The sequence below is a fragment of the Delphinus delphis genome, chromosome 16, assembly GCF_949987515.2.
Source record: "Delphinus delphis chromosome 16, mDelDel1.2, whole genome shotgun sequence".
NCBI lineage: Eukaryota > Metazoa > Chordata > Mammalia > Artiodactyla > Delphinidae > Delphinus > Delphinus delphis.
Genome location: NC_082698.1, coordinates 34,744,268 through 34,888,446, shown reverse-complemented (window position 1 = coordinate 34,888,446; position 144,179 = coordinate 34,744,268). Strand labels below are relative to the sequence as shown.

Genomic DNA, 144,179 nt, shown 5'->3' with positions numbered 1-144,179 from the left:
TGTTATTCTCTTTTGTGAGCAACCACTAGTCAGTGGTGACAAAGCAGCTAACTCTATTGCTTTTCATCCTGGCTGAACCAGCTCACTATCTATAGACTTGGTGGGTGTAGGTAGGTGCCTACTGGTAAGAGTTTCAATCCCAAGAATCTCCCCTAGGCACAGGTAAGCCCAATTAGATTCAAATGCATCCTCCCCCTGATCCCCATATGGAACCCAGCAGTGTATGACATTCTTTTGATGTATGTTGACCCAAGTCTCTAGCCAGCTCCACCTCCCAGCCTCATCTACAGTCTTTAACCCCAACCCTGGGGGGCTTGAACGAACTAAATGGATATATTATAGTCTGAATTCTCAGGAACCCAAAAGGGAGGCCTCCCTGGAGAAGTCTCTTGTTCCCTCTCAGTTCGGCTCTTTCCTCACCTGGGGAAGCTCAGCAATCACTATAGCTTTCTGGACTTTCAATCAGAGAGCAAGGCATTAGTCTCCTTTTCATACAGAAGGGGGAAAAAAGCCCTCAAACTTTATAAATAATCCTAGCTTTCTATCCTAGCTTTTCTTCTTTGCCTGTGGGAAGGAGAACCAGTCGAGTACTACTGATCTTTACAAACAGGAGTATTTAGGAATACTTCTGGGTATTCCTAAAAGTAAACCTTCTAATCCCCCTCCTCCACCTTAAAGCCCTCTTCGTTGGAGGAAAGGAATGGGTAGGCAGGAGTGTCAGTTCTACTGAAATGACATTTCTCAGAAAGCCTTGTGGGGAGATGGCTGGCACACCAGCTGGTGGTGCTCTTACAGCAGAATGAGGAGAGGTCAGTGCTAGACCCAATCACAAGGAAAATGGGAATTGTTTTAAAATCCACGTTTCTTTCCACTCTCTTTAAATTTTGTTTTAGAACTGCCTCTAATAAATGCTCTACATATAGATTGTAATTAATCTGAGAGCCTTTGCCATTTAACAAGAGAATTTAACTCTATTACACTTATTGTCATAATTGGCATGCTCAGTCTCACTTTCATTGTCCTTTTATATATATAATAATTGTAATTACTGTTATCATTAATAATATCCATAATATATATACTTAACTAAAACAGTAATTACAATTATTATTATTATATATATTACATATATATTTAAAAGTTGCTAGGAGAGTAGATCTTAAGTTTTCATCACAAGAAAAATTTTAACTATGTATGGTGATGGATGTTAACTAGATCATTTTGCAATATATACAAATATTGACTCATGTTACACACCTAAAACTGGTTTTACATCAATTATATCTAAATTTTTAAAAATAGCACAAGTATTTAAGCCTATATAAAATTTATAACTAGTAGTGCAAACATCAGGACAAAAAGTATCAATTAATAGAAATATTTGGAAGAATCTAAGATGATTCTGATTTTTTACTTTTTTGTTGATAAAAATTTGTATAATTGCTGTCTTGCCTAGAGAAATACTGAATTTTTTCTTTATACTTAAAAATTTTAATGCCACCAGTCTTCAACAGGTGAACATTTAAACAAACTGTGGCACATACATACTGTAGAATATTCCTCAGCAACCAAAAGGAATGTGCTATTGATACAAGCAAACACTTGGACAAATCTCCAAGAAATTATGCTGAGTAAAGACACTCCCAAAAGGTTATATACTGTATATGATTCCATCTATACAACATTCTTAATGAAAAAATTTTAGAAACGGAGAATGGACTGGTAGTTGCCAGGAGTTGGGGATTGAAGGACACTGTGTAGAGGTGAGAGGAGGTTGGTGTGGTTATAATAGGTCAACACAAAGGACCATTGTGGTGATGGAAATGTTCAGCATCTTTACCATGGTGGTGGTTACACAAACCTACATATGTGGTAAGATTGTACAAAATACACACACATACAAATCAAATACATACACATACAAATGAGTACAAGTAAAACTGGAGGAATCTGAATAAGATTGGTGGATTGTTTCACTGTTAATATAGTGGTTGTGACATTATACTATAATTTGTGAACTGTTACCATTAAGGGGAACTGGGTAAAGGGTACATGGAATCTAAATTATTACAACTGCAGATGAACTTACAATGATCTCAATATAAATTTCAGTTAAAAAAGATTCGCCAGGATTTATATAGGTCTTGGTCCCTTTACATAAACATTTTCCTTTTACCACTATGAATCACTTTCATTTTCAAACTAACCTTTCATAAGTTCATATATGTTTGAAATTGTTGCTTCAATTCCACTAGTTCCAGCCTTTTATCCTGTCTGTATTTTCAGGTCTCTCCTCTTTACCCTCCACATCCATTATTCTCTCTTTTTTTTTTTAAGGATGTTCTTCTCTTAGTCCTTTTCCTCTGTATCCTGGGAGACTTTTGACATTGATTTGATTTTCTATAGCATTAATTCTTTACTGTTGATTCTGATTTTTTATTTTATGCTTACATTTTTACTACCTTTAGACAGTTTTTATCCAAGTCCTTTTCCACCCATCATTCAATCAGCTCCTTTCCCATTTCAATATTTTACTTTCTTATCTTTGATCCTTTGCTTCATGTAGTCCACATTTTTAAGAGCAAAATATAAATGATTTCTAAAATTAACTAGTTTCTTGAAGTAGGTCTTTATCAAAAGTTAGCTCTTTTTCACCCTCTAGAGTGTAATATTATCATCTTTCATGCTAGAGAGAAATTTTCTTTTGTTTTATGTTGTTTTCTCAGCCCTAAGAAAGGAAAGTTGTATTGAGTTCCCAGCATTTGTCCATAAACAGAGTGTGTAATTTCTCTTTGCTCTCTTTTATTATTTGTCTAACTACCATCAGAATGCTTCTCTTCACTCACAAGCAAAAATCTACCTCCTAGGTAATTTTCTGGATTTCGTGCCTTTTACTTAGTATAAATTTGCAGTCCTTAGGAAATGTCTTTTGATCTTTTTGCCTGATTATCTTTCCATGAGGAGTGGAGTTTATTCCAGAATTCTTTGAAACCCTTAGTATTTCTTTACCTTTCAGAAACACTTCTTTCAGACTCAGTCCCCTGCCACAACCAAATTCACATCCCCAAATAAGTGTCCCAGCCATCTTATATTAACAGAAACTGTAGCTCTGAAGGAGAAGGGGGAATGTCCATGAGTCTGGCAACCCTGGGAAGCAGCTCTTGTATAATAAGGGGTCTCTGTCTCTGTCTCTCTCTCTCTCTGATGAGGTAGAGGGAGTAGCTCCATACTACTGACTCAGAGCTTCATTCTGAACATTAGGTGATAAATTAATGGTGCTATTAATTTATCTGAATCACTTCCTATGGTTTTCAAAACAGTGGTGAATAATCCAGAAACTCCCATGAAGCATTTCAAGCAGATTACAGATTCATATTTTCATAAAATTCATATTTTCTCAAAATTTAAAAGGTTACTCACACAACAGTGTGGGAAATTAACTTGAAATGGGTGGAGATTGAAAAAGCAGGAAGTCAAATTAGGAGGATATTGTAAGAGTCCAAGAGAGCCATAGCAAGACTTGGACCAGGGAAGCAGCAGTGAAGACGGTGAGGAAGTGAGAGATTCACGAGAGGTTTATGAGGTAGAATTGACCTGAGTGACTCCCCCTGTGGTAAGCAAGTTAGTTCAAGGTAAACAACTGTAACTGTGTGAAATGGAGAAACTGGAAGCTTCTATGTGACTTCTAGTGAGTACATTGGAAGGCTGAGCTGTTTAATTTACTGGGGGAGGAATGCTAATGTAGTACACAAATCCACAATCTTTCCTAAACGTGTTTACATTTTTTTCTTTTATTTGTTACCAACCCTGAATATCATGTTTATTTGACTTTCAGTCACAACCAGGTAACTTTTTAAGGAAGTTTCTTTATTCTATGGTAACAAAGAGTGACTTTGTTATATCGTTAACTTGCCTTAAATGGGTAATCAAGACTGGAGAAATCACAGGATCAGGTGATGCTGTTGTCTAGGTTGCTACCAAGTGACCAAAATTCTGCGTAGCAGACAAGGAGTCCTGAGGATGTCATAACTGAGAGTGATCCTGCTACTTAAAATTATGTGTGTTGGTACCCTCACACTCCAGTACATAAGGTGAATGCCTGCCAAATGCAATCCAATTACTAGTTGTGTGATTTTAGGCAAATAACTTCATCCCAGTAGGCCTCAGTTTCCAAATTCATAAAATGTAAGACGTGTTAGCTTATTTTTAAGACACTGAAAATGCTTAATACTTCAGAGACTTTTTTTTTGCAAACAGGTCAAAACAACTATCCAGAATGTGAAACATATATTTTTATTTTTTAATTTAGTCACCAAAATCACTTGTTGTAAAGCTAACCCAAGGTCCTCTGAGTGACCTCAAATTTTGAGAGCTTACATTTAGCAGTTCAGTCTCATTCCAGGTTCTCCATTGCTTCAGGTAATTGTCCATATTGTTAACTCTAGTGATTTTTCTAAAAGCCAAATCAAATAATAATATTCTATCACTATTCTAAACATTCCAGTTGGTCTTTATAAACCTAGCAGTCATCTCCAAGATTTTAATTATTCATTCTTGTCTGAAAAAAACGAGTATGCAACTCCTATATATAATATACAATGTTAGTGATATATTTCATTGTTTGATTACTATGCATGAACACTGCACTAATATGGTGATACATAAAACTAATATAAAAACAGAAATGTTTAAAGGGTGAGATAAAATCATGTTATTTTATTTACTGATTTCAGAAAAAACATTTTTCGCTCACTAAAATAAAATTCAGATTCTTTAAAAAGAATAAAGAAACAAAATTAGAAACAAAATTTTAAAATAACAAAAATAAGAAACAAAATTTTAAAATAAGAAACAAAAGTCTTTCGTATTAGCCTACATATTTATCACTCCAGGTGCTCTCGTGTTTTTGCAAAGATCCAAATTTCTATCTGGTTTTATTTTCCTTCTACCTTAAATACTTCCTTTGAGATGTCTTGTATTTCTGGTCTGCTGTCAGTGAATTTTTTTCAGTTTTTATTGGGCTGGCCAGAAAGTTTGTTTGGATTTTTTCTGCAACATCTTACGGAAAAACCGGAACGAACTTTTTGGCCAACCCAATATATGCCTGAAAAAAATCTCTATGTGCTTTCATTCTCGAAAGATATGTTTGCTGGTTATAGAATTCTAAGTTAACTGATTTTTTTTTTCTTTCAGTACTACAGAGATTTTTTTTTTTTTTTTTTTTTGCGGTACCCGGGCCTCTCACTGTCATGGCCTCTCCCGTTGCGGAGCACAGGCTCTGGACACGCAGGCTCCGCGGCACGTGGGATCTTCCCAGACTGGGGCACGAACCCGTGTCCCCTGCATCGGCAGGCGGACTCTCAACCACTGCACCACCAGGGAAGCCCTCTGCTATCTGTTTTACTTGCATTTTTTCCAACAAGAAATCATTCTTATCTCTGTTTTTCTGTATGTAATTTGTGCTTTTACTCTCTTTTAAAAGAATTTCCTATTTGACTTATTTTAATCAATTTGATTAGGATGTGCCTTGGTGTATTATTCTTCTTCTTTCATCTTCTTGTCATTGAGATTCTTGAATCTGTGGATATATAGTTTTCATCAAATTTGGAACAATTTCACCCATTATTTCTTCAAAAAATTTTGTCCCCAGTCTTTCCTCTCCCTTTGAAACTCTAATTATGTCTATATTAAGCCACTTGAAGCTATTCCATGGCTTTCATGCTCTTTAGTGCTTTAGTGGAAAAATTTCCATGCTATGTTTTCCGGTTCACTATTTTTTTCCTCCTGATGTATCTACTCTGTTTATCCCGTTCAGTGTATTTTCATTTTAGACATTGTCTTTTTCATCTCTAGAACTTCAGTAAGGGCCTTTTTTCTAACACCTACATCTCTCCTAAAACTGCTCATGTTTCCCTTTACATACTTAACATATAGAGTACATTAATTGTAGCTATTTTAACATTCTTCTTCCTTAACCTATCATCTGTATTATTTCTGACTCTGTTACTAATTGATTGATTCTCCTCCTCATGGTGGTGTATCTTTCCTGTTTCTTTGCATGTCTGGAATTTTTTGGTTGGATGCTAGACACAGTGAATTTTGTATTTTGCCATGCTGGATTGTTTGTATTTTTTTCAGTACTCCTAAACTTCATTCTGGAATGCAGTGGCGTGCCTTAGAAATGGTTTAATCCTTTTGTAGCTTGATTTTAAGCTGAATTAGGCAGGACCAGAGCAGCCTTTAGTCTCAGCAACTCATCTCAACCAGGAACAATTTTGACCCTACGAGAAGGGGACAGTTGGCAGCGTATGGAAACACTTTCAGTTGTCACAGCTACAGGAGTGGGAGTGCTACTGGCATCTAGCAGGTAGAGACTAGGGATCCTGCTAAACATCCTATAATGCACAGGACATCCCCGCACAACAAAGAATTACTTAGCCCCAAGCCTCAATACAGCCAAGATTGAGAAACCATAGTCTAGGGCTATTCTGGCTCCATTACCAAAACAACACCCTACCGAGTGCTCTCTACCTAGCACTCACATGTCCTGTGTATTAAGAGATTTCTCTGCTCTGGCCATGGGGAAGGTGAACAATTGCAAGCCCTGTGGAATATCCAAGAATTGTTTTCTTTACTCCTTTCTGGTGGCTTCAGGTAATTTCTTACACACTTGTGTGAATCAGTTTTCAGCTGAAGTGCAAAAGGACCCCTCTGCCAATTTCCAGAGCTCCATCTCTGTGATGCTCCTCCTATCCAGTGCTTTGCCCTAGCGGATTCTAGCCACTTGGCTTCTCTGAATTCTCAACTCCATCTTCTGAACACAGGGTGTCTGCCAGGCTCTGGGATTTCCCTCCCTGTGCTTTGGCCTGGAAACTCTCTCTGAGCAGTGAGGGTAACTGCAGGGCTCACTTCATTTGTTTCCCTTCTTGTGGGGATCACTGTTTATCATCCAATGTGTGAAAACCACTCTTTCATATATTTTGCCTGTTTTTTTGTTTTTTACAGTCAAGTGATTTTAAAAACAGGTGGAAACAGAGGTTTTTGATCTTTGAGCAGTGGCTAATGTCCTAAGGCACAATATACAGTTAAATATATAAGGGTTCATCCTTAAACATACTTCAAATAGTCTTGGTAGCTCAGAAGATTTTCCCCAACTTTGTGTCAGCTCTAGTTAGACTATCATTTTTATCTCATTAGATGGCTGACAAAAGACCCATACTAAGAGGAATGTGTCAGCTCTGCTATTTTCTTGTGGTTGGTATTTGCTTTATTAGTATTATCTTCAATTTGTTTTATCTATAAAGATCTGTTTTTAATTATAGAAAAATTCAGTCATATACAAAGGTGGAGAGGATAGCATAATGAACCTTGGCCTGCCCTTCACTCAGCTTCAACAATTAACAAATCACAGGCAATCTCGTCTCATGTATATTCCCACCCACTTCTCCAGCATCTTCCCTGACCCTGGATTATTCAGAAATAGATCCCAAGTATCATATCACTTCATCTATAATTATTTTAGTTGTGTATATCTAAAAAAAACCCACAATTCCATCCCCACCTAAAAACATAACAATAACTTTTTAATATCATGAATATACAATCCAGCTTCAAACTTTCCTGATTATTTCAAATTTCTTGTTTTTTTTGTGTTTATTTGAATCAGCATCCAAATACTATTCATATATTGTGAATGGTTAATATGTCTTTTAAGTCTCTTTTAATTGAAAGATTCCCTGCTCCATTTTTTTTCTCCTCTCTCACACTCACTGACTCTCTCTCTCTCTCTCTCTGCAACTTACATGTCAAAGAAACATATAAATTTGTCCTGTAGAGTTTCCCACCACCTGGATTTTGCTTAGGGGTTGGGTATCATTTTAACCCATTCCTCAGTTCCCTATATTTCCCATAAATTGGTCATTATATGTAGAGATTTGATCAAATTCAGGTTCAATTGTTTTGCTGAAACTACTTCATGGGTAGTGTATAATTCTATCAGGAGGCACATTTTGTGATGCTAGCAGCCCTGGATAATCATTGCATAAATGATTGCATTAATTCATTAGGGCTATGGTATTAGTCTAATTCTATCATTCTTTCTTCATTTATTAGCTGGAATACATGTGTAAAGGCCATCTTTTCTTCATGGTTATATTCTAATTCTCTCATGCCTTCTCTATTTAGTAAATTGAATATTTCTATAAAGTTAATACTTGTTAACTTCAACTATTTTTCCCCAAGGGGTAGAAATTGTACAGGAAAAAGGGGATACATGCTTAATGCTTTCCCTTTATTTACCAGTTCTCAAAGTAACGATTGCTCCCTATCATCCTCCAAAAGGAACCCCAAGTTTTTTGTATCATTATGATCTCATGCATTTAAACATATTTAATGTGTTTCAATCCATTGCACTTATTCTTGTTAATGCTCAATTTGTCCCACCTTCGGCCAGTGGGAGGCTATTCAAGTTGACTCTTGCAACTTTTTGATATGTCCAACAGTCCTTGATAGCTTCCTTGTTATCTAGTTTGACAAGATATTTCAGGCTTCTGTGATTTTGCTAAATAGAACCAGATCCTCTTCTTAGGGGTGGTATCATTCTGCACTACCCCACATCAGGCCCCCCACCCACCCTCTATATGAGTGCTGGTTTCCCCACAGTCTCACCAATAGAGTATTGAGTCAAACTTGGATTTTTACAGATCTGATAGGTGGGAGGTGGTATCTTGAAAAAAAAATGGTAGTTTTAATTTGCATTTTTCACTGTAAGACTGATCATCTTTTCATACGGTTTAGAAGCCATTTGCTGTGAGCTGTCTGTCTCCCAGTCCATTTTGCAAAAAGCTTCTTAGTAATTTGTGGTTTCTTTGCAAGACTGTCTTAAGCCATGTGTCTATCTTGTAAAGTCAGGTGGAATCCAACTTACAGTAGCCCAGGGCAGCAGAATTTCAAGGTGATTCCAGAGGGGAAACTCTTCTGCCAGCACCTGTCCTCTTGGGGACTGTCCACCAGGTAGTCACCATTGTTCCTCATACTTCAGCCTCTTATCTCTCGATTCCTCTGGACCCACCCTGCTGTATCCAACCCCACACCCACTCTCTATGCAGAAAGCCCTCCTTGTCAGGGCCTCCCTTCTGTTTTCCAATCTCAGGCCAGGAAAAGCACCCAAGTCTAAGTTCAAAGAGAGAGCTGGGAGGCCTCAGCCCATATGTCAACCTAAGCTGACCAAAGAGTGCTAAATAAAACCAACACCTAGATCGCCATTTCACTTCTTATACTGATAGTTCAATGGATCAGCACCCAGAGAGGAGGATGAACTATTGGCTTCCTAGATGTCATAGATCGTAAGTTTAGTTGGGCAAATCTAATCAACCAAATGTAATTCACTTGAAGAAAGACTGAAAGGAAAGTGAACGGTCAGCCTAAAGCTACATTTAGCCTTCATAAATCCTGTGGAGAACTTATTTAAAATGCAGGTTCCAGGGCCTCTCCATTCTGATTCTGGAAAATCTGGGACGACACCTGGGAATGTGAATATTTAAGTTCCCCAGTGAATTTAGATGCAGGTATTTTCAGGCCAAACTTTGAGAAACAGTGGCCTAGATAATAAAAAGGGGAAATTTAGAGCACCTAAGGTTGCTGGGGTCATGTAAGCAGTGCCCAGGGGATAGTCATTCTGCGTTGGCTACATGCCTACTGTAACTGATATAGCAAACCACCCTTGTTCTGGCCGTGGACTTATCTACACCCTTCAGGCCACAATTCGACTCCCCTTGTCACTTGCCTGCGGGGGGGGGGGGGGACCTACGGATCTGCTGACATGAAGACTCTGCTCTGTCGACAGCTGTCTTTCTCATTATAAACCAGTATATCGGCATTCACTTATATTTTTATTTCTGTGGCTTTGGTCACTCCTGAAAGCAGAGCTTCTCCTCTCGTGGTGCGGAGGGAAACGGTTTTCTGGCATGACAGAAACGGAGCCTTACTGTCAGCTGAATCGATCTCCTCACGCACCGACACGTCCAGAAAAATGTTCAGAACAGTAACTTCCTGCTCCTACCATCTGCTCTAATTCCAACAGCGTCTATGCTGCGCAGAGCTCCGCCCCCGCCCGGCCTTTGTTCTCCACTTCCAGGGCCACCCACGCCGTCATCCTTTCCCAGGGCACTGGGGAGTCCCTCCCTTTACCGAGTGCTTCTGACTCCCTGCCACCTCTCGTCTTTCAAATCCGTCTGCTCCTCTCTCTGATCTCTCTTTCCCTCCTGGCTTTGGGTCTACGTTGTCAATCATTCTAATCTGTCTCTTTTCTGTTCTTTTCCCCCTCGTGGGATGGAGCTGCTGAGTTTCCAGTCCCTGCTGGTGGCGGAATCTTGTTGACAAAAGACCGCTTTCTGTTATCCTTGTTTAGTGCCCGACCCAGAGGAGCTGGCTGCGTGCGGTGCCCAGGGAAAGGGGGAGGGAAAAACTCATCCGCCCACAGGGTTAAAGCCAGCTGCTCTGCTGTGTTCAATGCACTCCAGTGAGTGTCACCCTGTGCTTTGTCTTGGCAGCCGGCTGGCTTTCCTGGGCGATATGTCGCTGTGAATCCTCTGAACCACATGCATTAGCACTCACATTGCATCGCCAGTCAAGGAAAAAAGCAGAAGAAAGGCTAAACTAGATTAGACCAATCTTCCTTCCCAGGCAGTCCTGGGCTCTTAATAGCAGCCATGACTGACAGGTTGCCCTTCAAGCTATTTACCTCAATAGGTTAGGGACAGCCCCCAAACAGCTTCTTTTCTTTAGTAACCTGTTATTTAAGCTTCTCCTTTATTCCCGCTATCAAACTGGTCATCATGTGCTGCCAATTTCTGTTCTAATTGCTCTAATCCTCATTATCTCACATCCTGGCTCTGAGCGGGTCTGATTTCTGTGCTGTCTTCCCTCAGCCCCACTAGAGAGCTTCTTGGTGGCTTTCTCCATGTCACTTGCTGGCTCAGAATCCTACAAGGACAATTAGATCCAGGCGCCCCTTCCCAGATCTCAACACCCTTGCTCCACCGGACCCCTCCCTTAGTGGTACACCCTTCTCTCTGTATTCTGGCCCAGTTTGGTCCAGTGTCCCAAGGCTTCACCCTCATACCTGCCTGCCGTGCCCTCACATGTACTCTTTTCAAACTTCGACCTCTTTTTAAAATGCCAACCTCAAACCTGGCTCTGTTTCAAGTGGGCAGCTGGGATACAGTGAGAAGGCACTAGGCGTGGTGTCACAGGTCCCAGCTTTCCAGCTTGGAGACCACTTCCCAGCCATGTGACCTTGGGCAGGTAACTTAACTTCTCTGAACTGCAGTGCTAGGAGACAATAATCATACTTCACAGGCTTTTCGTACTTTCAACCAGTTTGTTAACCTGAACTTGATGAGGGACAAACAGGAAACGGTTTTACTTTCCTCCAGCTCCTGCCTTCCACCATGTTATATCACTTCTCCCTTCCTGGCCCTTGAACAGCAGATTTATGGAAACTTCAGGTTACAAGGACAAGCCTCACTTCCAAATATTAAAAAGTACTGCCCAATACAAATACGAACCTAAAAGCTTCTCCTCACCCCCATTCTTGACTCAACTCAACTTGACTCGTGACTCAGGAACCCTCTCATTCCTTCTTGGTCTTCCCATTCCTCTTTTACCTGCTTCTGGGTCTTCCAGAGTCAGGGCAGGAGGAAAGAGAAATAGAAAAAAATGTGGCAAAGTCTTTTCACTTAGCTGGCGCTCTCTTAGACACTGATGCCTCTGCCATGACAGAAGACTAAAGCCTGGCTCTTGTGTGGGGTGCAGATGTGTGGATTCTTTGGAGACCCCTCAAGGACCTCTGAACTGCACAGGCCCTTACGGCAGGTGATGTGTTCCCCGCCGGCTTCTAGATCCTGTGCCCAGGAGCACACACCCCCTTGGCTTTTTATGTGGGTGTCTCTCCTTGGCAAGAAGGCCTTTTCAGTTCAGTGGCGTCCCATTAAGATGGGAGGAGGGCTTCCCAGGTGGCGCAGTGGTTGAGAGTCTGCCTACCGATGCAGGAGGCACGGGTTCGTGCCCCGGTCCGGGAAGATCCCACATGCTGCGAAGCGGCTGGGCCCGTGAGCCATGGCCGCTGAGCCTGCGCGTCCGGAGCCTGTGCTCCACAACGGGACAGGCCACAGCAGTGAGAGGCCTGCGTACCGCCAAAAAAAAAAAAAAAAAAAGATGAGAGGAGCCCACTTTTCTTCTCCAACATCTAACTGGCCCTGAAAAACCTTGTGTATCTTTGCCCTACCAATACTAGGCACACATGCTGTGGCCTCCACACTCTCTTCTCCCCCTGCCCTTGTGGGCAGCTGCAGCCTAGCCCCCACCTTCAGAATCTCCAAGCAAAAGGCAGCTCAGCCAGCATCCAGCTGAGGCAGGAGATCCAGTCTCCTCGTGGCAGCACCCCAGTCATTCTTGGCTCGCACTTCACCGACCTTAGGGGAAGGTGGAGCACAGAACTTAGTTCTAAGTCACCAAGTCAATACCTCTTCTGCCTCAATGACATTTTCAGCCTTCTCTCTCTTCCAGCCTTCTCTTTACAAAGACTGTGGATGGGTAACGGCAGTGAGGGATGAAAGACCAGTTTGTCAACCTCTCAGCTAGTCTTGCAGGGATGTGTCTAAAAACTCCGGTTAAAAATGTGGGGTGAATTTAAAAAAGAATGAAATAATGCCATTTGCAGCAACATGGATGGACTTAGAGAATATTATGCTTAGTGAAAGAAGTCATAGAAAGAAACACTATATGATACCACTTACATGTGGAATCTAAAAATGGACACAAATGAATGTATATGCAAAACAGAAACAAACTCACAGACATAGAAAACAAACTTGTGGTTAACAAAGGGGAGGGTGGGAGGCGAGACAATTTAGGGGGATGGGATTAACAGATACAGACTACGATATATAAAATAGATAGGCATCAAGGATTTATTGTATAGCACAGGGAATTATACCCATTATCTTGTAATAATATACAAGATACATGTATCTTGTATAATGGAGTATAACCTGCAAAAATACTGAACCACTATGCTGTGCACCTGAAACTAAGACAATATTGTAAATCAACTGTACTTCAATTTTTTTAAAATGTGGGGCTAATTATCATCCATTGTTCTCAGATTTGTAGGCCTTATCTAAAAGTCCAAGATCTTAGGAAAAGTCCCTTTCAATATTCATCCCATGTAGAACAAAGCGAATAATGTCATATTCGCTACACAGAGGCAGCATAGTATATACTCAATAAACGGTCATTGTCACTGTGATGTGGCTGTCCTCTAAGAATGGTAAAAATAGCATATACACATGAAGTAATCTGATGCTGGTGCTCTGTCAACTTTGTGTAATATTTGTTATCTCTGCACTGCAAAATGAATCTATTATATACTATCTATTCAATTATTCTTTCATATATATATGCATTGGATTTTTAATTAGAATGTAAACTTCTCGAAAGCAGTAGTTTTTTTCTCTATTCCCCATAACATCAGAAATGGGGAGGAGCATGTCATAATTGTTTAATATTGTTGATTAACTTACTCTCCCTTTCCCTTGTTTGATCTTCAATGGTATTCAATTGAGAATTTTATTATATTTTTCTTTGTTGATTTTCTTATTGTTTTGTGGGTACATTTTGCTATACCAAGGAAGCTATAAATTTGCTGAGTGTACGTGTCAATGTATTTGCTTCCTTGCCATCCCCTGTTCAATCTAATCTAAGAGCAAAGGTGAATAGAAAGGAATGATAGAGCACAGGTTGCAGGAAAAAGGTGAGGCCCCGTGAGTATTTTGGATTTAATATAGAGTTAGGTCATTAGTGACTTCTGAAGGATAGTTTAAGTCTTAGAGATTCCTACAGAGAAAATCAGACTAGTTGAGGCTGAGGATTGTAAGCCAAGGGCAGCAAGTGTACTTCAAACTTAAAGGAAGGAGAGAAAGAGAAGAGGGCCTGCTGAGAAAAATTGGGCCAAGGAAGGATAAGGGCTTGGAGCAAGTTTGTAGGTCAAAGGCAAGGAACTGATGTGGCCTGTCTCAGAGGCGGCAAGGGGACCAGCATTGAGAGCCTAAGCAGAGATTGGTCTAGAACAGGTCTTCTCAGCTGGGGGTGATTTTGCCCCTCAGGGGACATTCAACACTGTCTAGAGACATTTTTGATTGTCATGACAGGGGGAACTATTGGCATCTAGTAAGTAGAGTCCAGACAAGCTGCTCAGCATCCTACAATGCACAGGATAGCCCACCCACCTTCCCTCCAATGGCAAAGAATTCTCTCACCCCAAATGTCCATAGCGCCAAGGATGAGAAACCTGGGCCTAGAAAGAGGCCAAACGTTACCGTGAAACGGACATCCATTAAAAGCAGCACAGGTGAAACTCAGGGGTTATTGATGGGATTCAAGGGAATTTCCCAGAACCTAAGTTCGGAGGGATAGCTTCATAGGAACTGGAAAGTGATTCGGAAGACGTTCTCTCCCTCTCGCTCACTTTGGGGTCACAGCTCTCTGCTCACCTGCCTGATTTCCTCCTTCCACTCTCTGCTTCCCCCGCATGCAGTTTGTGGTTCAAGTCTGTATATAGGTGTGAGTTGCAATCTTTGTGCTTTTTAATTTTTCAAAGGGAGACCCAGATTGGCCAGTCCTGGCCATTGGAAGGTCTAGCTTTGAGTCAGACTGTAACCAACTATGGCCAGAGGGCAAGAGCCTATCCACTGTCTGCTCAGCAGGGCTATGCCAGGCAATGCAAGAAGTATTTCCTCAAAGATGTAAAGAGAAAACAAAACAAAGCAAAGACATTTGAGGCCGAGGGAAGAGAAACCTAAGGAGTTCAAACCATATAGCTTGAAATCTTGATAAATAGATGGCCAGGTCACCTGCCATGAGTGGCCCTCTGAGAACAGCTTGGAAAAATGCTTCCCTTTTCTTGGGGGAAGGGGGGGTGTCTGTTATCCATTTATTGCCTCTCAGTTCCAAATACACTCTTCATTACCTGATCTGTGATGATGCAAATGGACCCTGAGTGTCTTTCCTTTGCCAAAAGGACAGTGTTAAGCTTTATCAGCATAGGACACTAGAGGGACTTTGTAGGAGGAAGAGGCTTCCCTTTCTAGTTCTAGTGTTTCCGTGTGCCTTTTTTTTTTTGTATTTGTCATAATACAGAGCTGTAGGGGCTGTGGAGTGTAGAGCATTACTGGCGCTCCACCGCAGCTAAGTGCCCAGAGATGCAGCCCCTTGGCAAACTCGCAGCCCAGGCCTGGTGACCACCTCATCGTGGCCCTCCTGATGTATGTAACTTGGCATGTCATTTATTTATACAGACACACCCACCCAGCCATGTTGTTAGGCATGAATAAATGACATCCACGTGATGTGCGTGTGTGTTAGCAATGATCCTCTCTATGCTGTGGGATTATGGGTAATTCTTATTATTACATCTATGTCAGGAATCGAGGCCAAAGATATGAATTCTCAAATTTTCAAAGATAATCTACTTTCTCCTGTCTTTTGGAAACAAAAATCCCCTGGGTTAAACTGGTATATGTCAGTAGACTAACTGCCCTCATATAAGTGCACAGAAATACTAAACTGAGCTCTTACATTGTTTTGGACTCCACGGAATACACAGAAATAGAGCAGTCACTTCAAGTCTGCTATTTACCTGCTACCAATGACAACCCAACTGGGAGGATATTGTACATAGAAAAATACAACTTTTCTTTCTCAAAACTTGGGAGGTAGGAGGAGAAATTAAAGGGAATGCGGAATGCAAGAAAATAGAGGTAATGACATGTGTGCATGTGTAGTTACTTATTCTTTGGGGGCATTTCATTTAGCCCTTGCAAATGTATATTCTGGAACCACACAGGATGATTAGTATATACCCTGAATCTCTACCTTAATTGCCTTATTGATTTTGGTGTTTCACGAAGGAAAACCCCAGGAGAGAGAGGGGAGTGGTGTATTGGGGATGGGGTTGCATTTGCAACAGTAATTCTCCTAAAATACTTGTTAAGCCCAAACTCTCTGCCCTCTTTCTGTGGGTTAGAAATGTTTGTCCTTAATGACAAAGTAAATTTATTCTTTGGCATTTAAAAGAAACACCCACGTAATTTAATCTCAATGTGTTAAATCAATTTCAATTTCTGGGAAGTGAAGGAGTATATGTACATGTGTGTATGTAAACCCTTTTCCAAGTCTCTTGGATTGTACTGACACCATTGTTATTTCTTGAGAATATATCCTTCCTAAGTCACCCACTCATATTTTGAAATTTGCCAGGATTTGAAATAATTTAATGCTAAAATTATCCTTGGAGGAAAAGTTCTACACACCAAGCGTTCACCCCAAAAAAGGACTCTAAAAATGCAAGTGCTCGGTTGTTCATGCCAGGAATCAAGGCTGGAGAAGAAGTGAATGCGTCCCTGCCCAAGTTAGGGAGGGAAAAAAATCTGCTATGTCTCTTACAGCACAACTCCATCACCGTCGTGGCTTGGAAGCCTGTTCGCCATGCTGCTGTGGTGCTCATTTACCTCACAATTGGCATTCTAATTTGTGAGCGCTCCCTTTTCAGCTAAGCAAAAGGAGAAGTGAATCTAAGATGTCCACATCCACTGAAGAGCTGGGTTACATGGATGGGATGGGCAAAGGCAGAGTGAATAAATAAGCCATATTGTTATCTAAGCAACTTTGGCCACTTTTTAAGGTAGTTTTTGTCATCTAGAAGATGCATGGGTTTCTTTAAGGAAAAATCCATCACAGGAATATCTGTGTATATAATAGTATTGGCACCATGACTCCGTGGACGATTATCCCTATTCTGATTAGGGTTAGAGAGACCGGTGACTTAATAGTTTTGTTTCATCTTTCATTGGAACATAGCTAAGTTATTGCAGAGAGAGGTAATGGTTTTTCTAAGAAACTTCAATTAGCCGGGCTACACAGCCCATTCATCTCACAGTACCATGTCCAACGTACACATAAGTAAATGACCAAAATGTGACGACCTAGAAGATTTATTTTGACCACAAGTGTGGACTTCAGCTTCTAGCCTCAATAATTTGTGCTTTCTCTTCCTGGAAAAGTCCCCCTCCAGCACCCTGTCCCTCACCTTCGCACTTTCCCTTCCCCCCAACCCCCATGCATATTTCTCTCATTATTCACAAGAAAAACTCTTATGTATTCTTCCTGATTCACTTTACCTGCCCACGTCACCCCAAGGATCAATTTAACTTAAGCGCCCTTCTTCTCTGCTTCTTTAGCACCTTCTACCTGTATCACAGCACCTGTTAAACTGAATTGCAGCTGGTTTTCTCATCTACCTCTTCCCACCTGACTGAGGGGGCTTCTGGAGGGCAGGGATTTAGTGCTTTACTCCCAGCATTTTATTTGGCACAGAGCAGATTCTCAGTCAATGGTGGTTGAGAGATGTTGAGATGCCCTCCCTCACAGGGCTGGCTGAGGATTCAATGAGATGAGGCATTTGAGATTGAGTTTCAAATGGTAAGGCCCTTTCTGGATGTTAGGTAGTTTTGGCAAAACGGAATACACGTAAAAGTTGTTCTGCGGTGCTCACGTTTAAGCAGAAGTTTGGAACAGCTTATGCTTATGACAGTGAATGAAGGGCGTCGGGAAGGGAATGAATCTCTACTGATCACGTTCTCTGTGCCAGGCACTTTTCATGTATTCTTATTAATCCCTCCAGTAATCCTGGAGGTAGACGTTAATATCTCAATTTTACAGATGAGGAAACTGGAGCTCAGAAAGACCAAGGTACTTACCAGTATCACACAGCTAGTAAATGGCAGAGCCAGGATTTGGTCCCAATCTGTCTGCCTTCAGAACCCAAGTTTGCCCCCTACAGGATGCTGCTTTTGCAGAGGAAAGAATCTTGGGTCATAGATTATAGATAATCACACCTCCATCCCTCCCCCATTCCACAGACCTGAGGGGGGGTGGGGGCGGGGGGGGGGCGGGAATGGCCACCAGGAGAAGCTGCCTAAGGCATGCATCTCAATGGTGGCAGAGCTGGGGACGGCCCAAGAATCTGCACAAGTGTTGACTAGATGTCCAGAAGCCAGAAAGGTGCTGCATTTTCTGCACAACAAAAGATATACCCACAAAGTCAGTCAGCCAATCCACAAAACACTGGAGTCTAATAGTTAAGTAACTGTATTTTTTCAAGCTCTGATTTTTTCTCCCACAAATTAAGGACATAGGAATTTTAAAAGCGTTGGTAAAAGAAAGTACTATACATCCAGGAAGGGGAGGATGGGAACTATAGTGTGCGTTAGAACAGTGATCTACATTATTAAGAACACATCACTTATAATTTATTATAAAATTGTATTATATGTGTGATATATTATTGTTAGAATCATGATAGGTATAATCATGGTAGAGCAAAATCTTGACTTTAATATAGATGCCTATTTGATTTAGTTTATCCCAACCTCTCTAATATACAACCTGCAGGAAGTTTGTGTTTTGTGAGTATATGCGAGTATGCAGGATTATAACAACAGGACGAAGCACGTTTGAATCTCCCATGAAAGGCACCTAGCTGTCACCTGAACACATTATGCATTTTAATAGTTAATAAAGGACCAGCTTCCTTTATTCAGGCTGCTTCTTCAATCATGAAGACACACACACACACACACACACACACACACAGAGGTCTGGAAAACTCCTATGCATTTTTCAAGGTGCTTAAGTGTAACGTGTTTGAAAAGCCCGTCCAGACACACTTAAGGGGGAATTGGTTACCTTCTCTGCACACTCACAGTACGTACTTCTCCTGTAGTTCCTTTTCACACTATGCTATTGTTAAATACCCCTACTGCTAGACCAACAGCTCAACAAGAGTAGAAACTGTGTCTTAACATCTCAGTATTCTCAGAGCCTACCTCAGTGCTAAGTATACAATAGATGCTCAATAAATGTTGAATAAGACTAAAAGGAAATGTTTATTGCACTTACACCCTCATGATACCACTAGAGGGCAATGTAATCAAGAGTACGAAACACCACTGATACAGTTCCAAGATGAAAAAGGAAAGTAGCTTTTAAAAAGTGTATATTATTTCTCAGATGTTCTTTGTAATTTTTTGCCATGTCTTTTCATCAATTCTGTATTTAAGTTTGAGGAAACATTCCACAAATGTAAAAAGAACCCTTGAAACGGGCTAAGTGCCAGAGTGCGGAGTCTAGGGATCAGTTCCCTGACCCGGGGAGAAGAAACTACCAGCTACAAGTGTGACTGGAGATGCTCTTACTTCCTCTCAGATATGAAGCAGCTATTTGATATTAGTGCTGTATCTTTTCACATTTTAAAATACTTGATCCTCCACATTAATCCCAGGGTAAAGTTAAGCATCACTGCGTGTAAGTGAAAACTGAGGGACAGGGGAATAAGTGAGTGCTGAGAAAAATACAAATCGAGTGCAACTTTCAGTCTAAAAAGTTCCTGCCTATTTATTTCTGAGGCATAGCAACTCTACAGCTGGTTTTCCTTCTGTTTACATATCAGGCCATAGATAAGGCAAGAACTCAAGGGGCAAGTTTCTAATGAGACATCTCTTCTGGAACATGTAAATAAACTTTGGAGGAAACTCCACTCAGTGGTCCTTGTCATGGTGCCAGATGACGCTTCCTCCATGAAACATTTTTGCCCCTTCCAGCTTCAAGTGAGCCCTCCACCCACTTCGCTCCCACAGCTCTTTGTGACTCCCCGATAGCTCCCCTCACATTCTACCTCGTGTTGTTTGTATGTGGGTACAAGCCTTAGCTCCCCTCCTACACCGCAATTCCTCCGGGATCAAAGCATGTTTGCTCATCCTCATGATCCAAAGAGTGTCTATTAATATCTTACATATAGTCGGTGTTCAGTAAATTTCATTTAATTAAATTGAATGGAATTGAGTTCCCGTTCCAATAACTGTGAATCTGAAGCTGCTTTTTTTAGTCTGTTTCCACTTTCCCTTCACACAGCTGATTTAGCAGTAGCACTTATCAGTTTTAAATTTGGAAAGATTTTTGTTTGATTAAAAAACTTCTTAGTATAAATATTTAGAGCCAGTACCACAGTTTAGCTAACAGTTACAGACTCATTTAACCTAACTAATTCCCCTCATCTGTATGGTTAGAGGTGGAATGTGGACAAACAACATGTTTTCTTGAAAACAGATTAATAACTGATTTTTTTTTTTTTTACTACTTGCCCCTGCCCATGAAGCCTATGATTTGAATCATCTGGCCAATCTAACTTCATTTACAATACAAATACGTTTATTATTACCTCTCTAATGAGTTCAAAACAAGTAATTGGCAACAGCTGAATAATTGTTGTTATAATACTGACTTGATATAATCCTGGCCCAAGTCATTTATTTGATTTTTTGAAAAATGTTTATTAAGTGCCCATTGGGTATCAGGTTCTGTTCTTAGGGATAATGGTGAACAAAAGAGAAAGCATGCCTGCCCTAGTGGTACTTGTATTCTAGTGGGGCTAGAAACAGAGAAACGATGGTTATCAAGTAAATCTGTACAGCAGTATTTGGTAATAAATGTATGACAACGTAGACTTCTAAATATTTGAAATAGCCTGCAGTTTTACACTGTTTCCTGTGTCTAGAGACCTCCTTTGTCCAGGGAGCTAGGGCACTAGATCCATTCTGAGGTTCCTTCTACCTTAAATATTCTGGTCGCATTTTTCCTGACTATATCAGTTTTCTATTGCAATATAAAAAAAATAGCACAAATTTAGGGGTGTAAGATAACACCCACTTATGAACTCACGGTTCTTTAGGTCAGAAGTCCAGGTGGGCTTGGCTGGGTTCTCTTTTTAGGGTCTCACAAGGCTGAGGTCAGGGTGTCGGCCTTGCGTGGAGGCTCTTCTGTGGAGGCTCTGGGACGATCTCACTTTTAAACAAATTCAAGCTGTTGGCAGAATTCAGTTCCTTGCAGTTGTAGGGCTGAGGTCACTGTTTCCTGGCTAGCAGTCACTGGGGCCCCTCTCTCAGCTCCTTAAGGCTACACATTCCTTCTCGTGGTCTCCTCCAGAGGCAAAGCCAGCAATGGCACACGGCAGCGTACTCACACTTTGAATCTGTCCAACTTCTGCTGCCAGCCAGCGCAAGCACTCCGCTTTTCAAGACCCGTATGATTCGATGAGGTCCACCTGGAGAATCGCCCGCCCCTAGGGTCAGCTGTGTCCCATAACACGATCACACGAGGGAGAGAGCTTCACATTCACAGGGGCTGGGATTAGGGTGGGACATTTTGGGGGAGCATTTCAGAAATTCTGCCTACCATACTGACCAATGGAACTTCTGCCTCAAGTGATCAGCCTTGCAGAGACCTCGGTTGCCAGACAGAAAGATTTCAGACCTGTGCCACAGATAAGAGTTTTAGAATCATACAAGGTTATTTTATTTAATCAAATAGAGGTCTTTTAATAGTGCCTGTTGGAATTTTATAGAAAACTTTTTAAGATTGTTTTGGTCCCTTTTCCTTCAGGTCTTTTCCTTAGAAAATATCTTTTTGGGAAAGTAACAGGTTAATCACAGGTACAATGAGTATCTTCAAGTAAAAAGAATATTAATACTAATGAGTTGTCATTTATGGAAATCTTTTTATACCTAATCCTCCAAGGTATGAGTTAATAATCAATACAATTTTCTTTTGTCCATTTTGATCTATGATTCATTAAATTTTAGTATTTCACTATCTCATCAACAGTGAGATATATTGTAATAGGGAAGAAACTTTGTATTCTATTACAAGTTAATCACTAAAGGGATGTTGCCTATAAGCTTAAATTATACATAATCGCCCATCTTTGGGAACCCTGCCTCCCAGGTAATGGATGTTAAGCTAAAATACCTTTGCTTAGAAACATCCTGACCAGGCCCACCTGTGAAGGCCTGCAGGGAGGACGAAATTAACACATCCCCTCCGGGGGCTGACCAGACCCTGGAAATGTTTGACTTCACTCCCTCCCCTTTCAGTATGAAAGAAGCCTGAATTCTAACTTAGGCGAGATGTTTCTTTGCGACAGGAGTCTGCCATCTTCTTGGTCTGCTGGCTTTCCGAATAAAGTTGCTACTCCTTGCCCCAGCAACCCGTCTCTCGATTTATTGGCCTAGCATGTGGTGAGCAGTATGCACTTGGACTGGTAACAATATCTGAAAGGGCAACATGGCAATGATGGTGCATAGCAATTTTATGCAGCATTTTTTACTTTAATGGAGTTGAAGAGTAAAGGAACTCTTAGCTTTGTTTAGATTTTCTGATCTGTTGACTCTTTAAGGTGACAGTTCAATTTTCCCTACGTAATGATGACTTAAAACTCATTTTCTCCGATTTACCACATGAGACATAACAATTGTTGCCATTGTGGTTGCAGTGAAATCATTTCTTGTGCTAGCAGAGCAGAAAATGTATGAGTTTAAGTTTCAAAAGTCATTTATCCTTGATGGATGCATTATGGACAAATGAGTCAAAGCTTCAAAACACAACTCACTAAATATAATTTAATTAAACATTTTTTATTAACCTGCATATTTTCCTTGGTTTTCAAAAATAAGCTCATGAGGCAGACACCTCTACTCTCTGAAAATGATACCTATCCAAACGTATTAGACTAGGTTCATGGCCACCTACTTTAAAATCACCTGGAGTAGCTTGTTTACAACGAGGATTCCTGGGGCAACCTCACAGTTACCACAACAGCTAGGACTTATTTCACTGCAAGTAATGACGACAACTGAACAACAAACAAACAAAAAACACCACAGACACACATACATACACACACATACACTGTTTCTCAAAAGAAACAGGAGTTAATGAGCCAAAGAAATTGAGTGGCTCGTCAATGTCATTAAATATTTGGTCCCTTTTTTTTCCTTCTCTGTCCTCCATGGGGTCAGCTTTATTCTGAAGAGCGGTATCCCGAACTCCTCGGGAACTTGCTTATTCTACCACATCTTGGAAGAGAGGAGGTTGTTCCTGTTCGTGGTCTATGTAAGAACACATCCTCCCCTAAAAGTTCCCATAAAACACTTCTTCACCTCTTATTGGGTCAGGTGCCCATTCCCAAGCCAAATACTGTGATGGAGAGATGGGATCGTGCTGATGAACTCCGAGCAACGTGTGGACCCAGACAACCAGACATGGTGACACGGTCTCCTGAAGCACACTGGGTGGGGATAGGGAATGTGTATATGAGGAATGTGTATTTACCAAAAGATGGGGAAATGGTTATTAGGAAGACTCTACAACACCCACTCTACTTCCAAGACTCTACAGGCACAGAGGTGGTACATTCACATTCTAGAGATTACCATTCTGTTGACTACAGCATGAAGGCCTACCCTTCCCCCATTCCCACCTGAGGATTTTGGAATTTGACAGTCTTAATCTCTGGGTGAAGTCTGAAAGTCTGCATTTTAAAAAGCTACCAAGAGAGTCTGCTACACAAAAGTTTGGGGACCATGGCACTACACTGTAAACTTCTAGGGATAGCTTCATAATCTTGTATCCTAAGCACCCAGTCCAATATGTTGCCTGCTGTATAGTAAGCGATCAGTAATGTTGGCTAATTGGTGATTGAATTATCAATTTTATCAACCAGATAAAGGTGGTCATGTAACCAAGCAGGACCCTATGAGGCCTTCCCAGAATAAGCCCCTATGCATGTCGTCTGGCTGCCTTTTGTCTGTAGAAAAACTTCAGTAAACATATAATCAGAGAAGTGAGAAAATGCAGAAAGAAAGGAAAACAGTAAAGCAAGACAAAATAATAATACTTTAGCCATTAAACAAAGTCAAGGACCTTTAGTTCTTCCTCAAGGACTACAGATAACCATTCTGAGCCATGTCCTTTCAGCTGTTTTGCAGATACTGAAACCCCCCACCAGGTGGAAGAAGTTAACTGTATGCTGCCCACAAGCACGTAGACCCCAGACCAGTTAGAACCATAAGGTTGATGATGCTGACTCCCAATTACATCACCACCAATCAATCAGAAGAATGCCCATGGGGCTTCTCTGGTGGCGCAGTGGTTAAGAATCCACCTGCCAACGCAGGGGATGTGGGTTCGAGCCCTGGTCCGGAAAGATCCCACGTGCCAGAGAGCAACTAAGCCCGTGCACCACAACTACTGAGACTGCGCTCTAGAGCCCATGAGCCACAACTACTGAGCCCACGTGCCACAACCACTGAAGCCTGCACACCTAGAGCCTGTGCTCTGCAACAACAGAAGCCACCACAATGAGAAGCCCTTGCACCGCAATGAAGAGTAGCCCCCGCTCGCCACAACTAGAGAAAGCCCGCGTGCAGCAACAGACACAACACAGCCAATAAATAAATAAATAAAATAAAATAAAAGAACGCCCACGAGCTTATCACACACTGCACAAACCCCCTTCTTCACCCTGTCTTATAAACCTTTCCCTGAAAGACTTCAGGAAGTTCGGGTCTCGGCACTAGCTGCCTGGGACTCCTTGCTTGGCACCCTGCAATAAAGCTACTCTTTTCTACCTCACCCCAAACTTTGTCTCCAAGATTTATTGCAGCACCGGGGTACAGAGGCCAAATTTTGGCAACAGTCAGGAAGGCCTTCTAAAATTAAAACTTTCAGCGGCACATTATCTACAGTGGGAGATAGCCGAGGGCATTGACATTCATCCTGGCTTTTCTGGGCTTATAGACTAGTGTCCCATCTGCAGCGATGGACAAAAGAAACTAACGCTATGATAGGGCCATCACGAAGAGTCCAAATTTGTCGTTAGAAATGGGTTTCCAAAAGAGGTTTGTAATCAATATAATTATAAAAGCATTTGAGTATCAAGGTAGTCATGGAACTTCTTGCCTTTCACCAGGAGTTTTTTACCATGTATTAATACTTCTACGTTGACAGCACTTTTTTTTTCAAGTAGATGCTTTAGTGCCATACAGCGTTCTGTCACAAAGCAAAGCTCCTGCATGGTGAAAAGAAGGCTCAGAGATAAGAAACAATGGTCCATAATCATCAGAATGCATTAGCACAGACACTTAAGCAAGGAACTCCTTGACATTCTGGGAGGTGTCCTCATGTTGGCAATCCTCACATCACAGGGTACCTTTATCCTGCCACTGATGAAGTGACGCAGGGCTTCAGCTTCCTATGAAGAAAAATCTGATAGAAATAGAGTCATCCCAGAAACGTTTAATGCATCTCTTTTGTTTTTGGAGGAAATTTACCATGTGAGTGTATCCCCCAAGTGCTAATGCCTCCACCTAAACAGTGATACTGGGAATCCCAATTTCATATTCGCCTGCCCTTCAGAAATAAACTCTAATACCTAATATATCTAAATAATGTAAGATTTACTCAGATCTTTCCAGAATATTCTCTGTTGCTCTCCTGATCAAAACATGACTGTAACATAGTAACATTTGCAGAGCCTCCAAAAGCAGCGCCTTGGTGAAACATTTAACATTCCTCCATTCAAAAATGTTTGTCGAGCCTGTGGGCCAGGAGGTTACAAAAGGCTGGAGATCCTCTGTATCTGTCCTCAAAAACATCTAGAGGCAAGAGAAATTGTTAGCCAGAGATGCTGAACTTGGATTGCCACCTTAATAAAGGATGATTATTTCAGTATCTGTAGTAGAAAATGTTCCATTAGGAAGTCAGGCAAGAGGGAGGTGCTGGGTAAGCCTTCAGTAGCCATCCTTTATCATGGCCAAATCTATGAGTTTACAACATCCTAAATGGTATACAATTACAGGATCTCAAAAGGAATAAAATGCACATCTGTTCCTGCCTGAAGTTTTTGGGGTTTTTTTGAGCAACTATGTTGTGCTTTGTGGGAAGTAAAGAGATGAATCTGCACAGTCTACTAGATGATTCCTTAATTTCCCCACCTATAAAATGGGGATGAGTTCCTATTCTATGGCAATATTAAAAGTAGATTCCTAAGGAGAATACCTGAACCTATCCTGGGAAAGTGCTTAGCAGATTCTCTTACTTAGTAAGAGCTCATTAAGTTAGATTTATTAAAATGCATTGTAATTCAAAAGGCACTTTTGTTTGTTTTCTCATTTTGCTTCACAACACCCATGTAAGGATCAGGAAGCTAACTCAAAGTTAGTTAAATTAGTTAAAAACTGGAAGAACCAAAACTAAAAGCCAGTTTTCATAACTCCTAATTTAACTCTTTCCAGTACCTTGAGTTGAAATTTAGAGGCATCTTTTCTAACTCTGAACAATAAAGTTCATGCTTTTATAAAGGTTACTAGAATTTCCGAAAATCTTAGAATTAAGATGAGACATTTTACTTGATTAGGGTTGTGTCTTTATAACTGAAGCAACAGGTTAAACCAGTAGAAATCCAACCAATTAACTAGTTTTGGGATCAACTAAGAAAAAAAAATTGTGCGTTAGTATGTGTGCAAGCTGAGTGTAAAAGAAATGTGTTTAGCTACAAATGACAGAAAAACCAGATATAGACAATGCAAGCTGGTATATCAGTTCCCCAATTTCATGAATGTTCCAAAATCCTTCTGTCTCCCCACTACACTGTCCTGAGTCCTTTGACATTCATCCTCATGCTTGCAGCCTCATGGTTATAAGATTGTAGCACCATATACACACATCACACCCTCATTTCAGGCAGGACAAAGGTAGCGAAAACTTCCCCTAAACCATTCAGCTTACACATCATTGGTCAGAATTATGTCACGTGTCCACCTCTAGCTGCAGGGAAGTCCAGAAAAGAAACCACTTTTAACCGGGCATATTGCCATGCCAAATTAAATCAGTGTTCTGCTAGCAACACAAAAAGAAAGAATGAATAACAGTGTCTGCCATTCTGACTTGTTTTGCCATCTTCAGCAACCTTAGGACATAGAGAGTTTCTGTTAACTTAGACTCATGAAAATTTGAAATAGGTGCATCATGCATGGAATTATACATTAATTAATTAATTAAAATTATAAATAAATGCATGCTTTTATTGTGAAATTTATTGTTTTATTTTTTTTTGTCTCGTGTGTAGAAAGCAAATGCAAAATTGGGATTAAGATTTAGATGAGGTATAAATATATGTAGATATATTTATCTCTTTGGATATTGTTATTTCTTTGGAAATGTCTAAAGAGGGCATCCAAAACCAACTTGAAAACATATACAAACATTTCAACTTTACTGCCATTAACACTTTCTTTTCCGTAGCACCAGATTAAGGTCATTTCTACATAGCACTGGGCTAAGACAAGAGGCAGTCAAACGTAGTTAATCTCATCCACTACTGAAAATGCAAATTTCTGTGAAAATAGTAAAGAAAAGAACCGTCCCCCTCAAAAAAAGAAAGAAGCTATTTAGTCTTTTAGGCTTAGCCATTTAGAGCTCGTTTAGACCTGCCCTCATCATTTGGGAAATGTTTGCTTGCATATATTCTGAAGCATGAAGTTAAGATACATTAAAGATACATTAAAGTTTATTAATAAGGGTGCCACTAATTTGGGGCTATTCTTTGCAAGTTCACACTCTAGAGCTGTGCTGTCCAATACGCTGGCCACTAGTCACACCCGGCTACTCAAATACAAGTTAACCAAAATTAACTACAATTTAAAATTCAGTTCCTCAGTCACGATAGTCACATTTCAAGTACTCAGTAGCCACATGTGGCTAGTGGCTACATATAGGACAGTACAGATAGAGAACATTTCCACCGTTGCAGCAAGTTCTATTGGACAGCACTGTGCTAGAAGATCAAGACTTTTTTAAGAAGCAATACCAGAACAAATCATCTAAATTAGTGCAGCTCGATAAAGAAGATGTGATATATATATAGATGTATGTATGTGTGTGTGTGTGTGTCTGTGCATATATATATATATATATATATATATATATGTAATGGAATATTACTCAGCCATAAAAAATGAACTAATATCATTTGCAGCAAAAAGGATGGACCTAGAGATTATCGTACTAAGTGAAGTAAGTCAGAAAGAGAAAGACAAATATCGTATGATATCACTTATATGTGGAATCTAAAATAAATGATACAAATGAACTTATCTATTAAACAGAAATAGACTCATAGACATAGAAAAGAAACTTATGGTTACCAAAGGGGAAAGGGGATGGGAGGGATAAATTAGGAATTTGGGATTAGCAGATACACACTATCATATATAAAATAGATAAACAGCAAGGACCTCTTGTACATCACAGGGAACTATATTCAATATCTTGTAAAAACGTATTCTTTTCTAATGGAAAAGAATGTTAAAAAGAATATATATATATACATATATATAAAAAAAACTGAATCATTTTGCTGTACACCTGAAACATTGTAAATCAACTTCAATTAAAAAAAAAAGTGCATCTCATCACTTGAAGCATTTTTGTCATTCCTCTTTGGAAACAGTTTTCAGAGCCCCTTAAAAGCCACATTAAGAAAACATCTTATTTTCCTTTACTCTGAGTTTACTGAGTGCCTTCTCAACAGCACACTCCAGATAGTGTGCTACGTGTGGGGATTCAAGGTGCAATTAGACATGGCCTTTCCTCTCTCTGCCATGACCTACTGGGGGAACAAATAACTACAATGTAGTGTAATAGGTGCATAAATATGTGTGTACAACACTCTGGGAGCAGAAAGAAAGAAACAATTGATTCTAGTTAGGACATTAAGAAAAGGAGCTCTTTATAAAGAATTCAGGTGAATGTTACACTAGGGGTTTCAGAGTTTTGCTTTGAGACATCATTGAAGTATTGTTAAAGAAAGGTCTGACAAGAAGTTATGTATTTTGAAAAGGGCATTCTGGTAGCAATAGGAGCAGGTAAAACACTGAAGGCAAGACCTGTTGGAAAGCTATGGAAATAATTTGGGTTAGAGACGTTAAGGGATTGACTAGGTTAACGGCCATGGGAATCCAGAGAGAAAGAACAGATTCGAGAGAGGTCTGATTCAAAATATAAAGTTTGATCATCATCCACTCTATTCCTCAGTCTTGGCCCTCCATAACATTGAGTAATTTTTAAAAATTCATCCTCAAAAGATATATTTACCGCACCACTGAGGGTATTCTCAAGAATGAGTTGCACAGATACAAAACAGTATTTCAGGATGTTCTGTTTTATAAAAATGAAGCAAGAAACACTATGTGTGTGTTTAGATAGATAGGTAGACAGACAGACAGATGGGAGATTTTGTAAACATACAGACCAAGGTCTTAGTGACTACCTGAAGTTGGGAAGGATCCAGAGTTTATTTTCTTCATTTTGCTAATCTGTATTTTATAACTTTTTCTGCAATGGAAATGTATTGTTCATGTAATAAAGGTAAGCTATATTTTTTAACAGTAGTTTTTAAAAGCCACAGCAATTAAATCTAAGGAAGAGTTCTAACAATGTCTTTCAACAGTGTCAACATGGCTAAAGTTCATTTCTCCAAGTTTACTACTTTAGAACAACACTCAGTTGAAATGTGAAAAAGATGTTTTCTTTAAAAAAAAAAAGTTCACGGCCCTGAACCAAGATGGCAGAGTAGAAGGACGTGCTCTCACTCCCTCTTGCGAGAACACCAGAATCACAACTAAATGCTGGACAATCATCGACAGGAAGACACTGGAACTCACCAAAAAAGATACCCCGCATCCAAAGACAAAGGAGAAGCCACAATGAGACGGTAGGGGGGTGCAATCACAATAAAATCAAATCCCAAAACTGCTGAGTGGGTGACTCACAGACTGGAGAACAGTTATACCACATAAGTCCACCCACTGGAGTGAACGTTCTGAACCCCACGTCAGGCTTCCCAACCTGGGGGTCCAGGAACGGGAGAAGGAATTCCTAGAGAATCAGACTTTGAAGGCTAGCGGGATTTGATTGCAGGACTCTGACAGGACTGGGGGAAAAAGAGACTCCACTCTTGGAGGGCACAGACAAAGTAGTGTGCACATTGGGACCCAGGGGAAGGAGCAGTGACCCCAAGGGAGACTGAAAGAGACCTACCTGCCAGTGTTGGAGGTTCTCCTGCAGAGGTGGGGGGCAGCGGTGGCTCACCGTGAGGACTAGGACACTGGCAGCAGAAGTTAGGGGAAGCACTCCTTGGTGTGAGCCCTCCCAGAGTCCAACATTAGTCCCATCAAAGAGCCCAGGCAGCCTCCAGTGTTGGGTTGCTTCAGGCCAAACAACTAATAGGGAGGGAACCTAGCCCCACCCATCAGCAGTCAAGCAGATTAAAGTTTTACTGAGCTCTGCCCACCAGAGCAACAGCCAGCTCTACCCACCACTAGTGCCTCCCATCAGGAAACTTGCACAAGCCTCTTAGATAGCCTCATCCACCAGACTCTTAGATAGCCTCATCCACCAGAGGGCAGACAGCAGAAGCAAGAAGAACTACAATTCTGCAGCCTGTGGAACAAAAACCTCATTCACAGAAAGATAGACAAGATGAAAAGGCAGAGGGCTATGTACCACATGAAAGAACAAGATAAAACCTCAGAAAAACAACTAAATGAAGTGGAGATAGGCAACCTTCCAGAAAAAGAATTCAGAATAATGATAGTGAAGATGATCCAGGACCTCGGAAAAACAATGGAGGCAAAGATCGTGAAGATGCAAGAAATGTTTAACAAAGACCTAGAAGAATTAAAGAACAAACAAACAGAGATGAACAATACAATAACTGAAATGAAAACTACACTAGAAGGAATCAATGGCAGAATAAGTGAGGCAGAAGAACGGATAAGTGACCTGGAAAACAGAATGGTGGAATTCACTGCTGTGGAACAGAATAAAGAAAAGAGAATGAAAAGAAATGAAGACAGCCTAAGAGACCTCTGGGACAACATTAAATGCAAAAACATTCGCATTATAGGGGTCCCAGAAGGAGAAGAGAGAGAGAAAGGACCAGAGAAAATATTTGAAGAGATTATAGTAGAAAACTTCCCTAACATGGGAAAGGAAATAGCCACCCAAGTCCAGGGAGCATAGTGAGTCCCATACAGGATAAACCCAAGGAGAAACACGCCCAGACACACAGTAATCAAATTGGCAAAAATTAAAGACAAAGAAAAATTACTGAAAGCAGCAAGGGAAAAACGACAAAAAACATACAAGGGAACTCCAATAAGGTTAACAGCTGATTTCTCAGCAGAAACTCTACAAGCCAGAAGGGAGTGGCATGATATACTTAAAGTGATGAAAGGGGAGAAATTACAACCAAGATTACTATACCCGGTAAGGATCTCATTCAGATTCGATGGAGAAATCAAAAGCTTTACAGACAAGCAAAAGCTAAGAGAATTCAGCACCACCAAACCAGCTCTACAGCAAATGATAAAGGAACTTCTCTCAGTGGGAAACACAAGAGAAGAAAAGGACCTACAAAAACAAACCCAAAACAGTTAAGAAAATGGTCAGAGGAACATACACATTGATGATTACTTTAAACGTGAATGGATTCAATGTTCCAACCAAAAGACACAGGCTTGCTGAATGGATACAAAAACAAGACCCATATATATGCTGTCTACAAGAGACCCATTTCAGACTTAGGGGCACATACAGACTGAAGGTGAGGGGATGGAAAAAGATATTCCATGCAAATAGAAATCAAAAGAAAGCTGGAGTAGCAATACTCATATCAGATAAAATAGACTTTAAAATAAAGAATGTTACAAGAGACAAGGAAGGACACTACATAATGATCAAGGGATCAATCCAAGAAGAAGATATAACAATTATAAATATATATGCACCCAACATAGGAGCACCTCACTACATAAGGCAACTGCTAACAGCTCTAAAAGAGGAAATCGACAGTAACACAATAATAGTGGGGGACTTTAACACCTCGCTTACACCAATGGACAGATCATCCAAAGTGAAAATAAATAATGAAACAGAAGCTTTAAATGACACAATAGACCAGATAGATTTAATTGATATTTATAGGACATTCCAACCAAAAACACCAGATTACACTTTCCTCTCAAGTGCGCATGGAACATTCTCCAGGATAGATGACATCTTGGGTCACAAATCAAGCGTCAGTAAATTTAAGAAAATTGAAATTGTATCAAGCACCTTTTCTGGCCACAACACTATGAGATTAGAAATGAATTACAGGGAAAAAAACCGTAAAAAATACAAACACATGGAGGTTAAACAATATGTTAATAAATAACCAAGAGATCACTGAAGAAATCAAAGAGGAAATCAAAAAATACCTAGAGACAAATGACAATGAAAACATGACGATCCAAAACCTATGGGATGCAGCAAAAGCAGTTCTAAGAGGGAAGTTTATAGCTATGCAAGCCTACCTCAAGAAACAAGAAAAATCTCAAATAAACAATCTAACCTTACAACTAAAGGAACTAGAGAAAGAACAAACAAAACCCAACGTTAGCAGAAGGAAAGCAAACATAAAGATCAGAGCAGAAATAAATGAAATAGAAACAAAGAAAACAATTGCAAAGGTCAGTAAAACTAAAAGCTGGTTCTTTGAGAAGACAAACAAGATTGATAAACTATTAGCCAGACTCATCAAGATAAAAGAGGGAGAGGACTCAAATCAATATTAGAAATGAAAAAGGAGAAGTTACAACAGACACCGCAGAAATACAAAGCATCCTAAGAGACTACTACAAGCAACTCTATGCCAATAAAATGGACAACCTGGAAGAAATGGACAAATTCTTAAAAAGGTATTACCTTCCAAGACTGAACAGGAAGAAATAGAAAATGTGAACAGACCATTAACAAGTAATGAAATTGAAACTGTGTTTAAAAACCTTCCAACAAACAAAAGCCTGGGACCAGATGGCTTCACAGGTGAATTCTATCAAACAGTTAGAGAAGAGCAAACACCCATCCTTCTCAAACTCTCCCAAAAAATTGCAGAGGAAGGAACACTCCCATACTCGTTCTATGAGGCCACCATCACCCTGATACCAAAACCAGACAAAGATACTACACAAAAAGAAAATTACAGACCAATATCACTGATGAATGTAGATGCAAAATTCCTCAACAAAATACTAGCACACAGAATGCAGCAACACATTAAAAAGATCATACACCATGATCAAGTGGGATTTATCCCAGGGATGCAAGGATTCTTCAATATACGCAAATCAATCAATATGATATACCATACTAACAAAATGAAGAATAAAAACCATATGATCATCTCAATAGATGCAGAAAATACTTTCACCAAAATTCAACCCCCATTTATGATAAAAACTTTCCAGAAAGTGGGCATAGAGGGAACCTACCTCAACATAATAAAGGCCATATAAGACAAACCCACAGAAACACCATTCTCAATGGTGAAAAATTGAAAGCATTTCCTCTAAGATCAGGAACAAGACAAGGATGTCCACTCTCACCACTATTATTCAACATAGTTTTGGAAGTCCTAGCCATGGCAATCAGAGAAGAAAAAGAAATAAAAGGAATACAAATTGGAAAAGAAGAAGTAAAACTGTCACTGTTTGCAGATGACATGATACTATACATAGAGAATCCTAAAGACGCCACCAGAAAACTACTAGAGCTAATCAATGAATTTGGTAAAGTTTCAGGATACAAAACTAATGCACAGAAATCTCTTGCATTCTTATATACTAATGATGAAAAATCTGAAAGAGAAATGAAGGAAACACTCCCATTTACCATTGCAATAGAAAGAATAAAATACCTAGGAATAAACCTACTTAGGGAGACAAAAAACCTGTATGCAGAAAACTATAAGACACTGATGAAAGAAATTAAAGATGATGCCAACAGATGGAGAGATATACCATGTTCTTGGATTGGAAGAATCAATATTGTGAAAATGACTATACTACCCAAAGCAATCTACAGATTCAATGCAATCCCTACCAAATTACCAATGGCATTTTTTTACAGAACTAGAACAAAAAATCTTAAAATTTGTATGGAGACAAAAAAGACCCCGAATAGCCAAAGGAGTCCTGAGGGTAAAAAGCAGAACTGGAGGAATCTGACTCCCTGACTTCAGACTACACTACAAAGCTACAGTAATCAAGACAATATGGTACTGGCACAAAAGCAGAAATATAGATCAATGGAACAAGATAGAAAGCCCAGAGACAAACCCACGCACCTATGGTCAACTAATGTATGACAAAGGAGGCAAGGATATACAATGGAGAAAAGACAGTCTCTTTAATAAGTTGTGCTGGGAAAACTGGACACCTACATGTAAAAGAATGAAATTAGAACATTCCCTAACACCATACACAAAAATAAACTCAAAATGGATTCGAGACCTAAATGTAACACCGGACACTATAAAACTCTTAGAGGAAAACACTCTTTGACATAAATCACAGCAAGATCTTTTTTGATCCACCTCCTAGAGTAATGAAAATCAAAACAAAAATAAACAAATGGGACCTAATGAACTTCAAAGCTTTTGCACAGCAAAGGAAACTATAAACAAGATGAAAAGGCAACCCTCAGAATGGGAGAAAATATTTGCAAATGAATCAACAGACAAAGGATTAATCTCCAAAATAGATAAACAGCTCGTACAGCTCAATATTAAAAAAACAAACAACCCAATCCAAAAATGGACAGAAGACCTAAATAGGCATTTCTCCGAAGAAGACATACAGATGGCCAAGAAGCACATGAAAAGCTGCTCAACATCACTAATTATTAGAGAAATGCAAATCAAATGTACAATTAGGTATTACCTCACACCAGTTAGAATGGGCAGCATCAGAAAATCTACAAACGGTGGAGAGAGTGTGGAGAAAAGGGAACCCTCTTGCACCGTTGGTGGGAATGTAAATTGATACAGCCACTATGGAGAACAGTACGGAGGTTCCTTAAAAAACTAAAAATAGAATTACCATATGACCTAGCAATCCCACTACTGGGCATATACCCAGAGAAACCCAACGACAGACGAATGGATAAAGAAGATGTGGTACATTTCTACAATGGAATATTACTCAGCCATAAAAAGGAATGAAATTGGGTCATTTGTTGAGACGTGGATGGATCTAGAGACTGTCATACAGAGTGAAGTAAGTCAGAAAGAGAACAACAAATATCGTATATTAATGCATATATGTGGAACCTAGAAAAATGGTACAGATGAACCGGTTTGCAGGGCAGAAAATGAGACACAGATGTAGAGACAAATGTATGGACACCAAGGGGGGAAAGCCGTGGCGGTGGCGGGGGTGGTGGTGCAATGAATTGGGCGATTGGGATTGACATGTATACACTGATGTGTATAAAATGGATGACTAATAAGAACCTGCTGTATAAAAAAAAAGTTCACTAATTCATAGCTTTACCTTATATAATTAAGGTGTTATTTATAAACCACTTTTAACCAACCTGTCAGAACTTACTTTGCTACTGTTCACTGTAGTATCACTGTATATAATTACAGTAGAATGTTATCTATAATTTATACCTTTCATTACCTTGTAATTTGGTCTTTGCTTTTCTTTCACGGAAATAACCAGATCTGTAGCTTCCCCACCCTGCCCCCAAACTCGTATATCCCATAGGTATATGAATGAGCTCACGGTGAAATGCTTCTCCTGCCTCACTCCCACTTTTTCCTGGGCTAACGGGTTTGTACTTAGATGCCATCACTGTTGCACTTTTTGCTGACACTTGGCAGAGCTGAAAGGCATCTTCTGCACACCTCTGTACAGAATGACCAGAGCTCTCTGTATGTCCTGTACCACAACCCTCTCACTCCTACCTGGGCCTTCAGAAGCATGTTGGTGGCAGGTAGGAGTATGTTTCTCAAGCCCACTGGAGCCATCACTCTGCAGCTTTCCAGCAGCCCCTTTCCCACTCTCCAGCCTCCATCCTGGAGCCCATGAGGATGAAGAAGGGATGCGGTGGTGCATTGAGAGCAAGGTATTTAACAGGAAGTAAAAGAGAACATCAACGAATTATCATTTTTTTGTATGTAACTCACAGGTGAATTAATCAGTGGACTTCTGTAGAAGTGGATTATCTATTCTGGTGCAGTAGCAGAAATTAAAATTTCCGACTTGCCTTGTTTTGCCAGTATTAAAGCATTTTGTTCTATTGAATGTGACATGTACAAACTTTTAGTCTCACACATGAAAAGAGAAGGCATAAGGCATGTAATTCACGTGGTTTCTCATCCAATCATTTTAATCACCGATTACTAAATCTAGTTGAAAACACTAGGAAAAAGGATACAGTTGTCCCTCCAACCAAGGGGGATTGTTTCCAGGGCCCCTGTGGATACCAAAATCCAAGGATGCTCAAGTCCCTTATAAAATGTTATAGTTTTTGCATATAACCTACACATATGGTCCCACATACTTTATTCATTTATTTTTTATAAATTTATCTTTGGCGGCATTGGGTCTTCATTACTGCATGCGGGCTTTCCTCTAGTTGTGGTGAGCGGGGGCTACTCTTCTTTGCAGTGCGTGGGCTTCTCATTGCGGTGGCTTCTCTTGTTGTGGAGCACAGGATTTAGGCGCGCGGGGTTCAGTAGTTTTGGAGCACAGTCTCAGTAGTTGTGGCTCGCAGGCTCTAGAACGCAGGCTCAGTAGTTGTTGCGCCCGGGGTTAGCTGCTCCGCGGCATGTGGGATCTTCCCAGACCAGGGTTCGAACCCGTGACCCCTGCATTGGCAGGCGGATTCTTAACCACTGTGCCACCAGGGAAGCCCCCCACATACTTTAAATCATCTCTAGATTACTTATAATTCCTAATACAATGTAAATGCTATACAAATGGTGGCAAATTCAAGTTTTGCTTTATGGAACTTCTGGAATTTTTTTTCTAATATTTTCGATCGGTGGAGGCAGAGCCTGTGGGTGTGGAGGGCTGATTGTGCTATTTTCCCTACTATTTGTTCTATTAACCTAGCTTCGCAGTATAGACTATCTTGAACTGTAAAGTCTTCCGTTTATAAAATAACATTTCAGTTGTTGCTGTATCAAAAGATCAGCACACTCACCTGCTAAAAGTAGGAAATAACTGTATGTTCCTCCCTATAGAATGAGTATTTCAGAGGTCTAAGAAGGAAAGAAAATTCTGAAAAAGAATTCAAGAAAAATAGAAAGGAGAATGCTTCAAAGTAATGTGTCCACATCATTTCCCTCCAAGGCTAATTAGCAATGAAATACTTTTTGCCGACTATATGGCACTTCAAACCTTTTCCTAACTAACATTTAAATAGGTGATGACAGCAACTGTAGTAAAACTAGAAAGCCTTTCTACAAATGAACGTCATAATTTACAATTTAGAAGGTAATCTGGAATACTAATTATTATATTCATTACATGGTTTGCTTCAGATCTGCTTGTTACAAAGTCTGGGTTTGAAAAACATGCAACCTCATTTCTCGATGCACTGTAACTAGTACTTAGTTATGCTAATAACTCTGAATTATGTAAAATAATAGATAACCCAAACATCGTCTCAAACATGTTTCAGAGATATTTTTGGTTATTTGGATCTCGGTATCCTTGATCTGAAAATTCACTCAATCTCAAGTAAAATAACAAAGCCGCAACCGAAAAATCTGAAGATGTGAACGTCAAGAAATTCCCTACTTTTAATAGGCGATGCAGCGCATTCTTGCTCTCTCCCTTCCCTTAAATCAGCAGGTGTCTCCGCAGCTCCAGCAGACTGAGAAAAGCAAAAGGAGGGGCGGAAAGGAAAGGAAATGTCTATGTGGCTTCATCGTGGGGGTGGGGATGGAGGCGGGGCTGGGGGTGGTTTAGTATCATGATTAAAAGCTTTCCTCCTCGGTTTTAAAGTTCGTTCCCATATTAATGATGACATTAATGCGGCAGAGCTTGGGTCTGTCCATCTGTAACTTATAAAAGGAAGGGATCGGAGGCAGCAAAGGGATGCAGGGAGAGAGCGAGATGTAGGCGCGTGGGGACGGGAAGGGAGAGGCGGATTTGGCAGTCCAAGTGGGGACGAGAGGAACAGGAATGGAAAGTGTGGCCTGGCCGTCCCACCCTGCGGTGCGGAAGGTGGGGCCCACGACGTCTCACTTCCCTTCCCCCCACCCTAGGCTTTTCCTTTGTAGGTAGGGGATCTCTGGGCATCTAGAAAGGGTCGGTCGACTAAAAAAGGATGCGCAGGCTCGAGACCTCTCTCCTGGGGCAAGCGGGCGTGTGGGCGGGCAGGGGTGGCAGGGACAAGCATTGGCCCCAAGGCGACGGCTTTGCGGGCGCTGGGGAGGAAAAGGCCACCAGCCTAGATCCCGCGGGTCTACGCGCCCCAAGTCAGGGCCGTCCGCGCAGAGGAGGCTGCCGCGCTCGCCCCGCCCCACAGGCGCCACTCGGGAACGCTCTATCCCTGCGCGACCCTTTGCAGGCCTCGCCTTGTCCCCCCCAGTCCCGAGCCTCTAGTCTGAACCCCCTCCTTGCCATCTGGGGCGACAGTCCGCAAACAACATGGCGGCGCGGCGGCGGCGGCGCCGCCTCGTCTCCTGGCCCCAGGGGTTAGCAAGGGCGGCCGGGGCCAGCGTCCAGGACGCGCGACCCGCGAGCCCAGCAGGGGGCGGGGCGGGGGCGATTGAGGAGAGCAGCAGGCGGGAGCGGCTGGCGGGTGGAGCGAGCGGGGGCGGGGGCGGGGCATCCGGGCGCGCGCGCGGTGCGGGTGCGCGGCGGGTGCGCGGGCGCGGGCGCGGGCGCGGGCGGGGGCGGAGCGGCGGCTGAGGTTGGACGCGACGGCGCAGAGCCCTCTCGCGGCCGCGGCGGCAGCAGCGCCAGCCCCAGCAGCAGCCCGGCCGCCGCTGCCGCCGCCGCCTAGCGCTCCCGCTGCTCAGCTTGACATGAGTGAGGTGGATCGGGTGCCCTCGCCCGCCGCGCCGCCGGCTGTGGCGGCGACTGCGCCCGAGGAGAAGAAAGGGAAGGAACCGGAGCGCGAGAAGCTGCCGCCCATCGTGTCGGCTGGCGCCGGTGCGACTGCGGTAGGTGCCGGGCGGGGGCCGCGGGGCGCCCCGACGGCAGGTCGGGACGGGGGGAGAGGGGTGCCCGGGGACCCGCGTATCCTCCGGGGAGCCCCGGACCCGCCCGGGGAGAAGCGCTCAGGCTCCCCTTTCTCGGGCCGAAATCAAAGAGTTGTGCCTCGTGGGCAGCAGTGATCACTTCGCGATCTGCACCTTCCACCCTCGGGAAATGTCGGGGTGGCCGGATACGCTGGCTGTTTTCGGTTATTTTCTGGCTTGGGGGGTTCCCACTTTCTCTAAGGAAATGACCAGCATCTTGGAGTCGGCATCATCTGTTGGATAAAGATAAGGTGTCAGGCAGGCGGGAGTGGGTTTTCCGCTGAGCTATCTGCCTGTCTTGGGAGAGCGAATATTTTCCCCTTTTCCTCGCTTTTCTTTCCGTTCCCCCTTCAGATTGAACAGTCTGCGGCGAGTTTCCACCTAATTGTGACCTTTCCGTTACTGTCAGCCTCGATGGTGGTTTTATTTTTCATATGATACAGGCGTGTGACGTAAGGTGGGGAAGCTTTTTTAACCTTTTATTTAAACTCAAGTGATCTAAGCTTCACGGGGATGATTTCCCAGATGGATTTTTTTAAGGATTATTTGGAGAGCGCTCTCAGGCTTCAAACTACATATTGCCAGATGATGTAATGGGACAGCCCCTCTTCCCCGTTTCTACTGGTGGTTTTGACTGTTTACTTTGGAGCACACACACAAAATTAACCTCTGATTTTTGAGATTTTTATTTGACATCATATTTAAATACTTCTTGAAACTTTAGTACATTTAAAGCGCATGACTTGTCATGCAGCCGTGCATGACAAAATGGTAAAAGTTTAGACACCATGGTACATTTTGTTTATTCCTGCTTGCAATTCATTTCTTAAAACCTCCCTCTTAAATGACTAAGAACTTACTAAAATAGCTCACTCTAATTTAAAGTATTATAGGAATAATGTTTTGATTTGGTAGGTTTTTCGAAAATGTCTAAGGACTGTGAACTGGAAATTGTTAGAACAAGCTCTTTACGTTAAATGAGCACAGCAGAGTGTAGACAGTGATAAAATGACACTTTAAAAAATTAGTACAGTTGATTGATAAGTTGGAGTTGCGGGTAGAAATTACCTTGGGAAATGCTTTGAAGGAATTTGTCACCCAACTGCTTGTAGACCCAGTTCTTGCTGTTGGTTTCCTGGGCTTTCCGAGCTTATCTGGGAAGTTCTTAACTGGCAAATAGGCAGTGTTTCAACAGTTCATTTCTAAGTCAGTTTAAAACAGTGAATGCATACATGCTTATAGGAACAGTTATGTGAATGAATTTAGGTCCTCAAGTAAGCACGCTCCCCCAAACTTATTCATTTCTGTGTAATTGAAAAACTGAAGGCTTGAAATAAAAACTTGGAGAAATTGATACAGTGTGGATACAGGTCTACAGACTGTTACCTGAAACCTTGGGGCTTTGAAATTCAGAGTTCTTCGGATTTTAGAAAGGTAATTCAGTACATATATTATGTATAATATCCACAGTGGGGTCCTGGCCATTTCCCCATAATCGAGCATATTAACAGCTCTGCAGTGAAATGTATGTGTTGTTCACACCAAATGAGGTAAGGTCTATAAGTAGCTTCCTGTCAGTTCAGCTCAGGTTGGATTGTCGGAGAGTTCAGATCAGGTACATGTTTTATCACCAAATAAGCTCTTTCAGTTTGAAGAGCTCAGAGGATTTTGGAAGTGTAATAAAGGAATATGGACTTGTACTACTAGACAAACAGAAGAATAGAGTGCAAGAAGTTTTTTAAGATCTTGAATAAAACCTTGAAAAGACAGGTTAAATCAGAAGAGGATACGAATGAATAGCAACACTTGAGATTTCTGAAGGCAGTTTCTGGTGCCTTACAAGCAGGGTTGGTAGCATTGTTTTTTTGTTTTTTTAAGTGACAGAGATTTATCATTAGCACTGATGTTCTGAGTCACATCAGGAGAGAAAAGGACTTAGGTTTTGCAGCAAGAGTTAGGAGAGCAAGGGAGAGATGAGCAACTTATCGATGATGATATGTGGTATGTATTTGTCAGAGATTTCTAGAGCTGGAATTCTGAGCTATAGCAATGTAAAGCCTTAGTCAAGAAAATCTGTGCTTGGTCCTCCAGAGGGCGAGAAAAGCAGGGAGCTGGCACAATGTCCGAATTCATCTGTAGGTGGAGAATGCCTTGGTGTGGGGGGCAGGGAAAGACAGCTTGTGGCCTGCTTGGTTGTTTGCCAGCCTCCATGTGGATCAAATAGAGCTTCTGGAGGTTTGCTTAGGAACCTGATTGCCATCAATAACTTATCTCTTTGAACCATTTTAGTGATTCTTCCTTTTTGCCCCAGGTTAACAGCTCTTTCTATGTAGTTTGAGTTTATGACTCAATTACTGTAGCCCTACAGTACTAGCTTTTTCCAATAATCATTGTATCACATTTCTGTGAGAGTTTGGAAATAGTTTAGAGTGACGGTTCCCTGAAATAAGTAGAAGGTCAGGTTATGATGACCCCAATTAAGCTTAAAGAGTTGGGATTGTATCCCAAAATTTTTTAAAAAGGTGCAGGGGTGGGATTGAGGGTGCAGGAAAGAACAGTCCTAACATGATTGATCCTAAGACTGCCTAAGTGTGCAGGAAGTCCATTCTAGCCAGCAAGTGCCTAACACGGTGGTCTCAAACCTGGCCAACATTGCCCAGGCCCAAATGCAGGCCAGTTAAATCAATTTCTGGGAGTGGGGCTCAGGCATCTTCTTTTTTTAAATTCTCAGGTGTAGCTAAGATTGAAAATTGACGCTCTGTGTAGTGAATTAAAAGCTCCTTGGAGTCTGTATTTTAAGTGCACTGCCCCGAGTCTGCTTAGTTAATGGAGCAGCATTTGAAATGGAGTAGGGAAAGGTATGGATTAAGTGAATGAGGCACAGCAGAAATCAGATTTAGTGGGGAGTTGAGAGAAATGGCAGCAAAGGTGGTTCTAGTTAGAGATGCTCACAGGTCCAAGATAGAGCCCCCAGAGGCCTCTCAGTGTTCGGGGTTGGCCTTGCTGCTGTGGAGAGGTGATGTAGGCCTACAGAGCTAAGGGGAATAAGGAATATGAAGGGCTAACGATGTGAATATTTACTGAAGTTAACAGATTAGAGTGGAGAAGAATATTATAAAGTAGTTGCTGCTGTAATACAGAAGTTAGAAAAAAATTGGTGAATGGGGAAGAAGAAAAGGGTCAAAGGAGGAGCAGATAATAGTGATGAGTGAGGATGAGTTTGTCTACTTCATCATTTAAGTCAGGTGAGAAGAGAAAGGGAGATTCTCCATGGCATAGGGTTCAAGAAAGAGCTAGACTTTACTTAGGTCAGAGAGGTGAAAGGAAACGGAGGAAATCATTTTAGGGTGGTAAAGGGAAGTTTGCCCACAATGAAGGTCAGGAGACTTGTCAAGCAGGGGGAAGGTGAGAGCAAAGCTTAAGGTATGTGGAGAGGATTTGGTAGGAAGTCGGTAACAAGAGTGAGAAGTTTGTACATGTTGTGTCAGGAGTGTTTAAAGGGGCTTGATGGAACCTCTGGGCCAAAAAGTAACTACCAATTATTGAACATCTATTATGTTGAGCTTTGGGCTAGATGCTACAGAAAACACAAAGTTTAAAAAAAAAAAAGATTCCTGCCTCAGGGTAGGCAGGGCTGACACATGAAAACACAGCAAAGCAAAGCAATGTGTAAAAGCCACCATGTGCCATAGAAACAATTTGCTCTGTAGGAGATCAGAGAAAGGATATCAGTGGGTGCAGAACTGTAAAGAAAGGGCTTAAAGTAAAGGTAATTATTTAGGCTGGCTGGCCATTGAAGGATGATAGGATTTGGATGGGCAAAAGCAAGTGGGAAAAGTAATCCAGTGGGGAAAACAATGTGAATGAGGCTTAAAGGGAAGAATTAGGGAGTAATAAAGTAAGCCCAATGGGAGCATGCTGGCAACTTGTGGGAGGTAAGTGAGATTGCATGGGGGCTGGACCAAATCAGCAGGTGGGGAAGTTGGGACTTTTTTTTTCCTGTTCTTAGCAAGAAACCATTGGAGTTTCTTAAATAGAGGAACAACATAATGAAATTAGTGGTAGTAATTAGAGGTAGTTAGACTGGAGGAGGAAGGAGAAAGAGGGCAAGGAAGGAGCTCTGCAGTTCATACTGGAGATCATGGGGCATCCGCTAGAGTTGTGGCCATGTGATAAGGTATAAGGGATGGAAGAATCCACACGAAGTGGAATCTAGTGGAACCTAGATAACAGGGATGAAAGAGAAGGAAGATTAATAAAGAAAAAGGATTCTAAAGTTTGCAGATGAGTTCTCTCAGAGAAAAACATTTACGTAAAAAGGCAATCCAGCCAACAGCATTCCAAATAAACGTGTATGTGTGAACTTCGATAAAACTTGCCCATCTAGGTGTTTGGAACAAACTTATTTTTGGAAAATTTTGTACCCTTTTCAAACGAGATGAGATGGGAAAGAATGAAGGCTATGGTGGTAAAAGTGTCTTAAGCAATTTAATAAACCACAGATATTACAAAAATGCATCATTTATGCATATGTGTAATACATATAAATAATACAAGTGATTGCCACCGTTTACTTCAGTACCTACTCTGTGCCAGGCATTTTCCATGTATCTTTCATCTAGTCAGTTAGTGCAACCAAAGCCAATCACCTAACTGCTGTGACCATGAGGAAGATACTGTTCCCACTTAACAGACAGGAATCTGAGAGTCAGGTTATGTGTAGTATACCTTGCCAGAGGGTAAAATGACTAGTAAGGGGCAGAGCTCGGTTTCAACTGAGACTTTTCTGGCTCAAAAAAATGCCATGCTCTTTGCCTTATTCCATGTACTCTGTATCTGTGGTCAGAGACCATGGGGTTCAAAGAACCCGTACCTATAGCAGTATTTCCTAGTTTAGAAGAAAGGATGTGGCCCGGGGACAAATTTGTTCAAAACTTTGTTCCTAGAGATAGAACTGTTACGGGAGAGAAATATGTATTCTAGAATATCTGATAATATCAGTTTTAATTATGGTATGAATGTATCATTAAATTCTATGTAAAGTAAAGCAATCTCATTAAAGAAGAGTGACCAGAGATTCATAAGACACAAAAAGGGAAGGCTGTCGCTACATAAATACATAACCAAGGTGTGTCTAATTTTGAGTGGGTTATAAAGTCGTCTGCCAACTGTTTTTTTAATTGCAAAGCCATATTGTAGTTGCTACTTATCCTCCCATTCAAAATTAACTCAGGATGTTAGGACATGAATAATTTGACTATATTTACAGTTGAAGAAAAATGGTCATTATAAGTTACAAACCAGGGGCTTCCCTGGTGGTGCAGTGGTTGAGAATATGCCTGCCAATGCAGGAGACACGGGTTTGAGCCCTGGTCTGGGAAAATCCCACATGCCGCGGAGCATCTAGGCCCGTGTGCCACAACTACTGAGCCTGCGCGTCTGGAGCTTGTGTTCCGCAACGAGAGGCCGCGACAGTGAGAGGCCTGCGCACCGCGATGAAGAGTGGCCCCCGCTCGCTGCAACTAGAAAAAGCCCTCGCACAGAAACGAAGACCCAACACAGCCAAAAATAAATAAATAAATAAATAAATTTAAAAAAAAGAGAATCTGCCTGCCAATGCAGGGGATACAGGTTTGAGCCCTGGTCTGGGAAGATCCCACATGCTGTGGAGCCACTAAGCCCGTGCACCACAACTACTGAGCCTGCGCTCTAGAGCCCGCGAGCCACAACTAGTGAGCCCGCGAGCCACAACTACTGAAGCCCGTGCGCCTAGAGCCCGTGCTTCTCAACAAGAGAAGCCACCGTAATAAGAAGCCCACGCACAGCAATGAAGACCCAACACAGCCAAAAATAAATAAATAAATTTATTTATTTAAAAAAACCCATAACTTATGAACCAGAGAACCTCTAGAAGTGTCCAGTATGATACTGCCTTGCTATTTGTAGCTCCCTTTCTATAAAATGGGGAAAATAGTAATAGAACTTACCTCACAGGGTAGATAAGAAGACTAACTTAGTTAATACACATAAAGTATTTAAGAAAGAGCCTTGACAAAGTAAGCATTCACATAAGCCAGCCAGCCCTTTCCCATCCTGTCCTGTGGCTTCAGTACTTTCCTTTACAAGCTTTCTTGGTTTTTTTTTTTTTTTTGGCTGCGACTTGCACGCATCTTGCGGGATCTTGGTTCCCTGACTAGGGGTCAGACCCGGGCCACAGCAGTGAAAGCCCCGAATCCTAACCACTAAGCCACTAGGGAACTGCTTTACAACCTTCTATATCAAGCCTCAAGCTCTACAGATACCACCTTTATCAACCTACCTGCACCACCCCCCCTACACACACACACACACACACACACACACACACACGGGCCCTCTCTGAATTAAGGGATGTCACGCGCTCTCTGAACTCTTCAGGGCTGGGGTATGGTACATATGAATTTTTCTGAAAGGGAAAAGCAATGGCTTCAGAAAGGGGTACTGCTCACTGTTCCAGTGTAGCAGCTTAGTCTGGCATAGTGTACGGAAATTAACTTGCTTATATTTACTTGAATTGAGGAAGAGAGAGTAGCGAAAGATCAACAGAAGATGAATGAAGAAGGAGGTGGAGCTGAGAAAGCTCTGGAAAGTTTGGATTTTTCTACTTTTTCTCCTGTGATAAGGATCCCTTCTTGCACTATAAAAATGTTAAGACTGCTAAGCCTTATATGAATAACTAGTTGTTCTTAAGTTGATATTTATAACTTGGTGACAGTTTAGTAAGCAGTCAAAAAACATTTTGCAGGGAATAATTATAATAAATGTCTGTGCCTTTTAAAAATAGAAACTATTAAAATTTTACTAATTCACCTTAATTGAAAGGTCATTGTGAAGTTTGAACCTAGTCATTAAAGAAAGCTGTGTTTCAAATTAACTTGGTTTTGATCCAGACATTTTTATTAAAGAACAGTAAATTGGTTGAGAATTGTGACTACCTCAAATCACACATTTTAAAAGTAGTATTTTATCCTATAAGGGTAACCTGTTGATGCAATTTCCTTTTTTCCCATCTTGTGAAATAAGTGAATAAAATCACCCAAGCCAGTTTGCCTTTCTGATAAGCAAACACTGAAATTTCTGAGCATCAGGACTAACATTTCCTTTGTATTAAGTAGAGTTAGTTTTCAGTTATCTATAAGGTCAATCGCATTGTGATTTTTTTTTTGAGTGTTAAAGTTTTGTTTCAGAATCCACATCCTTCCTAGTCTCCTTTGAAAGATGTGGTTTACATCACTTAAAGAAAGCAATTTCACTTGGGCCGGTGCTATTTAGTTGGGGAGGGAGATTCTTCACACCTTGAAAGTAGCCAACTTTTCACATCTTAGTAGAAGGTTATAGAGCACTGATTTTATAACCTAGTATCCTAATAAGGAACTGTGAAAAAACATACAAAAAAGAAGAACAAAATACCTTTACCCAGGAACAGGGCCTAAAATAGTCTCCTTTGTAGACTCTAAATACGGTTAAGGCCTCTCATCTGGTGTGGCCCTAACTGGTAGTTTAGGTCAGTTTATTTTAAAAGTTGGTAAAGCAAAGTATATTCAGTGCTTTTTATTTTAACTTAAAACATATAAATGTACATTTGTTCACCAATCTTTTGACATAGTAACATTTGCTTAGTATCTCAGGAAGCCACTCAAGTCTTTTGTAAAGTAGTTTTTCTATGCACCATAGGTATTCCCTGGACTCATTGAGACTGAAGGATCCCTGCTTTATATTAAGAGCACTTAATGTATTGCTGAACTATTCATCTTTGGGTTTGAAAAATAAATTTCATTGAGGTGTGACCAAAGTGTACAGATTGCCATTGTCCCTATATACATATCTGAAATGACCAAAGCAAGAAACTCAGTTTTTATTACTTCAGATATCTTTGATTCTTCGTCTATATTTTATACCGTATTTAAATTTGCTACCTGTCCAGCAAATCTTTTCTTCCAGAATGATGCAGGGAAATGATGAAATCATAATAATAATTCTGTCCTAATTCCTAAGATTGTATGTTGGATTGGATCTAGTTTAGGAAAGTATTCTTTCATCTATATCAGCTCTGTCCAATAGAAATAGAATGTGAACCACATACATAATTTAAAGTTTTCTAATAGCCACATTAAAAAGAATAAAAATAAAGACGTAAAATAAATTTTAATAATGTATTTTATTTAATACAGTATATCAAGAAATTTACCATTTCAACATTTAATCAATATAGACGTTTAATGAGATATTTTATCTCTTCTTCATACTAAGCCTTTGAACACTGTGTATTTTACACTTACTAGCACATTTCAAGCGCTCAGTAGCAAATGGTTATATTAGTGCAGATTTAAATGTTGTCTTCTTGTTCTCCCAAGATTTCTTAGATTCATTCTTCGTTCTAATTACTGTTTATTCCTACTGCAGCAGTCCTCAACATGTGGTCCTCAACATCCTTTTAGATGTCCATGAGGTCAAAACTACCTTTGTAACGATACTGGGATGTTATTTGTGTTGCCTTGTTCTCTCTCATTCTCTCGAGTGTACGGTGTAGTTTTCTGTGTGACACATGATATTGCAACAAACTGAATGCAGAAACAGATAGAAAAATAGATTTGCAAAATGTAAACCATGCCACTCTTCTCACTGATTTTTGTTTGGGAAAATAGTTAATTGTCCATAAATGGGTTTATTCTATTTTAAAAGGAGTTGTACATACATACAGTAATTTTTAAGAATGCAGAGAGGTCCTGAAACTAGAAAGTTTGAGAACCACTATGCTAGTGTATGTAGAATTTCCTTTGTATTATTACCATTAATGCTTTTTATTTGGTATTACTGATGACAGATATTCTACATAAGTGAATTTTCCAACTAGCCAAGTGTTGTTGGACATTTTAGAATACCCAGTCATTGATTGTATGGAACATTTTCTGAAATAACATTATGTACATCTCTTCTCAAATAGAAGATACTGAACATAATTTAACATATCCTGGTGACTGGATCCCCTATGACAACTTTGCACAGCCAACTAAACCAAAGAGCTCTATGGAGAATCCATCTACCTGTGCATTTGTGTGTGTTGTCTCTATAGTAAATAAAACTGCCAGTCTCACTTATCTAATAGCTAGAATGCAACATTAATTTTTACTTGATATGATTTAAAATGCTAGCATTTCCAGCTGGTTGCAAAGCTAGTAGTTTAAAATATGTTGTGAATAATGAATTTTGTAAACATTACAAAATAATGAATTTTGTAAACAGTTAAAAAAATTTTACTTCAGATACTCTAATATAGTGAGATATTATGACTTTAAAAAGTGTTTCATGATGGAACAGAGCCAGCAATTATTCTTTTATCAAAGATTGGTTTAGGGACTTCCCTGGCGTGCATTGGTTAGGACTCCACGGCTTCCACTGCAGGGGGCAGTTATAACAAGGAATGATATACTTTTTCAAATGTATAGGCTATTTTAATTTTATTTTTCTAATTAGCTAGGTCTGTGAACTTGAGCATATTGTTTTAATTTACCAAGATTATGCAAATTATGTAATTTACAAAGACTTTTATAGAAAAGTATTGCATATCACTATTTTATTAATCTCTTTCTCCAATTTTCTCTGTCCTCCTTGGGAATCTACATCTCTGTTAGAGATTAGAACTGATAGATGTTAAATGGCTTTATTGATTGAATCAGTTACTTGTGGGTTTTTTTTTTAATTATTTGAAGATTCCACAAGTAAACCAAGCAATGTTCTTTGGGATCTCCTTTTATTAAGAAGGAGTAGAGGAAGGGGGAGAAAAATAAAATAAAATATTGAGTCTTTCCCAGATTGCTAGAATATCAAAGATTTTCCTAAAGTACAGTTAGTTTTTCTGCTTATGTTAATTTCCTCTAGTTAGGTGAGTTGCTCCTGAAGCTATTATATTTCATTCAGCATATATCTATAAAAGTAGAGAAGATAACATCAACCACAAGAGTTGTGAAAACAGGCTGATATATGTAACATACTTCCTATCGCATGATAAATCCTTAATAAGTGATAGCTACTGTAGTGAGAAACTCTGAGCTATAGTGGTTTAAGAATACAGACATTAAGGTTATTCAGACTAGAGTTTGAATTCCCACTTCCCAGCTCTGTGAACTTCGGCATGGTACTTCAGTTTCCTCATTTGTAAAATGAAGTGTAAATATGCAACTCATAGGAATGTTGTATTAAAGCACCTAATATAATAGTAGGCATATACCTAGTACTCAATACATGACTTGTTTTAGTGAGTTATTATCATAGGAGTAACCATTTGTGAAACACTCAGCGTGTCATATGTTCTGTACAAGACCCTAGATGACGTTGTCTGTGATTCTGAAACTTCAGATTCATACCTACATCTGTTAGAAGATGACTTTATTTCAGTTGGGCAATATGTTTAACTTTTTTTAGGCTGGATCATGTAGCCTAATCCTAACACAGAAATATTGATTCAGACTTCACTGAGCCTAAATCTAGCCAAAAAGCAAGCAAAAACAAATAAAGCAAACAAACAAACCCAAATTCTTTGAGCAGCCAAAGATGTCACACACACAAAATCGCATATGTACTTTCCTTATGGAAGCATTCCTCAAGTTCTCATTTAGTGCCCCTCACATCTCTGTTGTTTTGTTAGCTGAATGACTTTAGGTGAGTCTCAATTCCATTTTCCTCATCTATGAAATAAAGGAGTTAAATAACTAATTTCTAGAAATCTCAAGTCCAGAAACTTTTAAATTCTATGTGTATAGCATCTGAATTTTTTATGGCTTATTTTTCTATACTAATCTCTTAAAAAGAAAAAACAATAAATTTACTCTGAAGTATAGGATCTATGCACAGGATTCCCTGGACGTCAAGCTCTGTGATGAATAAGGAATTTCTAGTCCAGCATGAAGGACCAGTATGACACCAATTATAATTTCAGTGGAATAATTTAAGTAAATCACAAGTATAAATAAGAGTGATTGATTTTTGTGGAAATGGTGACCACCAGAAAAAGCTTTGCAGAGAAGTTATGATAGAATGGGTTAGGCTGCATTTACAAGGTAGTCCCAAGTTTCAGTGTTTGAAAATTGTAAAGGTGCATTTGTTGCTGATGGTATAATCTAATGTTGGTCAGCAGTGGCTCTGCCTCACATAGTGATTCGGGGACCCAAGCCAACGAATGCTCTAGCATCTCAGCTTGTAGCCTCTGGGATTATTACAGTGGAAGAAAAGAGAGAGGAACTGGAGATTGTCCCACCAGCCTTAAATGCATCAGTACTTTCTGGTCCCAAAATGGCAGACATCACTTCTGCTTCTGGCCTGTTAGAATTAATCAGATGGCTGCATTTAGCTGTAAGAGAGTGGGCGATGTGGGAAAGTGAATATTTGGTGAGTGTAAATGTTTTTGCAACATGGCATCTGAGTTGATTCTAAAAAGCTAAGTGGAAATCAGTCTGGTAAATGAGGAAGGAGGAAATGAAAAACTCTCTACTCTGAAAGCAAAGAATGCCTAGCCATATTTTTCTTAAGTCCCCTTACACCCAAAGTCCAATCTCGTGTTTAGAGAAATAAATGAACTCTAAAAGATTTATCTTTTGACCTGAGCTTTTGAAGTTGCATCAAGACTAGAAAACCTTTAATCAATCAACCTGCGAAGTATCATATGCATGTTAACTACTGAAAAAATATTTGTGGAGGTCACAAAAACAGTGTTACCTAAATACCAAGTTAAAATAGCAGATAACATGAATGAAACGTGTACTGTGGGCAAGGAACTCTGCTCATTGATTTACATGCATTATTTCAGTTAAACCTCACAGTAACCCTGTGAGGAAGGTACTGTTATTATCCCCATTTCCAAACTTTATCAACCTGTAAGCAGTTAGATGGCATGACTGTTTTCCTTTTATACTTAAAACAATTTGGTCCTGGAAAAGGTAAGTCAATAATATATACAGGTTTTATCTATCTATCGTGCATCTATCATCAGATTAAAATCTCTATTTTAAATGTTTACGATTTTTGCAGTAAAATAATTTAAATAGAGTGACTAGGAATTATGCTGCAATGTTAACTTTTCTGTTTTTAGGGTTTGGACAGGGGATCCAAAGGCCAGATTTCTACTTCCAGCAGTTTTGTTTCAACTGTTAACCAGAAGAAAGAAGCTGCTGAAAACAGAAGTTCACCTACACATCTTGTTTTCCCTAACATCAAGAATGGTAAAAAATTTTTAATTTTAAAAATTAATGTAGTTACAATTATTAAAAGTATATGTAGTATGTGTATCTTGGCGCAAGTATATTATTGAACTATTAAAAAGTAGATTTTAATTATTCAGTGTTGTTCTACTAGGTCTAGTTAGTTAATACAATAAAAAATAAGCTATAAATATTTACAGAAAGGAGCAAAATCATTATTTTTAGGTAATTGTTACCTAGAGTAAGAGAATCACATACAAAGCTCATGAATAAGAAAGTTTGGTTAGGGTGCCTGACACAATATAAACATACAAAAATTCAGTAGATTTCCTTTATTTGAGCAGTAATCAATCAGAAGAGTTGATGGAAAATATACGAAATATTTAGAAATAAACCAAGGAGAAAGTGAGCAAAACCTATACGAAGAAAAACTATGAAACTTTATCAAAAGACTAAAAGGTGGTTTGAACGGAAAAACTTAAATATCATAGAGATCTCAGATACACCCGATTTACTCTCTAACATTTAATGAATTTTTCAACAGTTTTTTGGGGGGAAACTTAAGAAAATGATGCTCTATTTGATTTATAAGAATAAATGAGAGAATGCAAGGAAAAGTAATGAGAGAACCCATTCCTTCGTATTACTATATATTATAAAGCTGTACCAATGGTAGGGCTACCACCAAGGTAGCCAAATACATGGAGATGGATCAGTAAAACATAGTGTATATAAATGATATTAAATTATTGAAAAGATGGAATTAGGCCAACTAGCCAACTTTTTGAAAACGGTAACTTTAGATTTTTAAAAACTACAAAAGTACTAGAAGAAAACACAGGAAATTGTTTTTATAATAAAATTCTTGGAATGATAGCAATGTGAACAGCCATAAAACAAAAAAATTGAAAAGTTTGAAGGCATAAGAAAGTTTAAAAGTTCTATAGGAATTTTAGAAGGTCATAAACAAAGTTAAAGTAAGATGTCATAGTCAGTGAAAACAAATCCTTGAATCATAGAGATCATTAATAAATCAGTAAAATGAACATTTCATTAGGAAAAAAAGACAAAGTGTATGAACAGACCCATCAAAAAAGGAAATATGAATAATTAATACACGTGAAAGGATGCTCAGTCTCACTAGTATTAAAGGAAGTACAGATTAAAACAAGTAGTTAACATTTCCCTACTCAGTGGCAGAGAATGAAGACATGTGTATCTGTGGGGTTGTCTAGGGAGTGTGAAAATGGGCACTTTTATGAGTAGAGGGCTTGGAAATTGATACAACTTTTCTGGAGAGCAAATTATTTGACATACATTCAATTTTTAAAATGTTCATATACTCGCTGATCCAGTGTTACATTTCTAGGAATTTATTCTAAGGAAATAATGTATGTTGAAAGACCTATGGAAAGAATGTACATTGTTTGTAATAGTGGTATTTGAAGCAATCTAAATGAATTGGTTGACTAAATTATGGTAATCCATATTGTAAATACCATGCTTTTATTAAGACGTGACAGGTGTATAAATTTTCTAGGAGAAATACTTATAATACATTGTAAAATGAAAAGTGCAAATTACACAGTAATAGGTAGAATATGACTCCAATTTTTTTAAGTGTGGGGAAACCTTTTATACTTCTTTGAGCAGAATAAAGAAGTATGGAAGAATGCCCACCAGCCTGTTAATGGTTTCCTCAGGAAAGTAGGATTGGGTGGATATTATTAATATGCTCGATTTCTCTATATAACTCTATATTGTTTTATCACAGGGAATATATACTACTTGCATAATTTTAAGTGCCCCTTGCCCTGTAATGAAACAAAACAAATCTGCAAAGGTTTAGATGTCCCTCACACCTGGACAAAAAAACAACAAACCTCAGAATGTTTAAGGACCTTGTTCCTGGTAAATTGCTGTGTCCATAAGCTGCACATGGCATAAATTATTCTTGCGCATATTTTCTGTTGACACTCCAAAGGATAGCTAGACCTATTCTACACTCTTGCAAGTTAGTATTTATATTGTCTCATTTATCAACCTTTGCCTTTGATAATTTCTTTCTTCTTTTATTTATTTTTATTTATTTATTTATTTTATTTTATTTTATTTTATTTATTTTATTTACTTTTTTATACAGCAGGTTCTTATTAGTTATCTGTTTTATACATATTAGTGTATATATGTCAACCCCAATCTCCCAATTCATCCCACCACCACCACCACCACCACCACCCCTGCCCCACTTTCCCCCCTTGGTGTCCGTACATTTGTTCTCTACATCTGTGTCTCTATTTCTGCCTTGCAAACCAGTTCATCTGTACGATTTTTCTAGATTCCACATATATGCGTTAATGTACGATATTTGTTTTTCTCTTTCGGACTTACTTCACTCTGTATGACGGTCTCTTGGTCCATCCACGTCTCTACAAATGACCCAATTTTGTTTCTTTTAATGGCTGAGTAATATTCCATTGTATATATGTACCACATCTTCTTTATCCATTCGTCTGTCAGTGGGCATTTAGGTTGCTTCCATGACCTGGCTATTGTAAATAGTGCTGCAGTCAACATTGGAGTGCATGTGTCTTTTTGAATTATGGTTTTCTCAGGGTATATGCCCAGTAGTGGGATTGCTGGGTCATATGGTGATTCTATTTTTAGTTTCTAAGGAACCTCCATACTGTTCTCCATAATGGCTGTATCAATTTACATTCCCACCAGCAGTACAAGAGGGTTCCCTTTTCTCCACACCCTCTCCAGCATTTGTTGTTCATAGATTTTCTGATGATGCCCATTCTAACCTGTGTGAGGTGATACCTCATTGTAGTTTTGATTTGCATTTCTCTAATAATTAGTGATGTTGAGCATCTTTTCATGTGCCTCTTGGCCATCTGTAGTCTTCTTTGGAGAAACATCTATTTAGGTCTTCTGCCCATTTTTTGACTGGGTTGTTGGTTTTTTTAATACTGAGCTGCATGAGCTGTTTATATATTTTGGAGATTAATACTTTGTCCATTGATTTGTTTGCAAATATTTTCTCCCATTCTGAGGGTTGTCTTTTTGTCTTGTTTATAGTTTCCTTTGCTGTGCAAAAGCTTTTAAGTTTCTTTAGATCCCATTTGTTTATTTTTGTTTTTATTTCCATTACTCTAGGAGGTGGGTCAAAAATGATCTTGCTGTGATTTATGTCATGGAGTGTTCTGCCTATGTTTTCCTCTAAGAGTTTTATAGTGTCTGGCCTTACATTTAGGTCTTTAATCCGTTTTGAGTTTATTTTTGTGTACGGTGTTAGGGAGTGTCCTAATTTCCTTCTTTTACATGTAGCTGTCCAGTTTTCCAGCACCACTTATTGAAGAGACTGTCTTTTCTCCATTGTATATCCTTGCCTCCTTTGTCATAGATTAGTTGGCCATAGGTGTATAGGTTTATCTCTGGGCTTTCTATCCTGTTCCATTGATCAACATTTCTGTTTTTGTGCCAGTACCATATTGTCTTGATTACTGTAGCTTTATAGTATAGTCTGAAGTCAGGGAGAGTGATTTCTCCAGGCCCGTTTTTTTCCCTCAAGATTGCTTTGGCTATTCGGGGTCTTTCTTCTTTTATTTACATACACACATACAAGCACATTTCATTACCTCAGTCTTATTCTAAGGAGGCACCAGTGCCCGTATGTCACAGTCCTGCAACACACAACAAAACAAACTTATAATTGTGATACCATTATACCATAAATAAATAAAGTGAGCCTATTTGATGGGGGAGAGGAGTTGAGAGAGATGATTTCTATTTTAGACATGAACTAGATACTAACTGTAACCTTTATTTGTATAATATTTACAATTTAGGGAAAACTTTCATGTAATTTTCTTTGAGCAATCACATAAAATAGAATAGGTATTAGAAACGTTGCCATATAGTTTTCTGTTGCTGCTTAACAAATTGTCACAAACCTAATGTCTTAAAAACAACACCATTTATTAGCTCACAGCTCTTTAAGTCAGAGGTCTTGGTGGGTGTGGCTGGGTTTTGTACTTGGGCGTCTCTCAAGGTGGAACCTGGGCTGGACTCTGGGGAAGAATCCTTCTCTGAGGTCCTCAGGTTGCTGGCAGAACTCACTGTATGCAGTTGAGACTGAGGTCCCGTCTCCTTGCTGACTGTCAGCCAGGGCTGCTCTCAGCTTCCAGGGACCCTCACAGGTTGCCACGGGCTGCCCCCAGGCCCTTTGGCGGTATCCCAGCCTACTGTTTCAGGGCTGGCAGCAGGATCCCTTGTGTCGAATCCCCTTAGTACTTCCAGTGCCTCTGCCTTTGCCTTCTGCAACCAGTGGGAGAAAGCTCTCTGCTTATAAAGGCCTCACATTACAAGGTTTTGCCTACCTGGATAATCTCCCTATTTTAAGGTCAACCAGTTAGTAGCCTTAATTAGATCTGCACAACCCCTTTTGTCATGTTATGCAAGGTGATCAGGATGGAACACCAGAAGGCTGAGAATCGTCCAGCCATCTTAAAATTCTGCTTCTCACACCCATAAGAGAACTGGCTCAGACAGGGTAAGTGACTTGGCCACAGTCATGCTGCTAAGTGACAGAACCACAATTCAATCCCACATTTTCTGACAACAGAACTCTTGTTCTGAGAGACAGAGGAAACTCCTGATTGACTTGTTTCTCTTGGCTGATTAATCATATCACATTAATCACACAACTCTAATTACATCATCTCCATACTCCCTAGCTTCCAAAATTAAATAAAAATTTTTTACTTTGACACGCAAGGATATTCGTAATATGACAGCTTTTCAACTTTATCTCCTGTCTTTCTCCTACATACTTACATTTCAACTATTCTCTGGGATGCCTCACACCTTTTTACCACAGTTTTTGCAATTTTTTCCCACTGCCTGGAACACTCTGTCCCCTCTTCCCTACCTGTCAGATCCTGTCTGTTCTTCATAGCTACCTTTTTACTAAACCTTTACTGATTCTCCCTAACCAGATGTAATTCTTCCCTTCTTACAATTTAGGGTTTTTTTTCTCACCTCTTTTAGTCTCTCAACCTTGTGTAGTATCACTTGTGTACTTTAATCTCCTAGACTGTATGTTTCATGAGGGAATAAATACCTTTGTAACCCCTGCAGAGCCTAGGACAGTCCCCTTATTCATCAGGGGATCTTAGCAAGTATTTATCGCATAGGGTGAAACAAGAGAGAACTCGGGACTGGAAAGAGCTGTGCAAGTGGGCGCACCAGAGCAGTATCAACAGCAGCCACACCAGCGACTTCATATAGTGCCCACTGCGTGTCGGGCACAATTCCAAGCACTGCACAGATATAGACTCCAGTAGTCCGTACAGCAGCCTGAGATAGGAATTATTTTCCTAGTCCAAGGGTAAGGAAACTTAAGCCACAGAGAGTTGTAAGTGCTTGCCCTGCATGAATTTATGTAGCTAATGAATGGCAGAGACAGAAAAAGGAAAAGAGAGTCAAAGGTAGTTTAAAAGAAGGAGAGTTGGTAAAAAGAAAAGGAAATGAGTCCTGAAGGAGCTAAGAGACCCAGGTTGTGCTATGACTTGGAAATTCAAGGGAAAAGAAAATTTAAAGAAGAGGATTTAGTCAATAATGCCATTGGTAAGAGAGGACAAGATGAGTAAGCACTGCGGCAGAGCCAAGGATTTGTTGGTTAATGTGTTTATGGTGACTTTGAGAACAGTTTCAGTAGGATGGGATGAGGAGAATTCAAATTGTAAAAAGTTAAGGGTAGATCTAATTAAGGCTACTAATTGGTTGACCTTAAAATAGGGAGATTATCCAGGTAGGCAAAACCTTGTAACGTGAGGCCTTTACAAGCAGAGAGCTTTCTCCCACTGGTTGCAGAAGACAAAGGCAGAGGCACTGGAAGCACTAAGGGGATTCGACACAAGGGATCCTGCTGCCAGCCCTGAAACAGTAGGCTGGGATACCGCCAAAGGGCCTGGGGGCAGCCCGTGGCAACCTGTGAGGGTCCCTGGAAGCTGAGAGCAGCCCTGGCTGACAGTCAGCGAGGAGACGGGACCTCAGTCTCAACTGCAAACAGTGAGTTCTGCCAGCAACCTGAGGACCTCGGAGAAGGATTCTTCCCCAGAGTCCAGCCCAGGTTCCACCTTGAGAGACTCCCAAGTAGAAAACCCAGCCACACCCACCAAGACCTCTGACTTAAAGAGCTGTGAGCTGATAAATGGTGTTACCACTAATCTGGTAAGAATCTAGGGGCAGTGGAGACAGCCTTTAGAGTAGCTTGGACTGGAAGGAAGAAAGAAAGAACAGTGGAATTTTTTTTTTTTAAAGCCAAGTCAAAAAAAATTTTTTTTAACATCTTTATTGGAGTATAATTGCTTTACAATGGTGTGTTATAAAGCAGAAACTAGAACAGTGGAATCTTGCAGGGTAGTGTGGTCAAGCAAAAAGATCTGGCACAGGGAGAGGTTAAAGTTGCAGTAGGAACGTAAAATAATAAAATGAACAGAGAGAATAGGATCCAGGATGAAGATAAGCACAGGGGTTGAGGTGTTGGCTCCAGCAAGGAAAGAAGGGCACCTCTTGCTCAGACTATGGACTTGAGGGAGAGAGGGAGTAGGAGAAGGAAATGGAAGTTTTTCTTGCCATGAGTTTAGTCATCTCCTTGGAGAATGTGTTCGTTTCCTAGGGCTTCTGCAACAAAGCACCACAAACTTGGTGGCTTAAAACAATAGAAATTTGTTCTCTCCTGGTTCTGGAGGCTATAAGGCTAAACTGCAGGTATTGGCCGGGTTGGTTCCTTTTGAAGCTTCTGAGGGAGAATCTGTTCCATGCCTCTCTCCTAGCTTCTGCTGGTTGCCAGCAATTCTTGGTGTCCCTTGGGGCTTGTAGATGCCTCACTGCAATCTCTGCCTCTATCTTTACGTGGCCTTCTCTCCTGTATGTCTTTCTGTGCCCAAATTTCTCTCTTCTTGTAAGGACACCAGTCACTGGATTAGGGCCCATCCCAATCCAGTATGACCTCATCTTAATTCAGTTACAACTACAAAGACCTTATTTCCAAATAAAGTCACATTAACAGGTCCTGGGGGTTTAGGACTTCAACATATCTTTCTGGCTGACACAGTTCAGCCTACAGCAGAAGGTTAGAAACCTTATGAACACTGAATTGTCTGCTAAGGAGAATGATAGGGAATCAAAAGGAAAGGATGCATAGCCATAACCTTCTTCGTTTGGGCTGTTTGTTCAAATTCCTTAGCTTTTGATTCCCACTGACACTATACTCCATTCTTTCTACACTGCTACTATCTTAATCTCTGAGCCCAGCTCTCCAGCGTGTTGCCCACACCTGCCCATCTCCTCTCTGGGTGCATGTATTGATTCAGAATGTGGTCCACCTACTTGGGCTCCCGCCGCTTGTCTGCTTCCCTCTCATCTGCTCCATTACTGTGGAATCTGCAGTCAGCCCGACCCTAAACTTGGAGTATTTGTATATATGTGACTCTATAGGAATAGGCCTGTTAGCAGACTTCCTTTACCATGTTGGAACTCCTAGTGCTGACTTCTCCTAGCTGTTCTCTCTGGATGCCGCTTGAATTCGGCATGGAGTTCATATGTCAAGGCTGCTGCAAAAGAAGTCTTTTATTGAGTAGGGAGTTAGACAAAGTCTTCCAAATGTAAGTGTGTTTATAATTCCATGATCTTTTGCAAAGCCTCTCTTGCCAATAAGTTTGTTTCCTCAAAGATGCCTCATTCTTGGCATTTATTACAATTTCCCTCCCTCTAGCGGGACCTGTGCTGGGTATTCTCTAACAGCTTGTCTCCCCGTCTGATCTTCAAATGGTATTAGAGAAGCTGCAAAAGCCCAGCGTGGGTTTACCTAACAGCTGAGGGATGCCTTTCCTCCCTGTAGATCACATGACTAGGTATGCCTCTCGAGTTGGCTGTCCTTTTAAAGATCAGACAAGTGTGGGAGTTTTACCTACTATAACAGCTGCTGGAGATGATACATCTTCAGAAAAACAATGTAAATGGTAAGTAATGGTGTGGGGTGGTAAGCACTACATCCTCTCTTACTCTTTTGTACCTTCCTTTCTACAGTGATTATGCTCCTGTCAGATTATTTAAAACATCTTTAAACAGCACAGACCATCTTTAAAAGAAAGGAAATAATTCCTCTCCAAACCTTTTAAAATATCTGTGCGCTCTTGGTAATTCAGAAAGAGTTGACATTAACTCTGACAGTGCTCCGGGGCACTGTTCCTCTCCCAGCTCAGTCTGTTTTATGAGTTTACTCTAGAAGAGCCCTGAGGTGACATAATGAACTGTGCAGTTTTTACACGCTCTGGAGAAATGCATCCCATGTTCTTTGCTGCTCTGAAAGAGCCAAGAGAACAGAGTGGTCTTCAGCTCAGATGGTGCTGGATCTGTGTGTGGTGGGATGCTGTGATCTATTCACAGGTGAAGTACCACAGAGTTTTCACAGTTTCTCCAAAAGCAGCTTTAGAGGCAGACAGGGAAACAAACTGTGAGAAGAAACCCAGCACAGGACTTGCCATCTGGGGAGAGAAAAGTACTCACAATAACTGCTGTAGGATTTCCATCTTAGAAGAAGTATCTCCAAGGCCTCAAATGACCCCATTTCCAGGATTCCTGGGAGAATGAATTGATTTTGGACTAAATCTCCAAGATCCTTTTGTAGGTCCCTCAGTAATCTTGGACTTAGCTTTTCTTAACCATGCCTATGGGAGCGATATATCTGTCAAGAACTTAGAGTACCTTGCTGCATTAATTTGTTGATTCGTCTGTCTCTTTACTAGTCTATAAACTCCTTAAGCTTCTTTTTGGAGAGGGAAAAGGCTAGTCTAATTTTTTTTATATTAAAGTTAATTTTTTGAATGGGTAGCACACTTCTGTGTTTCAAAAATCAAAACTATAAAATTAGGTATGTTTCAGATGTCTCACTTTCACACTCTTCCCTGCTGTCTTCTGTATTCTTTCCTGTGTTTCTTTATGTAAATGAAAGCAAATATAAATATTCATTCTGATTTTCCACTTTATCTTAAAATAAATTAACTACCTACACATTATCCAGCACATTGGTTTTTTTTCTTAATGTACCCTGGATAGCTTTCTATGTCAGTACATAAAGAGCTTCCTTACTCTTTTTTATAGTTATATTCCATTGTATTGGGCTTACTAAGAGCCTATTAAAATAAATTAGTTGTTTTTTTGTCTTTCGCTATTGTAAACAATGCCACAATGAATGGCTCTGTACATATGTCATTTTGTTCCTGTGCAGGTTTATCTGTAGGATTTCTTAGAAGTGGAATTGTTGAGTCCAACAGTAAGTGCCTTTGCAATTTCTGGGTATCTCCAGGATCCAGTGTCCATGGTACACAGAGTCTTTACTCAGTAAATAATTTACTGAATGAGGAAATATATGGGAGGTACTTTTTCTGGGTTTCTGGCCAGTTCACCCTGTAACCTATCTCAAGGCGACAATAAGATCTCTAAGATACGTCCAGTATAGGGCATCTATTCTATTAGAGATAACCTTGTATAAAAAGGACTTTTGAATATTTTTATAACTAGACCCATAAAAGAACATTTTATGTATGCTTTCATTGTAGTTTTACAAACACACATACCATTGAACTTAGTAAAAAGTACATCTCCAAACACTAATGAATGTGTCACTTTATTTGGCTCTGATGGCTAAAGTCCTGTGAGTCAGAGTGGGGTTTTTTTTCCCTTCTTTCTTCCTTTCTCTCTCCCACCTTCAATTTTATTTTTTGCCAAATGTTCAGAAAAGTCATCCTATAGACAAGGATGTAAACACCACCTGTTATGAGTAATCCACTCTGGTCTCTCCCTGTTTCCACGGCTTGCCACTACTGAAGTAGTCAGAAGCAGTACAGAGTACTGAACTGCTAGAGGGATCCTTCAGATTGTAGCTCGCTTATCGTCTGCCCAGCACTCGCAGGTTGTCAATTATGATACTAAATAAGAACTGCGTCTTTGAGTTTACTACTACTAGTAGCTGTCATTGGGACCTTAGACGTTAAACCTAGCCCTCGAGACCCTTTGTTTACTCATCTATAGACTGAGAAAATGGAGAATTATGAGTTGTAAAATATCTTCTACACCTGAGTTTTTTGATTTAAAGGGTTAATTTTCCAACATACTGATTTTGTTTGATCCTTGTTGCGTTTTGTTTGACATTTCATAGTTTACTAGCACCTACTTCCATGTAAATTTAGGATTCAGTTTTGCTACTTTTTTTATACATGATAGAAAGTTCAGCTTTATTCTGTAATCTAGTCATACAGCATTCTGCCACATTTTTGATCCTCAGAGAGCCACTAAAGCTGGCCCAGGTTCAAAGGGAAAAGAATTAGACTCCATCTTTTGATGGGAGGAATATCAAAGAATTTATGGACATATTTTAAAAGTACCACATCATGCGAATTGTAAGATGCAGATCCAGAAAGAGAAGCCAGGTCTTCTGAGGCTTATTTCAGAACTTTTTCCTTTACCCTGTTGTAGGACAGGAGGTTGTAACTAAAATCAGGTGTTTAAATGACATATTCATATTAAGTTTCCAGGCTCCTTCAATTTTTCTATTATAGGTCATTATATTATATTGTATAATAGAGAATTTTTACCTGTTTTGGTCAGTTTATAAGTCCTGTCCATTTTGTTCTTAAAAGTTTTAGAGATGGAAGTTAGAAATTATTGAACCAGTGGTTTTCAAACCTATTTTTGTTACTTTTATTTTCGGAGCAAAATACTTTTTGAAAAACAATTTTTCTCAGACCATCATTATATTAAGCAGAGAAAAGCTGAGCTTCCCTGAGTAGACACGTCGACACAGCACCATTCCCCTGAGGTGGCCCTTGAAGTTCTTCTTAGGAGCCTTGGGAACAACAGACTTAGGCCATCTGTTTCATTTTATAATGTCACAGCTGAGGCCCAAGGAGTTTCATTGACTTGTCCACGGTTATGAAAGTTAGTAACCTAGCCAGCAACAGGACCTAGGGCCTTACTTCCAAGGCTGGTGCTTTCTCCATTACTTATTACTTATTTAATTACAAATTATTTGAGATGACACTTAGGGTATAGCATTTTGCAACAGTGTGTCACCAGCAGCAAACCTTTATATCAGTGTTTCCTCTCCAGCAGTAGGGGGTTAAGGAACAGAGACACAGGTGACTCCTATTGGACACCTAACCTACATAGAGACTCTTGTTACCTTTGATGCTGCTCTTGCTACCTGTGCTGGCCGACCAGGAACTGTCTTCAGTCTCCTAATCATATGACCAGTTTACAGTGTCAGTCTTCATCCTGGTGGTGCAGCTGTGGAAAGCTACATATTACTCATCTCCAACCAGAGTCAACCTGCACTAGCTTCTTGAAAACAGTGAGCTGGTAAAATTTGGCTAATAATCTCACACCCATGTATATCGTTATATTATGATCTTCACATTTTTAAAAATACACTACCAGCCCCCACCATAACCCTTATTCTTCTTGCATGGTATTAAGTGTTTTACTTAATGTTTCTAAGCAACCAAGTAAAATTGGCAACACTATATTAAAAGAAAGGGAGAATGATTACCGTTTATCAGTTTAGCACAGAGTAGTCCCAAGTATTGGCTGAATGAAACCTAAATGACAGGTTCACTGGTAAATATATTTTGACTTTTCTCAGTGTATTACGATATTCTGTATTGCAAAGAAAGCTGCATATGATAGAACAAAGATCTGCCTGTTCTATTTATAATATCGGTTTGAGATTTAATTAATCCTTCATCACCACAGTTATTGATTTTCTCTTTTGAATTAGATTTTAATAACCATCTGTGAGAACAGGCTGAAAGCCTGTCTCTGGAAACAATGCCTTGATATTCGGGGACGTGAGAGCAGCTGTGAGCTGTTATTCTTCCTTTCTTAATAGCTGAATGTCACATCCTGTAGATTGGCTTTCATTCACTAATGTGAGCAAAGGAGTCTGCCTTTCTTTCTGACTCAAGTCCCATTAACATCGTACGTTAGCATTCTGCATTACTCTTCAGTCCAAGTTACCTTCCAAACTAAAAATAAATTCCATCTAGGCCTCTAATTCTAACCTCACCCTATAATCCTCTCGGCTTTGGCATTGCGATTTCTCTTATGTAAGAATCTCCCCACTCTCAGTCTTTGCCAAAATCCAGTTCTCTTACTAAATAAAATTTCACTCTTCCACCTCAGTATGGTATTAATAAAAATGAGTGGGTATAAAAATGTGTATATATGCTCTATGAGTGAATAAGTTAATTTATATATGAATGAGTTTGTTTGTTTCTAATAGTGGGTGTTTATAGCCAGGTTGAGAAAGGTGTGCAGGAAGAGATAGGAAAGGGTAAGCCTGGTGAAGAGGAAGAGAAACTGTAGAGGAGCCTCAAAATATAATAATAAAAGACTGGTGTTGGAGAGAGGTTCTTGTCTGCAACATTCTTTCCCTTTAATAATGATTGCCAAACATAACCCATAACAAATAATTTACAGAGATACCAAATTTTACTCACTAATAAATTGAACTTCTGTCCAATTTGTGCTTAAAGTACAAATTGCTAGAAATTAGTTATTTCCACATTTAATAAAGGGTTTAAAACTCAGTTATAGAACTAAATTAAAGAAATTTAATCATCTGTTTTATGTTGTCGGCATCATTGTTCTCTCCTTAAACCACTGAACAACATTTCTCAGTGTGATCCTCAGACTTGCATGTTAGAAATGCAGATTCTTGGGCCCCACCCCAGACCTACTGAATCACAAACTTTGAGAGGGCCTAGTAGTATTTGTTTTAGTTCAACAAGGTCTTCAGGTGATTCTGATAAACAGTAAAGTTTGAAAACCGTTGCTGTTGAGTATAAGAAATTGGCATCTCTGTACTATCTTCTAATGTGAAAGGTTATTTTAAAAGATACTCTTGGGACTTCCCTGGTGGCACAGTGGTTAAGAATCCGCCTGCCAATGCAGGGGACACGGATTTGATCCCTGGTCCGGGAAGAACCCACATGCCACAGAGGAACTAAGCCCATGCACTACAACTACTGAGCCTGTGCTGTAGAGCCCACGAGCCACAACTACTGAGCCTGCATGCCACAACTACTGAAGCCCGTGCACCTAGAGCCCATGCTCCGCAGCAAGAGAAGCTACCATAATGAGAGGCCTGTGCACCGCAACAAGAGTAGCCCCGGCTCGCCACAACTAGAGAAAGCCTGCACACAGCAACGAAGACCCAATGCAGCCAAAAATTAAATTAAATTAAAAAAAAAGATACTCTTAACACTAATAAAATTTGAAGTCAGTGATAGATCCAAAGTTAGCTGCTTAATTGGGAGAGTGAATAAGGAAGGAAGGAGGACCTTATAGCTGTGTTACTGCTGTGATGATTGATGATTCTGTTTGCTTAATAGAAAATATATTTTGATTACATTAGAATGGAACTACATTTCATTATTGTAGAATTTAGAATCTATAGAATATTCATCTATTCTATTGGTTTGGAAGTATTAATACTTGACAAAATACAGTGACCAAAGTAAAATGCTTAGTGGATAGACTCAGCAGCAGAATGGAAGAGACAGGAATTAAAGAGCTGGAATATAGAACAATGGAAATTAACCAGTCTGAACAATAAAGAGAAAATAGACTGGAAAGAAAAAGAGAATCATCTCAGAGACCTGTGGGACTATAACAAAAGACATTACATTCTTTTTTTTTTTAACATCTTTATTGGAGTATAATTGCTTTACAGTGGTGTGTTACTTTCTGCTTTATAACAAAGTGAATCAGCTATACATATACATATATTCCCATATCTCCTCCCTCCCACCCTCCGTATCCCACCCCTCTAGGTGGTCACAAAGCACCGAGCTGATCTCCCTGTGCTATGCAGCTGCTTCCCACTAGCTATCTATTTTACATTTGGTAGTATATATAAAAGACATTACATTCTTGTCATTGGAGTCTTAGAAGGAGAGGAAGAAGAAGGTAGGCTGCAAAAGTACTGAAAAAGTAATTGAAAGCTTCCCGTACTTGGCAAGAGACATGAACCTGTAGGTTCAAGAAGCTGACCAAATCCCATACAGGGTAAACCCAAAGAAATCCTCATCAAGTCATATCATAATTAGACCTCTGAAAACTAAAGACAACAGCAACAAAATGTTTAAATGCAGCCAGAGAAACAGGATACCTTTACTGCTAGGGGAAAACCTTTCAAATAACAGCAGATTTCTTATCAGTAACCATGGAGGCCAGAATGAAGTGGCTGGGAGAACTCCCAGCACAGAATCCTACACCTGGTGAAAATGTTTTTCAGGAATGGAGAGGATATCAAGACATTCTCAGATGGAAGAAAACAAATAGAATTTGTTGCCAGTAGATGGTCTAACAGAGTGCATTAAGAGGTTCTCTAAACAGAAAAGAAACAAAAGAAGGAACCTTGAACATCAAGAAAAAGAAATAACATGATAAGCAAAAACTAGGTAGTACAATAGACTTTCCTTTTCCTTTTGTGTTTTCTAAATTATGGTTGACACTGGAAACAAACATTATAACACTGGTATGGTTCTAAATGTATGTAAGTAAATACTTAAGAGAATTATAAACAGAGAAGTGTAAAGAGATGTAAAAGCAGGTACAATTTCTACACTTTACTCCAGCTGGTAAAACGATGACACCGTAGACTAAAATAAGTTAAGTGTATGTAATGTAACATCTAGAGCAACCTTTCGGTAATGCTACAGATAAATCAAAATGGAATTCTAAAAAATGTTCAAGTAACTCACAGGGAGGCAGGAAAAATAAGAACGACCAAATAGAAAACAAAAATATTAAATGGTAGAACTTAAGCCCTAACATATCAATAATTATATTAAATGTAAATGGTCTAAATACATCAGTTAAAAGACAGAGATTGGCAGAGTAGGTTAAAAACATGCCCCAACTATATGCTGTCTACAAGAAACTCAATTCAAATGTAGCAATATAGGCAGGTTGAAAGTGAAAGGATGGAAAAAGGTATACAGTAATGGCTATATTAATATCAGATAAAGTAGACTTAGAACAAAGAAAATTACTGGAGGCAGAGAGGGATATTATGTAGTGATAAAAAGGATGATCATCAAGAAGATATAGCAATCATAAATGTGTACATACCAAACAATAGAGTTATAAAATATGTAGAGCAAAAACTGGTAGAACTGAAAGGAGAAACAGAAAAATCCACAGTTGGGTGTTGAAGTCTCTAACTGTAACTGTGGGTTTGATAGACCTAGACAGAAAAATCAGCAAAGATATAGAATATAGAAGAACTCAACAGCATCATCAACCAACAAGATCTAATAGACATTTGTGTTCCACCCAACAACAGTAGAATACACATGCCTTTCAAGTGCCCACAGAATGTGTACCAACACCACATCCTGGACCATAAAACAAATCTCAGTAATTTTTAAAAATTGAAATAATGCAGAATATGTTCTCTGACCACAGTTGCATCAAATTAGAAATAAATAACAGAAAATAAAAGGAAAATCTCCAAACACCTGGAAACCAAACAACATACTTCTAAATAACCCATGGGTTAAAGAGGAAGTCTCTAGGGAAATTTTTAAAAATGAATGGAACTGAATGAAGATTAAAATACAGCATATCGGGCTTCCCTGGTGGCGCAGTGGTTGAGAGTCCGCCTGCCGATGCAGGGGACACGGGTTCGTGCACCGGTCCGGGAAGATCCCACATGCCGCGGAGCAGCTGGGCCCGTGAGCCATGGCCGCTGAGCCTGCGCGTCCGGAGCCTGTGCTCCGCAACGGGAGAAGCCCGCGTACGGCAAAAAATAAATAAATAAATAAAATACAGCATATCAAAATACTTCTAAAGCAGTTTGGAAAGGGGAAATGTATAGCAATCAATGCATGCATTAGGTAAAAGGGAAAGTTTCAAAACCAACATCTAAGCTCCCACTTTAAGAACCTAGAAAAAGAAGATCAAATGAAATCCAAAGCAAACAGAAGAGAGGAAATATAAAGATAAGAACAAAAAATCAGTAACAGAGAAAAGAGAAAAATCAGTGAAGCAAAGAGCTGGGCTTTTTTTTAACAAATGAATAAAATTGACAAACTTCTGTCATAAAATTGACAAAAAGAAGACATAGCTCATCAATATCACAAATGAAATGGGATATCACAACAGACCCTACAGGCAGTAAAAAGGGTGGGCAGGGGATGCCACAAACAACTCTGCATAAATTTGACAACCTACGTGAAATTGACCAATTCCTCAAAAAAATACAAACTACCACAACTCATCCAGTATGAAGTATATAGTTTGAATAGCCCTATAAATATTAAAGAAATTGAATTCATAATTTTAAAACTCTTAAAAAAGAAATCAGGTCCAGACAGTTTTACTGGAGAATTCTACCAAATGTTCAGAAAAGAATTAACACCAATTTTATCCAGTGTCTTCCCAAAGTAGGTAAGGAGAGAACATTTCCCATTTCATTTTATGAAACTAATGTTACTCCAACACCAAAACCAAACAAGTATAGTAAAAAAAAAAAAAAAATTATAGACCAATCTTTAACAAAATATTAGCAAATAGAATTCAGCAATATATAAAAACAATTATACACCATAATCAAGTGGAGTTTATCCCAGAAATGCAAACTGTTTCCATATTTGAAAATCAATCAATGTAATTTACTATATTAGCAGTCTAATAATACAAATCATGTGATTATATCAAAAGCATTTGACAAAATTCAACACCCATTCATGGTAAAAAAAAAAAAATAAACAAAACATAAAACAAAAAGAAAGTCTCAAAAAATAGGAATAGAGGAGATCTTCCTTAACTTGGTAAAGAGCATCTATAAAAAATGTACAGCTAACATTTTACTTAATGGTGAAAGACTAAATGCTTTCTCCTTTTAAGATTGGGAACAATGCAAAAAAATGTCTGTTCTCACCACCCTTATTCAACATAGCATTGGAAGTTCTAGTCAGCAAAATAAGGCAAGAAAAAGAAGAGCCATCCAGATCAGAAAGTAAGAAATAAAACTGTCCCTATTTGCAGATGATATAATTATCTACATAAAAAAATCCCCAGAAATCAACAACAAAACTCCTAGGACTAATAGACGAGTTTAATAAGTTGAAGGATATAACATACAAAAACCAATTGTGTTTATGTTAGCAATAAATACATGTACACTGAAATTTAAAATATATATCATTTATAATCACATTAAAAAATAAAATACTTAAGTATAAATCTAGCAAGCATTACAAGACTTATATGCTAAGAATTACACATTGCTAATGAAAGAAATTTTAAAAGACTTAAATAAGTGGAGAGACATACTGTGTTCAGGGATGGGAAGACTCGATGTAGTAAAGATGCCAATTCTCCCCAAATTGATATACAAATTTAATATAATTTGTATCAAAATCCCATAAACCTTTTTTTTTTTTTTAGCAGCTATAGACAAAATTATTCTCAAATTTATGTGGAAGGGCAGAGGAACTAGAAAAACAATTTTGAAAAAGAATAAAGTGGGAGAAATCAGTCTACCTGATTTCAAGATTTACCATATAGCTACAAGTAATCAAGACTGTGAGGTATTAGTGGAGGGATAAATACAGGGATCAGTGGAATAGAATAGAGAGCCCAGAAACAGACCCATGTAAATATGCCCAGTTACAATTTGACAAAGGAGCAAAAGCAATTCAATAGAAGAAAGATAGCCTTTTCAACAGTTGGTACTGGCGTAATTGAACATGTATAAATATCGACCCAGATCTCACACCTTATACAAATATTAACTGAAAATGGATAACTGACTTAAATATAAAACTATAAAACACTTAGGGAAAAAAAACAAAACAATAGGAGACAATCTTCAGGATCTAGGGCTAGAAAAGAGTTCTTAGTCTTGACACCAAAAGCACAATTCATAAAAGGAAAAAATTGTAAAATCTGACTTTTTGGTGATGGCCATTCTGAGTGGTGTGAGGTGATACCTCATTGTGGTTTTGATTTACATTTCTCTAGTAATTAGTGATACTGAGCATCTTTTCATGTGCCTGTTGCCCCCATCTGTATGGCTTCTTTGGAGAAATGTCTACTTAGGTCTTCTGCCCATTTTTTCATTGGGTTGTTTGTTTTTTTTGATATTAAACTGTGTGAGCTGTTTGTATATTTTGGAAATTAATCCCTTGTCAGTCGCATTGCTTGCAAATATTTTCTCCCATTTCATAGGTTGTCTTTTCATATTATGGTTTCCTTTGCTGTGCAAAAGTGTTTAAGCTTTTAGGTCCCATTTGTTTATTTTTGTTTTTATTTCCATTACTCTAGGAGACAGACCCAAAGAAATATTGCTGTGATTTATGTCAGAGAGTGTTCTGCCTATGTTCTCCTCTAGGAGTTTTACAGTATCCAGTCTTATACTTAGGTCTTTAATCCATTTTGAGTTTATTTTTGTATATGGTGTTAGAGAATGTTCCAATTTCATTCTTCTACATTTAGCTTTCCCAGTTTTCCCAGCACCACTTAGTGAAGAGACTGTCTTTTCTCCATTGTATATTCTTACCTCCTTTGTTGTAGATTAATTGACCATAAGTGTGTAGGTTTATTTCTGGGCTTTCTATCCTGTTCCATTGATCTGTGTGTCTGTTTTTGTGCCAGTACCATACTGTTATTACTGTAACTCTGTAGTATAGTCTGAAGTCAGGGAACATGATTCCTCCAGCTCTTCTTAAAAAACTAAACATGCAATGACCATTTAACCCAGCAATTGCCCTCCTGGGCATTTATCTCAGAGAAATGAAAGTTCACCCAAGAACCTATACACGAATGTTTATAGCAGCTTTACTCATAGTAACTCCAAACAGATGTCCTTCAATGGGTGAATGGTTAAATAAACTGTAGTACACCCATGCCATGGATTACTGCTCAGCAATGAAAAGGAATAAACTGTTCATACATGCAACAACCTGGATGAATCTCTGGAGAATTATGCTGAGTAAAAGAAAGCCAATCCCAAAAGGTTACATATATGTGATTCTGTTTATATAGCACTTTTGAAATGACAACATTATAGTCATGAAAGAACAGATTAGTGGTTGCCAGGGATTAAGCAAGGTGGAGACAGGGGGAAGTAGGTGTGGCTATAAAGGGTACCATGAGGGCAACACGGTGATGAAATGTTCTATATCTGACTGTCTGTGTCAGGGGTACATGGGATGTCTCTGTATTATTTCTTACAACTACATGGGATTCTACAGTTATCTCAAAATTTAAAAAGTTTAATTATAAAATTAAGTATGGCAACTCTAGAAGTTTAGGGAAAAACAGTTTTTTGATCCTCCGATGTACAGAATTTGATTAATCACAATTCTGGTTCATGACACTGACCTTGGTCCATGCAGAGCTCTATTGGTTGCTTTATTTTAATAATAGAGATATGAAATAGTATAATATAGTATAATATAACATATTACAGTGTCATAGTTTATTTCCACTGCATGCTGTGTAAATACTGTGTTGTCTAAATATACCACAATGTATTCAATTCTCTGAGTAATGGATAACTGGATTATTTTCAGATTTTTTTTCCTGAAACAATACTTTTGTGAATATTCTTGTATATGTCTTCTGAGGTACTTATGCAAAATTTCTCTTGGACATGTGTTTAGGAGTGAATTGCTGGAAATTATTACCTTTTTTTTTTTTGCGGTATGTGGGCCTCTCACTGTTGTGGCCTCTCCCATTGCGGAGCACAGGCTCCGGACGCGCAGGCTCAGCGGCCATGGCTCACGGGCCCAGCCGCTCCCCGTCATGTGGGATCTTCCCGGACCGGGGCACGAACCCACGTCCCCTGCATCAGCAGGCGGACTCTCAACCACTGCGCCACCAGGGAAGCCCTGCTTTTCAGTTTTTTAAAGTGTTTGTGGCAGTTAATACACCTACCAACAATACGTGAAATATCAAATTAATCTACATCCTCTCTAACATTATCATACTTTTTAATTCTTGCCAGTTGAGTGGATATAAGATTGTGTCTCATGTTCTTTATTTGCATTTTCTTAATCACTAATGAGACTGAATGTCTTTTGATGTGTGTATGGTATATGTGTTTCTTTCTCTAGAATGCCTGTTTGATTCTTCTGCACATTATTCTATTGGATTATTTCTCTTTTTCTCAATGATTTTTAGGAAATATCTCTCTATTCTTGGTGCTCATCCTTTGTTGTATGTGTTTCAGATTTTCCCTCCAACTTGTAACTTATATTTTTAATTCAAGGTATCTTTGATGATCAGAAGTTTTTAATTTTAACATAGTCAAAAATGTCTGTTTTTTTATAGTTGCACTTTTTAGTTTCTCTTAAAGAAACATTTCTCTGTCCCGAAATCAGAAGGATTTTCCTATTCCTAGTTTTTAAGGTATGAGATAGGAATCCAACTTCATTTTTTCCCCATGTGGTTAACCATATTTTCAAATCCTTTCTTTCTTCCAATGATCTGCCATATATTTCATATATTGAACTTTCATGTGTGGATGGATATGATTCTGGGTTCTCTAGTCCACTGGTCAACTTATCTAATCCTGTGTCTGTAAAACACTGCTTTTTACAGTGTAAAAAGCAGTAAAACTGTAAAACTTTTTACAGTTTTAATCTACACTGAATCTGTAGATTGCTTTGGGTAGTAGTCATTTTCACAATGTTGATTCTTCCAATCCAAGAACGTGGTATATCTCTCCATCTATTTGTATCATCTTTAATTTCTTTCATCAGTTTCTTATAGTTTTCTGCATACAGGTCTTTTGTCTCCTTAGGTAGGTTTATTCCTAGATATTTTATTCTTTTTGTTGCAATGGTAAATGGGAGTGTTTTCTTAATTTCACTGTCAGATTTTTCATCATTAGTGTATAGGAATGCCAGAGATTTCTGTGCATTAATTTTGTATCCTGCTACTTTACCAAATTCACTGATTAGCTCTAGTAGTTTTCTGGTAGCATCTTTAGGATTCTCTATGTAGAGTATCATGTCATCTGCGACAGCCTCTTCAGTAAGTGGTGCTGGGAAAACCGGACAGGTACATGTAAAAGTATGAGATTAAAACACTCCCTAACACCATACACAAAAATAAGCTCAAAATGGATTAAAGACCTAAATGTAAGCCAGAAACTATCAAACTCTTAGAGGAAAACATAGGCAGAACACTCTATGACATAAATCACAGCAAGATCCTTTTTGACCCACCTCCTAGAGAAATGGAAATAAAACAAAAATAAACAAATGGGACCTAATGAAACTTAAAAGCTTTTGCACAGCAAAGGAAACCATAAATAAGACCAAAAGACAACCCTCAGAATGGGAGAAAATATTTGCAAATGAAGCAACTGACAAAGGATTAATCTCCAAAATTTACAATCAGCTCATGCACCTCAATAACAAAAAACCCAATCCAAAAATGGGCAGAAGACCTAAATAGACATTTCTCCAAAGAAGATATACAGATTGCCAAGAAACACATGAAAGAATGCTCAACATCATTAATCATTAGAGAAATGCAAATCAAAACTACAATGAGATACCATCTCACACCGGTCAGAATTGCCATCATCAAAAAATCTAGAAACAATAAATGCTGGAGAGGGTGTGGAGAAAAGGGAACACTCTTGCACTGCTGGTGGGAATGTAAATTGATACAGCCACTATGGAGAACAGTATGGAGATCCCTTAAAAAACTACAAATAGGGCTTCCCTGGTGGTGCAGTGGTTGAGAGTCCGCTTGCCGCTGCAGGGGACACGGGTTCGTGCCCTGGTCCGGGAAGATCCCACATGCCACGGAGCGGCTGGGCCCGTGAGCCATGGCCACTGAGCCTGCGTGTTCGGAGCCTGTGCTCCACAAGGGGAGAGGCCACAACAGTGAGAGGCCTGTGTACCCCCCCACAAAAAAAAAAAGAAACTACAAATAGAACTACAATACGACCCAGCAATCCCACTACTGGGCATATACCCTGAGAAAACCATAATTCAAAAAGGGTCATGTACCAAAATGTTCATTGCAGCTCTATTTACAATAGCCAGGACATGGAAGCAGTCTAAGTGTCCATCATCGGATGAATGGATAAAGAAGATGCGGCACATATATACAATGGAATATTACTCAGCCATAAAAGGAAATGAAATTGAGTTATTTGTACTGAGGAGGATGGACCTAGAGTCTGTCATACAGAGTGAAGTAAGTCAGAAAGAGAAAAGCAAACACCGTATGCTAACACATATATACGGAATCTAAGAAATAAAAAAAAAAAAGGTCATGAAGTACATAGTGGTAAGACAGGAATAAAGACACAGACCTACTAGAGAATGGACTTGAGGATATGGGGAGGGGGAAGGGTAAGCTGTGACAAAGTGAGAGAGAGGCATGGACATATATACACTACCAAACGTAAAATAGATAGCTAGTGGGAAGCAGCCGCATAGCACAGGGAGATCAGCTCAGTGCTTTGTGACCACCTAGAGGGGTGGGATAGGGAGGGTGGGAGGGAGGGAGACGCAAGAGGCAAGAGATATGGGAACATATGTATATGTATAACTGATTCACTTTGTTAGAAACTAACACACCATTGTAAAGCAATTATACTCCAATAAAGATGTTAAAAAAAAAAAGAAAAGAAATGAATAAGCAACAGGTATTCATTGGAAAGCTCAGGAGCCCAGTTTGAGAACAAAAGCTGAAACTGGGAGGGGTTTTGCCAAGAACAGGTGAATGCAGAGGGCCCATGCTGAGATCTGAAGGGAGCAGGTAACCCCTGTGAACTCTCCAAACTAGGGATCCCTTCCAGGAAGGGGGGCGGAGGGGCGCATTCTGAGATTAGAATCAAATTTGAGCATCACTGGGACAATAAAGATTAAAGACAGAGATCACCTGAACAAAAGTGGAAGAGGGAAACAGGGCCTGGAAATCCCAGAAAGAAGCTACCATGTATTTGAGTTCTACATAAAAACAAAAAAAGGGGGTGCTACACCTCCTTCTGAAAGTTTGGGAAGATTAATTTCAAATAAAATTGGCTAGAGAAAAGAAACAAGGTCAAATTCTATAATTTTTAATTACAAAATTGTATTATAATAAAAAAGAATAAGAAACAGAATAACAGCCTCTTGAACAATGGGAGCACATCAGAAACACATGCCCACAAAAGTAGATAAAATACTATTTCAAAATGAGCTAAAGCTCATTAAGAAAATGATATGACACTTGAAAGAATGCCATAAATCAGAATTGCAAAAAATGAAAAGTGAGGTGACAATAAAGGAAATAATTCGATTTTTTTTTAATTTTAGAAATAAACTAGAAGGAACACAAAAGCAAACAAATGTAACAGATAATGCCTTAAGAGAACTAGAAGATGAGAAGAAGGAAGTATTTAAAATTTTAAAAAGAAATGAGGAAAGAGATAAAAAGAAACTGAGAGAAATTAAAATTAGAATAGGCAGAACAAGAAAGGGTTGGTAGCACTATTCCTTGACTGGTTAGTGGTTTCAGAGGTGTTTGCCTTATAGTAATTCATTAAGCCATACATTTGTTTTGTGAGATTTTTCTGTGTTTGTTTTATTTTACAATTAAAAGGTTATAAAATGCAACAAAAAGGAAAACGATGAACTGGCGGATATTTGGAAAAAAAGAAAAATACATAAAATGTTCATGCAAATTGATGATAAAATGCTAAATCTCCAATAAAGAATTGCAGAGGATATAAATAAATGATGTACATACACAATTGACCCTTGAACAACATGGTTTTGAATTGAGTGGGTCCACTTAATGTGCTGACTTTTTCAATAAATTTCGATAAATACATAGTATAGTACTACAGAATCTGTGTTTGGTTGAATCCGCAGATACTGAACCACAGATGTGGAGGGCCAGCTGTAAAGTTACATGGGGGATCGGTGCCCAAACTCCACATCAATAAAGGGGCAAGTGTATTCAAAAGCTAATAAACACTAAAAACATCTAGTCTCAGTGAAATAGTCCCTGAAAGAAAATTTATGGGAAGGGAGGCGATGAAAGAAAAACTCTGTATTGTATCTACAGATAACTTTTAATGTCAGATACAGCCTAATTTATCTGCTATGGGTGAAGTTGGGTAGGTGGCAACAGACCCTCCAGTAAGTGCCCTTCAGTGTGCTGGGTGTTTCTGTTATATGATCCCAAGGGAATGCAATACAAAATAATCCATTGTTTTCTGTTCATGTTGAGTTAGCCTGGCATTTTATAATTTGGAAAGATTTTATGATCAATTACATTGAAAACTTTTTTATCCTTCACAGTGAGAGACCTACCACCAATTTGCCTTGATGTTAGACAGAAACAGCGCACCTCTACAGATGCTTTATCATCTGAAATGAAGACCCCAGTTCTTCCAGAACCCATCCTTCCCGTTCAGCCAAAAACTATGAAAGACTTTCTGTAAGTTTCGGCTCACTGTTACATGTAGACACATAGTCATCTGCATGTCAGCACTTTACATAATTTAATATTTTTGTGTGAGAAACTAATTGAACTTGTGGCTCATTATAAAGTATTAGCCAAGAGTGAAGACACAAAAGACTACCTGTCTCAAGTTGAAGGTGAAAACAAACATATAATTAACCAGTAAGGGATAGATAATGTTACAGCAAAAGACACTAAATAAGAGAAAATGAGTCAAAACAGGCAAGAGAGACTTCCCTGGTGGCACATTGGTTAAGAATCTGCCTGCCAGTGCAGGGGACACGGGTTTGAGCCCTGGTCCGGGAAGATCCCACATGCCGTGGAGCAACAAAGCCCGTGTGCCACAGCTACTGAGCCTGAGCTTTAGAGCCCGTGAGCCACAACTACTGAGCCCACATGCCACAACTACTGAACCCCACGCTCCTAGAGCCCATGCTCCACAACAAGAGAAGCCACCACAGTGAGAAGCCCGCACACCACAACGAAGAGTAGCCCCCGCTCGCCGCAACTAGAGAAGGCCCACGTGCAGCAACGAAGACCCAACACAGCCAAAAATAAATTAATTAATTAATTTTAAAGAAGAAAAACAGTCAAGAGGAGGTAAAGGTGGTAATAAAATAATAGAACGTGACATATAAATCATAAAAACCATGTTAGTAGTAAAAACTACTAAAAAACCCAAATGGACACTTGAAGGACTAAGTGGGAAAGAGAAGGTAGGGACAGAATGTAAACAAAATCTGTCAAGAAATTTGGCTCTGAAGTGAAAGAACGGAAGAGTGATAATTGTAAGGAGCATGTCAAAAATTAACTTTTTAAAAAGCAAATAAATGGGGAAGTTGAAGCTGGATTAATATCTTAATGCAATTAAGAATTATAAATTCATAAGCTACCTTTACATTAACTGGAACACATTTCTGTATTCAGCTTCATTATTTCAAGTTGCATGTTGGGTGACATTTATCTATAAAGAATTAATGCTATTTTATCTGAATAACATTTTTATCTGTTATGGCTAATAAATGTTTTTATTTTAGGGAAGATGTAGAAAAAGCTAAGTCATCAGGAGATTGGAAAACAGTACATGATTTTTATCTCACAATGTTTGATTCTTTCCCAGAACTAAATGCTGCATTTAAGGTAATGATACATAAAGCACATTTTTCACTTTTAGTTTAAATTTTCCAAAAAAAGATACTATAAATTAACTTCTTTTTCTACCCAGTATTGGCTTAAGCAGCTGTTTAAGCAAACATAAATAGGTATTAATTCTGAAATTGTATGTATCACAAACAAGTATTACTTAAGTGATATCTTAAAGATTGTTTTTATTTGTACTAATGTTAATGTTTGACTCCATTCTTTCAGTTTTAAAAAAGAAAGTTATTAAAATAACCTTTATATATTTATTTTTAGCAATCTTGCCCTGACAGTCCTTTTTTATCATCATACTAGGAATATTAGAGATTATGTAGGAATAGTTATGGTTCAGATATTACTTAGATTAGTTCTTAAAATGTTATATACACTTGGTTCTTTAATTGAATTTGCAGAAAGATGCCTCTGCCTCGTTTAATACTATCGAAGACTCTGGGATTAATGCTAAATTTGTGAATGCTGTATATGATGCCTTACTTAATACTGTAAGTATTATTTATGAACACATGCAAATAGCATAATTGTTTGACTCTTCTGTATTTTAAAAGCAGCCAGACAAATATTGTAAAACTCACCTTGTAACATAATTACATGAGAAACTCTGATACAATTTTTGGTAAATTTAGTTGAAATTCTCAGAGAGTTAGATTATTTTATTCTTATATTTTTCTAATTAAATGAAAATTCAGTAGAAAATACTTTTATGTTCAGTCCTTATTTAAAGGCTTGCTAAGATAAAAATCATGCTTTACTGACTCAGCAAAAGGAGGTAAATTATTTGGTTGTATTGGAATTACATTGAATCTGTAGATCAGTGGTTCTCAAATTTTAGCATGTATCAGAATCACAGAAAAGGCTTCTCAGTATTCAGTAGGTCTAGCATAGAGCCCCCAAATTTGTGTTTCTAACAAGCTTCAGGATATGTTGATTCTCCTCATCCGGGGGGGCTCTCTGTGGCCATGTGAGTTTGAATTTCATCGTAATTATAATTGAAAGTCATTGAAAGATTTGTGTTTCTAACAAGTTCCAGGATATGTTGATTCTTCTGATCCGGGGGCTCTCTATGGCCATGTGAGTTTGAATTTCATTGTAATTATAATTGAAAGTCATTGAAAGATTTTAAGCTGGGAACAAAGGGATGACGGACATGATTTATAGTTTAGAAAGATCTCTCTGGATGTTATGTGGAGGATGGTCTATAGTGGGGCAAGAGAAAGGAGTTAGGAAGGCATTGCTGAAACCTAAACGACGGTCAGTGTTTGGACTAGGGTTTTGGCAGTGGAACTAGTGAGACGTATTCAGACTCTGAGTATATTATGGAACAGAGCTAAACATACTTCTGTAGATTGGATGTGGGACTTGAGGGAAGAAGGAAACTGAGTAGATGGTATTGCCATTTAATTAGATGGATGGGGCTCAGCTATCAGCAGAGAGAAAAAAAGTGTTTCAAAGAGGTAATAATTAATCCTGTCAAATGCTGCTGAGAGATTTAGTAAGATTTGGACAGAGAATTGAGCACTGTCTTTGATAAGGTGAATAATTGATGACTGAGTTTGATAAGAGCCGTTTCCGTGAAGTTGTGGAAACAAAGCCTACTTGGAATGGGTTGAAGGGACCATGAGAGGAGAGGAAGTAGAGATAGTGAATACAGACAGCTCTTGGAGAGTTTTGCTGTGAAGGGAAGCGGAGAAATTAAGGGTTAGCTGAAAGAGTACATGGGTCCAAATGAAAGGTTTTTAGCATGAGCAATATATTAGCCAGGGTCCTGGCAGGAAACAGATGACACACTCTAACTGGTAACCTGGAGAGGACTGTTTACAAAAGTATTAGCAGAACAAGGGAGGCCCTCAGGAGTAGTACTGTAGAGTGAATCTGGAGATGAGCTGTCGGGGGGAGAGGGCTGCCTTACAGGAGATGAGGGGCATAGCCAGCCCATGGTGACCTTGCAGGGAGGGCGTTGGGGGAATAAATACCCCAACTTTCCTCTCTTCCCTCTTCTGTCAGTGTTCCCTATGGCTGAATCCAACCAGAAGGCAAAAAAAGGCAAAGGAGTCTGGTTGATGTAGTCCTTAGTAGTCAGCCTCTTAGGGCATAGATCAGGGTGGAGAAGAGTGAAAATGCAGAGACACATCTGTGCAGATGGTATTAGGATGTAGTGTTCTACTGATGGGAACGACCTAGTAGTGTGGAAGACATGGATGATGTGGGGGAGATAGAAGAAAACTGAATAACCAGGTCCTTGACAAGGTGAGAGAGGATGGAGCATAGGGCTCAAGTGAGGGGGTTGGGCTTGGTCAGTTGTAGTGCAGGTAAATGATTAGAATAATAGTGGCAAGATGAATCTGTTCTCATTTGGGTGCATCTGTTTTCTCTCTAAAGTGTGTGGCAAGATCAGAGCTGAGAGTGATGATGGGAAGGAGGTGTTGGAGATTTGAGGAATGAGAAAAAGGTTTGAAATAGTTGTCTTGGAGAGCAGGGAAGTAGATGAACTAGGGAAATGTTGAAGGACTGTCAGTGGTGTTGAGTGTCCTTTTGAGATTTGTGACATAAACTCAGTGTGTCTAGTCAGCACATTTGTGTGATTTTTCTCCTGCAGCCTTCCATTGCTCTGGGGTGCTGTTTGCCTGCTGGGTGTGAAGGGTCACTGCAAAGCAGAGGAGGAGAAAGGAATGATGTATTAAATAAGTATATTAAGAAAGGTGCTAGGCTGAATGAGTGCTGACAGACATGTCTTAGAAGTGATGATTGTGTTTTTTTTAAAAATATATCCATGATACATGCTTGTTTTCTTGACGTTTGCCCCTTTCATATAACAATATGACAGAGAAATTTTAATGACTGTTTGGAGCTTCTAGTTAATGAAGGTTTTAGTCATTACTTCTTATAAGCTAAAAGCACCATCTAGATGTGTTTTCATTCATTCTTATGGGACGTGTTTGGTAGTAATTAACTTTTTTTAGTATTTGAATTATTAAACTATAAAAAATGTTATTTAGTACCTTTTTTGGATCCTATAACAAAAAATCTTTATCTTGTTATTTTTTTATTGAACATAATTTGGTTGTACTTAATAATGAATTGTGGGCTTAACTGCTAATTATAACATGGTATTGGTAGGGCTAAATATGTCCAAAACGTATGCAGTCATTTTATATTGTTAAACATGCTATTCTTAGACTTATGTTCATGATTTTATCCTGTCAATCCAGAGAAAGTGAAATTGTTTTTCTTTTTCTGTTTTCAGTGTTATATAAAACTGATGGTAGTCATCAAACAGCCACCATGTATGTTTGTGCAGGTTGTACAGTGCACATCCCAGGGAGCATTCTCATTATAATCTCTCAGATGTGAAATTGAGACTACCGTTAAGTGGTAGTCCTTGGTCATCAAGTCTGGTTTTAACTATTGAAACAGATCTGTAAATATAATTAGCATATAAAAGTCACCTAAATAGCTAATCCTAATTATTTCATGATTTTCTTTTGCCTACAGCCTCAAGACATTCAGAAGACAGTATTAAAGGGAATCATTAACAGCCTGTTACGAGAATGGAAAGGGTAACTGAAACTAATATTTGGCTAATCAGTATAGATGGTTAATATACACAGCTCATCCATCTTTAATATATACGTATGTGTTTTACTCTCAGAAAAGATTTTAGTTGCTACGATAAAAACATAGACCAGAATGAAATTATAAACCATGTATAACAAAGCTTTTTAACTTGAGACTTATGACTTCTCAGGATGGTCGACAGGTGAGCTTCAGAGGATCTGTGAATTCTTTAAAATTGTATATAAGATCTGTCATGTACAGATATATGTGCTTTACAAAAATAGGATGGGTACTTAAATCAGTCACCTAGAATGAAATAATATGGGCGTTAAATTTAGCCTTGGGCTTTCTGGTAGCAGAGCAAAACTTTTCTTATTTCTAATATAAGAGAAGTAAATTTAGCTACTGAAATATTTTTTCCTGGAACTAAATATTGAATTGTTATGTAAGGAATGATGGACAGTGTAATTGATAATGTTTTGAACTGTGAATATGCAGAACACAAAAATATACTTTTAAAAGTACATATGATTTAAATTGGTGTTACTTAACAGTATAATTTAAATGATAGCTTCTATTAAAGCCAAATAATACCATTAAATTATAATTTAAATGTTTATATTGAGCCCAATTTGAAAATACCAAACTAGAGTTCTTAACTATAATGTTAAATGTACCCTATATATTTTAATAACATTGTTCCAATTTTCAGAGAAAATTGTGGTTTTTATAGAAAATTGAGAAAAGTCAAGGTAGTATAAAAAAGTAAAAATGTAACATTTTGCAGCTTTTTTCTAGTCATCTTTTTAAAACAATTGAAATCATACTGTATCTTTCATGTGATTTTTAACTTAACAGTATTTTCCTAGTTTATCATTCTAGTAATACTTTTGCATTTTCCTTGAATTTCATGTCTCTGGTTGAATACATAATGCTTCATTGAAAATGAAGAGGAAAATTTGGAATGTAAAGTGAACTCTTAGGAGAGTGAGGAAGTCCAGTGGTCTGAAACTGCTGGGACCTCAATCCCCTCCAAGCATGCTCACACAGCTTTCTAACCCCTGCTCCTCAAATGTGTGCTGGAGACAGATTAAAATAATTTGATGCAACTTACTTATCAAAGGATCATGTGGTCTTTACCCCCAAAATCTTGTTTTATTTTGGATTTATAATAACGACAACAAGATCTACAGTTTATTGACTATTTAGTATGGGGTAGGCACCTTTCAAACGATTTTGCATGTATTTCTCATTGAATCTTCACTACAATCCTGTGAAATAGGTAATATGATTAGTTTCATTTCACACTTGAGGAAACTAATTTACAGAGAAGTAAATTGCCCAAGTTAACACAGTAAGTGCCTGAGTCAGAATTAGAACCCAGGCTGTCTGGCAAAAGAGCCTGTGGGGCTTCCCTGGTGGCGCAGTGGTTGAGAGTCTGCCTGCCGATGCAGGGGACACGAGGTTGTGCCCCGATCCGGGAAGATCCCACATGCCGCGGAGCAGCTGGGCCCGTGAGCCATGGCTGCTGAGCCTGCACGTCCGGAGCCTGTGCTTCGCAACGGGAGAGGCCACAACAGTGAGAGGCCTGCATACCGCAAAAAAAAAAAAAAAAAAAAAAAAAAAGAGCCTGTGATCTTAACTACAATTTCTGTACCCAGAACTGTATACTGTACTAAAATACTAGTGCATAGAACAGGAAAATGGAAGTTTTCATGGTACAGCTATAAAATGGGAAAACAAAAAACGGACTCTCCTATCACCAGGAATTTTAATACTTATGAATTGCTTTGAGCTTTTTAAAACGTTTTCAAATATAATTTCTAAAACAAAACAGTAGTCCTATTGAGAAAATAATCTGACAATTATGTAGAATAGTATAGAAAGAAATAGTTTAGATTTTATTTAAATCTAAATAATTTAAATCATTATTCAGTCAAGATAATTCTTCCACAGAGAAATATTACTGCTAATTTAAAAATTATATATATACATGTGTATATATATCAATTTCAAAATGTGATACTTATGTTATATATTTATATTTCAGATGATGTGGCTTTATATCTTGTAAAGATCATCTAGTACACTTTGGGCAATGATTTATGTTTTCAGGTTTAAGTCTAGTTTTTGGCTTTTATCAAGTCAATTCTCACAGAAACATTGATAATTTTTTATTAGATACTGTAAGATTAAACATTCATCTCTGATCAATTACAATTATTTCTGTTTCAGTCCACGAACAAAAGATGATCTTAGAGCATATTTTATACTTTTACAGGTAAGAAAGCAAAAACATAGTTGAAGTGTGTAATTCATATCTCAATCTATGCATGTGTAAGTGAAATGATATCAAATACTAAGTATTATTTTGAGCAACATTTTTGATACTTTTTTAGATTATAATTACTTGCAACCAGAGAATTAAAGCTATAAAAATTAACAGTGGAAGGCTAAATTATCTCCAGGATTAATATTTTAACTTGCCTTCCTGCTGTGGGATTCTGGAAGAAACAGAATGGAAGCACTTTTCCTCCTCCAGTCAACTTCCTTTCTTGTAACTAGTTTTTTAAGGGACTCCAAAACTTTCTTTTATTTCCCAATTAGTGGGTTTCCAACTTTTCTGTGTATTTTCAATAAATGTTTAAACTAGAATTCTAATGGAAAAATCAAAGTGGTTGTTTATATTTGCTAAAGCAAATATGATGAATTTTTTCCTCTTGAGAAATACAGATTCATTGATACAAAAAAAAATAAGGTCCAAACAAATGAAAAGCAATTTTACTTTTTATAATTTTTTGAGAAGTATGTTATTCCCATAGCTAGCATACTATGTTTGTATTATTCTTTACAATTTACCAAAGGTGTTCATATAAATTATTATCTCATTTAAAGATAAGAAAAAATTATATTAAATAAGATAGGATATTTAGTTCAATATTATGTCCAATAAAAGGAAATATGGAAGATAGGGGTAGAAGAAGGAGGAGAGAGGAAACAAAAAAAGGGGAAATAGATAAGAGGTGGTTGAGGGATGTAAGGAGAGGAAGGGAAGTAAAGAGGTAAGAGGAGAAAGACAAAACTAGAAAAAAGAGGAAATATACCTGGAGAATAGTAAAAGCTAGAAAGTGACAACATGAAGCTCAAAATTTTAAGTGAGTGTATTGGTCAACAGTAAGCTCTGCTCATGACATCTTGTTCTTATGAGCTATCACTTGATGAGTTTATCATCTGGGGTCACTCCCTCATTTTGAACCATCCTGACCATAAGTCAATTTTGAAAAACACATGGTGCTCTTTTATTTTTTACAATTTTGGTTTATTGTTCACTAATACTCATTTTTCCCATGGAGCTCTGAAATGTACACTGTGATGGAGTTTTAGATTTTGGAAATATAACTAGAGGTTTTGCTTGGTTTACAAGCTCTACTCTAACGCTTAAAAGTTCTCTGAAGCTATTATGTGGTTCTCCCCTTGTTCTTTGTGAAATATGCAAATAACTCATTTCACAATGGCAAATGTTTCATTACCAGCTTTTATTTTTCTAGCATTCTCTCTCCCCTTTTTTTTTTAATCAAAGAAGAGCCAGGTTTTTGTTTAGTTGGATAGTAGTGATTGCCACCATTTGTACCAGGCAGTGAGCTACGTGCTTTACATACAGTTTTTTTTAATACTCAAAACAACCTCCAAGATAGATGCTATCATTCCCATTTTTCAGATGAGGAAGTTGAGAATCAAAGTTTAAGGAACATTCCTAAGGGCATATAGAGTAGTAAGTGGTAGAATTAGCCCTCAGACCCAGATCTGTCTTAATTCCAAAGCCACTGGACCATAGTGGAAATCCAAGTCTCTGTTAATTAAATAATTAAACAAATAGATTCTTGTTTTCAAGGATTTCACCTAGTATTTCATAATCTCAAATTTAGTTTTCTGAATTCGCCACTTAGCTCATTAAGCATAGTGTCTTTCCTTTTACATGTTAACAAAATTTTAACGCAATTATCTTTAATATCTTTTTCAGAATCCTCAATTTAATAACACATCTACATATGTCATCTATGCTCACTTGCTACGACAGATAGCTACCTTAGTGGAAGCTGACCATCATTTCCTAGTTCACTGGTTTAAAAAGTAAATTATTCTATGATATTAAGAACTTTTATAATCTTAAAGTTTTAAGTTTGTTAGTAACTTTATAAGAAAATATATTAAATGTTTTCAGGTCTTGAGAAATGATACTTATAATTCACAGTGCTTCAGAAGCCAATTATAAGCATATTCTTTAGTACTACATAGAGGATACATTAAAGATCTGTTTTGTATGTAAGTAATCGTTTTGCTTGTGCCAGCTGTTGTTGAGATTTCTGTCCACTGCTTTCGCATTTTATACAGCACATTCCTATCATTGATTTTTCATATATCTCAAAGATGGTGACTGGATTTGCTCATACATTACTATTTTAATTTGTGTCTTTTTATTTCCTATCAATAAATTTTACCATTATTTACACAATGCCTTTTCCTTACCTAAAACATCATTGTAAAACATACTGGCCATCAATATCAATTTATAAAAGTACAGTACTTTTTTTCCACAGAACAATACTTACATTAACATTTACATTTCCCCATGACTAATAAAAGCTAAAGAAGCTAAATATTCCCAAAATTAATTTTAAATACGGTTAATTCTTATTATTAACAATAGTTATGTCCTATAAAGCTACTGGGAACACTGAATTGGTGAACAGTGAAATACAGGGTTAGCTTCCTGCGAGCCTTTGGTCACAACATTTTTATCAACCAATCAGTACATAACCTTGCTTTATCTGTATTTCTATTTAAAGACACCTATTTGATATAAATTTTTGTTTTATTAACATTGAACTCACGGCCAACAGCACCATAACTCATGTCTGAGCAAATTTTATCTGACATAAGTACCTTCTCCATAAGGCACATCACATCCTTCTTTACTTAGGAACACTAGACAGAACTTTAGCACTATAGTTAAGGGCCGTTTTAAAACAGCAGAATCGCTAACAGAAAGCACAAGAATTTGAAGAACATGACCCTAAGTAGACTGCATAAAGGACACTTGTTTGCAGTATGAGAGCTAAAACAAGAAGGCAGAGCGTGGCCTTGTTCAGCCTCGGCATAAGCAACTCCCATTTTTTGCCACTCTTTGCACAGCCATGAAATGACCACGAAAGCGCCACAATTATTGATTTGGGGATTAGAATTAAATTGTAGGGAATGGGTGAATTTGCAAATACAAAGTCTGCGAATGAGGATTGACTGAATACTAAAAGCCTTAAAAGTGAAATGTTTAATGCTAACTTTATAGTAATTTTGGTGTTTATTTCTTATTTAAGAAATGATATTCGAGGTAAGATTTTGCATCTTTTCAAAATTTTGGCAATTTAAGAAATAGAATTTGGGGGAATAGTCTAAAATTTTATGTATAAAGGATGAACTTTGATCTCTAACAAATATATTGCCAAAGTAGAAAATGTGAATTTTGATTGGAATTATTTCAAAATCTTTACCAGATTATCCCAGAAGAGGTTCAAACAATTGGTAGAGAGATTGCTGCAGTTTATTTCTTTACGCCTGTTTCCTGCAAAGCCTGAAGAATTTCCACCTATATCAAAGTGTTCCTGGTGGATCCCATCAGCATCTAAAGTGTTGGCTTTACTTAGTAGGTTTTATTATTCAATCATCTTTACTTTTCTTTTGTTAAATATAAGAACATTTCCATAAGGATCTCAAAATACTATAGAGGCATTCTTACATCTTAAACCATTCCTTTGAGGAGAAGAGTTGTAGTGATTTATTTTCTATTTTGCTAATGGGTTTCACAATTAATGTATAAGCATGAAAAAGCTTTATGCATTTTATTGGGCAATATTTCTGTTTTATGGCTCTCAGCTGCATACTACCTGCTAAGTAGTGATTCCTAAGAATACAAGAACTTCCATTCATTCCTGCGGACCCCGAGAACACCCTGATGGGGAAATAGGATGCGTAGCTGGCCATCTGCATACTCCCTTTACTATACGATTATAATCCCCACGATTCAAGTTTTTTTTTTTAAAGCAAGAAATTATTGGCTGCATTTTGACCACAATTTTAAAACTACCTTTTCGTTTGGCACTACAATTGCTTAAAATAGGAATTTCTAGATAAAGCTTTCTGGTGGGCATTAAAATGTTCTTCTTATTATTAGAATGAATCATGTACATGTTAGGAAAGATCATTATGTTAGAATTTATCTTTACAGATACTGCAAACAATTTGGTTCATCCTCCCCTTATTCCTTATACTGATTTCTATAATTCTACATTGGATCATATTGATCTCATGGAAGAATACCACACCTGGCAGAGCTTTGGAAATTCTCACAGGTATGATCAAAAGCTCATCTGATTACTCACCTAAATAAAATGCTATTCAAAATAATGACTGGCTTTTAAGTTTGTGTAAATAAATTTAAATATACACATACCTTTGCATATAAACTTATAAATGTAGTTTAGATATCCAGCCTTGAAATATCATTATATTTCTTAAAGCATTTTCTTTTTCTATTACATTTTGAATTTATAGTTACGTTAATATGGTTTTGGCTTGATTAGTAGCATCTTTTTAAGAAGGGAAAAGTTCTATCTTAGTATGCAGTTTCTTATATCTTCTTATTCTATGTGCCATCACCTAGCACAGAGGTCGACCAACTTTTTCTGCAAAGTACAGGATTATAAATGTTTCTGGCTCTTTGGGCTATACAGTCTCTGGTCTACCATTATAGCACGAAAAACAGCCTTAAAAAATATGTAATTGAAGGGGTATGTCTGTGTCCCAAAAGCTTTATTCACAAGCCTAGGTTGTAGGCTGTATTTGTCCCATGGGCCATAGGGTGCCGGTGCCTGATCTAACACAATGATCACACATGCGTGCACATACACACATACATTCACTCTTTTTCTCCCTTTTTCTGTGGATGAAGTATTTGTCCTTTATACACAGTATTAAAAGAGTGGATGTTACAGAGAAATGGCTTTACTAGAAATGATTTATCACAGTAGTATAATAGATTTTGGAAACACTTGGCCGAATTCTTTATTACCCTGCACCTTATATCCACACTTACATTCTGGATTAAACCAGCAAGACTATCCCAGACTTAATTTATTCCCAGACCACAAGATATCCTGCAGAATGCATTATTCTAAAGGAGACTGACTAAGAAATAGGATGTGGATATAAGTAATCTAAAACGTCAGGTTACTTCATAAATTGGTTCGAGCTCCCAGGGACCCTTTCTACCAGAATTGGCCTAAAACATAGACTAGCTTTCTGGACGTATCTCAGTCCACACCTGACCTAAGAATTCCGTTTGTGGGGACCTTGGTCAGTCTGATGGATATTTTCTTGACAAAGTTTATTTTACACTTTAATGTAATTGTAATGTTGTAGACAAAACCACAATACAGTTGCGAGAGTTATTGTGCATATTTCAGTGACATCTTTTAATGCAGAGCTCCTCTAAACACTGTGCCATAGCGTTGTTGTACCAAAAAGGAGTTAACAGAGGTTTGATTCTATGATCCCTTCAGCCCTTGGGAAGCCACCCTGGACCTAGAGGGGGACCGGAGCCCCAGGGCAAGTCACATGTCTGGCCATGGGCAGCCTCATCTGTTTATCTCAGTCTGTCATACACATAGTATGGTGTCTACGTGCCGTGACTAGGGAAAGGCTGAGATGCACTGTTTTAAAGTACATAAGACCAACATTATCCTACTAAGTTCATTGCACTTCTTTTTATTTCCAAATTTCTAGTTAGCACTTAGTGATTCGAAATTATTACACATTAATACTGAACAGTTTTCTTACTGCTTTTTAACAGTTTCATCCCAAGGGGAAAGCCATTTCATTTTCAGTTCACACTAGGGCTATTTCCTTTTTCCTCGTAATCCCTATCTTGCACAGTGGTCACAGATGCACTGCTTGACTGTCCTCAGTGCATTCCAACTGTAACTGATGGATGCATTACAGCCACTTCTGGGGGGGGGTCTAACTCCTGAAGTGTCATTGCTACGATACTAGTTCTCTCTAAGTGCATTTCTCTGTGTGGTTTGTGGCTCTTTTATATAACATAGAATGAGCTCTGACCCAGGAAAGAAGTTATTTTCATAACTTTTGATCATATGTTGTATTTTTACAAATACATACCATTTCATCTTACTACATCATTAAATACAGTGCTAAAGCAACACACCTTTTTCTAACTTTTATTTTATTGCTCTTAAATTTACTACTTTTCCTACCATAGTTATTGCTAGATTTCCTCATTTCTGAAGCTCACACATCAGAAATATCCATATAGTAATGGATTCTTATATTAATTTCTGCACATGAATTTTCTGTCCTAAATCCTTCATCAACACTTCTGCCTCCTGGTTCTGCTGTTGCCCATATTTTTCCCAGGTAATGATATACAAGTGACTATCTAAACTGAAATTATTTGTACAAACAATATAAGCAGTTAGCACATATTTCAGAACATTAGGTGTAGTTTCCTCTAGAGAATAAAGGCACTGCACATCTAATAATGAAGCATACTTCACAGGGCTGTGGGGATTCAAAGAAGTGATGAACATAAAATCATTCTGTGAATGGTAAAACACAATACAAAAGTAATGTTTAATATTGTTAGAAGGGGTACCTTAGATTCCCTTAGTATAATTTTGCTAAAAATACACCATTTTGCTTTTTCTGTTTTCACTTGTTGAGCAGGTTTTCCTTCTGTCAGTACCCATTCGTTATTTCTATAGCTGCAAAAAAAATCATTATTCAAAGAGACTCAGAGCAACAGATGATAAGCATCGCAAGGGTAAGCCAGCTATGAAAACATTTATGCTGACTATAATCAATATATAGTAAATAATTTAACAAATAAGTCAAATGTCTTGTGAATTGTTCTAGCATAATCAGGAAATGTTAAAAGTAAAATTCATATCATACTCCCTCAAAAAGTACTTAAACCTGTTCATGATATGGGGAAAAGATACCCCTCATCAACTTCTCATATTATAAATATAGCATGGAGATTAAATGCCTCTCACAGATCCAAAGTACTCGGAACTTGTTGGACATCATTTTGTAGATAACATCCTCCAGGGTCACTAGCAGAGCACTGGTGAGAAAGAACTACAGTGAGGACAAGGAAAGGAGTGTCCTTAAGAGCAAACTACTCAAACCACTGACACATTTTCTAGATTTTATGACAGTCAAATAGAAACAACTGAAAAATTAGAAAATGTAACAAAAAGTATAGTCTTGAAAAACTGAGAAAATATGTCCAAAGAAGGCGAGAGATGTTTAATGATCCTTAGGGAACCAAAATGCATGGAGGCCCATTGAAACTGGGGTAGCAGTCAGGCTGGCTTTAGACAAATTAATTGAGCAGGATGAAGTTCATCTCTGGGCCTGTCCTGTTCACAGCCTACCATGGTTTCAGCACAGCACAGTAAAGTTAGGTACTTTAATATATATCAGATTGACTGAGCTTTTTTGTTTTAGGTTAGAGCTCTAGACTATACATTTAAATGCTCATATATTTTGAGTATCTGCTTTTGTGACATGATTACTTGCAACTTTAAAACTTAGAGGGAAGGTTTGGCTGTAGTCTTTTTAAAATAAAGAGACCCAAGACAGACCCATAGAGTAAAAGGAAATGATTTCTGTGTCTTGTCCAAGAATATAAAAAGAATCCTAATGCATAAATTGTAATACCTCAAAATACCATAAAAATAAGAATTGTTTATTCTTCAGTAATTCACCAGAAGGTGAGTATTTTTTCCTGTCACAGAGCAGGACAAAAGATTCAAGTGACTAGTGACATCCGAGAGTCAGTTTACACTGAGTATTGGAATATTACAAGAAATGTTATTGCCTATGTGTACCAAAGGAGTAACATAGCCACATTACCCTGCTGAAAAGTAGATTTCAACAGGTATATTTAGCACCAGAATTATTACCTAATCTTGGGTAGATATTGGCTCAAAGATTAGTCTACATAGCTTGTCATTTTGACGTTTTCGGTTAGTTGCATTTATGCAATTTCATGTGCCTTTTTAATGCTTTTTTTTTAACCTTGGGTTATGATTTTTTTATATTTATAAGGGAAAAATCCAAAGAGCTAGAAGTTTATCTAAGTTCCTCTGAGCAGTCTTCTGCTGTGTCACTCACACTTAAAATATTAAATAATCTTCTTTTAACTTTTCTTCCAATTAAAAGGAGAGTGACAGCTGTAGACTGTGTCCCAGGCTATCTTCCACAGGGCATGGGCACAAATGAGTAGCAATTGAAGTGTCAAGTAGCATTGTCGGTTATGGGTGTTTCCCAGCATTTTAACTTGTAAACTGCCATACCACTTGGAATTAATGACTGGTAACTATTTTGACACAAGGACAGCCTTATAAGTAGTTAATGCAAGCAAGAGCTTATATAGTATACTTTAAAGTTGCAAAAGACATTCCCCAGCCTAAAAATAACTTCCTCATCAGACTATGTCTAAAATTCTACCATTGTTAGTTATTTCTTTCATTTGAAACACTTTCTATTCAATATGAATTCCTGATGGGAGGAGTAGCCACTAAGCCTTGTCTTCCATTAGCATCCTAATTGAAATTTGTGTGTTGGATATTTCCAGTGTGACAGCTTCCCAGGAGCTAGACTGGGAACAGAAGATAGTAAAGGGTTGGAAAACAGGACCATGACACAGCATACTATCCTGGAAATATAGATCTCTTTGAGCACAAAAGAGAGGACACAGAGAAGAAATAAAAACTACTAAAAGCCTTTAGAATTGAATATTGGAGAGATGAGGAAGGGCTCTGAATTAGTGTATTATTATAGTAATCTACAAAATCATGAAAGTAGCCTTATATAGATTTGGGGTATTAAAATTTTACCTAGTAAGCAAATTGCTGCATGTATTTAAAATGTCTGAAGTGTTCATCTTTAATCTGTACAATAATTCATTTTCTTTGTTACCAAAGAGGATGAGGTAGTCTGAAAAAGATTTAGATAAAGTAAATATACAAGCATGATATTTATATATTCCTTATATTTTTTAAATCATATTTCCATCACTCAAGCGTAACTATTGTTAACATTTTAGGAAATTTTCTTTTGATAGTTTTTACCTATATTGTCTTTAAAAGGCAGCAGAGTTTAAACAATATTGTGTATACAATTTTGTTTCTCCACTTTTTTTTTCAGTTGTATATTCCCTAAACATTTTCCATGTTATTTACATAGTATTTATGAACATCATTTTTGATAGCTGTATTATATTCCATTAGAGAGATACATACTTAAGATATTTCTAAAGTTTTGCTCTTATAGATAATGCTGTGATGAACATCTCACTGTATAAAATATTTTCTGTGTTTAGAATTCCCAGAAGTGGAATTACAGGGACAAAGGATATGAGCATTGTTAATGGTTTCTGAAATATGTTGAAAATTACTTTCTAAAAGTAGACTAATTGTGCTTTTAGAGTAAATCCAGTATCTAAAAAAGCTTAAGCCAAGTTTATCGTCAGAAGTATATACCTTGTTTCCAATGTTCCCGCTTTGTTTGTATTTACTAAACAGAAAACTTTGCCATTTAAGAGATGAGACATACAGAAACAGTAATGCAACATTATTTTACTAAAGAAGATGAATTATTTTAGGTCCTCCATTTTGGATCCCCTTTGGTTATTATTGTCCCCAAATGAAATAATTGTAGGGCATTTTCATAAATCAAAATTTGTATAATCGAGTTTATGAAATTGTTTATGAGAGATGGCAAAGAGAGGAATATAAGTGATTTTTACTAAAGTGTTTAAATGTTTTAAATGAGATTATAGTTTAAGTATAAATGAAAATGTTTGCTTTCTTTTTTAATTAGCAAAGTCTGGTGGATAAAGTATCTCGAAGACAGAGACCTGATATGAATATGTTATTTCTAAATATGAAAGTAAGGCGGACACATCTGGTCAGCGATTCTCTTGATGAGGTATTGATCATTTATTCCAGAATAGTATTATTTGATTAAAGCTTTAAATAAATTTGATAATATGGCTTATTACTAAAATCTTAGTAAGCTATCTTCTGTTTCTGTATGCCAGTAGTGTGCTTGCTTTTGTGTGTGTGTGTGTGTGTGTGTGTGTGTGTGTGTGTGTGGTACACGGGCCTCTCACTGTTGTGGCCCCTCCCGTTGCGGAGCACAGGCTCCGGACACGCAGGCTCAGCGGCCATGGCTCACAGGCCTAGTCGCTCCGCGGCATGTGGGATCTTCCTGGACCGGGGCACGAACCCGTGTCCCCTGCATCGGCAGGCGGACTCTCAACCACTGCACCACCAGGGAAGCCCTAAGATAATATTTGATTTAGTTATGTGATTTTTTTTTAAGTTTAGCGTTGAAGGCAATGAACTACTTTGTACTGTATTCTGCTAAATTAAAATCTTGGAGACAATATGGTGCTGGGAGACAGTAACCTTGGGCAAGCTACCTGAGCTCTCTAATTCTGTTCCTTGATCTCTACAACAAACATTACCATACCTGACTAATACAGTGTTGGGAGACGGGTGGATGGATGGAGTTTTGTGACATTGTAAATAAGATAATACATATTCCAAAATTTTAAAAATTAATTTCCTTTTTACTGCCCTTTGTTCTCCTCTACTTTATAATTTCTTCAAATAGTTAACCCGGAAAAGAGCAGACTTGAAAAAGAAGTTGAAAGTTACGTTTGTAGGGGAAGCTGGTTTGGATATGGGCGGCTTGACTAAAGAATGGTTCCTTCTTTTAATTCGCCAAATTTTTCATCCAGATTATGGTGAGTAGTTAATTTTTATGAAAGTGTTTTCTCCCTAATTGTTAGATTCAAGTAGTCGCTCTTATTTTTAATTTAGCCTATGATTTTACAGATTTTTTTGTCAACCATAAATGTTGAATGATTTTTTAAAGACTGTTAGTTACATTTTTTAAACTGACCAAATTGATGAACCTAATAATCATTATCTTACTGGGAATCCTACACAAGATGTCTTTGCAAGGAAGCATCCACATGTTTTCTGACTAAGCCAGATGCATGAAAATGTGTCACTGAAATAAAAAGAACATTCGAAATTAAAAAACAGAACTATAGTTTGCTCTGCACTAATATTCAAAGTCTCTTTCATTAAAATATGAGCCATTTTAATAAATAGGAATCATTAAATAAACCTTTGAAATTTAATTAGATTTTATTTAGAGAAAACACCTATACAATCCTTAGTATCATTAAATGTTTTTCTTCAAAAGAGAGTTTTAAGTGTTTTTCTTATTCTTTATTTTTCCTAATTTGGTGTATATGTATATACAACATCTCTCTGGTAATGGGAAATGGAGAAGACAGAGGTAAATTGAAACCTCCAGATAATCCTCAAAATTAATTTTGATCATAACTTATAAAGTATAAAATTATAGTTTTTATCAATCAACTGATTAATTTAGTTTCTGTCTTTTTACCCTGTTTCTACCCCTGGTTCAGGACACCAGTGAACAATAAAGTGCTCTTGCAAATTCGTTGGACGTGTATTTGATACATTTTAACATGAAAGGTAGTTTCTAACAGAACTGTTGCTGAAATGTGTTGCTTCTAATAGATGAGATGCCATGTACATGTTTACTGCTCTGGGTTTTTTTAATCAATCATATTGATGAAATTATGCTTCTATTTTCCAGGCATGTTTACGTATCATAAGGATTCATACTGCCATTGGTTTAGCAGCTTTAAATGTGACAACTATTCTGAATTCCGATTGGTTGGAATTGTATCCTTTAAACTTTCCACTAGGAGGTGCTAGTAGACTAGAGAGTTTTAAGAATTTTATCTGAATTTTGGAAAACTGTTAATAAGCATTTTATTCAGATTAAACATTCTTGTCAAATTACTGGTAGATTTTTCAGTAATCTTTATTATTTCGTAATATCACAGCTATGTAATATCAGCAGATTTAGTTAATTGGAAGGAGTGACTGAATTGTTCACACTTTTCTCTGAAAACCTTATCTCAAAATAAATATTATTTCCTATTTCATATATAACCTAAATTATCAGAAATTTAAGACATTTTTTAAAAGTCATAGTGTCTTTCCTATTCATAGTGAACTATTTTTCTGTTAGTTCTTTCACTTTGTGCTTATTTCACCCAGTTTTCTAAATTGAAAGTATGGAAATTAAGTCTAACTCTTAATGTGGCCTCAAATCCTGGGACATTCATAAAAAATTAAAAGTTGAATGGAATGGGAACATTTAAAGCATAGGGCATTATTTTATAGTGTTTTTTAAAATTATATAAATTTCTATGCCATCCTCTGATCCCTATCAGGTGTGTTGGAGAGGGCATTCCTGCATTGGCTGGGAGACTGGACAGGATGACTTCTGCATTCATTTTTAAACTCTAAAAAATATAATTGTGGAAGAAAGGAGGGAAGAATAAATAAATAAGCAAACACTGGGGATACATAGGTTAAAAGAAGGAAAAGAAAACTACCTTTAAGAAGCTTACCATCTAGACAGACAGATGACCACCAATTCAGGGTGGTCTGTTCTCAGAGTCAAATGACCATTTGGCATTAAGTTCTGAAGAGTTCTGAGAAGGAAACGATTCAGTGTGTTCTTCCCAAATTTTAAAATGGAACCAATATATTTGATTAACACAGGACTGGAGAGAGTAGGGCATAGACTGGGAGAAAGGCTGGGGACAAGTCAGCATTGTGCTGGCCCTGTTACAGAGCAATGTAGAGGTCCACTTGATGGGAGCAGAGGGTGCTCTGAGAGTTATGGAAGGTGCTGGCAAAATAAGAATTAAGAGCCATCTGATGGAGAGCTTTGAATGTCTGTCTTTCTTGCATTTGTTGGAGTAAATCCTGAAGAATGTATATGAAAATTGAGAGGCTGGATGGAAGAAAAGGTAGTGAGGAAAACCACACCTTGTGATGGTAAACTTAATCTGAAATTTTGTATGTGTTGTCGTATCTAAAGGTCCAAAGTGCTAAGCCCACAGTAAGGAATGTTTAACAATTATTAGACTCCTGTTTTTACTCTCTTATCTCCAGTAGTCACTTGTTGAATATTTCGACTTCATTGAAGGCCTGAGTCATTGATGCTTCTCACCACACTAGGAGCTATTTTAATTTCCTGATAAATATGTTTGTCATTACTTTACATTCTTATCATGGCTTAGATTTGGCTGATACTTTGAATTTCTAATATTTGTAATAAAGTATCAGCTCTTATACCACATTTTTAGAGTGGTATATGTAATATTGTGAATTTGCTTTTTGTGTGTGTGTGTTTTTTTTTTTGCAGTAGGCATTAGTTTCTATTCAATCATTACCCAAAAGAGCATATTAAGTGTATTTACATGTTGTATATTACAAATTAAACAATTAATCTAAAATTAAATTATAGCCACTATTATCTCATTATTATGTGTATTTATCTCACACACACAAAAGAAACCTACAGAAAGTAAGACTGATGCCCTAAACAGCATGATAATATATACAAACATGTGGGATGACAGTGGATTGTGATCACGTAAGTGGTGGAGAGATCTGTCAAAGATGAGGAGAACAAAAAATTGAGAAGTAACAGGTATGATGATTTAGAAAATAGAGTTGGTTCCATACATAGTTCCAGTTTCTAAATTTCAGGACCAAAGATTTATTGTTCTAGTAGTTCTCACAGTATTGTATTTCTAATATAATTATTTTTAAATATTAAGGCCTTGGAGTTTACAAGAAGTGTTATAGTAAAACCTATAGAAATAATTATAAAATGTTTTGAAGAGTGTATGAAGAGCCATAATCTAACAGTTTTTTAGGAGTAGAATTACCAAAGGGGCACTGGAACTAAGGGTAGGGGGCGACATAATATAGTGCAGGGTTTTCAAAGTCGGCTCTGTTTGCACCACATGACACTTCAGTGGCTCCAGCAGAATTCCAACATCCCCACCCCTGCTTCAACCAGAGCAACTTGATTTAGTGCGAAATGCAGCATGATTCTTCTGGGTATGGAAGTGCCCTGAAGCAGATCCTATTAACCTACTTCCTCATCTGTTAAAAACCTTCCTTCAGGATTATAATTTTTTTTTGTAATTTTTAATGAAAAATGCTTAGAACTTGTCACTATAGTAAATGATCATAAATGGTAACTACAGTAGTATCATGCTTATTACTGTTATTGCTATTATCACAATTACAGGCATACATTAGAACTTAATTTCAGTATCTTTACCCTAGAACACATTGCTCAGTCTCTGTTGATATGGTTACCTGTAAAATCACATATCTGTTCCTTAAATTATTATTATTAGCCTTCATTCTGCCTTAGCAAATTGAATTATTGGCTGTCTTCTAATCTTTTAAATTGTTTTCAATAATTTATCCAGCCCATAGATTTAGATTTCCTTTTAAGTCAATAAAATTTGACTTCCTTAAGCACTTGATACTATAATGTTTATTTGACAGTTGAAATATTATGAAATTTGATCTAAAACACCGTTTTTAGAAAATGGATAAATTACATTCTGCTGTATAACTGATAAACAAAATGCAGTCGGGCAAAGTTTATAAATATAACATCTGTAGCTTTTTAACTTTAACACTTTAAGTAAACTCCAAGTAATAAGTCTTTCAAGTATTACTGTGGCAGAATAATTGTCCTATTAACATATCAGTAGTGCATGTGTATGTAGATGTCAGTGTGTGTGTATCCATAGGACTACTCAATACAGCTCTCTCTACATAGCCTGTATTTAGTTGGTTTTTTTTTGTTTTGGTTTTTGGTTTTTTTGGTTGTTTTTTTCTTGCGGTACGCGGGCCTCTCACGTTGCGGAGCACAGGTTCCGGACGCGCAGGCTCAGCGGCCATGGCTCACGGGCCCAGCCACTCCGTGGCATGTGGGATATTCTCGGACTGGGACACGAACTCGTGTCCCCTGCATCGGCAAGCGGACTCTCAACCACTGCGCCACCAGGGAAGCCCTGTATTTAGTTTTAAAATAGCCAAAATGATCACCAAAATCAATGGTGGTGTTCTGCAGTGAGTTCTGAATAAATTGCTGCTGCTTATGAAATCACCTACATCTTTGTTTAAATTTAGAAAGTTTTCTTATATGTTAAATACTTTATAGAAATGTATGAAATTGCTATCTATTGTGATCTTAGATAAACTTTTCTAGGGAAATGATTAAATACTCTCACCTGATCCTCTCCTTTTTACATGATTTTTGGTAATTATCAATATATTATGTAAAATAAAGGGAAAATAAATGAAAGGAAAGAGGAAGTATGTGGGATTAATTAGAAAGTCAGTGTTAGATCTGAAAGAAGTATGCAAGAAATAGACTGATGCATAATTCAAAACTCATTTGTTGTCATGGATTTTATGTTAATGCTTAACATTTAGTATGCATAGCTTATGGGACTAGCTGTTTATAACAGCATTACTTTGGATATTCGTTTCCCCCCCTGCTGCTACAAGAAATTATTGAGCCCTCCCATCGTTCCTAATGACCAAAGTATGCCAGTAGGCATCTGCAGTGTTACCACTGATGACCTGTGTCAAATTATGCCTGTAAGTATAAAGTCGTTTAGCATCTCATCCCGTAATTCTAGATCATCTCTCTTCTACTGCAGTCTCTCTCCTCCTAACGCTATTCTTATGTTTAAATATGGTTTCCCTCTACCTTTGTAACCCATCTCCTTTTTTGTCTAATTTTCTCCTTCCTTATAGAGACACATAACCTGCTTTGCAGCACTTCTAAGTTCCTCTAACATTAGTAGAACAGGCTGTGAGTCAGGGACAGAGATTTGAATCCAGCCTCTGCCACGTATTAGCTCTGTGAATGTGGATAAGTTGTTTATGTTTCTGAGCTCTAATTTCCTTATGTGAACAATGGGATAGTAGAACTTCCATACTGGGAAGATTACCTGAGATAATAAAGTACTTAGTACCTGATCGCTACTGTGGATTCTTATTAACGTGTCACTATGCAATATCGTTAACAACATCTGCAACACCATCCCTGAATAAAATTAATGAATTTCACAGGCCTGTCTCTGATAACATTCCTCAATTCAGAAATTAGATTTCCAATCATCAAGTTTAATCCAGTGCAAAAACGTAGTAGAAGAATGGATAGTATACACATCATCCTGAAAATCCTCTACAGTAATAATGCTTTTTTACAGCTGGGTTTTGGTAGCCATTGGTCAGCAGAGAATTCCCCATAATATTCTTAGTAAGTACCTGGATGTGGATTAAGGGCCTGTTTAAATATCTCTGTGTCTGGATGGTCAAATGAGTTTGGTGTAGGGTTGGAACCTTCCTATCAAAGTTGAGAAACCTCTCCAGAACATGTGACTAATTAGAAAACCATTCTTCATGTGATATCAGATACATTTTTGGAAATTGGTTTGGATTCTTTCAGATTAAGAGCCTAAATCTGTATTTTTATAAGACTCAGTAGTTGGAAAAAATTGCAAAAGGTATAGAGCAGACTACTTAAGAAACTGAAAGGTTTGCCCTTTATAGTCTTGTATTTTGGCCACACACTACCTATGAGCCCTGGACGATTCAATTAATTTCCTTATTTGTGTAACAGTGGGAGTTATTGTTATATCTATACACTGATATATATACTAGTTAGTATATATTTTATATATATATATATATACACACTAACAGATGAGCTACCTTCTCATTTAGATTTCTGTGATTTTTTAGTCCCATATATGCAGTTTTTGTTAGATCATTTACCAATAAATTTCCTAATTTTATTATTGGTTTTTACCAATAAATTGTCTAATTTTATGATTAAAGCTATTTGAATTTGACTCATTTAGATCCAGGTGTTTTTAGTTAATAATAATGGATATTTTATGAATGACTATACCAATACGTTGTTTTATATTATGGAGCTGAAGGTGATACTGAGTTAATTTCATGTTCTTATATTGCCTCTTTAATAGTGAATCAAGATTGTGCATACGCTATGAGATCAACTGTAGAAAAAACTGAGTCCCTATGCATGCATGAATAAAGATTGAAAGGAAGCAAGAAAACAGCCATGTTAGGATAGTGGAATGTGGGGAATTTTTTTTAATTTAAAAATGGATTATCGATTTATTAATGGCATCTATTAAAAATTAACACCTAATTCCCATTTCATATATGGTAAAATATATCGATAAAAAAGTTTTAAGTGCTTTTTTATTCAGTACTTGGTTTACCATTTGTATTTGTACACTATGTGTTTTAAGAAGAGTAAACAGGAAAGCAAAGAGAAACCTATAGTGGTACATTTCTTAATTTAAACACAGTATCTGTGAATAAGGACAAAAAATACAGAAAGTAAGCAAAATATTCAATGGTGGAGCCTTCAATAAATACAGTGTTAATAGGCCAGTGCTTTTCGATGGCCATGTTAATGAAAACTCCATTGGTTTTATAGAGACGGATCCATGACTCAAAGCATCAGAACTGTCCAGCAGCAGCAACAAATCTTCCCCACACAGCCTTGTGAAAATTACCCTTGAGGTTTTTAGTTGAGAATGGAGGAGAGGCTAAGTGTAACCTTGAATCAGGAACTGCAATAGCTCTTTTCTTTTTGCTTAAGTCACTCTCAAATATGCTCTATTAAATAATACCAGGGTATTCAAACAGTGTGTAAAACCAGTAGTCTGTATCTTCACACACTCTTAATTTTACATTTACAAAATTATAAAGGTGTTGAACTATATGGGTAATTAATATTTTAGAGATAACGTATTACAGTTAAGAGTCTAAGAACAGGTAAACAACAAATAACAGAAATTGGGTTTTGAAAATACAAAGGCTGGGAATAAAAGGCGCTACAGTCCTGAATAAAGCAGATCTGAGTATATAATTTTACTACCTAATTGACTTTGTATTTTATCATTAAAAATTTAATCTTTGAAAGAAAATGGTAAATACTTTCCATTAGATTCATCTACTAGTCCCTTGAATTGTTCAAAAAACTGCAAATCTCCCAATTATAATTTTCAGCATCCATAATTTTATTAATAATTGAAACAAATAATGAAAATCATATCGGAACCTATGCCAGCCTAGATTTGTTTAAAATTTTCTTATTTTAATGGAATGGAAATTTTAATATGTAAAGTGTGTAAGGTCATTCTAATCATGCTGTTCCTTATATTTTCTACTAATATTTAAAATAAATTAAAACTTTTTTCATAAAACCTGAAATTTTAAAAAATACTGGCTTAGTTTTTCTATTTTTCAGTCTCTGTTCAGGGAAATCATGAGTTACAATGTAGGAAAATATTTCCTCCAGTGTTCTCAAGTTGTTCTTGGGAGAGGAAGGCACCATAACTGAAATGTAAAAACCACTTAACATGTATGAACTGTGTGTTTTTATGTTTAAAAGATGAATCCTAAAACATTAACAGAGTTTTTTAAGAATATAAACTGAAAGTGAGAAATACTGCAAATTCATAAACAGTGATGTTACAGATAGCAGTGAATTATGATGGAAACTGTGCTCTTAGCTCACTGAATAAGAATAGACCCCAGAATTATTCCTCTGTGGGTATAATTGGGTATGTTCCTTTATGTGACCTTTTCCAATAAATTTTTCCAAGCCTTTTACATGGTAGAAATCATTAACCAGCATTTTGTGCCCTGGAAAAAAATATATCAAATATTATCATTATTTCAAAGTCTGCGTTTATCTACTCTGTCTCACATGTAACTGAACTGTAGTAGATCTGCTTAACTATTTTGGGTAGTACTATTTGATTTAAAAACACAGATAACAGATTTCTCTTTATAGGAGTTGGCCCATGGATTAAGTGAACTCCTGTCATATGAAGGCAATGTTGAAGAAGATTTCTATTCAACATTTCAGGTATCCTTAAGGGCAAATAGCTTTCCGTTAACCAGGTATTTCATATGTGAAAAATACCCTTTGTTACCATACACCCACCATTAGAAAAGATGAACAAGGACTGATCAGTACATACCACCCCCTATCTTAAAGGATCTTAACCTGATAAAGTAGAGATAAAGAGGCAGACACATATAGGTGAGCAGTCAAGGAAAGTGCTTAAAGAACATCAGCAAGGGTGAGGGCACTCTGCCAGGCACCTGGCCTATGTCCTTGACTCAGTTACTTTCTCAGAGCTTTTCAGCTTCTAACAAGCCCCTTCTGTCGCTTCAATGCAAGAAGTTAGAAGCAGAAGCTAATCGACCAGACCAAAACTCTCTCGCTCCCACTCCCCTGACAATAATCAGGAGGTGGGAATTATAGGAATCCACATGGCTCCAAAGACCTGAGTGCTTCCCTAAATGCCCGCGCAAATTTTGTTAACATCAGTAAAGTATTTAACTGTATTCAAGAGGGTTAAGTCCCTACTTTTTTACCCCAAAATGCTTCCACGACTCTATTCTTAATACAAATATCACAAAAGCCTAGCCATTCTGTAGTTTGTATATTTAGAGGAGGGGGAAAAAAGTTTTCTTTTTAAATTTTACAAACCTGTTCACTGAAGTCTGTTAATATATCAGCCATACCAATAAATACACTGTGTTGGAATCTCCCATCAGGTGTTTCAAGAAGAATTCGGAATAATTAAGTCCTATAATTTAAAGCCAGGTGGTGATAAAATTGCAGTTACCAATCAAAATAGGAAAGGTAAGTTAAAACACGATTTATTAATTAAAGCGCATTAGTATTTGCCATTTACTTTTACTACTTAACAGATATAAAATTGTTTTCCAGAATATGTACAGCTTTATATTGACTTTCTTCTCAACAAATCCATCTATAAGCAGTTTGCTGCATTTTATTATGGATTTCATAGTGTGTGTGCTTCAAATGCCCTAATGGTGAGTTTAAAACTTCATGCTTTCAGTTAGGTTTTGTAATACTATGATATTGACAAATAATTCCTTAAATATTTTAGTAGATAGGCTTTTAAAATTTAAAAAAAAAAAGGTTTCTAGGGTTTTTTTTGTCTTGAGGAAAATAATAAAGATTTTTTTAACATCTTTATTGGAGTATAATTGCTTTACAAGGTGTGTTAGTTTTTGCTTTATAACAAAGTGAATCAGCTACACATATACATATATCCCCATATCTCCTCCCTCTTGCGTCTCCCACCCACCCTCCCTATCCCACCCCTCTAGGTGGTCACAAAGCAACAAGCTGATCCTGTGCTATGCTGCTGCTTCCCACTAGCTATCTATTTTACGTTTGGTAGTGTATATATGTCCACGCCACACTCCCACTTTGTCCCAGTTTACCGTTCCCCCTCCCCACATCCTCGAGTCCATTCTCTACGTCTGCGTCTTTATTCCTGCCCTGCCACTAGGTTCTTCAGAACCATTTTTTTTCTTTTTTTAGATTCCATATATATATGTGTTAGCATACGGTATTTGTTTTTCTCTTTCTGACTTACTTCACTCTGAATGACAGTCTGTAGGTCCATCCACCTCACTACAAATAACAATTTCGTTTCTTTTTATGGCTGAGTAACATTCCATTGTATATATGTGCCACATCTTCTTTATCCATTCATCTGTCGATGGACACTTAGGTTGCTTCCATGTCCTATTGTAAATAGAGCTGCAATGAACATTGTGGTAAATGACTCTTTGAATTACGGTTTTCTCAGGGTATATGCCCAGTAGTGGGATTCCTGGGTCATATGGTAGTTCTATTTTTAGTTTTTTAAGGAACCTCCATACTGTTCTCCATAGTGGCTGTATCAATTTACATTCACACCAACAGTGCAAGAGGGTTCCATTTTCTCCACACCCTCTCCAGCATTTATTGTTTGTAGATGTTTTGATGATGGCCATTCTGACTGGTGTGAGGTGATACTTCACTGTAGTTTTGATTTGCATTTCTCTAATGCTTAGTGATGTTCAGCATCCTTTCATGTGTTTGTTGGCAATCTGTATATCTTCTTGGGAGAAATGTCTATTTAGTTCTCCTGCCCATTTTTGGATTGGGTTGTTTGTTTTTTTGGTATTGAGCTGCATGAGCTGCTTGTATGTTTTGGAGATTAATCCTTTGTCAGTTGCTTCATTTGCAAATATTTTCTCCCATTCTGAGGGTTGTCTTTTGGTCTTGTTTATGGTTTCCTTTCCTGTGCAAAAGCTTTTAAGTTTCATTAGGTCCCAATTGTTTATTTTTGTTTTTATTTCCATTTCTGTAGGAGGTGGCTCAAAAAGGATCTTGCTGTGATTTATGTCATAGAGTGTTCTGTCTGTGTTTTCCTCTAAGAGTTTGATAGTTTCTGGCCTTACATTTATGTCTTTAATCCTTTTTTTAATTTTTTTTTTGTGGTACGCGGGCCTCTCACTGTTGTGGCCTCTCCCGTTGGGGAGCACAGGCTCCAGACGCGCAGGCTCAGCGGCCATGGCTCACGGGCCCAGCCACTCTGCGGCATGTGGGATCTTCCCGGACCGGGGCACGAACCCGTGTCCCCTGCATTGGCAGGCGAACTCTCAACCACTGCGCCACCAGGGAAGTCCTTTAATCCATTTTGAGTTTATTTTTGTGTATGGTGTTAGGGAGTGTTCTAATTTCATTCTTTTACATGTAGCTGTCCAGTTTTCCCAGCACGACTTATTGAAGAGGCTGTCTTTTCTCCGTGATGTATTCTTTCCTCCTTTATCAAAGATAAGGCAACCATATGTGCGTGGGTGTATCTCTGGTCTTTCTATCCTGGTCCATTGATCTATGTTTCTGTTTTTGTGCCAGTACCATACTGTCTTGATTACTGTAGCTTTGTAGTATAGTCTGAAGTCAGGGAGCCTGATTCCTCCAGCTCCATTTTTCTTTCTCAAGATTACTTTGGCTATTCGGGGTCTTTTGTGTTTCCATACAAACTGTGAAATTTTTTGTTCTAGTTCTGTGAAAAAATGCCATTGGTAGTTTGATAGGGATTCCACTGAATCTGTAGATTGCTTTGGGGAGTATAGTCATTTTCACAATGTTGATTCTTCCAATCCAAGAACATGGAGGAACATCTCTCCATTTGTTTGTATCATCTTTAATTTCTTTCATCAGTGTCTTATAGTTTTCTGCATATAGGTCTTTTGTGTCCTTAGGTAGGTTTATTCCTAGGTATTTTATTCTTTTTGTTGCAATGGTAAATGGGAGTGTTTCCTTAATTTCTCTTTCAGACTTTTTCATCATTAGTGTATAGGAATGCAAGAGACTTCTGTGCATTAATTTTGTATCCTGCTACTTTACCAAATTCATTGATTAGCTCTAGTAGTTTTCTGGTAGCGTCTTTAGGATTCTCTATGTATAGTATCATGCCATCTGCAAACAGTGACAGTTTTACATCTTCTTTTCCAATTTGGGTTCCTTTTATTTCTTTTTCTTCCCTGATTGCTGTGGCTAAAACTTCCAAAACTATGTTGAATAATAGTGGTGAGAGTGGGCAACCTTGTCTTGTTCCTGATCTTAGTGGAAATGGTTTCAGTTTTTCACCGTTGAGAACGATGTTGGCTGTGGGTTTGTCATATATGGCCTTTAGTATGTTGAGGTAAGTTCCCTCTATGCCTACTTTCTGGAGGGTTTTTATCATAAAGAGGTGTCGATTTAAATATGACAAAGGATCTGAATACACATTTTTCCAAGTAAAATACACAAATGTTCAAGGGCATATGAAAAGATTCTGGATATCATTAGTCACCAAGGAGATGAAAATCAAAACCACAGTGAGATTCCACTTGACAACAATTAGGATGGCTAAAATCAAAAAGTGAGGCAATAAGTTTTATCGAGGATACACGGAGAAATTTGATCTCTCATATGGGGTGGAATGAAGATAAAATGGCAAAGCTGCTCTGGATAAAGCTCTGGGAGATCCTCAAATATTAAACCTAGAATTATCATATGACCCATCAATCCCACCTAGGTACACGCTCAAGAAAATGAAAACACATGTTTGATCAAAACTTATATATGAATTTTATAATAATGTGATTCATAGTAAGCAAAAGGGAGAAACATCCAAATGTCCATTAACAGGTGAATAGATAAACAGCATGTTTTATCCAATCAGTAGAATATTGTTCTGACATAAAACAAAGGAAATATTCACACATAGTTGTCTCTTGAAGAAATTATGCTGAGTGAATGAAGCCCTTCAAGAGGCCATGTATAATTCTTTTAATATGAAAGAGCAGAATATGGAAATAGAAAGTAGAGTAGTGGTTTTCTAGGCTGGGGTATTGGAGGAGGATAAGAAGATTAGCAATGATAGCTAAAGGGCAGAGGAGTTTCTTTTTCAAGTAACAAAAATCGTCACAAATTGTGGTGATAATTGTGTGTATCTGTAAATATACTGAAACCATTAAAATGTACACTTAATGGATGCCTTCTAAAGTATGTGCATTGTATCTCCATAAAGCTGTTAAAATAAATCAATGCATGAAGTATTTTGCAATGTAAAAAAAAAGAAGTGTTGAATTTTGTTGAAAGCTTTTTCCGCATCTATTGATCATATGGTTTTTGTCCTTCAGTTTGTTAATACAGTTTATCACATTGATTGATTTGCATATATTGAGGAATCCTTGCATTCCTGGAATAAACACCACTTGATCATGATGTATGATCCTATCAATGTGCTGTTGGATTCTGTTTGCTAGTATTTTGTTGAGGATTTTTGTATCTATGTTCATCAGTGATATTGGCCTGTAGTTTTCTTTTTTTGTGATATCTTTGTTTAGTTTTGGTATCAGGGTGTTGGTGGCCTCATAGTATGAGTTTGGGAGTGTTCTTCCCTCTGCCGTATTATGGAAGAGTTTGAGAGGGATAGATGTTAGCTCTTCTCTAAATGTTTGATAGAATTCGCCTGTGAAGCCATCTGGTCCTGGGCTTTTGTTTGTTGGAAGATTTTTAATCACGGTTTCAATTTCACTGCTTGTGATTGGTCTGTTTATATTTTCTATTTCTTCCTCGTTCAGTCTCGGAAGGTTGTGCTTTTCTAAGAATTTGTCCATTTCTTCCAGGTTGTCCATTTTATTGGCATATAGTTGCTTGTAGTAATCTCTCATGATCCTTTTATTTCTGCAGTGTCAGTTGTTACTTCTTCTTTTTCATTTCTAATTCTATTGATTTGAGTCTTCTCCCCTTTTTTCTTGATTAGTCTGGCTAATGGTTTATCAATTTTGTTTATCTTCTCAAAGAACCAGCTTTTAGTTTTATTGATCTTTGCTATCATTTCCTTCATTCCTTTTTCATTTATTTCTGATCTGACCTTTATGATTTCTTTCCTTTTGCTAACTTTGGGGTTTTTTGGTTCTTCTTTCTCTAATTGCTTTGGTGTAAGGTTAGGTTGTTTATTTGAGATGTTTCTTGTTTCTTGACATAGGATTGTATTGCTATAAACTTCCCTCTTAGAACTGCTTCTGCTGCATCCCATGTGTTTTGGGTCATCGTGTTTTCATTGTCATTTTGTTCTAGGTATTTTTATATTTCCTCCTTGATTTCTTCAGTGATCTCTTGGTTATTTAGTAGTATATTGTTTAGCCTCCATGTGTTTGTATTTTTTACAGTTTTTTTCCTGTAATTGATATAGATAGCATTGTGGTCAGAAAAGATACTTGAAACGATTTCAATTTTCTTAAATTTACCAAAGCTTGATTTGTGACCCAAGATATGATCTATCCTGGAGAATGTTCCATGAGCACTTGAGAAGAAAGTGTATTCTGTTGTTTTTGGATGGAATGTACTATATCAATTAAGTCCATCTTGTTTAATGTATCATTTAAAGCTTGTGTTTCCTTATCTATTTTCATTTTGGATGATCTGTCCATTGTGAAAGTGGGGTGTTAAAGTTCCCTACTATTATCGTGTTACTGTCGATTTCCCTTTTATGGCTGTTAACATTTGCCTTATGTATTGAGGTTCTCCTATGTTGGGTGCATAGATATTTACAAGTGTTATATCTTCTCCTTGGATTCATCCCTTGATCGTTATGTAGTGTCCTTCTTTGTCTCTTGTAATAGTCTTTATTTTAATGTCTATTTTGTCTGATATGAAAACTGCTACTCCAGCTTTCATTTGATTTCCATTTGCATGGAATATCTTTTTCCAGCCCCTCACTTTCAGTCTGTATGTGTCTCTAGGTCTGAAGTGGGTCTCTTGTAAACAGCATATATACAGGTCTTGTTTTTGTATCCATTCAACCAGTCTGTGTCTTTTGGTTGGAGCATTTAATCCATTTACATTTAAGGTAATTATCGATATGTATGTTCCTATTCCCATTTTCTTATTTGTTTGGGGTTTGTTATTGTAGGTCTTTTCCTTCTCTCGTGTTTCCCACTTAGAGAAGTTCCTTTATCATTTGTTGTTGAGCTGGTTTGGTGGTGCTGAATTCTCTTAGCTTTTGCTTGTCTGTAAAGCTTTTAACATCTCTGTCAAATCTGAATGAGATCCTTGCTGGATAGAGTAATCTTGGTTGTAGGTTTTTCCCTTTCATCACTTTAAATATGTCCTGCCACTCCCTTCTGGCTTGCAGAGTTTCTGCTGAAAGATCAGCTCTTAACCTTATTGGGATTCCCTTGTATGTTATGTGTTGCTTTTCCCTTGCTTCTTTTAATATTTTTTCTTTGTATTTAATTTTTGTTAGTTTGATTAATATGTGTTTTGGCATGTTTCTCCTTGGATTTATCCTGTATGGGACTTTTTGCGCTTCCTGGATTTGATTGACTATTTCCTTTCCCGTGTTAGGGAAGTTTTCAACTATAATCTCTTCAAATAGTTTCTCAGATCCTTTCTTTTTCTCTTCTTCTTCTGGGGCCCCTGTAATTCAAATGTTGGTGCATTTAATGTTGTCCCAGAGGTCTCTGAGACTGTCCTCAATTCTTTTCATTCTTTTTTCTTTATTCTGCTCTGCAGTAGTTATTTCCACTATTTTATCTTCCAGGTCACTTATCCATTCTTCTGCCTCAGTTATTCTCCTGTTGCTTCCTTCTAGAGAATTTGTAATTTCATTTATTGTGCTGTTCATCATTGTTTGTTTGCTTTTTAGTTCTTCTAGGTCCTTGTTAAACATTTCTTGTATTTTCTCCATTCTGTTTCCAAGATTTTGGATCATCTTTACTATCATTACTCTGAATTCTTTTTCAGGTAGACTGCCTATTTCCTCTTCATTTAAACCCTCTTCTGGTGGGTTTTTAACTTTCTCCTTCATCTGCTGTGTATTTCTCTGTCTTCTCATTTTGCTTAACTTCCTGTGTTTGGCGTCTCCTTTTCTCAGGCTGCACATTCATAGTTCCCATTGTTTTTGGTGTCTGCCCCCAGTGGCTGAAGTTGGTTCAGTGGGTTGTGTAGGCTTCCTGGTGGAGGGAACTGATGCCTGTGTTCTGGTGGATGAGGCTGGATCTTCTTTCTGGTGGGCAGGACCACGTCCGGTGGTGTGTTTTGGGGTGTCCGTGACTTTATTATGATTTTAGGCAGCCTCTCTGCTAATGGGTGGGGTTGGGTTCCTGTCTTGCTAGTTGTTTGGCATAGGGTGTCCAGCACTGTAGCTTGCTGGTCGTTGAGTGGAGCTGGGTCTTAGCGTTGAGATGGAGATCTCTGGGAGAGCTTTTGCCATTTGATATTACGTGGAGCCGGGAGGTCTCTGGTGGACCAGTGTCCTGAGCTCAGCTCTCCCACCTCAGAGACTCAGACCTGATACCCGACCGGAGCACCAAGACCCTGTCAGCCGCATGGTTATAAAGAGTTCCACAGGGCTTCCCTGGTTGCACAGTGGTTGAGAGTCCACCTGCCAATGCAGGGGACGCGGGTTCGTGCCCTGGTCCAGGAAGATCCCACATGCCGCGGAGCGGCTGGGCGCATGAGCCATGGCCGCTAAGCCTGCGCGTCCGGAGCCTGTGCTCCGCAACGGGAGAGGCCACAACAGTGAGAGGCCCGTGTACCGCCAAAAAAAAAATATATATATATATATATATATATGTGTATATATATGTATATATATATATATAAAGAGTTCCACAGATATGGCTTGAAGTCTATAAACAAATCATTGATCATCAACTTGTATTGTCCTCTTCCCTCACAGCCTGGATACAAACCTCCAAGCTCATTTAGATTGATGGCAGAATTCAGTCCCTTGTGGTTGTGGACTAAGATTCCCATTTCCTTGAAGACTTGGATGGGGTGACTCCCAGCTCTCTCCGATTCTCTCACATGCTCCCCTCCATTTCAAAGCCAGCAGCAACATGTACTTGGAAACTCTCTGGCTTCCTCTTCGGCTACCAGCCTGTGAAGACTCTTTTCTTCTTTTCTTTTCCTTTGTGCTTAGTCTTGTTTCACTTGCTCATAGGGTGCCGCGTGGGGAGGACTCGCGCCAGGCACTTCGCAACAGAGTCCCTAGTCAGTTTTCTAATTTTTAAAGTCAGAGCTAGAAATAAAAATAGTTCTCTCATTTCAGCCTTAATTTTCTAAAGGGAAAAAAGACCCGTCAACTCCATTCCCTCCCCACCCCACTCCACCTTACACTATGTCTTATACTATGGCTTTTAAGGCTTTAAAAAATTTCCTCAAGCAGAGTGGATGAAGAGATCCCAAGGGCTCCAGGTCTTTAATACTGCGGGGCAAAGCACAGAAACTAGTCAACAATAAGCTCCAGGGCAAAAGGCACACCTTCTTACTGTTTAAGGAACAGGTTTATAACTGCTTCCTGCCTCTTCAGGGGTCCCCCCAGCAACTCTTGAGTTGCCTTTTACCCACAGGATGTAGTTTGTCACCAGAGTCATGGTGGACTCCAGTTGGTTTGACTTTTTCTTAGCCTTGTGAGTATGGGTCAGTTGCTGTTGAGAACACTATGTCGGAAATGTCATAAGATAAAAGCGTAGTTTCTCTTCACCGCTGCTCCCCTGGGCACACTCCATCAAGCCATTTGCACCTCCATGCAGTTTTATAAGCGGGGTTGGGAGCAAGGTCTTCAATGTGAATTATTTTGCATAGGAGAGAGCTTGTTTTAGAGTGATCTTTGTCACATGTTTATTGAAAGTACCTTTGGAAATGGAGCACCTGTTGATTTCGAATTGAGTTTTGTCTGTGACGCACTATAGTTATGGGGGTGGAGGGAGGGAAAATAAATAAATAGCATAGCAGGTCTCTGTTTTTAAATTGTAATCTCTTTAGGTGGGAGACAACCTATGTAAGTGAAAAAAAAAACAAGTGAACAACACAAGACAGACTAACCTACTACTCAAACTCTACAGTGTACACAGGAGGCTTTATGGATGTTGGAACCAGGCATGTCAATAGATGCTAGAGTATTGATAGCTGAAAGAGTTTCAGGCTGGGTTTCAGGGAAGAGTTGTAATTTGGACTTATGCTTAGTCATCTGCTTGTTTTTCTAGCAAACTGCTAATTGCTATTATTTGCAAAAGGGGGAACCTAACAGTTTGACGAGATTTATAAACTTTCAGAAGCAAAAATACCTTACCTTAGTAGGAAAAATATAAATGGAGATTTTTCTTTAGCAAAAGTGGTTTGATTTACTATAAGAACGTCATGATTTTTGTTATTTGGTTCAGTGAAAATAGTTCCAATTTCACTTTTTTTAATCATCACTTTCTCTTATCATTTTTGATAAATAATTATTGACAGCTGCTTCGTCCAGAAGAGGTTGAAATTCTGGTGTGTGGAAGTCCTGAACTGGATATGCACGCCCTGCAGAGAAGTACTCAGTATGATGGCTATGCAAAAACCGACCTGACTATACGGTGAGCTTTTTTTACTTCTGAGAGTGAGGGTGCTGAAGAGAGAATGAAAGAGAGTGTGGTTCGTTTATTTGCATAATTTACAATCTTTGAATCAAGTTAAGTCAGCTGAAATACTGTACAGCCCACACTGCTTTATTTTATCTCTTGAAAATAATGTGAGAATATTAAATATGAAATCACTTAGCAGTCCCCTTAGGAGAAAGTAATATAAGTAAGTTTCTACAAAAGCATAGAGATTTGACTTTTTTTTTTTTAATTACTTTGGTTCTAGAATTGCAGGGATGCCATGCTTATAAATAGCCTTTTAATAGCACTGTGTTGAAAAATAAGGAAAATTATATAGGAGAAAAACGGCTTTTGTACTCTCTACTGTTGGACTATTTTTATAATGATGTTAGTCAAAAATCTAATTTATATCAGAAGCCTGTCATTCCTCAATTTCACATTAAGGGTATTATGTACCTTTAAGGGAAGTTGTTTCCCTAGAGCTTACTTTATATTACTTTATTCTGATCTGCAGGATTTTTGTCAAGACATTTTATATAAATATCCTTTGGTGTTCTCTAGATACTTTTGGGATGTTGTGCTTGGATTTCCTCTTGATCTTCAAAAAAAGTTGCTACATTTTACCACAGGAAGTGACAGAGTACCTGTAGGAGGAATGGCTGATTTGAACTTTAAAATCTCAAAGAATGAAACTTCTACTAACTGGTAAATTTCCAAATTGTAATTTTTTTAATCTGTAGGTTTGGCTAATAATAATATGTTTGGAATTAGAGGATTCTTTGATTCTGAAGTGGTTTTCATAGAAAACTCTTGGGAGTAAGCATGGCTTTGAAATAAGAGAGACTATGGCTTAAGGTTCTGTATGAATTTTGAGAACTACCAGTACGAACTGATAATAATTCCTGTGCATCAACTTTTTACTTTGATAAGTCAACTGCTTTGTAGTTGCTTCCAGAATCTAGCTTGCTTTTCATAGATTATCTAACCTTCATTTTTACTTAAAGGTGTTTTTTATTTAAAATACTAAGGTGAGTTTTTGGCTGTTATAATTAGTTCTTGTGCTGGAATACCGCTAGTGCTAGTCTTTTTTTCTTTATCTAGTGCTCTTTGCATATGAAAGTGATGCCGATGATGGCTTTAAATTATTTTCTATAGTGTTGATGGGTTAATGCTAATCTACTTACTTCTTTTCCCAATCTCCTTGTAATTTCTAAAGCTAATTTGAGTAGACACTACTTTGATTATAATCATTTTTTTCTCCTGTCCCATATATTCCCTGAGCTTTGTCAGTCCTTCCTTTCATAAATTAGAACTGAAATCTGTCCTTTCCTTTCTCACCGCCACCACCGACAGCTGTTCTGATGCTGTGGAGTTCCTAAAGACTGAGGGAAAGGGTCTAAGAAATCTGTAGGAATTTTGAATAAAGATAACAGTGTCATCGGGTAGAGGGTTGGGAGAGCTGAACAAAAAGATTCAGAGGATAAATGTTGCTTGTACCTTGAGGGCAGCAACATGAGAAGCATGGGTATCAAGTGTCCCAGAAATGTTCTTTTTATTATTTTTTGACAGTCAAGACTAAAAAAGTAGTAACAGTTATATTATGTGTTTTATGTAGATAGCTCTTTTCATCTTCCCACCCATTCAAATAGTTTGCCTTATGATGGTGATGAGGCAACTGAGATTTGGAGACATGAAGCCGCTTGAACAAGGTCTCACAGCCAGAAAGTGCAGGAGATGGTATTCAAATTCAGATTTGTCTGACTCCAAAAATAATGCCTCTAGAATATAAGTTATGTGAGAGCAGGGACGTTGTCTTGTTGGTAAACCCAGCCCCAGTGTCTAGAATGGTGCCTAATACATAGCAGGTACTCCAAAAGTATTTGTTCAGTAAAGGAGTGGATGCGTCATCTCATTATAGTAAAATAGATTTGAATGTGTGTATCCAGGTACTTTGAAAGTTGCTTACCAGTCATTCTGTGTTTGTTTTAGGACTTGGTATCTTTAAAAAAAATTTTTTTCTCTAGGTTGCCTGTGGCCCACACCTGCTTCAATCAACTTTGCCTTCCCCCCTACAAGAGCAAAAAGGACCTGAAACAGAAACTGATTATTGGAATTTCAAATTCAGAAGGTTTTGGACTTGAGTAACCTAGAAGACTTGAAATATATTTTATATGTAGCATTCACTTCCCTCTTACTGTGCCTTTAACCTTTTCATGTTTCTGTCTCAAAACACCTTGACAAAGCTCACCAACTTTAAAATACTGATTTTTTTTAAATCAAATATGAAGTATGTTCAGTAGAGGCATGGTTTTCTAAAAACACAACACTGCTTGAGTGAGAAAAAGACCAGATGGCAGAGACAGGTGTGGGTCCAGTCCCTCTTTTTTATAGCACTTTATCATTCTCCATAAGTAGTTGTCACAGGTGTTCCACTGGGAAAGCATCGTGCCGTAAAGAATGCACAGATGACAGAGTGGAGCCCAGCGGCACCTTGTGCGCTGCTAGCACACGGTAGCAACACAGATAGCTACATCATCATTAATGTAAGGCATGTAGCCATATTTTCATATAGCGGTTAAACAACAGTATAATTGCAAATGCAATTTACAGGGTTTTTTGATATACTGGCTTTGGTCCTCTAAGATTCTTTTCAACCATTGCTGAAAAGCGTGTAAATAACTACATAATAGCCTGAGAATAATGGGATTTTGATAGTGCCATTTATTGCTAAAGATTTATTTTTACAAAGTAAATTCAGGGTTTTAGATGTGTATACAGCTTTTACAAATCAATAAAGATGATTGTACAAGAGTGTAACTATTTTCAGACTAATTGGATTCAAGGTTATATTCTTTTACATATTGTTAGTCTGCATGCATATGCGCCGTAAGCTAGTTACTTGGAGCACTCTGTAATATTTGTATAATCATTTCTTCTTAAGGGTCAGAATATTATATAGAAAGGAAGTAGAACTGACTAATCACTGATAAATTAAGTCAATCACAAGCACAAAAAAAGAGAACTGTTTTTATATATACTTTGATTGATGTACAAGACTTATTTCTAATATTTTTTGATCACCAGTTGTACTGAAACACTAATTTTTGGAAAAAAGTAGGATAAGATATTTGACAAAAGTGAATACAATAATATTTGTGTCCAAATGACGTAGCTTGGTGTAAAAATAAAGTTCAACATTTTGGCCGAAATGTTTGTTTTCCACTGGATTCTGAATATAGCAAATTCAAAAGTACCCTTTTTGGAGTTTCTTAATAAAGTAGCATGTAAAAGGAAACTGCATTTTTTAAGTCAGACAGTAAATGGTTTTCTTTTTAATTTACAGCAAATGAAGCAGTTTTATTAGCATGTTATAGATATTTCCAAATCAAGAATTCTCTATTATACTTTGATAGCTTTCCTTCAGAAAACTCTGAATATATATTTGCAATAATAATGAAGCCAGCACTTAGTACCAGCACATGGTTCACATGCAAATAATACTTCCCCAAAATTTTTTCTGAGTTACACTACTATCTTATTACTATGCTTCCTACACCCCACCAGCAGAATTCTTTTAGGGTGGAGGAACTAATCAGCTTGTTCTGCTTTTTTTCTGAAGCCAACTTGTGAATCTTAGAGGAAAAGGAGTTAGTTAGTTTACTGTTCTCTTGAGACAGAAGTGACTCCGCTTTTCCACTTGGACATACTATTTAAAGGATTTTTCTTACAATTTTTGGAACACCTAAGATTTAAAGGCATGTTGGTTTTGTTTTGTTTGCTCTGTTTTTAATCCATATGCAAATAAAACTGCTTCTCTCTTATACTGCTTGAACTAGAAAGTAAGATTTTAACATAGGTTACTACTAACTAATAAGCACAAAAGAATCATGTGTAAGAAACCAGATTTAAGTGTTTTAAATAAAATGTAAACAAAGTTTTTATTTGGTAGAGACGGAAAAATTGTGTTGGTTTGGTCTGCATGTTTAATGATGTGCTTTGTATATCAATAGCTATGTCATTTTTAAATAAGAAGTACACAAGCCAAATTTTTAAATGACAGAGTCCATAAATAACTGGAGAATTTTTGTTGTCTGTTGTTGAAATTTATAATCATTTATCACTAAATTGCACATTGCCTTTATTTATTTATGCTCTGGTTTTGGTTTACAGTGTAATTAATACCTCATTTTTTAAAAGAGCCACTACTGTTACATTTCGTTAATTTAAACAGCTAGAAAATTCATATAGTTGCTTTTTTTTATATATAATCTGTTAATGAATTCTTGATTTTTGTATCTGCCACAGTAAATTAAAGCATTGCACACAGTATTTATCAGTATTTACAAAATGTCCTGTCCTTTTTTAATCTTTCCTTAATTAATCATATTTTTGTCTGTATGATCAGAAATTTTAACAGTCCCTCTTTTTTGTACAAATGTGTATTGTATTACGTTGTTAATTTCTGGATAAATTTTTTTCAGATATTAAAGTTATATAATCAGCCAGGCTTCAGTTCATTTTTTGAACATTAGGCAATGAATTAAAACCACAAGTTTAAAATATAAATGCAAACTACTCTCTTTGTTACACTGTCTCTTAAACTGGTGCTGAGGAAAATTGCTGATACATACACCTTCAGAAGATATGTGTTGTTGACACCAAATGTAACTAACTTCTAGCATTATTTTTCAGTACGAAACAATGTGTAGCCAATGGCTGCATGATCACAGATATTCCACCAAATGAACGTTATACCACCATCAAGGCCACCTAGAAATGAACTAAGTATGACATTTCATTGGCCACCGATAGACAACTTCAGATCTTAAGTATTCCCCTCCAAATCCATTAATTTGGCCCTTTTTTCCCGCATTTTCTATGCTTAATGGAAGAAGAGAGGAGATTATGAGAAAGTAGGAGAGAATGTCATGGGTGATGGATGGAAGAAGAAGGTAGCTGGGTGGAAGACTAAGGAGAGTTTTCACAGGGGAGGGTACAAGATCAATTCACCCAGACCACACACAGCCTTTAGTCCAGTGAGTGGTTAAGAACTGTGCTTTGGAGCCAGACTACCTGGGTTTGAGTTTACTGTTCAATAGTTGTGTTTCCTTGGGCAGGTTACTTAATCTGCCCATGCCTCAATTATCAAGTGAAAATAATTTATAAAATGGAAATAATAAACCTATCTATCTCTCTGATAGGGTTCTAGGGAAGAATAAATGAATTAAGATGTGTAAAGCACTTACACAGTGCCTGGCATATAGTAAACCAGATAATGTGATGCCAGAGGAACCGTGGTACCAATGGGATTACATCTTACAACCACTGCTTCTGAAGCCTTCTGGAGGTTTTTGACTCTCAGACATCAGGTGTGACCGCAGATGAAAGAACACAAAGTGTTTCTGAGGCATTAAAATTGTGTTAGGAGAATATTCTTATTCTGGAAACAATGCTTTAGGATTTATCCTTATAGATGTCTCAGTAGGCAAGGGCTTTTAATACTGTTTTGCAGATGTGTAACAAGATGTCATTTTAAAATTCAAAACTAAATGAGCAGTTTATTTTTTTAGCATCTTTGAGAATAATTGCTTTACAATGTTGTGTTAGTTTTGAGTAGTTTATTTTTAATGAAACATTTCAAATATAGAGAAAAATTTCAGAGATTAACTTAATAAAACATCACGTCCCCACACTCAGATCTAACAAATGTTAACATTCTGCCAGATTTTTTTAAAAAAATTAAAAATTAAAGATGCAGTGGCAGCCCCTTTTTGTGCTCCTCTCCAAACCCAACATACTCACTCTTTTCCCCATTAAGCTGCAGTTGGTGTGAATCCTTCCCACACTGTCTTACATTTGTACTATACATGTGTCTCTCTAAACACAGTTGACCCTTGAACAATGCAGGGGTTGGGGTCACGACCATCGTGCAGTCAAAAAATCCAAAATCTGCATATAACTTACGTGGTTCCTCTGTATCCACAATTTGCCATCCTCAGATTCAACCAACTGCAGGTCATGTAGTGCTGTAGTATTTACTGTTGAAAAAATCCGTGTATAAGTGGACCCTCACAGTTCAAACCCATGTTGTTCAAGGGTCAACTATATAGTATTGTTATAGTTGCATATACCATATATCATACTCTCCCTATCTTCACACAACTTTTTATACTCAGTATTGTCTTTTCTAGATTTATCCCTGATTATACATTAATTCACCCATTTTAATGCAGAATAGAATCCTGTTAAATGAATATACCACAGTTTGTTGATCCATCCTCCTAAGAACTAATGTTTCCATGTTTTCTCCAGTGTGGCCCAGGCTGTGATGAGCACCTTGCCTATACTAAGTATGCATGCACAGTCCCCCAAGGTTGCAGCCCAGGTGTGGAGTGGCGGGATCACAGGCTGCATATCTTCAGCTCTACCAGGTATCATCCAGCTGCTCTCCAGAGTAGTGCTTCCAGCATGAATTTCCACATTATAGGCGTTGTAATTCTCCACGTTCTCCCAACACCAGGTTTTAGTAGATTTTTTTTTTTGCTAATCTGACCAATGTGTTTTAATTTGTCTTTCCAAAATTGATGATGTTGCACATTTTTGTATGTCTACAGGCCATTCAGATGTCTTCTGTGAATGGCCAGTTCAATATTTTTTGCCTAACTTCTATTCTTTTCCTCATTGATTTTCAGGAGTTATTTCTTTATTCTGGACATTGATCCTTTGTTAACGGTTATGAGCTACATTGCTTCAGTTTGAATCCCAGATCTGTCAATGACTATGTGACTTTGGACAAATTACTTAACATCTCTTGACCTCAGTTTACCTGTCTGTAAAATAAAGAAAATAATAATACATAGCTCATAGAATTGTTAAATAAGCCTAAGTAGAACAGAAGTATATATGTGTGTGTATATATATGTATATATCTTTTATATAAATATAAGTAATGTGTGCATATATATGAATTAGATATATGCTTATACATAAAACATATATATACCTATATGAGACATATTTAACATAAATGTATATAAATAAAAAGTGCTTATATCATGCCTAACCTATAATAAGCATTATGCGTTTGGTATTATTACTATTACCTTATTATTATAGCTCATGCATTGCAGAGATCTAGTTGTGGCCAAACTTTTGTCTTTTATAATATGAATTTTTAATACACTCCATAAAATATTATTCTATATATTAATAGTTTGTTTAGATTTAACCACGTATTTATAGTTTCTTTGCACACCATTCCCTCTTCTATTGTTCTTCACAGCCACCTCTGGGATCAATTTTTTTCCTCCTAAATTACATGTATTAGAAGCTGTTTTAATGACAGTTTGTTGGTAATAAATTCTTTTTCCACTTGTCTGAAAATGACTTTATTTCACCTTTATTCATGAAAGATAGATTCATCAAGCATGCATTTCTATTGTGGTGCTTACTGTTTTCTTAGGCATTTTTTTTTTTTTTTTTTTTTTTTTTGCAGTACGCGGGCCTCTCACTGTTGTGGTCTCTCCCGTTGGGGAGCACAGGCTCTGGACACGCAGGCTCGGCAGCCATGGCTCACGGGCCCAGCCGCTCCGCAGCATGTGAGATCTTCCCGGACCGGGACACGAACCCTCATCCCCTGCATCGGCAGGCGGACTCTCAACCACTGCACCACCAGGGAAGCCCTCTTAGGACTTTTAATGTATAATCCACTGTCTTTGAGTTTCATTGTTGATAGGAAGTTAGCTGTCAGTATAATTGTCATTCCTTGGTAGATAATCTCTTTTACTCTGGCTACTTTTAAGATATTTTTTTTCTCCTGAAACTGCAAAACATCAAAGACAATGTGTATATTGTGTATTTTTTTATCCCTCTTAGGATTTGTTATGGTTCTTGAAACTAGGAATTTCTTTCAATTTTAGAAAACTCTTCAGCCATTTCCTCTTTGAATATTGCTCTTCCCTCTTCCCTCTAACCTCTCCCGTTAAACATAGGTTGGACCATCTCACTCAACCATTAAATCCCTCTCGGTGCCTAAACTGTTGTTTAACCAATGTTTATTTCAGTGGTTGTATTTTTTATTTCTAGGAATTCTTTTTGTTCCTTTCCAAGTCCACCTGCTCTTTTTACATACTGTTCTTTCTTTCATGTGTTTTTTTAAAAATAATTTTCAGCATAATTATTTGATACTCTCTTTTAGATTGTTTTACTCTTCTCAGTTCTCGAAGTACTAGTTCTTGTTTTGTTCATACACTGGCTCTCATAGTGATTTGGTTCCTTGAGTGATTTATAATTTTTTATTTTTGCATTTTTTATTTCATTTTGTGCCCTGAATGGCGCAAGCGCCCCTAGCAGAGTAGTTTCATGTTGTTCTCAACCAAGGCCCTATGGGTTTCCCACACCAATTTTTTTTCCTTGGATTAGGGTTTCTTCCCCACTTGTGTAAATTTGGACCCTCTCACCTAAGTGGTACAGGTTGGGGGTTATGAGTAAAGTTTTTCTATCCCCTTTTCATAGACGTAGTAACCCTTTTAAACTCTAGGCTTTATGAAGTGGGATCAGCTATGGCTCCTCACCTTGAATAGGCTTAAGGCATATCTGTTGAATTCATGTGCGCATTAAAATCCATTAGAGAGTTCATGACCCCCGTGAGTCACCTAATCCTGCTTACTTCTTCTGACTTTTCATTTCTTCCTCATTTCCTATAACTGATGACTTCCCTTCTTCCCTTCCTTTTAATCTTGGACATTTATATCTTAAGATTTTTGTAGTTATATGTTGCCCCAAATTTATAAAAGTTTATAGTAGTAAATGGCCTCTTCCCTTTCATCTCAGCCTATAAGGCCTGCCCCTTGGTTTTTTTTTTTACCCTATCCAATGCATACAACTTTTAAATACATTGTTCTCTGTAGATTATCTGCACCAATGTTTATTTATTTGTTAATTTGACATTTGTGTATTTAGTGCCTATTATATTTCAGCTGGAGGCTGATCTTCAGCTCCATACGTCATTTGCTTATTCTTTACAAACATAAGAAGCGAATGTAGTTCTGAATACTTACCTTGTAAAGCATTAAAATGTGTATCATAGCAAGAAAATTTCTCCAGGACTTACATGACAATTATACAAATCAATGTTTTCCTGCCATTTAGATATTACAACTCTGATATACATACCATAGAAGCATTAGTCACCACTGAGTTAAGCTGCTAGATTTTTTTGGCAACCCAACTTGACATTTTCTATGTACGCACACACATGCGCACACACACACACGTTGTGATAGAAAAAAATATAGACTTACTTCAGTAGGGTTCCTCAAGGAGCATAATCTTGTGCTGTGTTTCCACCTGCAAATAGACCAGCTCTGCTTATAAGGCCTTCAATATGCCTTCCTTAGGTGTCTTATTTTTCTGTCACTGGCAATCTTATTCTCCTGATTCGCTTGGCTTGTAAACATTGGTCTCGTTTTGACTTTTCATTCTCTTTAACCTCATGTCTGCAAGGCTCATCTTTATGCTGTTTCTCAGGTTTGACCCTTCTTTCTACTACATTCCTACAGACCCCTTCTTAGTTTAGACCCTCAGTCCTTCATAGCTGACTGGCTTCTCTGACTATAGGCTTACTCTTCCCCATTTATCCTAAGGTCTCTACTGTTAATCTTTATAAAATTCTGTTCTTACCACGTACCTTGGTATCAAGTGCTTATCTGACCTCCCAACTCCAAAGCCTAGCGTGTGTTCCACTTTCATTTTGCATATTCCCCAGTACTGACTTCCAAAAGGATCGCTCCTTTACTGTCTCCCGAGCACACCCTGCACTGTCACATCACTCCTCAGCCCCGTGCTTCTGAGGTGCTCAGGTCTCCTGCACTCCAAACTTCCCCAGAATAGAATTTTCTCTCCCCTGCCAAACCTTGTCCTGAACTACCACCAACCCCCAAACAAAAAAGCTAGCTGGAAGGCGTCTCTCCCTCTTTTTCACACCCATCCTACCCATCTTCATTGCTCAGGTGGCTCTTAGTATTTTCAAACTTGCTGTGGTTCATTGTGTGCATATCAGCAACCTGAGAACAGAGGCATTTCCTGTGTCCCCACCTAGCACAGAGCGGGGTCAGTCAACTCAGATAAAACCCTACCTGACTTGTTGACTTGACTGGGCAGGTGAAACACTCATCAAATCAGTGGAGCAAACCAGAAACCCGCCTGAGTTTCATCTTTCATTTGTAGCCTCTTGCCCTGATTCTTACAAACCTGCTGTCATCCTGGTTGTCCAGGCTTCAGTGTGTCAGCCTCAGGGAAATGCCTGTGAACCCCCGTCTACGACCATGTTCCCATCAGTCTAGGCCGGCCTTTCCACTCCCAACACACAGAGCCTTAGCCTGCCCACCTCCAGTTACCAAGTGCTCGTTCACCAGACGAAACAAAACCAGTGAGCAGCAGTGCCATTGTGCATTAACTGTGTAAGGGGAAAAAGGTGGTTGCAGAATAGCTCTAAGGTATCATCCAACTTTTGAGGGTGCGTGTGTGACTGAGGGTGAATATATATGAATGTGTGTATGTTCTGAAAGATCATATCACGCTTTGTTAATAGTAGCTATCACTGGGATTATACATGATTTTATTTTTGTCTTTTTGCCTTGTTTGTTGTGTGTTTCTCTTTAATTTCTCTGCAATGAACACTTTGTAATAAGAAAAGAAACCATTTTGTTTAATTTTTTAAACCAGTTATCCAGTACCTCAAGCATCTATAGAATATTACTTGAAGGAGCAGAGATAGATGTTTATTGATCACCTGTGGTGTATGAGGCACACTATTTCACGTTTCATTTAATCTTTACAACAGCATAAAATTGATGTTATCATCACCATGCTGTAGGTAAGGAATTGAAACTCAGAGAGACCTAGAAGCTTGCCCAAGGTCACACAGGCGTCAAGGAGCCAAGGCAGAATTTGAACTCATGTCTCTCTGACTCTAAACATCACGATTTCCCATTTCATATGCTCCCTCAGCTAGTGAGGCTTTCCAGAAACTCCCAAGCTTGAACTATTCTGCTAGGTATGGATAAAACACGTTCTCCCTGTTCGGACCAGGAGTCAGTCAATGTGAACTCTAGTCCTGAGTCTGACACTTAATGGCTATATAACCTTAAATGATTTTTTTGCTTCCTTTTTTGTCTTCCAAAAAAGTGATAGATATCCTTAGAATTTTAAAATGTAGTACAGATTAGAATTTGCTCTGAAGGAAGAAATTAAGTCTATAATAAGGACTACTTAGAAAACCATGACGGTGACAACACTATATATTTGATCACCTGGGTTATAGGCAAAGGGTATTCATGAGGAAATTTATAGCTCTAAATATTTTTATTACTAAAAGATAAAATTAATAAATTCAACAAATAAACTTTCAGGGAAAGGGGCAATGGAGGGAACAAAGAAAAACAAAGAGAAGAAGATAAAAGCATCAATAAATAATTCAATTAGAAAACATAGAAACAGTATAATTGCGGCATAAACTCAAAAGGAGATTTGAGCTTGAAAAAGCTGATAAAATCTATAAACTTCTAGCAAATATTAATCAGGTAAAAAGGAAAGACACACTAGATTAGAAACAGTAAGCAGTTGCAAATAAGCAGGGGTGTGCCATGGAGCGTGTTGATCCTACTCAGCAGACATTCACCCCACTCAGGCTCTCCTTCCAGGTCTGCTCTGTCCCTCACCCACCCTCTCCTCTGACCTCCACTCTGCTCACACCACCCTGGAGAACGCTCGGTCACACACAGTCGCAGGCTGGATTCTCCGGACGCAGGTGCTGACATGAAGTTTGAGGGCACATGAAGGTTACTGGGAATCAATACCTGTGAAAGGAAAAGGAGAGGAAGCAGAATTGGGCAGTGGGAGAGGTCAAGCTGTAACACAGTCCTGACAAAGCAATGGAGCCAATACTACTGGTCAGAGTTGTCCTCTCTTGGGCCGAAATGGCCAGCCTTTCTGTCAGGCCTCAGGCAATCAGGCAGCCCCTTAGAAGGGTTGGACATGGGGCGAGGCAGCTCTCCGCAGCTGAAGCCAACCCCGAAGGAGCTGACAGCCAGGACTCTCTGCTGACTGTACTTCCTGGCCCTGGGCAGCAAGGCCTTCCTTGGGGGCGTGGTTCTGGAGGCCTGCAGTCTACCTCTCATGGCCACACCTGACTGCCAGTGAGTCGGAGGAATGTGGTCCCGCTGCCTAAGAAGAGGGAGAGCCAAGTGTGGTGGCATCTGGCAACCAGACAAGATCTCAGCACGTTCTCCAAACCGACTTTCCAAAGGAGCCTGTGCTTGGGAGTTACCTGATAAGAGCAGGCAGTATGATCTTCGTTTAGCCGCTGGTTTACCCCACCTGCTAGGACCCTAAAGGGAGCGGGGTGGCAAGCACGGGACCTAACCCTAGCAATAATGTCTGTAAAGTGCCTGGACAGGAGGTGCCCGATCAATGCGGCTTCCGTCTCCAGCTTTCACAGCTGGATGGGCTTCTTCCGAGAGCATGACCAGCCCTACTGGAGCCCCGCTCATCACTGCTCGGAGTGATTTATTAAGTAAAAGGAGGAGATGAAAATGGCCTCGGGGTTACGCAACTGCCCTTGTTTATGTGTGGGCCTGTCAGCCTTGACCTCCGAGATACCGAGGGCCTACAATCACTTTCAGGTCCAAGAGAAAAATCTGGAGACCTAGAAATAAATCCCCCACTTTGTACCAAGTGACCTACTTTTCCCTTTTGACTGTCACTTCTGAGGTTCCCGTGGTCAGAGGAAAAGTTGGGCAGTTCTCTGTGCAGGTCACAGATGCCAAGCACTCCTCTTTGACCCCTTACATGAGAACATTAGGAAATTCCAGCCAAGCACAAGTCCTGACCATCCAAGGAGGTTGAGAGTTAGCTCCTGGTCATCTGGAAACAGGATTGGGTACCACGGCACCTCCCCAAGCAGGAAACCTGGCTGGCTACCAGCTGAGGTGTGTGAGGAAGGGCCTGGCTGGATGGGCAAATGTGGGCCCTCCCCTCCTCCTGCCACCCCTCAGTGGTGCCCAAAGCTGGCATTCCCCTTAGGGAGCCCAGGAACCATCACAGAACCAGGTGGAAGAGACCATCTCAGCCCTGCTCAGGCCCTAGCCCACTCCGTGACCTTGGGCAAGTGACCTCACAGAGCCTCCGTCATCCAACCATTAAATGGAGCCAGAATACTAAGTCCCCCTACCTCTCTGGTGGCCTTGTAAACCAGGAGGTCCATGTGCATTCTCTGGAGGCCAGTGGGCTCTTCTCTGTCATTTTTCTTTTTTATCTTGATAACCTAAAATGATTCCCACAAGCCGACTGGTTAGTTCCTGGTCATCTGGAACCACAGATGTGTCATGATTTCAGTAAGACACAGCATTTGTGTTTCGATCCAAGGAAGGGCCAAGTGTCAGCATGCTAGAGACAAACAAATGAATGGAGGTGTCCTCGTTTCCTATTGCTGCTGTAACAAATCACCACAAACTTAGAGGCTCAAAACAGTACATATTTATCATCTTACAGTTCTGGAGATCAGACGTGTGAAATGGATCTTAATAGGCTAAAGCCGAGGTGTCAAAAGGGCTGCATTCCTTCTGGAGGCTCTAGGGGAGAATTTATTTCCTTACCTTGTTAAGCTGCTAGAGGCTGCCCGCATTCCTTGGCTCATGGCCCCTTCCTTCTTCATCCTCAAAGCCAGCAGTGTAGCACTCCGACCCTCCTGCTTCCTCTTTCACTTATGAGAGCCCCTGTGATTACATTAGGCCCACCCAGATAATCCAGGATAATCTGCCCATCTCAAGATCCCTAATTTAATCATATCTGCAAAGTCTCACTTGCTATGTTATTCACAGGTTCCTGGTATTAAAGCATGGACATCTTTGGAAGCCACTATTCTGCCTACCATAGAAAGTTTTCCATTGTCCAAACAGTCCAGTTGAAGGCAAAATGGACAAAAACAAAATAATAAGGAATGGTTGGAATAGGGAAGTGCATCTTCCATTTATTCACTGATTTCCTACAGCAATCCCTATCGTTCCTGTGATCTTTTTCTTTATAACTGAAGTATTTAAAAACTAATTTCAGATATTCTCCATTTCCTAAATACAGCAGAAACAATACTGAAAATGAAAGAAAAACAACAACAAAAAACAAGCTTTATATACTTCATGGTTACCTCCTTTTTCTAGATTCCCTAATGCATTAAGAAGACCTCTTCCTGTTAAAAGGAATGAAACAAATCAACATGTGTTAACGCGGACAGATATCCAAAACAGGTGGTTAAGTATGAAAAACAGCCTTCAGAGCAGCATGTTTAGTGTGATCCAATTTCCATAAAAGTCATAAGATTTATTTTTGTTTTCACATAGAAAATACCCACAAGAATATAAACCAAACTGTCAACTGTGTGTTCGCCCGGGCGCTGGGGCCAGCAGGAAGGAGGCAGCCATAGAACTCCAGGAGACTTTCACTTTCTAAATCATCATGTCTGTAACATTTAATTATAGTTATATGTATTATATATATTATAGTGTTGTACTTAAAATCGTAAGTTTGCATATATAATATATAGTTACTGTGTATTATATCAATATAAAAATATGACATAATACATATAACATATCATAAATAATATAATTACATAATATGATAGATATAATAAACTCTTCTTACCTTTTGTAACTATGAAAAAATAGAACAGTGCTTATTTGTGTTTAAAGACTAAGGGGCGCTTCTAAAATACAGCTTTTTCTGGAGAATAGCGTCAACCTGAGTTTCAGTATTCTGCCCAACTGATGTGAGCCCAGCCTCACCTGAGTGCTGTCCATTCCCTCCTTTCCAATTCTTCCTCAGAAATCTTAGCTCTGCCCCCAGCCATTGCAATCACAGGGCATGTAGGTCAGGTAATTAGTAACCAGGGTTTATTTCCTTTGGAAAACAGTACATTTGGGCAAAATAGGCCAGTTCCCATTCTTGATGGCAGAATCCTAGAGCTTTCTCGAGGGGAGGGGCGCTGAGGTCACTGAAAGCCAGAGCCCCCCGTCGTACCCTGGGGCCCACAGCTAGGTCACCAGCTAGTAAGCACTAGTACTGGGATGCAAGCCAGGTCCATGGGACTCCTGAAGTCATGTCCTTGCCACCTGACTGCCCCTGGTCAACCACTGAACATGGTCCTCCCTGGGATTCCAACGTGGGGCTCCAGAGACTGGCAGAGCCCAGATGTGCAGTAATGGCCCCACTCATGCCCCACTTCACCTTGGGCTGGGACACTGGTGACCACAGGGAGTGACTGGGAGCATTTGTCACTCACACAGCCCAGAGATGCACATGTCACAAGTGGCTGGGCTGCCCCTGCTGCAATCCACTGCAGTCTTGATGAGCTCTTGGGTGGATTTTGGCTCCTTAAATGTGGAGTTTTACAACCAGGCCACTTTCTTGACTGACCTAAATATGATATGACTCATGGATCCCAGGATGGTTCTGGCTAGTGAGACTATCAGTACAGACAGGTGGGAGCAGCTTCCAAACATCACTGGGTGGGGATGGGGGGGTGTTTATATCACGTACCAAGCATCAAGTGAGCTGGAAGACTCACACACAGAAAAGCCTGAGACCCACCCAGAGGGTCAGGACAGGAGGTCCCAGGACACAGCGGCAATTGCCCCAGGGCTCACAAGTGGGCAGGAATCTAGACAGAAAGGTAGCCCAGCTTGGAAATGCTGCCGGGCATTTTCTTCCCAGACTCTTTGCTGGTATTGATGTGGCCACCATCCCCTCCCCCAACCAGGACAGGGCAAGCAGTCGTGGATGCTGGGGACACATAACGTTGGTGAGCAGGGTAGAGCTGCTTCTGTGTGACACCCCCAGGGTGTCACCACCTGTGAGCAAAGCCTGACCCCAGGAAATCACCAAGCTTTGTCTCCAAGGAACTTGGATCCCGGCGCCACACCACGTGGGTCCAGCTACTGCCCTGCTCCGGCCCTTGAAAGCTGGAAACACGTGCTTTGTTCTGTGGAGGTGAGATGAAGAAGAACTGGAGCATCCACCCCAGAGCAGCATTCTTTTACCACTGAAGTGTCTCCTCCAGAGCTCCTACAGTTTTGTTCTCATTGATCCCAGTTTGCAAGGACTCACCAGTGGGGGAGGACAACCAGCTGTTCTCTGTGCCAGAGGGGTGGTCCTTGTATCCCACCCAAGAGCACAGAGAGGGCCCTGGAAAAGGAGCCATTCTCCCTCCCACTGCCACCCCCAACACACACACACAGCTTATAAGCCTGTGTCGATAAGCAGGAAGCACCCCGCCTAGGTCTTCCACCTAGAATCCTACTCAGGACAGCAGGCTTGGGCATGTAGGGCAGACGTGAGACATCAGGGAGCTCTATCTCCCGATGGAGGCATTTCGTTCCTTCTGAGTTCCTCTGTTCAAATACCTGGGGACCATGGTGAAGTCCTTTCTGTATCACTATGGGTTGATTTGTTACAGGCCTGCCTCTTTCTTGCCTCCTTACCGTGGCCAGTATGGCAGCCTGACCTTAAGGGAGGTCGGAGCCCACAGGACCAGAAACCTCCTAAGCTGGGTCAGAACTCAGAGACCACCTAGGAGGGAACAGAGTCACAGCATTGGAAACTTTGTACACAAGTTCACAAAGGAGATGAATGATCTTAACGGCAAATACGGCCCCCAGAGCTCTGTGAATCATCTCAGGAGAGTAACCACCTTTGCACGTCAGCTTTTCAGTTTCACTCTCCAGGCTGTGCCAGAAAGCAAGAAAGGGCAGGTGGCTTCCCCCGCACCCCACTGGGCCCCCGACCACCTTGGCAGCCTTCCCTCCCTCCTCCACTCCCAGGAGTCGAGTGACTCACCACAGCATCACCTTCCCTTCCTGAGGCTTCTTCCCTGTCTAGGGGAGTGGCTGTACTCCCCTAGAAGGAGCCAGGGTCCAGGCAAGGAGGAGAGAAGGGCGGTGAGCAGAGATGAGGGAGCCCGGGGACCTGCTGTGCGAGGCCCCGCATGTATGGAGCAGCGCTAAGGGGAGGCCATCTCCTCACCCCCTTCTGGATTCTGAATTTTGAATGTGTCACTGTGAACGTGCAGTAAGGAACCGAGTGGAATTTCTTCATGGCTTGTGCATGTGTATGTGCACATGGGCTCTTCAGCAGAGGCGGGGGAGGAAGGCAGAGCGCTGGACAGCACAGGCTGGAGGAGGGAGAGACGCTTGCAGCCAAGCACGCAAACCAAAGAGAAGAGCGGCTTCATGTAACATGGGGGTGAGGGACTCAGGCCTCCGGCCACCTGGCCTCTGTCTTGCAGCTCCCCCCGAGGCCTCTTTGCAGAACCTCAGGGCTTCCAAAACCCTAAGCAGAAAATGTCAGCCATCCAATCCAGCCCCTCGGGGTGCAGCTGCAGGAGGGAAAAGCTGCCCCGTTGCCTCACAGTCCTGGCAGGGCTCTGCCCTCGCTCCCCTGGTGGCTCGGCCTTTACTGAGCCACTCTTCCTCTTTTCAAGATTTCCTGGAGCTCTGGCAGCCACGTCAACTTGCAGCAAGGCCCACAGTTGCATCATTCCTTGCCCCAGACAGTATGCAAGAGGGTTTGGTAACCCTGGCTCCTCAGTGCTGGTTGGCCCAGAGCTGAGACACATGGCGGGGTTGGGGGCTGCCCTCACCGTCTCCCTGTCCCCAGTCCGCCTCTGCTCACTGTGTCTGATGCCTCTAAACGAGCGACTGTAGGACACGGATGAAGCACTGTGTGGACAGAGGGGTGACAGCAGGGGCGACACAATGGTCTCTCTGGCATCTTTTAAAGGGCATTCCAAACAACAAGGATGTGGTGGGGGACGTGTGTCTATAAAGCCCTAGGGACTGGCCTGTTGGCTGGCATCAGCTCTCAGAGCCTCTTGTATCTCTGACCCCCTCGCTGACCTCCCCACTCCTCCCTAAGTCCTTGTGCAGGTGCTTAATCCCCAAAGAACTTAGGATCTCCACCCCTCTGCCCTCCATTAATGGGACCTTTGTCCCAACTTACTACTCCCTGCCTATAAGATCTCAGGATCCTTCCTGCTAGTCTCAGCCCCCAGAACTCTGCCCAAGGACTCTACAACCAAGCTTCTATACAGTCCTGCTCTGGACCGCCTTCTCTGCTCCCTTGGCACCGGGGCACAGAAAACAGAGATGAGGTAAGACCTAGCCCCACCCTGGCAGAGCTCTCCACCTGGTAGAGATGGGATCTCTATGCACGGGTCCCATAGAGCTCATGGCAGGGTGTGCTGTGGGAGAGAATCATCACAGAGCCATGGAGTCCCAAGAAGGGAACAATCATATCTGTGAGCAGATCCGGGATGGCTCAGGGAGGGTCAGGAGCATAGAAGGATGAAGAGCAAGGACTCTTGGGTTGGGCAGATCAGGTGTAAACCTCCCACTTCCTGCTGTGTCTCTTTGTCCATGCTAATATCTCTGTGCACAGTCTCATCTATAAAGTGGGGGTAACACCCCCCTTACAGGGCTATTGAAGGCTTATTGAAGATTGCCTGCTTGGTGCTTCCCCCCTTGTGGATGCTCAATAGGAATTTTTTTTCCCCTTCAAGGAGCAAATAGTGTAAACTCTGTGAAGCCAAGGGCCAGAGCAGGATTTGGGCATGCCTGTGGAATTAGAAGACCTGGGTTTGAATCCTGGTAAAGGATGTGGCCTTCCTAAACTTCAGTTTCCTCATCCATAAAATGGGAATGATAACAAGACCCAACTCAGAGGGTCGTTGGGAGGACTAAATGCAACAAGCTCGTAAGACGATTAGCTCAGGCCCTGGCATTTATTAAACACTTAAATGCTGGCTACTGTCACAGCTTGTGGGCTCATACAGCCTAGGCTGACTGGTACATGTCACTCCCCGACCCAAATCCCAGATGGCCTGTAATGACACAGGGCAAGGGTCTCTCGGGGGCCACAGTGAGAGCAACCACAACCACAAGCTTCTGATGGCTCTTTCCACCAAAATGGGTCCTTTCTGCCCAAAGTCACAAAGGCTTTGTGGAAACTTGTGTTTGCTCAACTGGTTTCGACACCCCTCCTGTTCGCCCCACCTCCATCCCATGAATTCTAACCTGTGTGAAACTTTCTTCCTGACGAATGGTTTACAAGTTCAGCTTCAAGTAATCAATGGTGTGTATCATCCACCCGCTCCTCAGTTTGGTCACTCTAAAGACGAGTCAGGTCAGACTCTGATCTCGCCTCTGAGCTGTTATGATAAATGTTACTTACAATGGTGAATAACATCTGTCTGGCATATGCAGCATCTTTGCTACACACTCTCACTCAAATCTCACAACAACCCCATGAGGCTGATGGGGCAAGTCTGTCCCAGCAGGTTAAGAGTAGACGGACCTTTGGCATCTGCTCTAGGTTTTCTAAATTGTCATTTCTTTGGGTCAGCCACCTGAAAAGGGGATTCTCTTGAAATTTGGTGTGCACGGAACACACTGTTGTGGGTTGATCTGGGGGTGGCTTGGGGAACGGATAGCTGCCCCTGGGGACCACCAGACCTTCATTATCATGTAATTTAACTTTCTCATTCTACAAATGGAATAAGTTGAGGCCCTAAAAAGGGAAGCAAGTTCCCCAGGGTCATGAGACAGTCAGTGCAGAGCCTGGGATAAGACTCTGGTCTCTCAAAATTAACATTTTCTTGGCCACCTAATAGGTGCCCAAATTGAAATTTAAAAGGCTTCTTTATGGCAGGGCTTCTCAGTCTTTAATGTGCATTAATTTCTAAGAGTAAAATCATTTTTAAACTTCTTCCAAACTTTAAGTCCTTTTTCCGCAACAAACACTTATCAACGTCATGGTAAAGAACACAGTTGAGAACAGTTGGTCTCATCTTGCCTGTCTATTTACATCTAAACAAAAACCATTTTGTAAGCCAAAAATCAATCCTGATTAAGAAGACAAAGATAGGGACCTCTTCTTGGGAAAAAAAAAAAAAAAGTCCCAGGCTTCCCTGGTGGCGCAGTGGTTGAGAGTCCACCTGCTGATGCGGGGGACATGGGTTCGTGCCCCGGTGCAGGAAGATCCCACATGCCGCGGAGCAGCTGGGCCCTTGAGCCATGGCCGCTGAGCCTGCGCGTCTGGAGCATGTGCTCCGCAGCAGGAGAGGCCACAACAGTGAGAGGCCCGCGTACAGCAAAAAAAAAAAAAAAAAAAAAAAAAAAAAAGATTTGGTATGAACATGAGATTACCTTGGCTGCAGGTCCTTCCGCCAGTACCCAATGCCTGGAAGTTGGTTCCCCAACTCTCAGCAGGGGAAGCTTGGGGGAGTGTACCAGATTGAATCTTTCAAAGATGGCTGCAAAAATCTCTCCTCTCCCACATCCTTTTCTACAATGCAGACTTGCTAAGATGTTATTAGGAGGCAGAATCAGTTTCCCTTCCCCTTGAGTGGCAGGAAAGTAATGCTGTGACTTCTGGGGCTGAGTCATAAGAAGTGATGCAGCTTCTGCCTTTTGCTCACTGGAAATTCATAGTCATGTAAGAAGTCCAGCTACCCTGAGGCGGCCATGCTGTGAGGAAGCCCAAGCCCCATGCAGATGCCACATGTAGGTGCTTCAGTCAGTAGTCCTGGCCTTGAAGTCAAATCAGCCCAGTACCAGACATGTAAGTGAAGGAAACTGCAGATGATTCCAGCCCTGTGGACGAAGAATGTCGCCTGCCTTTCAGTAAACAAAGGATGTTGTGGCCATCGAGTCATCAGCCACTGTAGCTGTCCCAGACTGTGCACCCTCAGGGGATTCAGGATGGAGAAAAGCAGGATACTGGCCCTAGATAGCTAAGGTGTATAACAAAGGAATGATTTCAGTAAGCCCAGAATATTGCATCTTCCCATACATAGACAAGCACTAAATGTATTAACTTGATTTAACTTTATTAAATTAATTAATTTATTAATATCTGGTTTTCCTTAATTTACAGTAATCTTTCAATGTTCCAACTACCTGGGGTTTTGTTGCAAAAACTCCTATATATCCTGGCTCCTGCCTTACCTCTTCAAAGCAGTCCCTCATAGTTATCTGAGAGGCTGTCTTCTGGGCTTAAGTCCTCAGCATGTCCACCAAGTAAAATATAATTCTCAGCTTTTAGGTTATGCATTTTTTCAGTCGACAGCTCCCTGTTGAGTCACCCCCAGGCTTTGAGTCTTCCCAGCTGAGGTCCCAGATGTCACGGAGTAGTGACAAGCCATCCCCTTTGTGCTCTGTCTAAATTCTTGACCCAAAGAACCTGCGGGCATAATAAAAATGGCTGTTGTTTTGAGCCACTAAGTTTTGGGATAATTTGGTATACAGCAATAGGAACTGGACTGTGCATAACACAGGCATGAGTAAGCATGTTTAAGTTGAGGGTTTAGATTGGTATCAATGTTCTCTTTTATATCGAGAGGGGATTCTCTTCTGTATGCTTTTTTGTTTGGACTCAACCTTTTGATGGAGGACTCATCTACTCAACAATACATGTTAAGATCTAGCTCTCTGCAGGATCAAAGAGACAAAGCACTAATATGGTACCATCTGCATGGAGTTTCTATTTTATGTGGACACTTAGACAAATGCTAGTATCACACAACTGGAAATACTCAACAAGAAGGAGTGACCAGGGGAGGAAAAAGGCAGAGAGACGCCCCTGGGTAACCAGGAAATAAATAACGCTCTGAGAGCTTCAAGTCATGGAGACAGTAAGCCAATGGCTTGAAGCCGGAAATGGTTTTCCAACCAGCTGTGACTCTGAAAATCCCATACGTGGCACACCATTAAGCTGCTATTTCGGATAGTCTTTCATCTTTTTCAGAGACATCTCAGGGGCCCTTCCTTCCTCTTGGAAGGCAGCCAGTTCTCTGCAGAAATCACTTCATCAGCAGGAGCTCAGGCATTTCACATGCAACTGTACAATTCTGGAAACGTGGCTTGAAACATATTCTCCCCTGGGTGAAGAAAGAACAATTGCAGAGCAATGTTTCTGTGAGCACCAGCTAGGTAGCTTTGGATGCACTTTCTTTTTTTTCTTTTTCCCTTTCGAAATGGCACCTGCATATGAGCATAATGCAGCCCTGTTGATTTCCTTAAAAGAGTGATGAGTCCACTTCGGAGTTACCGGGGTTTTCCATTATCACTAGTGTCCATGGCACCAGTGGTATCCTCTTAGATGTTCGGTTGAATTTATAATTATTCGTTGAGTGTCTGTGCCTAACACTGTGTTAGGAGTTGTTGGTGGAGTAATGGGCAAGACAGTCATAGCTCCTGCCTTTACATAATTCACACTCTAGGAGGGACAGCAGGCGTTACACAATTGTAGGGGTATAAGTATGACAAAGGGAGAGTAAGTTGCAGGTGCAACTCAAGGCCAGGGAAGTTCTCTCCAAGCAGATACTCAAAGGAGGAGTGGCAGGTACCAGATGAAAAGAGGGAGTAGAGCAGAGCTGGTGGAGGAAAAAAGCATGACCAAGGTCTGGCCACTAGAGACAACTGCAGGTGTCTGAGGAACTGAAGGAAAACCAGTGGGTGGAGAAAGTGGGAGGAAGAGTGGCCTGAGGTGAGCGTGGGGAGGGGGCAGGGCTGGACTCAGGCAGAGACTGCAAGCACACGGAGGATTTAGATGTTGTCTGAAGCACAATGGGACACCACTGATGTATGTTAAGCCATGTGAGCACATTAGTGTCTTGGAACGACCACTCTAGCTTTAGTATAAAATACGCATTGGAGAGAGTCAAGAATGATGTCACAGAGGCCAGGTAAAATGCTACCGCGATGGTCCACGTGAACAACTGTACTAGCCTGGACTAGCTCAGTGCCAGAGGCTTCAGAGGATGTAGGGACGGGAGCTGGGAAGCTGAGAACTCTGACTTTTGTTTAACACAACACTCTGATGGGCCTTTTCATTGTGGTAAAAAGTGCTAGGGCTTGTGCAGAGGCAGAGGAGTTAGACCGAGGGAACTTGGTGCCTGGCCTGATAATGTGAGAAGCAGCTGAGGTCACTATGGGCAATCCCAAAGGAAGCCCAGGGATGGAGAGACGTTGTGGCAACCGCAATGGAGAGGGAACCCAGCGAGGCGGGCAGAGGCCAGGATTCTGGAGAGAAGCAAAGACCAGGGACATTTAAGAACCAGGATGTGGGTTTTGTGCTGTGTGTTGCTACCATTGAACGAGTTCTCCTCCCATACCACTGCTGTTTCCAATCCCCCCACCTCCAAATCCCCTGAGAGCTATATGCAAGTAATGTTTTGAGAAAATGAAGGGAAATGGGCCACCATCCATGTCTGCGTGGGTGCTGGAAGGAGAAAAGCAAGAAACCTTGAAAAGTGTCTACTGAGCCTTCCCAAAACGGAAAATTGGAACAAGAGGCGCCCAGCAGTACTGTCCAGGGAAAGGCGCAGGACACAGTGTGTGCAAGGGGTTTGAGGCATTTGTAGCCGGATACCACAGGTCAGGTAAAATATCAAATGAATACTGTCTGTGAACTGTGTTTGGATTCTGATTTGAAAACCATCTACAAAAACTACGAGCTTTCCTGCAGGAACAACCTTCCTATAAGAACACGCCTCTCAAAGGATCTCCTTCATCTCTCCATCCCTCTCCAGAAGAGGAGAGGAAACACGAGAAGTGCCTGGTTCAGAGCCTCAAACCCTACTTCACGGATTCAAAATGCCCAGATGCTATCGAATCGCCATGGCCTGTAGCCAAGCACAGATGGTAGTTTTGTGTGTTGGCTACTGCACTGTCCCTGCCAGCCTGCGGGAGGTGAAGCAAGGCTTACAGAAGGATGCTCCCTCAGATGGAAGCAGCACTAAAAGCAGCAGGATGAGGGGGAAACCATCCTAATAAACGCATTTTGGATAATACAAAAAGAAAAGAAAAGTAATTGAGACAATCAGAGAAATTTTAATGTGAACTGGATCTTAGGAATTATTAACTATGTTTATGTGATAATGGCATTGTATATGGGTGGGTGGTCATTGTTGTTTGTTTTTTGCTTTAGTCCTTTTCTGTTACAGACGCATACAATATTTATGGGTGAAATAATATGCTGTCTGGGATTTGCTTTCCAAATGTCTGGGAAAAGACACACACACACACACACACACACACACACAGAGAAAAGCCCCAGACCCAGACAACTTTCCAAGAGAATTCTACCAACCCTTCAGGAACAGATCATTACGAGGCTGTCTAAACTGTTCAGAGTACTAAAAATGTATTCACGCATTTTATCCTCACAACACCCCTTGAGGCAGATGGTATCCTTAGTTTACATGAGGTCACTAAGTCACAGAGATGGGAAGAATCTACCCAAGATCACACAGCTGGAGGTGATGTAGCCAGATTTGAAACCAGGAGATGCAATCCAACGCAACTGCCCCTAACCTAGCGTTGCCATATATGATCCTTGTGAACAGCGCCCCCTGGAGTCATGCAGAACAGAGCACAACATGTAAGAAGGTTCATGTGGGGCTACATTTACCACTATGCTACTCAGCCTTTCATAAATGAATAAGTGAGTGAATAAATACATGATAAATGAATGAATGAATTCTCTTCATTTCTTCTTACTAGTTTCACCCTCAGCAGATGGGTTCCCTAAATTCTGCCTTGTTCTCAAGAAGGCTGAATGCAGAGCTGTCCATGCCAAGACTGCACTGATGGAGTTCCAGCAACCTCTTTGCTAATTCGGCTTTCCTGCTTGGCAACAAATCAACTGTCAGAATTGCCTGTTGGGAGATGAAGTGATGTTGGCCTGGCTCCATTTGGCTACCCTGGCTTCCTCCAACTGCGAGGGACAGCAGTCAGTCCCCTGTCGGAAATCCTAGCCTGAGATGAAGGCAGAAGCCACCCACGCAGTGGGGTGCAAAAGAAGCCAGAGGCCCACCTGCCCCAAATTACTTATCTTCCCTGGACTGCTTCTGTGCTTGAAACTCCTGCCATTGGCTTCTCCTGCCTGGATCAAGTAAGGCCCAGTCAAAAATGTGAATCTGTAAGCTGAGAGTAAGAGCACACAGCTAATCCTTGGTAACCCTTTTACATGAACACAGACTCCTTTATCGTCGAACTAAGAAAAAGCAGCACCAAGAGGAATGGGATCCAGATGGATGTGATGAGAGGAGAGAGGAATCCCCAAAAGCCCTAAGTGTGGACCTTTTTGTTGAGAGGAATCTGCCATTTTGACGGGCGGGATGGTCTGGAAAGATGGTGCCATGTGCACATGTGGACCTCAGGAGACCAACAAAAGAGGATCTGGGAGACTGGGAGCTGTGAGAAGAGAGAAGACTGAGAGAGAGCTGTGATGGATATGATGGTTTTCATTTTTGTGCATCCGGCATTCCTTCCCATGCTCTTTCCTTTGGATTCTTTGGGGAATTCTTCCCATTTCATAAGGTCCCTGGCGTGGCTGTCAGTCACAGTGTCTGACCCTCATGAAATGAGTATGTGACACAGGCTAATAATCAGTTAGACTCTTTTATGAGATTGATACATGGACTTTGATAGATAGAGGTCTGCCATAACAACATTTTTTTTTAATTTTGAAATTTAAATTTTCAAAAAATTCAAACTTCCAGAAAAGTAGCAAGAATAGTACAATGAACTTAATTTGTCCTTCACCTAGATTAACATTTTGCCAAAATTGCTTTATCATTCTCTTTCTCTCTTCCCCTTCCCTGCATATCCTATTCTAGTCTAGTCTAGTCTATTCTGATATTATATTGTTGTTATTGCTGTAATTATTACAGTATTTGAGAGTAAGTTGCAGACGTCGTGCTCCTTTATCCCTAAATACTTTGCATTTATCTCTTAAGAACAAGGATATTCTTTTATATAATCACAATACAAAGATCAAATTCAGAACATTTAACATTGAAACAATACTACTGCTTAATATACAGTACATTTCTTGATAACAATTTTTTCCAAGATCCCATCCAGGATCCAGGTTGGTGCATTGCATTTAATTTTCATACATGAAAGTGAGACTCCTTAGTCTCATTTAGTTTGAAGAGCTCCTTAGCCTTTCTTTGTCTTTCATGACGTTGGATTTTTTTTAATATAGGCTAGTTGCTTTGTAGAATGTTCCTGAATTTAGGTTTGTCTGATTATCTCCTCATCATTGGATTCACTTTTGGCAGGAGTGCCAGCAGCTTCCTGGACAGTCATGTAGAGAGAACCAGTTGGAGGAATGAAGTTTCACAGAAACTAGATGAACAGGGAGATGGAGAAAGAAAACCCTCAGGAGCCCCTTGATCCAGCTGAAGCCACTTGCAGCTCTGGACCCTCCAGTTACATAAGCTAATAAAGTCCTCTTTTTTGCTCAAGTTAATCTGAGTTGGGTTTGTGGCTACTCTGACTCACTCATACCTTAGCCAATAATCTTGGGCCACACGGTATCCTCAGAAGGCCCCACGTCAGTAGGATCAAATGAATCCTGACTAGAAGAACGTACCCCAGGCATCCCTCACTAAACTGACCATCTCTCCTAGTAACAAGCCAGAGACCACACAGAGGTACCTACTTTCTTTCACTTGATTCCCACCTGAGAGTCCTTGTCTCTGGACAAAGCCCATAACCAGCTACGGTCTGTCCAAGACCTAGTGGCACAAGAGGAATCTTTCTTTTCTCTCTGCTTCAGGGCCTCCCCATGGAGACCTCCCCTCACTGTGCCAAAACTGTGTGTGAAAATACTATGGTTTATGTTGAACACCTGCTTTCCTTCTGGGAGTCTGGAATATTGGTACCTGCTAGGCAAAGAGTGCCTATATGACCAGTCTCCTGTACAAACCTGGGCACTGAGTCTCTAATGAGCCTCACTGGTAGACAACATTTCACATGTATTGTCATAACTCGCTGGATGAATTAAGCGTGTCCTATGTGACCCCACTGGGAGGAGATCTTGGAGGCTAGCGCCTGGGTTCCTCTGGACTTTACTCCAGGTACCTTTTCCCTTTGTGATCTGGCTTTGTATCCTCTCCCTGTAATAAACTTCAGTCGTGAGTACAACTCTGCACTAAGTCCTGGGAGTCCTCCTAGCAAATCACAGGAAATGGGGGTGGTCTTGGGACCCCCAACACAGATACCCTCCAGGATCTTAGATTTATCCCCTGGGGCTGGTCACACTGGGGCTTTGTCAGTGGAGAAGATGAGTGGAATGGCTGTGGGGAATGTCAAAACTCCACCGGACATATTGATACTTCACTGACAGTATCAATTAATCATTCCAACACTTAATGGAATGCCATGGACACCAGAAAACATCTGTAGGGTTTTTGTCACTTGCAACCAGAGTTTCCTGACTCATTACAAAGGTAATAAAGATGTGTATCATAACTGGAACAGAAATCTAAATTGTAAGGAACCTTACTGATAATCTCATTCAAATCCACGCTCCTCTTTGACCTCGTATTCTGTCAGAGAAGCCACAACATCATGGAGAGGATGTATAGGGGAAAATTCCAAATGCCAGGGACAGGACGACCAGCACATTGCCCCATCGCAGGCAGCTTTGCACTCTGAATAAGGGTGGATGTCCCCACGGTCGGAAATATTGGAGATTCAGCGGATGGTCTTAAGATCCAGGGAGCTCCCGGTCACTGTAATTGGATGCAGTGGTTCAGTCTGAAACCCCGTGTAATGATTAGTCAAATCCATTTCACCTGCCTTCACTAATCAAGGTTGTTTTAATACTTGCATGTCCTCCAAGCTGGACGTAGCCTAAACAATAAGATGTTTGCCTGAGCTATTTTCCAGGAACTTGGGATCAGCTGTGTCTAGTTGGAACTGAGCTGGTTAAGACTGGAAGGGACCACCGACTCTCCAACTGGGCATGCACGAGTGTCCGCTAGGTGACCTTCTGAACGTGAAAGCTGGCGCCTAGCTACGCCTACGCAGAATGATTACCACAACTTTTTCCAATCAGCTTTCCCCAAGCCTCAGAGCGCCCTGCTGCTTTATTCGTTATCCTGTAAGTACCCTAGCCCCTTGCCTTCCTGGAGGCGGATTTGAGATTTTTTTTTTCTCCTGTCGTCTCCTCTGGCTGCCTTGCGAATAACCCCTCTTTTTGCTGCCAACCTCTGTGTCTCAGGGTTTTGGCCTGCTGCGCGTGGGGTAAAAAGAACCTGGGTCGGCAGCAAGATCAGTGGTCGATTCTCTCACCACAGAATGAGCAGGGGAAATAACTCCCAAGTCTGTTTTCACTCTGGTGTTTTCTGTCTCTGTATATCCCTCTGGGCTATGTCCATGTGAGGAGGAGAAGGTAGAAATGGCTCTAAACAACTGAACACCCAACTGCTTGCCACAGTGTTTGACACCTAGGATCCCCAGACATGTGAACATAGCCATGGCTAAAGAAGACCTTGGTGGAAGAGTCTGGGCTATCTAAGCACTCTGACTCCTCTGACCTCTTGCCATCGTTCTCCCATTTCAATCAATCAATGATCCCAGTCTTGGGTTGGGACAGAGAGAGAAGAAAGTAAAAGGCATGGTGTATGCCCTAAAGTAGCCTGCATGTAGCTGGGGACAGGAACAATGAGAAGCAGACTTGTGGGTGTTCTGAACCATATATGCAGTAGGATTTGGGGAATGGGGTTGTCATTGTGGGCTGAAGTGACCAGGGAGGCTCTCTGAGGTTTCCAGAGCGTGAATAGGTCTTGAGAGAAGAGTGGGCTTTAGACTAACATAGGAGGCGTAAGAACTGCAGCAAAGCGAGGCACAGCACAGCGATGAAGTCAATCTATTGGGGGCTCACCAGGGAGCCCAGTGGCTTTGGTGGGAGAAAAGCAGGAAACCCGGCGGCTGGGAAGGGGGAGGGGATCTTGAAAACAGAGCAGTGCAGAGAGTTTGAGGCTGATGAGGGCCGCCAGCCATCAGCAGCTGATGCAGGCTCTTGGGCAGTGGTGTGGCCGGGGTCCAGCTGAGGTGCACAGAGGAAACTGGAGACAAGGAGAATGACTAGGAGACCTGCCCAGCCTGGCCTTCCGCCCCCACTGCCCCAGGAACGGAGGTCTGGGTTTGGAGGCTCGAGGGAGGAGAATTCTGCCAGAGCTAAGAAAATGGACAGATTGGAGAAGCCCAAGTGAAGGCAGAAATGGCAGAGCTACAGAGTTAAGCACAGGGAATAGACGCAGAGACCAGGTCTTCTGCCCGGGAGATGCGAGTCCCTCGTGCACGCTTGAGCACACAGTCACTCCGTCTCTGCGTAACCCTCACACTGGCACCCTGAGGTGCTTAGGAGAGGAGCTCTTAGCACTGATGTTCCTCAGCCCCTTCCAGCACAAACACTGGGCTTGGTCAGAGAATCCTGCCACTCCCTCTGTGCCGGGAGCTCCCTCACACATCAGTACTCCCCTGGGACTCTGCTCCCTACACCCTCAGGGCTGAGAGGCACTGGGAGGGAGTTGGTGATACCAGGAGGCAGAGTCTGAACCTGATCAGAGAGGCTGCGCTGGAGGCCAGAACCAGACTAGGGATTCCAGGCCTGGGCAAAGCCTCACCACCTTCCTCCTCAGGCAGGAAGTACCCTCGAGGTGCTTTGGAGGCCCGTGCTGCACAGTAATTACACCTGGTGACCCCAAGTACTTTTTCTTCTTAATTTTCAAAAAAAAAAAAAGACGTCATTTTCAGCAAGCTGTGAGCGCTTTCTACCTTGCTAAAAGGTACTTTTTGATCATCCCTGTTGAACTGTGGGCCCATTAAGGGCAGCATCTGCTACTTAGTCAACTCTATTATCCCCAGGGTCTAGACAATTCCTGAGATATACTAAGTGTACAGTAAATATTTCCATGTCTTACTAATTGATTCTGATTTCAAATGTGATAGCACTCATGTTGTTATAAAGTCCCAACAGCACACCAATGATTAAACTTAGTAAGCAGAACGTTTTCCCAAACACAAGTCCATCCTCCTTCCGCACCAGTAACCATTACTAACAGTGTGGCAGCAAACATTCTTTTATACTAGGGCTTTTCAACCTTGCCTTATTGGCATGTGGGGCCAAATAATTCTTTGTTGCAGGGTGATCAGCAGCGTATCTGTCCTCTACCCAGAAGATGCCAGTAGCATCCCCTCAGTTGTGACGACCAAATAATATTGCCAGACATTGCCAAATATGGGAAGGAGGAGACAAAATCACCCCTAGCTGAGAACTACTGTTCTGTACACCTAGAGAGAGAGTGAACCAAGTAAGCAAGAGCAAGAGAGCAGGGATAGCGATGGGCAGACATAGGTATAGACAACTATCTATAAATGGTTGAATGTAGATTACAATTCCAGTGCCTGAGTCCCAGTCTTCCGTGGCCCTAGTCCACACATTCATTCTTTCCTTCATTCACCCAACATTTATTGATTACTTACTATGTTCCAGGAACTGTGCTCAGAGATATATTTAAAATACTAAACTGTAACTAAATTTTCCACCATCACCCCCTTCTTCACAGATATTTTCACCCCCATAATGAAGAAGGGAGTGGGAGCGAGTCATCCCCAGGTTGGGGACAGTTACCCCTCAATCTCCCACCAGCACTGGCCAGCCTCCCTCCCTGCCTGCTGCCCACACACCTCCCTCCGACTGGCTGCCATATTGGGCTGGGAAGTGAGAAGAGGGCAGACAAGAGCAGAGAAAAAGGGAAAGGTGTTGCCTGTAACCTTGGCCTTCCTTGGAAAGGGACGGCTGGAATAAATGCCATCAGGAAAGCCAGGGGCTCTGGGTCCTCTCATACCCCCCATACCCAGCCCCACACATGCCAGCTCCCTGCAAGAAGTCCCCAGGCACTTTGTGAGGATCCCCCTCCCAGAAGCACTTACTCCCGGTCTTACTCAATTGGCCTCAGCCGTAACTGTTTACCTGGCCTGGTCTGTGAGCGGAATCCGTGGCCACCTTCAAATCAAGCAACTGGCACAGCCCCTGGCTATTGACTAATTCAAAGATTACAGTTCAGCAAACAGCAGCATGTTAATTTTTAATTTCACTGTGTTGACTGGTGATCACGCTTCCTCCTTGTCCTGTGACCGATAATTACCTCATTAGAAGAAAGCAATCCTTGCCCCACAATAAAAGCCCACCTGTCTGGCCTTCCTGGCCCTAGCTGGGCTTCTTAAAGCAGCTCCCATATTGATTTGACCTTAATCAACAGAGAAGTAAGGGACTTCTTCTGAGTTGGGCAGCCCTGGATCAACATGAGAGCAGGTCTTTGAGTCCTGGGTTTTTGGGTAGGGACAGGGTCTTTCCTCTGACAAAGAGAGAGGTGACAGAGAAAGTGTTTCTTCCCATGGCTCCCAGCTCATGGTAAGTCATCTCCTGCCACAGACACACTTGCACCCTGGAGCCGGGTTGTTCTCAGCAGTGATTTCATCACAGCCCATGAGGCCAGAAAACAGCAGGGACACGGCGTCACCTCATCCTCACGGGGGCTCTGCTGTTTGCTACGTCCCTTATTCACATGGACGTCATGCCATCCCCTGGGAGCTCATGGCCAGCACCCCATGGTGTGGAAAAGGAAACTGAGGATAGCTGTCCTGCCCAGGGTTCCACAGTTCACATCCTTACAGGGTCTGGTCATTTAGTGCAGACGTCTGCCAGAGATGTTCCTCTTTCTTTTCTCCTTTTGCTTTTTGGGGCCAAATCGGTTTCAGTTTGAAAACCATGATGAATTTAACATAGATCAAGGAGAGCCACAGAAGCAATTTTTCTCATCTGAGATGGAGTAGATGCTTCAATTTCATGCCATTCGTCTACCCTGTCACTAACTGCAGAGAAAACATTCTAACACTGTCCTTTGTGGCCTCAAGCCGTTTCCCTGGGGCTATTGAACTAAAAAAATAGAAAACCAGAGAAATGAAAAATGTGGTCAGAGCCTGAGTGAAACTGAATTTTAGAGACCCGCGGAGCAGGAATTCATTCAGTTGGTTACTTTAAATAATTCACTCCAGAAAAAGACTGGTTGAGTACAATGTGTGCATATATATATATATATATATATATATATATATATATACATACATAGCTATAGATATAGATATAGATAGATATATATAACCAACTTCAACTTCATTCACAGTTGTTGGCAAGTGACTAAAATAAGAAGGGAAGCTTTGTTCAATGCTCAGAGATGAATGTACCAAATTATACAAGCCCCACAGAGTTTGAGAACTGCAGGGAGATGAGGAAATCATTAGAGCAAGCCAGGGCTGGTAACTTTTTTCTGGGGAGCTACTTCTGAGTTTCCTTAAATTTCATGGTCACCAGAGACATAGCTGGAAAAGGAAAGGGTGGGGTTTACTGAGTTATCATCTTCCTGCTTTCAGGTCTCACAAGTTTCCCCATTGCCCCATTGCGTTTCCATGAACATCAACCTCATGGGATTCCTCCCTGCAAAGCTTTGCCTGGTCACACATGTTTGGGAAATGCTAGTCTGGGATAGTTGCAGTGCACATCTGCATACTGAATGCTGCTGCATTGAGAAGTCCTGGAATCAAGAAAACCTCATTCCCTTTAAATCCCTAGTCTTATTTTGTGATGGTATCAGGTAGGACATCGCTGCAAGTCACAGAAACGCTGACTCAAAGCTGGTAAACAATAAGGACGTTGACGCCTCACAGAGCAGCTGTTTAGAAATGTGGAGCAGGCTCTGGAGACTTTTCCTCTTGTTCTTCTACCCTGGCATCCTCA

The 144,179-nt window shown here is 39.5% G+C and overlaps 1 protein-coding gene across 3 annotated transcripts; it reads left to right on the top strand.

Moving 5' to 3' along the window:
• Positions 1–38,818: 38,818 nt before the first annotated feature.
• Positions 38,819–116,038, top strand: HECTD2 (HECT domain E3 ubiquitin protein ligase 2). Of its 3 annotated transcripts, XM_060034484.1 has the most exons (21): positions 38,819–39,022; positions 51,225–51,354; positions 75,729–75,867; positions 76,929–77,031; positions 77,445–77,534; positions 80,542–80,606; positions 82,840–82,885; positions 84,626–84,735; positions 86,157–86,305; positions 86,888–87,011; positions 89,401–89,497; positions 92,566–92,673; positions 93,364–93,496; positions 94,387–94,475; positions 98,127–98,285; positions 101,530–101,604; positions 102,303–102,390; positions 102,478–102,584; positions 111,349–111,464; positions 112,032–112,175; positions 113,495–116,038. In XM_060034484.1, the coding sequence occupies exons 1-21, from the start codon at positions 38,885–38,887 to the stop codon at positions 113,613–113,615; spliced, it is 2,331 nt and encodes a 776-aa protein (XP_059890467.1). In that variant the 5' UTR covers positions 38,819–38,884; the 3' UTR covers positions 113,616–116,038. The 3 variants fall into 3 exon arrangements, with proteins under 3 accessions (XP_059890467.1, XP_059890468.1, XP_059890469.1); XM_060034485.1 differs by lacking the exons at positions 102,303–102,390; positions 102,478–102,584; positions 111,349–111,464; positions 112,032–112,175; positions 113,495–116,038 and adding an exon at positions 98,903–98,952 and having other exon boundaries at positions 101,530–101,575; XM_060034486.1 differs by lacking the exons at positions 101,530–101,604; positions 102,303–102,390; positions 102,478–102,584; ... (1 more) ...; positions 112,032–112,175; positions 113,495–116,038 and having other exon boundaries at positions 98,118–98,230.
• Positions 116,039–144,179: the final 28,141 nt, after the last annotated feature.

Coding starts and splice junctions, on each gene's coding strand:
- HECTD2 (XM_060034484.1), top strand. CDS start 38,885: ATGAGTGAGGTGGATCGGGTGCCCTCGCCCGCCGCGCCGCCGGCTGTG. Junction 102,391..102,477: donor TACCAATCAAAATAGGAAAG/GTAAGTTAAAAC, acceptor ATTGTTTTCCAG/AATATGTACAGCTTTATATT. Junction 111,465..112,031: donor AAAACCGACCTGACTATACG/GTGAGCTTTTTT, acceptor GGTGTTCTCTAG/ATACTTTTGGGATGTTGTGC.